We start from the raw sequence: 128,727 nt of genomic DNA, 5'->3' as shown, positions 1-128,727 counted from the left end.
GCAGATTTTCACTTCATTTGGTTCCACGTTTTCTGTCACGTACGGCGCCCCTCCCCCGCCAGCCGGGCCTGTTCCGCTCTATGGCGAACCCTGGGATCACGGGGTCCCGGAGCCGGCTCTAGGTCCCCCAGATCCTTGTTTCCATGGGTGGGAGCGCATTACACTTGGGCACTTTTTTCCCCCCTCAGCCACTTCCCGATGGGTTAGACTGGGGGGGGCACACACTGGGGAGGGGGCTGTGTACCGGTTGTGGGGGGCTCCCCTGCCCCCCCCGTGTTCTTGTGTCTTCAGCATCCCCCTGCCTGCCCAGCCCTTGACAGCCCCCTCTTTCCCCAGTGTCCCTGGCACCCCCCCCATGCTAGTATCTCATCCCCCCCACCTCCTGCCCCCCAGCCCTGCCAGCCCCCTTCTGTGTCCCCCCCTTCATCTCTGCCCGGGGTCCCGGCTGCCAGCCCGAGGGCGCGCTGAGCTACCTGGGGGGGTGTCCGTGCAGAGCTGGGTGGTGCTGTCCCGGGGGGGGGGCACTGAGGGCTCTGCCCGGGCACTGAGGGGCACCGGCCTGGCTGGGGAGTGGGGCCAGGCAGCCGCCTCACAACTGCCTGGTCAGCGAGCTCTGGGGCACGGCCCGGTGCTGGGGGAGGGGGTCCTGTGCTGGGGGGCCGGGGTGTTATGGATGCCCAGGTGGTGCCCACGCTTGGCCCCTATGGTCCTGGGGGAAACCCCCCAGAGCCACGGCCCCTTCTCGGGGGGGCCCCCCCAGAGCATTCTTTGCGTGCGACCTGCCCAGGGCTTTTACTACAAATGTCTCTGGAGCAGTGTTTCCCCAATTTTATTTGGCCAAGGAACCCTTTTCCCGCTTTTCAGAATTTCAAGGAACCCCCTAGGTTTGTCAAAAAAAACAAACCAGGTATGACAGGCTCAGATTTGGGGGCTGGTGGTGCAGGAGTGTTATGATGCTGCAGTGAGATGGGAGTTTGAACCCAATTGGGGGCTTGTTGGCCAGACTTCATTTTTAAATAAAATATTCTGTCAAACTCAAAAGGTTTAGCATTGTCTTTGTGAGGAACCTGTTTTGAGTCAAGGGTCACTGACCCACAGAAAAGTCAGTTGGGGCCACACAAGTGAGATGCAAAAAACCCAACAATCCTCCAGAAATCCCCAAGCCTCACTGATGTGGTCCCAAATGTGCTGGTGGGGGCAGGGGACAGAGTGCTAGTGGGTGCTGGGGCTGGGGGCGAGGGTGCTGCTGGGTGGAAGGATGCTGCTCAGGTGGCAGGGTGCTGGCGCAAGGTGCTGGGACAGGCAGGTAGCAGGGTGCTGGGGTCAGGGACATGGTTCTGCTGGGCACTAGGGTGACTGGCAGGGTCCTGGGGGCCAGGGACAGGAAGGGGGACTTGGGTAGGGGGGGTTGGACCTCCCTGATCTGGCACCCTCTGGACCTGCCCTGGTTCCAGATGAGGGATTTTTGGACCAGGGGAGGTCATGTCAGGGCTCTTGGTCCCCCCCCCCTTCCCCCACTAGGCTTCTTTGCACCTCTATCCCCTGCAACCCAACTGAGCTGGCCCACCCCTGCTGGTTCCCTGCACCTCCCCCAAAACCACCCCCCACAACCCAAGGGAGTGCAGCACCAGTTCCCCTGCAGCCCCTCCCAGCCCAGCTGAGCTGCCCGTCTGTTCCATATGCCCTCCCCCATCCACCTCAAGCCCAGCTGAGCCCTGCACTGGTTCCCTGCATGCCTCCCCCACAGCACGGCTGAGCCCCGTTTCCCCTGCACCTCCCCCAAGCCCCACAAAAACTGCTGAGCCAAGCGCCGATTCCCTGCCCCTCCCTCCCCTTGAGTCTAGCCCCGGTTCCCAGCACCCTCCTTCCTCCCTGCAGCCAAACTGAACTCTGAGCTCCACCCCCCCCCCCCCCCCATAGCCCAGCCCAGCTCCCCAGACCTCCCCACTCTGCAACCCAGCTGAGCCCCGTTTCCCTGCACCTCCCCCAAGCCCCACAAAACTGCTGAGCCCAAGGAGCCGATTCCCTGTCTCTCCCTCCCCTTGAGGTCTAGCCCCCGTTCCCAGCACCTCCCTCCTCCTGCAGTCAAACTGAACTCTGAGCTCCACCCCCCCCCCCATAGCCCAGCCCCCCAGGACCTCCCCCACTCTGCAACCCAGCTGAGCTCAATTTCCCTGCACCTTCCCCCTAAACCATGCAGACATGCTGAGCCAGTGCTGATTCCCTGCCCCTCCTCCCTCCCCTTGGCTGTGTCTACACTGGCACGAGATTGCGTCAAAGTGGCCGCTCTTGCACCAAAACCTGCTGCCTGTCTACACTGATCGCGTGTTCTCGCACAAGTGCACTGACGTTCTCCTGTGTGAAATCAGGGCTTCTTGCACCAGAAACTCTGACGCTCCCCGCTCAGGAATGAGCCCTTTGCACAACTGTTCTTGCGCAAGATGCCAGTGTGGCCAGGCAACAGGAATTTCTTGCCCGTGAAAGCCCGATGGTTAAAATGGCCATCGGCACGTTCTTGGGCAAGAGAGCGTCCACACGGCCATAGATGCTCTTGTGCAAAGCACAGCTCGCACGTTCTGAGTTCATGGGGCTTGTCTGGACGTGCCACTGTGACACCCCAAGTTATTAATAAATATTTGTAAAAACTTTACCTTTTCCCTCTGCTGCCAGGTCTCCTCCCCTTGTTCCATCAGCTCCCCTGGTGCCTGCTGCCCCCCCCGACTCCTCACCCTCCTCTGCTGTCCTGACTCCTGCCCTTCTCACTGCCCTCAGCCCTCCCTGTGACCTGCCCCCCCCCAGCCCTTCTCTCCTCCTGTGCCCCACTCCTCCAATAGCCCCACTCTGATCATGTGAGCTACCCCCTCCTCATCCCCTCCCCTAACACCTCCCTCTGCACACCTGCCCTGCCTCTCTCCTCTGGTGCTGGTCCCTCCCCTGCAGGTGTCTGCCCTTCTGCTTCTCCCCAGAATCCCCTGGCACCTGCACCTTCCCTTAGCCCTGCACCCTCCTGGTGCCTCCCCCTTCCCTCACTGCCCCTGCCCCCTTTGCCCTCTTTTTCCCTGATGTCCACCCTCTGCCCCCATTCACCTCATACCCCTGTGCCCTCACATGACTTGCTCCATCCCGGCCTTCCTCATGCCCACCCCTTCTTTCAAGCCTTCGCCCAGCACCATCCCCCCTCTCGCCCCCAATGTCCTTACCCTCTCCTCTCCCAGCATCACCCTGTCCCCCCTCCCACTGACACCTCCCCTCCTGCCTTTTTCCTCATTGTCTGCACTTGACCCCTGGTAGAGTCTCTCCTCCACCCTGTCCCTTTGGTGCCTTCCCCTCTCTTCCCCCTCTCCCTCCGCACAAGCCCCTTCCTCTCCCAGCCCTTCCCCTTCCCTCTGCCTCCGCACAAGCTCCTTCCCCTCCCAGCCCTTCCCCTTCCCTCTGCCTCCACACAAGCCCCTTCCCCTCCCAGCCCTTCCCCTTCCCTCTGCCTCCACACAAGCCCCTTCCCCTCCCAGCCCTTCCCCTTCCCTCTGCCTCCGCACAAGCCCCTTCCCCTCCCAGCCCTTCCCCTTCCCTCTGCCTCCGCACAAGCCCCTTCCCCTCCCAGCCCTTCCCCCTCCCTCTGCCTCCGCACAAGCCCCTTCCCCTCCCAGCCCTTCCCCCTCCCTCTGCCTCCGCACAAGCCCCTTCCCCTCCCAGCCCTTCCCCCTCCCTCTGCCTCCGCACAAGCCCCTTCCCCTCCCAGCCCTTCCCCTTCCCTCTGCCTCCGCACAAGCCCCTTCCCCTCCCAGCCCTTCCCCTTCCCTCTGCCTCCGCACAAGCCCCTTCCCCTCCCAGCCCTTCCCCTTCCCTCTGCCTCCGCACAAGCCCCTTCCCCTCCCAGCCCTTCCCCTTCCCTCTGCCTCCGCACAAGCCCCTTCCCCTCCCAGCCCTTCCCCTTCCCTCTGCCTCCCCACAAGCCCCTTCCTCTCCCAGCCCTTCCCCTTCCCTCCGCACAAGCCCCTTCCCCTCCCAGCCCTTCCCCTTCCCTCTGCCTCCGCACAAGCCCCTTCCCCTCCCAGCCCTTCCCCTTCCCTCTGCCTCCGCACAAGCCCCTTCCCCTCCCAGCCCTTCCCCTTCCCTCTGCCTCCGCACAAGCCCCTTCCCCTCCCAGCCCTTCCCCTCCCCTCTGCCTCCGCACAAGCCCCTTCCCCTCCCAGCCCTTCCCCTTCCCTCTGCCTCCGCACAAGCCCCTTCCTCTCCCAGCCCTTCCCCCTCCCTCTGCCTCCGCACAAGCCCCTTCCCCTCCCAGCCCTTCCCCCTCCCTCTGCCTCCGCACAAGCCCCTTCCCCTCCCAGCCCTTCCCCTTCCCTCTGCCTCCGCACAAGCCCCTTCCCCTCCCAGCCCTTCCCCTTCCCTCTGCCTCCGCACAAGCCCCTTCCCCTCCCAGCCCTTCCCCTTCCCTCTGCCTCCGCACAAGCCCCTTCCTCTCCCAGCCCTTCCCTCTGCCTCCGCACAAGCCCCTTCCTCTCCCAGCCCTTCCCCTTCCCTCTGCCTCCGCACAAGCCCCTTCCCCTCCCAGCCCTTCCCCTTCCCTCTGCCTCCGCACAAGCCCCTTCCCCTCCCAGCCCTTCCCCTTCCCTCTGCCTCCGCACAAGCCCCTTCCCCTCCCAGCCCTTCCCCCTCCCTCTGCCTCCGCACAAGCCCCTTCCCCTCCCAGCCCTTCCCCTTCCCTCTGCCTCCGCACAAGCCCCTTCCCCTCCCAGCCCTTCCCCTTCCCTCTGCCTCCGCACAAGCCCCTTCCCCTCCCAGCCCTTCCCCTTCCCTCTGCCTCCGCACAAGCCCCTTCCCCTCCCAGCCCTTCCCCTTCCCTCTGCCTCCGCACAAGCCCCTTCCCCTCCCAGCCCTTCCCCTTCCCTCTGCCTCCGCACAAGCCCCTTCCCCTCCCAGCCCTTCCCCTTCCCTCTGCCTCCGCACAAGCCCCTTCCCCTCCCAGCCCTTCCCCCTCCCTCTGCCTCCGCACAAGCCCCTTCCCCTCCCAGCCCTTCCCCCTCCCTCTGCCTCCGCACAAGCCCCTTCCCCTCCCAGCCCTTCCCCTTCCCTCTGCCTCCGCACAAGCCCCTTCCCCTCCCAGCCCTTCCCCTTCCCTCTGCCTCCGCACAAGCCCCTTCCCCTCCCAGCCCTTCCCCTCCCCTCTGCCTCCGCACAAGCCCCTTCCCCTCCCAGCCCTTCCCCTCCCCTCTGCCTCCGCACAAGCCCCTTCCCCTCCCAGCCCTTCCCCTTCCCTCTGCCTCCGCACAAGCCCCTTCCCCTCCCAGCCCTTCCCCTTCCCTCTGCCTCCCCACAAGCCCCTTCCCCTCCCAGCCCTTCCCCCTCCCTCTGCCTCCGCACAAGCCCCTTCCCCTCCCAGCCCTTCCCCCTCCCTCTGCCTCCGCACAAGCCCCTTCCCCTCCCAGCCCTTCCCCTCCCCTCTGCCTCCGCACAAGCCCCTTCCCCTCCCAGCCCTTCCCCTTCCCTCCACGTTGTGGGGCTGAATTCTGCGCTCTGTCCCCGGACTCCAAACCCACAACTCAGCGCCCAGCACTTTTAAAGTCCCGGGCCGTGATGTTACGTCACACCCAGGCGCCTCCCGCCCACCGGTTTGAGCACGCCGCGCAGGCAGCAGCAGCTGGCGAGGGGGAGCTCAGTGAAGGTTGCGCACGGCAGGGACGGGCCGGGGCCGGGGCCGGGGGAGAGACGCTCTGGGGCCGGGGTGGGAGGACGCGCGGGGGGCCGGGTCCCACTCCAGCTCCAATTATTGCTGGAGCGTGGGCACCACGAGCCCCTACAACTCGCCGCCCACGCCTCTGGCCAGCCGGCTCTCTCTTTCAGAGGGGCGGGGCAGCGCCGGCTCCTCGCGGAACCCCTCGTTTGCTTTGCGGGACCCCAGGGCTCCCCGGAGCACCAATCGGGAAACGCTGCTCTGGAGTCATCTGAGCCTGTCCCGTGGTCCCAGCGGCGCGAGAGCTCAGACCCCCTGTGGCAGCACGTGGGGGCCCCCATCCTGCACCCCGGAGCAGCGAGAACAGACTCCCCAGCCGGTGGAACGGGGGGGGGTTATTGTGTCTCCGGGACAGCCCAGCCCAGACGTGAGGTGGCAACAGGAGGCAGGGCCAGGGCCCCTTGGGGCAGGGTCCATCGCCCCCCAACCCTCCGCACCCACTTAGTCTGTTTCCCAATCAGAAACTGCCTCGCTCCCCAGCCGGGTGTTCGTCTCCGCCCCCCCTTTGTCTCCCCCCCCCCCCAAAGAGCCTTGTTACCTGCTCGGGCTGGGCCGGGGTGTCTGGCCATCCCCACGTGGGGGAGTCAGTGGGATCCCAGCCCAGCGCAGGGGGCCCGGCTCACCGAGCAGACAGCCCCCCCCCGGCACGCAGGGTCCTTCCACGTCTCTGCCCCCCCAAATCCCACCCCTGACACCTCCTGGAAACAGTGTCAGGCCCACGGGAGCGGTCCCTGCCCGGCGGTGCACAGCCCCGGCTCTTGTTTCAGCTGCACCAGACGGACAGGCTGCGTCTCTCCTGCTATCGCCCAAGCTACCGGGAGAGGGACACAGGCCTGGGGGCGGGGGAAGGGCAGTGGCTGTCGGGGAAGCAGGGGAGAAGAGACTAAGCGGGGGGGGGGGGGGGCTAACCTTCGGGCTGAGGCGCCCTGGCCCCGGCCCCTGTAGCCACCTCACGTCTGTGCTGGGCTGTGTCCCGAGGGACAATGAACCCCCCTCGATCCTACCGCTGGCCGAGTCTGTTCTTGCAGCTGCGGGATCGGGACCGACTCGCCCCCACAAGGAGCAGGTGGATGGTGGGTGCGGGGCGGGTGGGTAAGTGGGGGGGGAGGAGGGGGCAGGCGCTTACGACAGCCTGAGGGGGCGGGGACCAGGACCAGTTGCCATGCAGCAGGTGGGGGGGGAGCCTGGCCCCTTGGGGGCTGGGCTGGAGGGGGCGAGCTGCGGCCCGTGGGAGCCGGGCGAGGCGCCCCATAGAGCGGCCGGGTTCAAGAACCCGCCTGGGGAGGAAGCCCTGGCCAGGGGCCCGCGGCGGTGAGTCCCGCAGATCCTGCGGCTCGGGCCACGCTCTATGAGCAGAACACCCCCCCCCCTCTGGTCCGGGTCGCTGCCCCGGGGACACGTCTCGCTCGGCAGCCTCCGAGTGTCCACGAGGGGGCGGTCGCGGGCAGGGCGGGGGCGAGAAAGGGGCCGGACCAGGTGCCTGCGCTGAGCAGGGCGGGGGCGGAGCTTCCTCCCCCCCCGCTCTGCCCCCGCCCCCCCCCGCTCTGCCCTTCGCCCCGCTGGGACCAGGCGTCTGACACCGGGCGCGTCCCGCGGCAGCGACGGGCGATGGAGCGAGGCCCCCCCCGGCCGGGCGGCCCTTGGGCCCGGGTTCTCCTGGCAGGTCAGAGCGGGGGGGACCCAGGTGTCCGGGACACGAGCCGGTGTCCGGGGAAGCAGCGGGGCTGAGCTGCGGGGACCCCAGGGACCGGGGGGGGTCCGAGGCTTCCCCCCTAGGCCGGTTCTGTCCCCGCCCAGCCCCCCGCGGCAGCGTCCCCAGCCCGGGGGGGCCCCGCACCAGCCCCTGGGCCCCGCAGACCCTGCCTCGCAGGGGAAGGTTCGCAGGGAGCAGCTGTTTGTGTCTCGCTCCTCCCCAGCCCCAGCCTGTGCGGTGACCCAGGGACCGGGCCCCCCACGGGGGAACCCCCCCCCCCCCACTGGTTCCTGCTCAAAGCAGCGGGGGAGCGGGCGGGTCGAGGTGGGAGGGGAAGTCGGGGCTGCCCTGCCAGAGCCCCCTGCCCCCGCCCGCTGCAGCAAAGGCTCCTGGCGAGGGGCCCTGGCAGCTGAGACGGGGCGAGGGGCGGGGCAGGGGACACGAAGGGCTGCCCGAGGGGGGGCAGAGGAAAGCGGGGGGGCAGGTCGGGGGTGAGGGGCACCGTTAGTATCTGGGCTCCCCCCGCAGCCTCCGTCCTGGGCTCCTGCCTCCAGCCGGCGCCGGTCCAGAGCACCCGGCCCCCAGGGACCATCGTCCTCAGCCCGCCGAGCCCCGTGGTGGGAGGGGGCGTCAGCCTGGCCCCGCGGGATCCTCCGCAGAACGTGCTGAGCTGCGCCTGGTTCCGATCAGCGACCACTGATGAGACCAGACGGATCCTCACTTACTACCCGTCGGCACCGTCTGCTCCGAGCATCGGCCCGGCGCACACGGGGCGGGAGACAGGGGGGCCGGGCTGCGCCCTGCACATCGCGGGGGTGACGCTCAGTGACACCGGGACCTACTCGCTGCTGATGGAGGCTCCCGGGAACAGAGTCCTCACCGCGGTGCTTCTGCGCGTCTGGGGTAAGTGACACCCCAGGGACCCCCCCCCCTCGGGCTCCGGGCCTCTCCCCGGGCTTGTGAAGTGACCAGACGGCCGCTCAGCCCAGGCGAACGGAAGGTTTATTGGTTCGTAGCCGGGAGCCGGGCGCGGTCCGCGCTATTGGTCTGGGGGAGCAGCGCCTGGGGCCTGGCCCCCTCCTGCGCCGCCCCCTCCTCCCTGGTCCTCAGACCAGCCCAGACTCACCCGCCCCCAGGCCCTAGTCCCCAGCCCGGAGTCACCCGCCTCCCCTTTGTGCCCCGCCCGGCTGATCCTGGGGCTGAGAGGCTGCACCCAGGGAACCATGCCCCGCAGCCCCCTTCTCGTCCAGCCAGTGCCCCGTGCCGGGGAAACTGAGGCACACACACACCGAGTCTTAGTGGGGAATGTGTTCTGTCTGGTTGCGTTGTTGTGCTGCCTGTGATTCCCACTATCCTGTGCTGCCCTGCAGGAACTGTGCATGGGTGTGCCTCAGTTTCCCTGGGGAGGGGAGTAACCTGGTGACACCATTCCGGGGCACAGGACAGAAGAGGGGTGGGGCTGCTGGCAGACTGGGATTGGTTGCTGAGGATGGGAGAGGGTCTCGGTTAGCAGAGGACACGGGGGGGTTCAGGGTGCTGTCGAAACGAGCCTCACACTCAGTAAAAGGGCCGGAGAATAGTTTATTTAGAAATGCTGCAGCACAGCGAGAACCCACCAAAGTGTGTTCTCCCTTCCAATACAGCTACAATTCCTCTTCTAGTAGGAGCTACGTAACAGACTGTCGCTAGCGCATGCTTGGGGCTGGGCAAACTCTCAGCATGATTCCGTTTTCTTTTACCATAAAGTGTTTCACTTTCCCACACTTTCAAACTACGTGACCTTCTTCCCTACATACAATGGCAGCGATCTTCCAAGATGGATTCCACAATTCCCCCCTTTTGTCCTTTAAGGACAACATTACTTTCCATTTCATGGCTCCATTTCAATTGCCGTCATACCATTTACAACATCCTGCATTCCGTCTGTTTCTCTTCATACTTCAGCAGCACTTGGTACACTTGTTTTCCCGTTGCAAACGGTTCAGTTTTTCTCATACAGCAGCTAATATAGCATTCAGCTAACATAAACAATGCATAATACATTAGTAAAATTACAGCAATAGACAATTCTAAAATAAGCAAAAGCAATAAACTCATTAATGTCCCTACTATAATTCTATGATGGGGCTGTTTTATAACGTTAGTAACATAACACAATAAATCGTAATGAATACACAAGAGAGATGCTCTATAGACTGTATGGAAGCCTGTTCCTCAATTCGGTAAATACTTTGGAGTATATGAATTTGATCTTGTAATTCAGAGATTTTCTAAACCTCTGGTAGGAGTGAAAGCAGGTTTTGGAAGCAGTCAGGCACTAAGATAATCCACTGAAAGATTATTTGGAATCTAAGGATTAATTGCATCTAAAAACCAATGAGGGAGGGCAGTACATGCTGATGGTATCTGTCCATAAGCACAGAGTCCAGATCCTGAAAGAAACCCAAACCACACCCACACGTTTCTCCTTGCCAATATACAATACTGCACTTTCACCAAGGTCAGTTCTTAATGTCCTTTTGAAGTCAGAAATCTCTGGGCTTCCGCGCCGACACGCCTCCTCCTTTCCCGACAGTCGTGGTTCAGTATCGTGCAGGGGTGAGGTTCCCAGCACATCGCCTGTAATACTTTGCTCTTCCGGTGGATATGGAAGGCCTGGCAATGCTGTTAGTGAACAGGGGAGAGGTTCCCAGCACATCGCCTGTAATACTTTGCTCTTCCGGCGGATATGGAAGGCCTGGCAATGCTGTTAGTGAACAGGGGAGAGGTTCCCAGCACATCGCCTGTAATACTTTGCTCTTCCGGTGGATATGGAAGGCCTGGCAATGCTGTTAGTGAACAGGGGAGAGGTTCCCAGCACATCGCCTGTAATACTTTGCTCTTCCGGTGGATATGGAAGGCCTGGCAATGCTGTTAGTGTACAGGGGTGAGGTTCCCAGCACATCGCCTGTAATACTTTGCTCTTCCGGTGGATATGGAAGGCCTGGCAATGCTGTTAGTGAACAGGGGAGAGGTTCCCAGCACATCGCCTGTAATACTTTGCTCTTCCGGCGGATATGGAAGGCCTGGCAATGCTGCTCGTGTACAGGGGAGAGGTTCCCAGCACATCGCCTGTAATACTTTGCTCTTCCGGCGGATATGGAAGGCCTGGCAATGCTGTTAGTGTACAGGGGAGAGGTTCCCAGCACATCGCCTGTAATACTTTGCTCTTCCGGCGGATATGGAAGGCCTGGCAATGCTGTTAGTGTACAGGGGAGAGGTTCCCAGCACATCGCCTGTAATACTTTGCTCTTCTGGCGGATATGGAAGGCCTGGCAATGCTGTTAGTGAACAGGGGAGAGGTTCCCAGCACATCGCCTGTAATACTTTGCTCTTCCGGCGGATATGGAAGGCCTGGCAATGCTGTTAGTGAACAGGGGAGAGGTTCCCAGCACATCGCCTGTAATACTTTGCTCTTCCGGCGGATATGGAAGGCCTGGCAATGCTGCTCGTGTACAGGGGAGAGGTTCCCAGCACATCGCCTGTAATACTTTGCTCTTCCGGCGGATATGGAAGGCCTGGCAATGCTGTTAGTGTACAGGGGAGAGGTTCCCAGCACATCGCCTGTAATACTTTGCTCTTCCGGCGGATATGGAAGGCCTGGCAATGCTGTTAGTGTACAGGGGAGAGGTTCCCAGCACATCGCCTGTAATACTTTGCTCTTCCGGCGGATATGGAAGGCCTGGCAATGCTGTTAGTGTACAGGGGTGAGGTTCCCAGCACATCGCCTGTAATACTTTGCTCTTCCGGCGGATATGGAAGGCCTGGCAATGCTGTTAGTGTACAGGGGAGAGGTTCCCAGCACATCGCCTGTAATACTTTGCTCTTCCGGCGGATATGGAAGGCCTGGCAATGCTGTTAGTGAACAGGGGAGAGGTTCCCAGCACATCGCCTGTAATACTTTGCTCTTCCGGCGGATATGGAAGGCCTGGCAATGCTGCTAGTGAACAGGGGTGAGGTTCCCAGCACATCGCCTGTAATACTTTGCTCTTCCGGCGGATATGGAAGGCCTGGCAATGCTGTTAGTGAACAGGGGAGAGGTTCCCAGCACATCGCCTGTAATACTTTGCTCTTCCGGCGGATATGGAAGGCCTGGCAATGCTGCTAGTGTACAGGGGTGAGGTTCCCAGCACATCGCCTGTAATACTTTGCTCTTCCGGCGGATATGGAAGGCCTGGCAATGCTGTTAGTGTACAGGGGTGAGGTTCCCAGCACATCGCCTGTAATACTTTGCTCTTCCGGCGGATATGGAAGGCCTGGCAATGCTGTTAGTGAACAGGGGTGAGGTTCCCAGCACATCGCCTGTAATACTTTGCTCTTCTGGCGGATATGGAAGGCCTGGCAATGCTGTTAGTGAACAGGGGAGAGGTTCCCAGCACATCGCCTGTAATACTTTGCTCTTCCGGCGGATATGGAAGGCCTGGCAATGCTGTTAGTGAACAGGGGAGAGGTTCCCAGCACATCGCCTGTAATACTTTGCTCTTCCGGCGGATATGGAAGGCCTGGCAATGCTGTTAGTGAACAGGGGTGAGGTTCCCAGCACATCGCCTGTAATACTTTGCTCTTCCGGCGGATATGGAAGGCCTGGCAATGCTGCTAGTGAACAGGGGAGAGGTTCCCAGCACATCGCCTGTAATACTTTGCTCTTCCGGCGGATATGGAAGGCCTGGCAATGCTGTTAGTGTGCAGGGGTGAGGTTCCCAGCACATCGCCTGTAATACTTTGCTCTTCCGGCGGATATGGAAGGCCTGGCAATGCTGTTAGTGTACAGGGGAGAGGTTCCCAGCACATCGCCTGTAATACTTTGCTCTTCCGGCGGATATGGAAGGCCTGGCAATGCTGTTAGTGTACAGGGGTGAGGTTCCCAGCACATCGCCTGTAATACTTTGCTCTTCCGGCGGATATGGAAGGCCTGGCAATGCTGTTAGTGTACAGGGGAGAGGTTCCCAGCACATCGCCTGTAATACTTTGCTCTTCCGGCGGATATGGAAGGCCTGGCAATGCTGTTAGTGTGCAGGGGAGAGGTTCCCAGCACATCGCCTGTAATACTTTGCTCTTCCGGCGGATATGGAAGGCCTGGCAATGCTGTTAGTGTACAGGGGTGAGGTTCCCAGCACATCGCCTGTAATACTTTGCTCTTCCGGCGGATATGGAAGGCCTGGCAATGCTGTTAGTGTACAGGGGAGAGGTTCCCAGCACATCGCCTGTAATACTTTGCTCTTCCGGCGGATATGGAAGGCCTGGCAATGCTGTTAGTGTACAGGGGAGAGGTTCCCAGCACATCGCCTGTAATACTTTGCTCTTCCGGCGGATATGGAAGGCCTGGCAATGCTGTTAGTGTACAGGGGAGAGGTTCCCAGCACATCGCCTGTAATACTTTGCTCTTCCGGCGGATATGGAAGGCCTGGCAATGCTGTTAGTGTACAGGGGTGAGGTTCCCAGCACATCGCCTGTAATACTTTGCTCTTCCGGCAGATATGGAAGGCCTGGCAATGCTGCTAGTGTGCAGGGGTGAGGTTCCCAGCACATCGCCTGTAATACTTTGCTCTTCCGGCGGATATGGAAGGCCTGGCAATGCTGTTAGTGAACAGGGGAGAGGTTCCCAGCACATCGCCTGTAATACTTTGCTCTTCCGGCGGATATGGAAGGCCTGGCAATGCTGTTAGTGAACAGGGGAGAGGTTCCCAGCACATCGCCTGTAATACTTTGCTCTTCCGGCGGATATGGAAGGCCTGGCAATGCTGCTAGTGAGCAGGGGAGAGGTTCCCAGCACATCGCCTGTAATACTTTGCTCTTCCGGCGGATATGGAAGGCCTGGCAATGCTGTTAGTGTACAGGGGAGAGGTTCCCCGCACATCGCCTGTAATACTTTGCTCTTCCGGCGGATATGGAAGGCCTGGCAATGCTGCTAGTGAGCAGGGGAGAGGTTCCCAGCACATCGCCTGTAATACTTTGCTCTTCCGGCGGATATGGAAGGCCTGGCAATGCTGCTCGTGTACAGGGGTGAGGTTCCCAGCACATCGCCTGTAATACTTTGCTCTTCCGGCGGATATGGAAGGCCTGGCAATGCTGCTCGTGTACAGGGGAGAGGTTCCCAGCACATCGCCTGTAATACTTTGCTCTTCCGGCGGATATGGAAGGCCTGGCAATGCTGTTAGTGTACAGGGGTGAGGTTCCCAGCACATCGCCTGTAATACTTTGCTCTTCCGGCGGATATGGAAGGCCTGGCAATGCTGTTAGTGAACAGGGGTGAGGTTCCCAGCACATCGCCTGTAATACTTTGCTCTTCTGGCGGATATGGAAGGCCTGGCAATGCTGCTAGTGAACAGGGGAGAGGTTCCCAGCACATCGCCTGTAATACTTTGCTCTTCCGGCGGATATGGAAGGCCTGGCAATGCTGTTAGTGTACAGGGGAGAGGTTCCCAGCACATCGCCTGTAATACTTTGCTCTTCCGGCGGATATGGAAGGCCTGGCAATGCTGTTAGTGTACAGGGGAGAGGTTCCCAGCACATCGCCTGTAATACTTTGCTCTTCCGGCGGATATGGAAGGCCTGGCAATGCTGCTAGTTAACAGGGGAGAGGTTCCCAGCACATCGCCTGTAATACTTTGCTCTTCCGGCGGATATGGAAGGCCTGGCAATGCTGCTAGTGAACAGGGGTGAGGTTCCCAGCACATCGCCTGTAATACTTTGCTCTTCCGGCGGATATGGAAGGCCTGGCAATGCTGTTAGTGTACAGGGGAGAGGTTCCCAGCACATCGCCTGTAATACTTTGCTCTTCTGGCGGATATGGAAGGCCTGGCAATGCTGCTAGTGAACAGGGGAGAGGTTCCCAGCACATCGCCTGTAATACTTTGCTCTTCCGGCGGATATGGAAGGCCTGGCAATGCTGTTAGTGTACAGGGGAGAGGTTCCCAGCACATCGCCTGTAATACTTTGCTCTTCCGGCGGATATGGAAGGCCTGGCAATGCTGTTAGTGTGCAGGGGTGAGGTTCCCAGCACATCGCCTGTAATACTTTGCTCTTCCGGCGGATATGGAAGGCCTGGCAATGCTGCTAGTGAACAGGGGAGAGGTTCCCAGCACATCGCCTGTAATACTTTGCTCTTCCGGCGGATATGGAAGGCCTGGCAATGCTGCTAGTGTACAGGGGAGAGGTTCCCAGCACATCGCCTGTAATACTTTGCTCTTCCGGCGGATATGGAAGGCCTGGCAATGCTGTTAGTGTGCAGGGGTGAGGTTCCCAGCACATCGCCTGTAATACTTTGCTCTTCCGGCGGATATGGAAGGCCTGGCAATGCTGTTAGTGTACAGGGGAGAGGTTCCCAGCACATCGCCTGTAATACTTTGCTCTTCCGGCGGATATGGAAGGCCTGGCAATGCTGTTAGTGTACAGGGGAGAGGTTCCCAGCACATCGCCTGTAATACTTTGCTCTTCTGGCGGATATGGAAGGCCTGGCAATGCTGTTAGTGTGCAGGGGTGAGGTTCCCAGCACATCGCCTGTAATACTTTGCTCTTCCGGCGGATATGGAAGGCCTGGCAATGCTGCTAGTGAACAGGGGAGAGGTTCCCAGCACATCGCCTGTAATACTTTGCTCTTCCGGCGGATATGGAAGGCCTGGCAATGCTGCTAGTGTACAGGGGAGAGGTTCCCAGCACATCGCCTGTAATACTTTGCTCTTCCGGCGGATATGGAAGGCCTGGCAATGCTGTTAGTGTGCAGGGGTGAGGTTCCCAGCACATCGCCTGTAATACTTTGCTCTTCCGGCGGATATGGAAGGCCTGGCAATGCTGTTAGTGTGCAGGGGTGAGGTTCCCAGCACATCGCCTGTAATACTTTGCTCTTCCGGCGGATATGGAAGGCCTGGCAATGCTGTTAGTGAACAGGGGTGAGGTTCCCAGCACATCGCCTGTAATACTTTGCTCTTCCGGCGGATATGGAAGGCCTGGCAATGCTGTTAGTGTACAGGGGAGAGGTTCCCAGCACATCGCCTGTAATACTTTGCTCTTCCGGCGGATATGGAAGGCCTGGCAATGCTGCTAGTGAACAGGGGTGAGGTTCCCAGCACATCGCCTGTAATACTTTGCTCTTCCGGCGGATATGGAAGGCCTGGCAATGCTGTTAGTGTGCAGGGGTGAGGTTCCCAGCACATCGCCTGTAATACTTTGCTCTTCCGGCGGATATGGAAGGCCTGGCAATGCTGCTAGTGAACAGGGGTGAGGTTCCCAGCACATCGCCTGTAATACTTTGCTCTTCCGGCGGATATGGAAGGCCTGGCAATGCTGTTAGTGTGCAGGGGTGAGGTTCCCAGCACATCGCCTGTAATACTTTGCTCTTCCGGCGGATATGGAAGGCCTGGCAATGCTGCTCGTGTACAGGGGAGAGGTGGCCAGACCTTCCTCTCGTACTTAACTCTTGCTGTGCAGCGGAGGGAAAGCAGGGCCGGAAGGAGGGAGACTTCTCAGTAGTCAGGTGGACTCCTCTCGAGGCGGAGGGGTCTCTCTGCAGTGAGAGCCACGGGTCCAGACGGGCACTGCAGCAGTGGTGGTGGCTAGCAAAACCTGGTCAGGGCCTTCCCAACGTGGGGCTAGAGCGTCTTTCACTGCTGGACCTTTAGAACCAGGCTCCTGGTTCTAACGGGTGCGAAGGTTGCTCGGGGTCCTTGGGAAACGCTTCCTTTACCGGGAGTAAAGAGCCCGAACACGTTTCATTAACACCTGACAGTAACGAAGAGCGTGTGAAAGCTTCAGCCCGTCACTTCGATAAAGCCCCGTTGGACTGTGGTTGTCAGGGAAGGCAGGGTCCAGTTAACTGCCCGTGCTGTGTTCCCAAGCCTTCAATTTAGGATTTGAGTTGTCAGTTCTCAGCAAGATACCATGGACTGCCTCAGTTTACCCCTCCCCCCAGTTCCTCCCTCTTGCCGTTGGGGTTCTCTAACCCAGCAGGTTACATTCAATAGTTTCAGGGTTTTAATTGACTTTGGAAGCCCCAGTACAGCACCAGCACTATTAGAAATGTTCTAATCGAAACTCCCCGCGTAGCTCTGACAAACCACCACCCAATTCCTTCCCCAGGGCATTTCGTCGCTGTGAGGAGGGGGGAGTTTGGGGGCTCAAAGGGGGGTGTTACAGGGGGGCTCAGTGCCCAGCAGTTACTGGTTTCATGTGACAAAGGGGGGCACTTGGTTGTTCCAGACAGCAGCCCAGAGGTGGAGGCGTATGTGGGACCCTGATGACCCCGACCCTGCTCGGAGGACACGGCTAGTTCAGACCAGACACAGACAAGGGGCTGAAGAGGGGACCCGGAACCGGCCCAGCTGACCCCAGCGAGGGGGGAACATTGGGGGGGCGGGGAGGGAGCCGGAGAAGAGAGGCCCAGGCGACCATCTTACCTGGGAGTAGCCAATGGGCGGGGGAGGGGCTATGGGGGGCGCTGCTCGAGGACCTGGGGTGGTTGTTTTTGGGGACTGAGGGCAGGACTCACCTGGCTGCAGGGAGGCTGACGGGGGGCTGGGGCCCAGGAGACTGGCCTGGAGACCTGTTGCTGTTCAAAGCCCAATAAACCCGCCTGTTCGGTGCTGGCTGGGAGTCGCTCTGCTCTAGAGAACGGGGGGCCCTGCTCCCTCTGGGAGGGGGACCCCAGGGGAACAGAGGGACGGGACCCCCGAGGGGCTCATGGTGGAGGAGGCGGCTGGAGGCTCTGAGAGGCGCCATCCCAGAGGCGGAGGGGTGGCCCCCAGGTGAGAGGGGCCCCCAGGAGAGGGTCGCCGCACTGGAGTGGCCCCGGGAAAGGGCTGTCTCTGCCGCCGGAGGGGGGGGCTCCCCGAGAAGGGGCTGCCGCACTGGGGGGGGGGGGCTCTGCCCAGGACCCGAGGGGCCAAGCGTGGGAGGGCCCTGGGAGCCGGGACAGGCCCAGTCACGGTGCTGCTGCTTGCGAGTTACGTCTCACTGGGGGGGGGGGGGAGATTTTTGCTTTTCTGAGCTTCGCTCACCCCTCAGGGCTTTGATTTTCGCTCTGTTGATGCGGGGGGGGGGGCAATGTTATTTCTACTTCCTTGGTGCTGGCACTTTCCTTTCCCAGCGCCCCCTGATTAAATCCTTCTCTGCCAAAAGCGGTCCCTGGTCCATGATGCCCGCACCTGTGGTACGCAGGACGCCTTCCGGCGGCGCGGGGTGTGCTTAGACCGGCCCCACCTATGTTAGTCACCGGGCGTACCCTGTCCACTGCCTGTCCGCTCAGCGGCTCATAGGAAACCAGAGAAGGGGCTGCTGGGTCTGGAGCGTCAGGCCGTAGCAGCAGCTCATGAAATAAGGGGAGTCGTCACTTCCACACGTGTTCCGAGTTCGCCGACCCCCCTGCTTTCAGAACCCCCTCGTGGGAGAGCCCTGGAATCCGTAACCCTCAGACCCGGGCAGCGGCATCACAGGCCCCTCAGCACATCCGTACTCAGCATTCTCCACACACATTGCTTTTCTTTTCTCCTTTTCACATTGCCCCTGGTTTCCACCTGTAGATGCGTGTCTCTCGCCCAGTTCCCGTGGGTCTCTGTGACGTGGCGCTGCCCTAAGGACCCGGCGCTTCCCACCACACTTCAGCTGAAGTTATTCTTTGCTTCGTTAGGGTCCCACACCAGGGAAAACCAGGAAGGCACTTGCCATAAAGGGAGCCCAACGTCCTTAGAAACAATTCACAGACAATGGAAGACGCCCGGCCTCTTCCTTCCAGAGACAGACAGACCATGCAGGACGGCTGCCGTAAAGGCCGGCTGGCTTATTTTCAGAGACAATTTAACAGACACACTCAGACGACTGTCTGCCAGGCCCTCGCCTTCAGACACTGCCGGTCACTGGATTGCTCCTAGAGGGCAGGCCAGGGTGGCGCCTTGGCGTTCAGAACAGACACATCTAACCCGGGCCCGACTGCAATGTACTGACTTGCCCGTGACGAGTAGATTACACCCCAGAAGAGCCGGCGCAGAGCGATCTGCGCATGCACAGACCCACGTGGCTGAGCCCTGCATATAACACACAACAATAAACTACTCCCCATAAGATAATAAACGTAGGAGAAATCCCGTAGTCGGAACTCACCCGCCAGGCGGCGAAGACCGACCCCCAGGCCCTACACTATGAAACTAGCAAAGCTGGTGTCCTCCCTGCAGCCGTGCGCTCTGAGCGGGTTGCAGGACGGCAGTCCGTCACCGGGGCAGGGAGCTGACGTTTGGGATCTCGGTGGAACCTCCAAATGGTCGAAGGGATCCTCCCACTCAGTAAAAGGTCGGGAGGATAGTTTATTCCGACATGCTGCAGCACAGCGAGAGCCCAGCGAAGTGTGTTCTCCCTTCGAACGCAGCTCCAGCTCCTCCTCTAGCACATGCTTGGCCCTCGGCACGCTCAGCACCGTGACGTTCTCTTTGGGGATCAAATGTTTCACTTCCTCCCCTTTCACACTACGCGGCCCTCTCGCCTACACGAAACGGCAGCTATTTTGTGAGGTGGATTCCACTGCGCTGGCTCCGGGCCCCCCCACCCCCCGGCCGGGCCGGGCTGGCTGGGCCTGGCTCCTGTAACAAGTGCTGGGACCCGACAGACCTTCTCTTCTACCTGCCGCCTGAGAGTCCCCTCTGGCTGCGGGTGGGGGCAAGGCCCGGGGGCCCCCCCGCACTCTGTGACACCCTCCCCCGCGCTGCTGTGGCGGGTGGTGTTACCTGCAATGCCCCTGCCCCCCTCGCGTGGGGAATAGAGCCCGGGGGGGCTGGCTGCCAGCCCCCCACTGCCCCCAAGCCCTGCCAGAGGGTTTGGCTGGATACAGCTCCCTAGTGTGGGCGGGGCGCTGGGTCTGAGTCCCCCACGGGGCCGTGGGGCAGAGCCGGGGCCGAGGGTTCCCCTGGGGGTGGGGCCGGGTCCATCTGCTCCCCCCACTGACGCTCTCTCTGCTCCTCGCACAGAAATGCTGCCCAGGCCCATGGTGACGCCCAACCAGACCCTGGTGCCTGAGAACGGGACCTTCTCCCTCACGTGTAACAGCTCCCCCAGCGCCGACACCCGGCTCTGGCTCCGGGACGGGGAGCCCCTTGGGCCCAGCCGGCGGCTGGTGCTGTCCCCCGACAACCACACCCTGACGGTGCTGAACGTCACCCGGGGCGACGCCGGCGCCTTCCAGTGCGAGGTCAGGAACGCCGTCAGCTCCAAGCGCAGCGAGCCCAGCCCCGTGACAGTGACCTGTGAGTAGCCTCAGCCCCGGCCCTGCCCGGCCACCGAGATGCAGCTGCTTCTGGGGTGGGGCGTGTGGCTTTGGTCACCAGAGACCCCTCTCTGGTGCCACCGTCTCCTGCCCCGTCTCTCTCTGTCTAGATGGGCCAGACTCCGCCAGGATAGACCCACCAGGCCCCATCCTCCTGCCCCTGGGGTCCCCTCTGACCCTCACGTGTGTCGCCGACTCCGTCCCAGCCCCGAGCTATCGCTGGGCTCTCAACGGCACCGACACTGGCCAGACCGGCAGCAGCTTCACCTTGACCCTCACGACCAGCGCTCAGCAGGGCACGTACGAGTGCCAGGCTCACAACTCGGGCACCAGCCTCACTGCCTGGGCGTCGGTCGCCGTGCGGGTGCCAGGGCCGGGTGAGTCCCCAGGAGGGAGCTGGACTCTGCACACCCTACGGGGCAGTGCAGCTCTAGGGGGCCCTGAGCTGCAGGTACCTGGGGCTCAGCAGGGGGCGCTCTTCTCTGGCAGGCAGGGCTGCCCCAATGGGCACTAGGGGGCGCTGTGGGGCAGAGGGTGGGGGGGACGGTGGCTGTAACACCCCTCCCCATCTCTCCCCCAAATTCCCCTCCCCCGGGTGCCGATTCGGGTCTCTCTGCCGGGGCCCTCGCTGGGATCGTCATCGGGTCCCTGGCGGGGGTGGCGCTGGCCGGAGAGCTGGGGGGACAACCCAGGAATCCTGGCTCCCAGCCCTGCCCACGCTGGGCCCGTCTGTCCCCCCCTCCAGTGCTGCAGCCCCCTCCAGGGGGCCCCTCCAGCCCGGTGGCAGTGAGATGGCCCTTTCCCAGGGGCCACTCTAGTGCGGCGACCCTCTCTTGGGGGGCCCCTCTCACCTGGGGGGGTCCCCCTCCGCCTGCGGGACAGTGCCTCTCAGGGCCTCCTGATGCCCCACTCCACTGTGAGCCCTTGGGGGTCCCCTCCCAAGGGCCTAGCCCAGCCTGCTCCCCAGCCCAGAGCGACCCCCGGCCAGCCCCCCAGGAGGGCTATGGGGCTGCGACCAGCAACGGCCCCTCCGGGAGTGTCTATACCAGCCCCCCAGTTCCAATCTCCTTAAACCTCCTTGCAGGAGCAATACCGGGTAGCTGGATTTAGGGGCGTTAATCGCACTAGCGGGTCCCTGGCGCGTGCAGCCGCGGGCCGTTAGTCCGGACTAGTGACATTTCAAAATGGCGACCGGCCGGCAAGATGCAAGTCAAGCGCGGGATGTTTAAATCCTGGGCTTCATTTGCAACTTCGAACGCCGACACGAGCCTCCCTAGTTCGAACTAGGGGGCTAGTGTAGACAAACCCTCAGGCCTGTCGGCCTGGGCCCCCCCAGCCCAGCATGGCTGAGCCCCCCTGCTGCCCGGGGCTCTGCCTGCTCTGCCCCCCATCCCAATCTGAGCCCCCAATACCTCCAGCAACAGCCCCCCCAGCCAGTGTCTCTGCAGGTAACAGGGTCGCCTGGGCCCCTCTTCTCCCCTCCCCCCAATGTTCCCCCCTCGCTGGGACCAGCTGGGCAGGGTGCTGGGGTCTCCTCTCTGCACCCCCTTGTCTGGCGTCTGGTGGGAACCGGCCGGGGGCTCTGAGGAGGGCCGGGGGCACCAGGGCACCAGACACCGACTCCAGATCTGGGCTGGTCTCTGCCAGGACAATCTCCTCCCCCGCCCCATCACATCCCAGCACTGAGCCCTCCCCTTGACCCCCCCAAAACTCCCCCTTGCTCACCCCCCTCCCCCTCCAGACCGGACTGAGGGGGGTCGCTCCGCCAGGGGCCTGGGGCAGCTCAGCCCCCCGGGATCAGGCGCCGGCTGGGACACTGGCGCCCCCTTGGCACGGACCCTCCCAGGCTCCATCTCAGCCGCTCGGCCTCGGGCCCTGGGCCCGGTGCAGCCAGGTCTGGGGAGGGGTCGGCCGCCCTGGGAGAGGCCCCCCCACGGGCAGGGCTGCAGCTTTCCAAGGGCCCCGGCCCAGCGCCTGCTCTCTGGCCGCGCCGTGCTGCTCCCGGGCAGAGCTCCCTGCTCAGGTAGCGCTGGGGCGTCGCGCCCCTTGGGGTCAGTTTGCACCCGGCCGTGCGGGAGGCTCCGTGAGCCCAGGGCGGGTTTGCTCCAGTCCGGGCTGACGGCACCGGGCCCTGGCTGAGGCCTCGCTCAGGCCCCGAGAGCCCCCGGCTCCACTGGGTCCAGACCCCCCCGGCCCGTCCCGTCCTGCACAGCCCCGGCAGGGGAGCGGCCAGGCGCTACAATGGGGCGCAAACCTCCGGTAGCACCCGGCCCTCCCATGAGAGCCTGGGCCTGCCTCTTGGGCTGGGGGGCCAGTCCCGGGTGGCTCCCACCTTGGCCGGCTCCGGCTCCGGCCGACCGCTCCCCCCCTTGTGGCCCAGACACCTCCCCTCGGCCAGCCCCACCCTGCACTTCCCGGCTCCTCCGGTCAGCCCGGCCCCCGGGAGACGGCCCGGCCCCTCTGCACCCGGCCACGTGGTCCTCCCAGGCCTGGCCACAGACACGGGATCGTCGAGAGAAGCCAAAGCCCAGTCCCCCCCCAGTAACTGACCCCCCAGGCGCTGGGAGGGGGCCGGGCCCCTGAGGCCAAAGGGCAGGACCAGGAACTCAAAGAGCCCCAGTGGGGTGATGGAGCCGACTTCCCCCGGGCCTCCGGGTCCCAGCAACTGCCAGTCCCCTTTGGGCAGGTCCATGGCAGTGAGGAACCGGCCCCCCCTTGTGTGGGGTCCGTCAGCCCTGGCCATGGGTCGGCATCGGGCGCGGGGAGGGCGCCGAGTTCCCGACAGTCCACGCAGACCCGGACTGTTCCGCCCCTCTTGGGGACCAGCACCACGCGGGGGGGGCCCAGGGACAGGAGGGGGCTGGGTCACCCCAAGAGCCAGTGTGTCCCCAGCCTCCCTCTCCAGGGCCCGGGCTGCTCTCCCAGGGTGTCTCATTCCACGAGGAGTAACAGTTAATTCCAACTAAGGAGTTAGTTTGAATTAACGTTTAACTGCCGCGTGGAGCCGCGTGGAGCCGCGTGGAGCCGCATGGAGCCGCATGGAGCCGCATGGAGCCACGTGGAGCCGCATGGAGCCGCGGGCAGTTAGTTCGGACTAACGGGGATTTAAAAATGGCGGCACCCGGGAAGATGCAAATACACCAGAGATACTTAAATCCGGGGCTTCATTTGCAACTCCGGTTGCCCTCGTTTGCCTACCTAGCTCCAACTACCGACCTAGTGCAGACGTCCCCCAGTGGCCCGGAATGGGGTACGCCAGATGGGGGATGGACCCCGCACGTCTCCCACAGGCACCGGAGCGGGGCCCACGTGAAGTGGGGTCCCTGGTCCATGAGGACTCCTGGGGGAACCCCCCTGCTGAAAAGGGCCAGCGGCGCGTCTGCCACCGTGAGGGCAGAGCCAGTGAGGGCAGAGCCACGGCCTGGAGTGGCAAGTAGCCAAATCCACCCCCCAGGGCGTATTTCTTCCCCGGCCGGGTCGCCCTGCCCAGGGGCCCCCTAGATCCAGCGCCCCCTTCTGGCAGGCTCCTCTGTGATGGGCAGGGCCTCAGACCCACTTTGCAATTGTCCTGGGCTCCCCCCCGGCAGGAGTCACGGGCCCGGCAATCCCGTGAACAGCGTCAAAGACCCCGGCCAGTAAAAGTTCTGCAGCAGCTTCTGCCTGGGGGCCGGATTCCTCGGTGCCCCACAAGGGGGATCTCGCGGGCCAGGAACAGCAGCCCGCGGCGGGACCCCTGGAGCACCCCCAGCTGCCTCCTCCCCTCCCAGGATTCGGTTTGTCCCTGCCGGTCTGTTCCCAGTCCAGGAATCCCTCCCTGCGGTCCTCCCACAGGGACCAGGACCCGGCACTGCCCTGGGCAGCCAGGTGTGACAATCTCTGTAGCATTCCCACAGAACTTTGTATTAAGAGAAAGTGTGTAAAGATCTCAGTCCCAAGAGAGATCGTGTGTGTTTAGATGGATCTTTGTGTCCAGCCGTCTCATCAAGTCCCTTGTGTTCAGAGACCCCTTCTGTCCTCTTCTCCATAGAAACTTCGTATCAGACACGTTTCATTAACACCTGACAGTAACGAAGAGCGTGTGAAAGCTTCAGCCCGTCACTTCGATAAAGCCCCGTTGGACTGTGGTTGTCAGGGAAGGCAGGGTCCAGTTAACTGCCCGTGCTGTGTTCCCAAGCCTTCAATTTAGGATTTGAGTTGTCAGTTCTCAGCAAGATACCATGGACTGCCTCAGTTTACCCCCCCAGTTCCTCCCTCTTGCCGTTGGGGTTCTCTAACCCAGCAGGTTACATTCAATAGTTTCAGGGTTTTAATTGACTTTGGAAGCCCCAGTACAGCACCAGCACTATTAGAAATGTTCTAATCGAAACTCCCCGCGTAGCTCTGACAAACCACCACCCAATTCCTTCCCCAGGGCATTTCGTCGCTGTGAGGAGGGGGGAGTTTGGGGGCTCAAAGGGGGGTGTTACAGGGGGGCTCAATGCCCAGCAGTTACTGGTTTCATGTGACAAAGGGGGGCACTTGGTTGTTCCAGCAGCAGCCCAGAGGTGGAGGCGTATGTGGGACCCTGATGACCCCGACCCTGCTCGGAGGACACGGCTAGTTCAGACCAGACACAGACAAGGGGCAGCAGAGGGGACCCGGAACCGGCCCAGCTGACCCCAGCGAGGGGGGTACATTGGATGGGGAGGGGAGGGAGCCGGAGAAGAGGGGCCCGGGCGACCGTCTTACCTGGGAGTAGCCAATGGGCGGGGGAGGGGCTATGGGGTCGCTGCTCGAGGACCTGGGGTGGTTGTTTTTGGGGACTGAGGGCAGGACTCACCTGGCTGCAGGGAGGCTGACGGGGGGCTGAGGCCCAGGAGACTGGCCTGGAGACCTGTTGCTGTTCAAAGCCCAATAAACCCGCCTGTTCAGTGCTGGCTGCGAGTCGCTCTGCTCTAGAGAACGGGGGGCCCTGCTCCCTCTGGGAGGGGGACCCCAGGGGAACAGAGGGACGGGACCCCCGAGGGGCTCATGGTGGAGGAGGCAGCTGGAGGCTCTGAGAGGCGCCATCCCAGAGGCGGAGGGGTGGCCCCCAGGTGAGAGGGGCCCCCAGGAGAGGGTCGCCGCACTGGAGTGGCCCCAGGAAAGGGCTGTCTCTGCCGCCGGGGGGGGGCTCCCCGAGAAGGGGCTGCCGCACTGGGGGGGGCTCTGCCCAGGAGCCGAGGGGCCAAGCGTGGGCGGGCCCTGGGAGCCGGGACAGGCCCAGTCACGGTGCTGCTGCTTGCGAGTTACGTCTCACTGGGGGGGGGGGGGGGATTTTTGCTTTTCTGAGCTTCGCTCACCCCTCAGGGCTTTGATTTTTGCTCTGTTGATGCGGGGGGGGGGGGGCAATGTTATTTCTACTTCCTTGGTGCTGGCACTTTCCTTTCCCAGCGCCCCCTGACTAAATCCTTCTCTGCCAAAAGTGGACAGGTCCCTGGTCCATGATGCCCGCACCTGTGGTACGCAGGACGCCTTCCGGCGGGGCGGGGTGTGCTTAGACCGGCCCACCTATGTTAGTCACCGGGCGTACCCTGTCCACTGCCTGTCCGCTCAGCGGCTCATAGGAAACCAGAGAAGGGGCTGCTGGGTCTGGAGCGTCAGGCCGTAGCAGCAGCTCATGAAATAAGGGGAGTCGTCACTTCCACACGTGTTCCGAGTTCGCCGACCCCCCTGCTTTCAGAACCCCCTCGTGGGAGAGCCCTGGAATCCGTAACCCTCAGACCCGGGCAGCGGCATCACAGGCCCCTCAGCACATCCGTACTCAGCATTCTCCACACACAGGGTCTGTCTACACTACCCTCCTAGTTCGAACTAGCGGGGTAACGTAGGCATACACACATTGCTTTTCTTTTCTCCTTTTCACATTGCCCCTAGTTTCCACCTGTAGATGCGTCTCTCTCGCCCAGTTCCCGTGGGTCTCTGTGACGTGGCGCTGCCCTAAGGACCCGGCGCTTCCCACCAGACTTCAGCTGAAGTTATTCTTTGCTTCGTTAGGGTCCCACGCCAGGGAAAACCAGGAAGGCACTTGCCATAAAGGGAGCCCAACGTCCTTAGAAACAATTCACAGACAATGGAAGACGCCCGGCCTCTTCCTTCCAGAGACAGACAGACCATGCAGGACGGCTGCCGTAAAGGCCGGCTGGCTTCTTTTCAGAGACAATTTAACAGACACACTCAGACGACTGTCTGCCAGGCCCTCGCCTTCAGACACTGCCGGTCACTGGATTCAGCGCTGGACTAAGCGGGGGAGCTGGGCTGCTGCCCCGGACGCCAACTGATGGAGGGCACCTGATGGCAGCTGTAAGAGACGCAGAACGGGACTAGCCCAGCCTGCTCCCCAGCCCAGAGCGACTCCCAGCCAGCCCCCAGCAGGGGGGTTACGGAGCTTTGAACCCAGCAACGGATCCCTCAGGGTGTGTCTGCACCAGCCCCCGTGTAGTGTGGCTACCAGGGCACCCTAGTGACTCATCTCCAGCTTCTCACCCACTGGCACCCCCAGGTCCTTTTCTGCAGAACTGCTGCCTAGCCAGTCGGCCCCCAGCCTGTAACAAGGCCTGGGATTCCTCCGCCCCACGGGCCGGACTAGGGAACCAGCTGATCACCCGTCCTCTCCATCCCAATCAGGGGGGCGGGGCTAGAGAACCAGCTGATCGCCCCGCCCTCTCCATCCCAATCAGGGGGGCGGGGCTAGAGAACCAGCTGATCGCCCCGCCCTCTCCAGCCCAATCGGGTCCTTCTTCCTTGCTCATTCCTCCTTGTGATTCCTCCCGGTGTCCGGCTTCCCCACCCCCCTGGGGGTTTGGTCACCGTCCCCCGACGACCCTAGTTCAAACCTCCTCACTAGTGCGCAAGCCGCCCGCGGAGATGCTCCTTCCTCGCTTGGCTAGGTGGGTCCCGTCTCTTCCTAGCAATCCCTGTGCCCGGAACGGAGTCCCGGGTCGAAGAAACCGAAGCCCCCTCTGCGACTCCCCTGCGCAACCTCGCACTTACTGCCTCAGTCGACCACCCCTGCCCGGCCCTTCCCCTCAGCCGGGCGGGGGGACGAGAACCCCAGGCGCTCCGAACTCCTTGACCCTTCTCCCCAGCGCTACATGACCTGGTGGGACCCGCTCAGCATCACTGGTCCCTCCAGATCGGTTCCCACTAGCACCTCCGTGGGCAGCTGATCCTGCACCCCACCTCCTTGGGCCCATTTCAGGGGGATCCTCGCGACACCCCGGTGTGGGTCTGTCGCCTGTCCCTGACCTGCTGGCCTCACCCGCATCCCACCCTGCGCAGCCTTGGGGCTGCGGGTCGGCCAGCTGCCCCTTGAGGTCTGGGGGGGCAAATGTCCCACGGCTGCTCCAGCCCCACTGGGTTGTACCCGTCCCTGGAAGTGCTGGCCCCGGTCCCCTCCCCCAGCACGCTGGCCCCCTCCGGGTAGGCGGAGCCCTTCCCCACTGACCTGGACAGGCCCCCTTGGCCCGTCTATCCTCCAGCTCCCACTCCGGTCCTCTCGCTCCCTGCCTGTCCAGCAGCCTCTGCTCCTCCCGCTCCAGCTCCCGCTCCAGCCTCCGCAGCTCCCCGGGAGATTCCGGATCGGGGCTCCCCTGCGCTGGCTGGGGGTCGGCTCTGAGTGGGGTAGGGGCCTGTCACCCCTGGGGTGGCGCTGGCAGGACCGGGCTGGCGGGTGGGGCACAAGCGAGACGCGGGGCTGTCTGGCCTGGGACGGCCCAGCCCTCCTGGCTCAGACCAAGGGCCCATCTACCCGGCCTCCCGTCAGCGCCCTGAGGACGTGGCAGGAAAAGCCGCAGTCGCTGGTGTGGCAAGAACTGGCCTGCGGTTCTACCCTGTCGGGGGGGGGGGGGGGCGCGTGCACCCAAAGTCTGGGGGTGTGAGACTTACCACACAGTCAGAACCCTCCCCCATGGACCCACTCCTCCCTACCCAGCCCCCACTTCCCCTTCCCCTCCCTTAGCCCATAGGCTGGCCCCTCCCCTCCCCCATCCACCCTCCCCCACCCAGCCCCCCACTTCTGCTTCCCCTCCCTTATCACACAGGCAGCCTCCTTCCCCATTCACCCTCCCCTCCCCATCCAGCCCCCCACTTCCCCTTCCCCTCCCCCCATAAATCTCCCTGCGTCTCCCCCCCCCCCCCACGCAGGCCTGTGGGCACCAGCTCATGCCTGGGGCTGGGGGAGGGGGAGGGGGAGGGGCCCCCGCGGCAGCATGGAGGAGCCAAACCTGCCCCCCCCAATCTCCAGGTTCGTGGCTCCCCTGGCGCCGCCTGCCCCTCCCCCTCACAGCCGGGCGGGGCAGGTCCCCGCGATGAGGAAGCCGCCCAAGGCCGTTCGCGGGGCAGAGTCCCCCGGTGACGCCTGTTCCACGCTGGCCCTGCCAGGGACCCAGGGGACCGGGCGCTGGGCAGCTCCCCCCAGCCGCGTCCGTCCCCGGCCTGCTCCCGCACTGGGGGGGCCCAGGGGTCCGGGCGCTGGGCAGCCCCCCCCAGCCGCGTCCGTCCCCGGCCTGCTCCCGCACTGGGGGGGCCCAGGGGTCCGGGCGCTGGGCAGCCCCCCCCAGCCGCGTCCGTCCCCGGCCTGCTCCCGCACTGGGGGGGCCCAGGGGTCCGGGCGCTGGGCAGCCCCCCCCAGCCGCGTCCGTCCCCGGCCTGCTCCCGCACTGGGGGGGCCCAGGGGTCCGGGCGCTGGGCAGCCCCCCCCAGCCGCGTCCGTCCCCGGCCTGCTCCCGCACTGGGGGGGCCCAGGGGACCGGGCGCTGGGCAGCCCCCCCCAGCCGCGTCCGTCCCCGGCCTGCTCCCGCACTGGGGGGACCCAGGGGACCGGGCGCTGGGCAGCCCCCCCCAGCCGCGTCCGTCCCCGGCCTGCTCCCGCACTGGGGGGGCCCAGGGGTCCGGGCGCTGGGCAGCCCCCCCCATCCGTGTCCGTCCCCGGCCTGCTCCCGCACTGGGGGGGCCCAGGGGTCCGGGCGCTGCACCCACCCAGACACGCTCCCCAGCAGCCTGCGCCCCGGGGGTGGGCGGGAGTCCCCGGGGGTCGTGGGGGACCCAGGCGTCCGGGCCCCTGCAAGAGCTGGGGGGCGGGGTCAGCCCCTCCCTGTGGGATTCACACCGGGAAGCCCCCCCCACACCGGCAGTGGCCAGGCCTGTCTGTCTGGGTCCGTCTGTCCGGCCCCTCAGGGCGAGGCGTGTGAGCCCCCTGCCCCGTGCCGGGAGGGGAGTGTTTGGGGGGCAGGAAGGGGGATTCCTGCCCTGCCTGACTGAGGCAACTTCCCCGGGCCTGGCCCCCTGGTCCTCCCCCCCCCCCCCAGCCAGCCTGGCCAGGGACTCAGCCCTCACGGGGGGGGCGAGGCTACACCCTGGGGCGGTTGGGGGGGGGAGGAGGGGGGAGGTTTCTCTCCGTTTCCTTTGTCACTTTCCTGCATCGGCGCTAAACAAACCTGCGGCACAAACGGGTTTTTCTTCCTGTCCGGACGCCGGGGGGGAACCAGGCCGGGGGGGGGGCGGATTCGGGGGGGGGAGCCAGGGCTCCATGTAGCGGGGCTGGGGGGGGGGGGGAACCAGGCTGAATGGGGCGGGGAGCCAGGGCTCCGGGCGGGGGGACCAGGCCTGGGGGGGGGGGGAGTTTCTAGTAAATCTGAGTTTCTAGTGAAGCTCCTTGAGGGACCCAGAGAAGGACTCGTCCGTGTTCCCACCGGCTCCACCCCCAGCTCTAACCACCAGCCCCCACTGCCCCCTCTCCCCGCGCTGGGGGAGGACCCACGAGTCCCGGCCCTGCCCCCGGCCCCAGCCCAGGACGGGTCTGTGCGGCTGCTCCCCCGGCCCCCGCGCTCTTGGCAGGGGAAATGTGGCGGCACCTCGGGGAGGCGGCGCCCCCAGGCCTGCCAGGCAGCTGCCCTCGCGGGGGGCGGGGCAGTGAGCGGGTCTGGCTGGGCTTCCCAGGGGCTTTCCCGGGCTGTCACCAGGCCCTCGGGCAGGGCCCCTGCTGGGCCAGGCCCTGGGGTCCCCCCCCCCAGAGCTCCCAAGCTGGCCCGGCTGAGCCCAGGCCCTGGCACAGACGCCCCCAGGCAGCAGCTCCGGGCAGCCTCTGCCAACCAGCCGGCACCTCCGAGGGGCCGGGAAGCTGGGCCAGGCCAGCCTGGCGCCCCCAGCACATGCCCTGTGAGCCGGGCACTCGTGCAACACGCAGGGGAGACTCAGGAGCCACCCACCGATGCGCAGGGCCCACAGCAGGGTGTGTGTTTCCCCGGGTGGTGCACGTTCCCACGGGCCTCGGTGCACGTTACAATTATTCCTCACGTGGGTGGGAAAAATCTGCTCGGGGCAGAGACAATCAGAGAGCTCGTTGCCCCCCAGCACCCTGGCTGGGCCAATGAACCTCCACTGCAGCAGGGCCCAGGCTCAGCAAGAGGGGAAACTGAGTCGCAGCCAGTGGGCAGGAAAATATGGCAAGTGTCAGATTCTTTGTGTCCCGCCCGGCCGGAGGTCGAGGCCCCACCTAGCCTGGGTCACCCCCCCTCCCCCGGGCCTGCCGACCCCTCCTGGTGGGCGTGTTTCCGCCTAGCCCCTCGCCCGCCCTGACTGGGCCCCGTTGTGCAGGGCTGTTATCCAGCCGTTCCCCTTCTCTGGGCACCCGCCTGCCCAGCCCATGGCCCCTGGCCCAGTGGGGCCCAGCCGCCCCAGCCCAGCCAGCGACGAACTGCAGAGTGTGGGACTTTATTCCCCTTGTCCTCCAGTCACCCCGCCCGTGCCTCAGTTTCCCTGGGCGCTGCCCCAACAGCCAGGTGATGCTGAGAGTTGCTGACACTTCCGTAACCTGAGCGGGGGAGGGGGGTGAACAGGCCACACCTGTTCCCAGCACCCAGGGCACAGGGCGCCGGCTGCAGGGCTGGGAGGGGCAGCTGAGTGTGAGTCTGGCTGCCCTGGGGTAGGCGTGTGAGCGGCTCCGCCTGGCAGCCCCAGGCCCCTGGGCGCGGTGGTGACTCACTCTCGGGGGGGGGGGGGCTCCCCCTGCCCTGCCCCTCGGCATCACTACAGGGAACATGTCTCCAGCTGAGCAGCCCTCCCCCGCCCCCGTGTGCACCTGCAGTGCCGGTGTGACGTGCACCAGCACCAGGGCAATCACACCCCTCGGTCTCTGCTCTCGGCCAGTGGGGCTGAGCTGGCTGGAGGCTGCAGGCCACACGTGGCCGGGTGCCAGGGAGGCGCCGACAGGCTTCCCCAGCGCCTGTCCCGGGGGAGGAGCCGCCTGCTGGGCCCGGGGACCGGACGACGCTTCCCGGCTCGTTGGGGCCGAGAGGAGGCAGAGAACGGCGCGGGGGGGGGGGAACGCCTTGGAGGGAGCCACCGGCAGCTCCCAGCGCGCTGCGCCCAGAGCCCGGGGGTGCGGCTGCCTCTCGGGAGCGTTTCCGTGGGAGCACAGAGCACCCCCTGGGAATCTGTATTGAGGGAAACTCGTCACTGGTGCCAGGCGCCCTCGGCCGCAGGGGCCTGGAATTCGGGGCGGGTTCGGATCCCTGCCCCCGCCCACGAAGGGGTGTAGGAATCGGTGTCACATACCCCCTGGTGCCAGCTTTGCCCATTACCCTGGTGTGTGCTCATTTACTGGGGTCACTCTGACGGGGCTGGGGGAGGTGACCAATTCTGTCCGGGTGCTGCTTGTGCTCTTGGATGCAGCTGAATCCTTCCTGCTGCCAATTTCTCCCCCTCCCCGCCCCCACCTCCCTGCCCCACTGGAACTCTCCTGCATAGAACCACAGGGCTGGCAGAGACCTCAGGAGGCATCAAGTCCAGCCCCCTGCCCAAGGCAGGACCAATCCCAACTCAATCAACCCAGCCAGGGCTTTGTCCAGCAGAGACTTAAACACCTCTAGGGATGGAGACTCCACCCCCTCCCTAGGGAGCCCAGCCCAGTGCTTCACCGCCCACCTAGGGAAATTGTTTTTCCTAATATCCAGGTGTGACGCCACGTTGGGGTTTCCCCTTATCCTGCACCCCCGTAGTGGCACGAACAGACCCCCCAGCCAGTAGAGCAGGGGAGTTTATCGCTTCTCCCGGACACAGCACAGCACAGATGGGATCTGGTTCCAGGGCAGGCCTAGGATGCCTCAGCCCCCTTGAGATGGGGGAGCCTGGGCCCCTAAATCCCAGCCCATTGCTTAGGCTGCTTCCTCCATGATACCAGCCAGAAACTAAAACTCTCCTCCAGCCCTGCCCCCAGCCAGGTGCTGGTCTCGCCCCCCTCCCTTTGTCTCTCCCTGGGAGGCTGAGCCTGGGGATACGTCTACACTGGCAGGGTTTTTCCGGAAATGCTTTCTGGTTGAAATAGCAAGAAACTGTTTTCTCTTTGTGATCTTGTCTAATATCTGTTTTGTGGGCATTGATCCTTTGGCGAAGTGTCTGAGACGTTTGTCCAATGTACAAAGCAGACGGACACTTTCGGCACATGATAGCATAGATTATATTTCTGGATGCGCAGGAATATGTGTTCTGGATCTTATAATTCATATAATTCATTCCTTTTTTTTAATTGTATCCTTTGGTATATATGGTTGTGATACTTTTCTTCCACTATTTGATCTGAGGAAGTGGGTCTGGCCCACGAAAGCTCATCATCTAATAAACCATCTTGTTAGTCTTTAAAGCCCTACATAGTCCTGTGTTTTGTTTCAGCTGCACCAGACTAACACGGCTGCATTTCTATCACTGTACCCTTCCATGACAGCGCTCCAGTCATGCGAGTCATCCCACCAGGTGTGACGTAGTGGGGGTACTTGCTGGGCTGTGGTGACCCCTGCTGTCTGGAGCAAGACCCAGCAGGGAAAATCTCGCTAGGCAGAGATAAGGCCAAACTTGTCGAACCAGTGGCCAGACACCCCCCATGGAGAGGAACAAAGGAAGGTGAATGCTGCCCTGGACTGGGGGGCAGGGCTGCAAGGGAATTTAGTTGTTACTGTGGGAGAGCATGGAGGAGACAGCCTAGGGAGAGGAGCTGGGGTTTAGGGGCCCAGTCTCCCCCCAACTCAAGGGGGCCTGAGGCATCCTAGCCCAGTTCTGTGACCAGACTACATCTGTGCTATGCTGTATCCTGGAGAGGCAATAAACTTCCTCTATTCCACTGGCTGGTGCAGTCTGTTTGTGCCATTTCGGGGTGCAGGAGACGGGGAACCCCCAACACGCCGTCACACCAGGTCTCTGTTATCCCAATTAAATCATATTTCTTGGACTGGGCCAGGGCCTCCAGTTCTTCCTGTTTGTTGCCCAGGCTTCTCGCATTAGTGTACAAACACCTCAGATAACCAGTTGATTGCCCTATCTTCTCCATCCCAATCAGGGGTCCTCCTTCGTTGCTCGTTCCTCTCTGCATTTCTTCCCGGTATCCGACTTTCCTTCTCCCCTCCGGGTTTTGGTCACCATCCCCCAACGAACCTAGTTTAAAGCCTCCTCACTAGGTTTGCAAGCCTTCCCGCGGAGATGCTCCTTCCTCTCTTGGCTAGGTGATCACTGTGACGTAGTGGGGGGGAACTTGCTGGTTTCTATGGGTCTGTGGTAACCCCACTGGCTGCCGTCAGTACCGGGCCCAGAAGGACAGGGGTTGAGTCACTATGCAAAGAGGGTCTCTCAACCTGTCTGAGCAGCTACCCCCCAGGGAGAGAAACAAAGGAAGGGGGAATACCGCCCCTGGCTGGGGGGCAGGGCTGGAAGAGAGTTGGTTAGTTTCTGTCTGGGAGCATGGAGGAAGCAGCCTCAGCAACAGACTGGGGGGTTTAGAAGCCGAGACACCCCCCCCCCCCCAGATCAAGGGGGGGCTGAGGCATCTTAGGCCTGCCCTGTAACCTGATGACATCTGTGCTGTGCTGTATCCTGGAGAAGCAATAAACTCCCTCTATTCTACTGGCTGGGGGAGTCTGTTCATGCCTTTTGGGGGCGCAGGAGGCGGGGGAACCCCAACGCGCCGTCACACTGGTGTCAGAAGTGGGATGCACTGCACCCCGTGGATGGAGCTCCCAGCGGCGAGCGACAAGGCGCCGTAGAAGCAAGAGCCCTGGAGCCAGGCGTGCTGGAGACGGAGCGAAGCGGTTCCTGGGAATCGTTGGGCGCTGCAGCACTAGACTGGTGAGTCTGCACCGAGGGGCCCAGCGGGCAGATGGCCTACGCCTGACTCTTGAAGGCAGAGCTGGTGGGGCTGTGCAGAGAGAGGGGCTTGCCTGTGTGGAAAGCAACCAAGGCCCAGCTGATTGCCCAGCTGGAAGAGAATGACCAGCCACAGGGCCAGGATCTTGTCCCCAGGGGAAGCAGCCAGACCCCCCCTGAGAGTGTGTCAGGCTCAGAGAGGGGGAGGAGCGCTGGAACCCAACGGAGAGATGAGACAGCATCTCCCGGGAGGCTTGCAAGTAATAGCTCATCTAGGGCAGGGGCCAGCCCAGCGGAGCTACGGCGGCTGGAGATCCAGGTGCGGATCAAGGAATTGGAAGTAGAGGACCGAGAGAAGCAGCGACAGCATGAGCTGGCCATGGCAGAGCGGAGAACCGGCGGGGCACCGGCTGCACCAAGTGTGGATGGGCCCCAGGGTCCCAGGACTGCCAGACGCTTGGAGAGGCTCACTGTGGCCCAATTGAAGGACATGAGCGACATAGACGGGTTCCTCAGCTCCTTTGAGAGGGCCTGTGGGCTGCAATGGGTCTCCCCAGCTGACTGGCTGCAGGAGCTCATCCCCGCACTGAGCCAGGAGGCGGCCGGAGTGCTCAGTCAGCTGGAGGACCTACAGCCAGGGGATTACAACCGAGTCAAGGAGGCCCTCCTGCACAAGTTCGGGCTGACCTCCAAGATATACAGGAAGAAGTTCCGGGGGGTGCAGAAGGAGCCACGGGAGACCTATGTGGACCTGGCCTCCCGCCTGGCGCAATACTGCCGCAAGTGGGTGTCTGGAGTCGGAGCCCAGACCGCAGAGAAGCTGCTCAAGCTGGTCATGATGGAGCAGCTCTATGAAGCGTGCCCACCCAAACTGAGGCTGTGGCTCAAGGACCGGAGACCAGAGAACCCCCAGGAGGCCGGGAGGCTGGCGGATGAGTTCACGGAGAGCCGGTCCAGGTGTGAACGGGAGTCCCGGAGAGAGAGGGAACCGCGCAGAGACCGGTTCTCGGCGGAGCAACGGAGAGAGACACCTCCGAGGCGAGCCCCAGGGACCAGGACCAGTCATCGATACCCCAGAAAACCAGCCAGGGCCCGGGCAGAGCCGACCCGAATGGGCCCACAGAACCTAACTTGCCATTGCTGTGGGCAACGAGGCCACAAGAGGGCTCAATGCACCAGGCACAAGAACAGGCCCCATGACCTGGGACTTTCCAGGGTTAACTGGCTGGGGCGGGAGGAAGGGCAGGCTGCCCCAGAGGCAGGGGCTGGCCGGCAAACCTCCGCTCGGGGAGGGGGGAAGGATGCTCAGTGCACCTCCCCTGGGAGACCTGACCCTCGGGAGGCGGATTTCTCCGTGCACCGGGTGGGGGCAGGGAGGCCCTTGTGGACAGACTGCCTCATACCCCTGGAGGTGGATGGTAGGAAGGTGACGGGTTTCTGGGACATGGGGGCAGAGGTGACACTGGCCCGGCCCGACATAGTGGCCCCAGACCGGGTAGTACCCCCCACACAGCTGACACTGAGGGGCATAGACGGCACCCCGTTTAAGGTACCCATAGCCAGGGTGCATCTGAAATGGGAGGCCAAGGAGGGCCCCAAGGAAGTGGGGGTGCACCCGCACTTGCCCACCGACGTGCTAATGGGGAGTGACCTGGGGGGTGGCCAGACGGACCCCACAGGACGCTGGTCACCACCCGTAGCCAGAGCAAGCGAGGGGCTTGCGGCCCGGAACTCGAGGAGGTTCCCCAACAGGGGGCCCAGGGCCCCGTCCCAGCAGACCTAGGGTCTGTCTACACTACAAAGTTAGTTCGAACTAACTTTAAAAGGTGCTACACTAGCGCTCCGCTAGTTCGAATTTGAATCGAACTAGCGGAGCGCTTAGTTCGAACTAGGAAAACCTCATTTTACGAGGACTAACGCCTAGTTCGAACTAGCTAGTTCGAATTAAGGGCTGTGTAGCCCTTTAGTTCGAACTAGTGGGAGGCTAGCCCTCCCCAGGTTTCCCTGGTGGCCACTCTGGCCAACACCAGGGAAACTCTATGCCCCCCTCCCGGCCCCGGACCCCTTAAAGGGGCACGGGCTGGCTATGGTGCCCGTGCCAGGTGCAAGCCTGCCAGCACCCAGCTAGCAGACCCTGCACCTGGCACGGCACAGAGCCACCCACCCGATGCCCCCCAGCCCACACCCTCGTGCCGGGACCAGGCTGGCGGCTCCCGGGAGCTTGCCCTGGACCGCAAGAGGCGGGCACCTTCCTGGGCTAGTGCGGACATCGTGGACCTCGTCCACGATCTCCGCACTAGGCACAGGAAAGTGGCCGTCTAGGGCAGGAGAGCTGCCAGCCTGGCCACCCAGGAGCAGGTGTGCATGAAAATCAAGGGGGTCCACTGAGACCCCCGACCCTGAGCCCTGAGCTTACAATGGCCGTCCTGGGTCAGACCAAAGGTCCATCTAGCCCAGTAGCCTGTCTGCCAACAGCGGCCAACCCTAGGGACCCTGGAGGGGATGGACCGAAGACAGTGACCAAGCCATTTGTCTCGTGCCATCCATCTCCAGCCTTCCACAAACTTTGGGCAGGGACACCACTCCTACCCCCTGGCTAATAGGACTCCATGGACCCAACCTCCATCACTTTATCTCACTTCCCTTTAAACTCTGTTCTAGTTGTAGCCTTCACAGCCTCCTGCAGCAAGGAGTTCCACAGGTTAACTATTTGCCTTGTCAAGAAGAACAACTTTCTCTTACTAGTTTCAAGCCTGCTACCCATTCCTTTCCTTTGGTGTCCTCTAGTCCTTCTTTATGGGAACTCAGGAAGAACTTTTCTGAATGCACCCTCTCCACCCAACCCCTGCTTTTAGAGACCTCTATCCTGTCCCCCCTCCGTCTCCTCTTTTCTAAGCTGAACAGTCCCAGTCTCTGTAGCCTTTCTTCATCTGGGACCTGTTCCCAACCCCTGATCATGTTAGTTGCCCTCCCCTCTCCCAGCCTTTCTCTTCCCCTCTCCCACCTCCTTTTCCCAGTCTCCCCCAGTTTTTTTTCAATAAAGACAGAGTCAATGTTGGAAGAAACATTATCTTTATTTTGTACATCAATAAGAAGGGGGGCTAAGGAAGGGTAAGTGGAAGGAGGTGAGGGAGGAATGGGGTACGAGCCCCCGATGGGGAGGACTGGGCTGGCTCTGCGGGCTTCTGGGGGTGGAAGCTCTCCTGCAGCCCCCCAATTACTCCCTCTCCCCAGATGGCAGCCTGTGGCAAGTGCAGCCGGGCTGATGGCCGAGTGGTGTGATGTGCCCAGTGTGGGCACTCAGGGCACTCCAAGCCAGAACTTCTTTGCAAGCGGGGCACCCCTGAGAACTGTCTGTCCGGGGTGGGGGTCGGGACCCTTTAAGCGCAGCCCTCGGCTAGCCTGAGACAGCATCTCCATGCTCTAAGTCCTCCTTTTATGCCCTGCCGGCACTGCTTCCGGCCATCCTTAAGCCCTGTTCAGAGTCCACTCAATGTGGACTTGCTAGTTCGAACTAGCAAAACGCTAATTCGAACTAGTTTTTAGTTCTAGATGCGTTAGTTCGAAGTAGCTTAGTTCAAATTAACTAATTCGAACTAAGTTAGTTCGAACTAGCGCTGTAGTGTAGACGTACCCCTAGAGTTGGACCTAGGCAGTGGGGGGAACCACGGCCCTGTCCCAGCCTCAGCCGCTGAATTCCAGGCGGAGGTGCGAGCGGATCCCTCCCTGCAGGCCCTGAGGGACCGGGCTGACCTGGGTGCCGCTCAACCCCTAGGAGGAGATTGCCAGGAGAAGTTCCGGTGGGAGAGGGGATTTCTGTACCGGGAATGGCTTTCCCCCGGGACGGTAGGCAAGTGGGGGCTCCAGCGGCAGCTGGTGGTTCCCCAAAGGTATCGCCACAAGCTGCTACACCTGGCCCATGACATCCCGTTCTCGGGACACCAGGGGATCCGGCGCACGCGACTGAGGCTGCTCCAAAACTTCTACTGGCCGGGGATGTTTGCAGCTGTCCAGCGGTACTGCCGGTCCTGCGACTCCTGCCAACGAGTGGGGAAGGCCCAAGACAGGAAGAAAGCTGCGTTGAGACCCCTGCCCATCATAGAGGAGCCTTTCCAGAAGGTGGCGATGGATATTGTGGGGCCCTTCAGCAGAGCGACCCGGACAGGGAAGAAATACATCCTGGTGGTGGTGGACTTCGCCACCCGCTACCCCGAGGCCGTGGCCCTGCCCTCCATCGAGGCAGACACGGTGGCAGACGCACTGCTGACCATTTTCAGCAGGGTGGGGTTTCCCCAGGAGGTTCTCACGGACCAGGGATCCAACTTCATGTCGGCCCTGCTCCGGTGCTTGTGGGAGAAGAGTGGGGTGCAACACACCTGGGCCTCGGCGTATCACCCCCAGACCAACGGGTTGGTGGAGAGGTTCAATGGGACTCTGAAGCAGATGCTACGGACCTTTATGCACAAACACCCGCAGGACTGGGACAAGTACCTATCCCACGTGCTGTTTGTGTACAGGGAAGTGCCCCAGGAGTCCACGGGGTTCTCGCCGTTCGAGCTGTTATATGGGAGGCGAGTGAGGGGCCCCCTGGACTTACTGAAAGACGAGTGGGAGGGGAAGGTGTCCCCGGAGGGTGAGCCGGTCGTGGAATACGTCCTGACGTTCCGGGAAAGACTTGCCGAGCTCATGGGCCTGGCCAGAGAGAACCTGAGCAGGGCCCAGAGGAAGCAGAAGGTCTGGTACGACCGCAATGCACGGGACCGCGCCTACGCTACCGGGGACCAGGTGATGGTCCTGATCCCGTGCGGAAGAACAAGCTGCAAGCCGCCTGGGACGGCCCCTTCAAGGTGGTTAAGCAGCTGAACGAGGTGAACTACGTGGTGGAGCTGACGGGCCGGACGCGCGGCCGGCGGGTGTATCATGTTAACATGATGAAGCCGTACTGGGACAGGGAGAACTTGGTGCTGGCCGTGTGTAAGCCCTGGGAGGAGCAGGGGGAGGATCCCCTGGTGGGCCTGTTCCCTGGGACCGGAGAGGACTCTTCGCTGGAGTCAATTCCCCTCTCAGACCAGCTCACCCTGTAGATAAATCTATGTATTATATATTGCTGCATTGTGCCTCTCCATAGAACCTTGTCACTTTGTATTAGAACCCTACATAGAAAACTTGTAGCAGAATAAGATTCCCCCCCCCCACTCTCTCCCCCCACTCTGTAATCAATTGCCCAGTTGAATGAACGAGGTGTGAATGAGTAACACTTGGGAGCCAAGCACCTCCAGAGAGCTACACCAGTTGAAAAGGGGGTAGAAGCCAGACCCAAGGTGTCAAGGGGGCTCAAGAAAGAAGAGCAGACATACTGAGGGCCTTGGGGATTAGAAGCAGGCACCTTCTTTGGAAAACACCCTCTCTGCAGCACAAAGGGACCAAAGGACACAGACCCAGAGTTTGAATCTGGGATATATTTGCATATGAGAGGGATGCTGCTAGAAAAGTGAGTTGTCTTGGAGAGGGACCCCGGGTTTCGTCTTGTCACCATCGGAGCATCGATCCGGATCAGCAGAAGCCCGGCTCCACCCCTCCCCCATCTAACTCACCTGGCCAGTGCAGTGAGGGGGAGCAACTCGTTGGTAACAACAAGACGGAGTGTGTGTGTGAGTGCATGAGTGACTTATATATATATCATATGCATATGATAAGTGTTAATTATTCTCTGTGTGATCAATAAATGTGGCGTGTTGCCTTATCCCCCTGAAAAAGCGCATCAGGGTGTCAGGCGCCAGGGTGCCCCAGGCAGACAGAGCCCGGGACCCAGGAGCGGGGCCGAGCCGCGGGCTGGGCACAGGGTGACAGGAGGGGAGGAGGCGGGGACCAGGAGCAGGCTCAGTCACAGGGGCCGGGCGAGGCGCCCCACAGAGCGGCCGGGGCATCAGGACCCGCACGGCGAATGCCGGGGATGAACCCCTGGCAGGGCCCCGCGGCGGTGAGTCCCGCAGATCCTGCGGCCCGGGCCACTCCGCTGAGCAGAACACCCCCTCCCTCCCCGCCAGGGGGGCTGAGCCGCGGCCGGAGCCGCCCCTGGTCCGGGTCCGGGTCGCTGCCCGGCCAGGGCGGTTGCAGGAAAGGGGCCGGACCCGGTGCCTGCGCTGAGCTGGGCAGGGGCGGGGCTTCCTCCCCCCGCCCCGCTCTGCCCTTCGCCCCGCTGGGACCAGGCGTCTGACACCGGGCGCGTCCCGCGGCAGCGACGGGCGATGGAGCGAGGCCCCCCCCGGCCGGGCGGCCCTTGGGCCCGGGTTCTCCTGGCAGGTCAGAGCGGGGGGGACCCAGGTGTCCGGGGCACGAGCCGGTGTCCGGTGAAGCAGCGGGGCTGAGCTACGGGGACCCCAGGGCGCGGGGGGGGGTGGGGGTGGGGGTGGGGGGGAGGTCCGAGGATTCCCTCCCGAGGTGGGTTCTGCCCCCCCCCCCCACTGGTTCCTGCTCCAGGCCGCGGGGGAGCGGGCGGGTCGAGCTGGGAGGGGAAGTCGGGGCTGCCCTGCCAGAGCCCCCTGCCCCCGCCCGCTGCAGCAAAGGCTCCTGGCGAGGGGCCCTGGCAGCTAAGACGGGGCGGTCGGGGGAGGGGAGGGGAGGGGAGGGGCGGGGCAGGGGACACGAAGGGCTGCCCGAGGGGGGGCAGAGGAAAGCGGGGGGGCAGGTCGGGGGTGAGGGGCACCGTTAGTATCTGGGCTCCCCCCGCAGCCTCCGTCCTGGGCTCCTGCCTGCAGCCGGCGCCGGCCCAGAGCACCCGGCCCCCAGGGACCATCGTCCTCAGCCCGCCGAGCCCCGCTGTGGGAGGGGGCGTCAGCCTGGCCCTGCAGGATCCTCCGCAGAACGTGCTGAGCTGCGCCTGGTTCCGATCAGAAACCTCTGATGAGCCCGGACGGATCCTCACTTACTACCCGTCGGCACCGTCTGCTCCGAGCATCGGCCCGGCGCACACGGGGCGGGAGACAGGGGGGCCGGGCTGCGCCCTGCACATCGCGGGGGTGACGCTCAGTGACACCGGGAACTACTCGCTGTGGATGGACGCTCCGCCCAACAAAGTCACCGCCGCGGTGTTTGTGCGCGTCTGGGGTAAGTGACACCCCGGGCCCCCCCCCCCCCCCCCCCGGAGACCCCCCCCCCGCTACGGGCTGCTACCTTCGAGATTGTTACTTGAGAAGACTTATGGGGCAATGCGCATGCGCGGAAGCACTGAGCATGCCCAGTGTCTCTGTTGAAGCCACTGCCCTTCGCTCTGCCCACTCTATAACTTTTCTGCTTCCTTACTTTTCCAAGGGGTTAAAAACGGAGAAAAGGGGCTAAACCGAGGAGGGGGGTGAAAGCTGACTGGGGGGCGGGGAAGCGGCTTAGATTCGGGGCCAGGGTAAACTCAGGGCTGGGGCTAAGGGGAGATCCATCCCCGGTACAGGCAGGGCAGAGGGGTACGGACAGTCACCCCCTGGGAGCGAGGCACCATCGCAGAGTGTCCCGGCCAGGGGGGCTTCTTCATTTGCTTAAACCTGCTCTTTTATCCTTTACTCGGGGGAGGCACTGAGCATGCTCAGTAGGGCTGCAGAGCCTCTGCCCTTCTCCCTTCCCTTCCTATAGTGGTCCCCAACCTTTTGGGGCTGCCAGGCACCCAGGGGCAGGGCCGCTCACACACTGCGCGCCCAGGAGCAGAGCCACGCATGCTCCGCACGCCTGGGCAGGGCCGCCCCAATCACTCTGGGGGTGCACATAAATGCCCCGGCGGGCGCCATGGCACCCACGGGCACTACGCTGGAGACACTGCCTTGCTAGGGAGAAGTCTTGCTTAGTACATTTTAAAAGGGGCTAAGACAGGACAGGAATCTCCTCACAGTTCGCACATTTGTGTTGTCTGCTGCCTGCGAATCACTGAGTTGCCCTCCCGTCCCTCTATCCCACTCTCATTGTAGTTTTGCTCCTTGCAAATGCTATTGCTGTCACTTGCAATTTTAACAAGTGGGGTTCCGCAGGGGTCTGTTATGGAACCGGCTCTGTTCAATATTTTCATCAACCATTTAGATATTGGCATAGAAAGTTCGCTTATTAAGTTTGCAGATGATATCAAGCTGGGCGGGGTTGCGACTGCTCTGGAGGATGGGTCAGAATTCAAAATGACCTGGACAAATTGGAGAAATGGTCTGAGGTAAACAGGATGAAGTTTAATAAAGACAAATGCAAAGTGCTCCACTTAGGAAGGAACAATCAGTTTCACACATACAGAATGGGAAGTGACTGTCTGGGAAGGAGTACGGCAGAAAGGGATCTAGGGCTTAGAGTGGACCACAAGTTGAATGAGAGTCAGCAGTGTGATGCCGTTGCAAAGAAAGCAAACATGATTCTGGGCTGCATGAACAGGTGTGTTGTGAGCAAGACATGAGAAGTCATTCGTCCGCTCTACTCTGCGCTGGTTAGGCCTCAGTTGGAGTGTTGTGTCCAGTTGTGGGCACCGCATTTCAAGAAAGATGTGGAGAAATTGGAGAGGGTCCAGAGAAGAGCAGTGAGAATGATGAAAGGTCTAGAGAACATGAGCTGTGAGGGAAGGCTGAAAGAATTGGGTTTGTTTAGTTTAGAAAAGAGAAGATTGAGGGGGACATGAGAGCAGTTTTCAGGTATCTAAAAGGGTGTCACAAGGAGGAGGGAGAAAACTTGTTCATCTTGGCCTCTGAGGATAGAACAAGAAGCAATGGGCTTAAACTGCAGCAAGGGAGGTTGAGGTTGGACATTAGGAAAAAGTTCCTGCCTGTCAGGGGGGTCAAACCCTGGGATAAGTTGCCCAGGGAGGCTGTGGAATCCCCGTCTCTGGGGATATTTAGGAGCAGGTTGGATAAATGTCTCTCAGGGCTGGTCTAGTCAGTGCTGGGTCCTGCCATGGGGGCCGGGGACTGGACTTGATGGCTCTCGAGGTCCCTTCCAGGCCTAGTGCTCTATGATTCTATGAATTATTCTGTGCAGCGCCTGTCACTCTCCGATTTGGTTTTGTTTTACCAGCTACTGCTCAGAAACACTTATGACCTACGAGGAGAGGCTGAGGGGTTTGGGTCTGTTCAGTCTGCAGAAGAGCAGAGTGAGGGGGGATTTGAGAGCAGCCGCAGCTCTCTGCAGGAGGGTTCCAAAGAGGCTGGAGAGAGGCTGGTCTCAGTGGGAGCAGGTGGCAGAACAAGGAGCAATGGGCTCTAGTTGCAGGGGGGGAGGTCTGGGTTGGTGGACGGGGATCCCTCGTGTCCGGTCCCCCGGTTACCCTGACACACCCACTCGTGTATCGTTGGAGTCGGTAAATTTATTACATTTCCCGCTTTACACTCCGTTCGGCGATAATGGTTGCTCCTTCCCCACCGGCTCGGGCTACGATAGCCCGGTAAGGGGACGAATTAGGGAAGGGGGTTCGGGCCCACCCTCGCTCCGAACCCTGACCCAGGGCCCTAAGGGACGGACTCACGCCCGTCCTAGCGGAGGGGGTCGAAACCCCTAGACTCCCCTGCTCTCAGGGTCCATGCCCCCGCCCTGGCCCGCTTCTTCCCTAGCGCTGCCGTAGCCAGGGGACCCAGGGTTACACCTCACCCAAGGTCTCTGGCTCCGCTTGCTGGCTCCTTCCTCTCCCTTCCGCCAGCCCGGGGTTCCCATGTGAATCGCCTGCCGGGCCTGGAGTGATGACGTCCCTCCTGACGTCCCTCCCCGGCCCCCTGGGTCGGCGTCCTGCCAGACGCCATTCCCTCGCGTCACTTCTGGGTCTCAGAGGGGTGTCGTCACTAGTGACGTCCCTTTAACCGGCCCCCGGTCCCCGGGCGATGCCTCCCCGTGCTGCCGCTTGTTGTGGGCGCTGCCACTCCCCGGGCTCTGCGCGGCGATCTGCCCCCGCGCTGCCAAGCCCCGCCTTCCGGTCTCGGCGGGGGCCACCCCGCCACAGTTGGACATTAGGAAAAACGATTTCCCTAGGCGGGCGGGGAAGCGCTGGGCTGGGTTCCCTGGGGAGGGGGGAGTCTCCATCCCTAGAGGTGTTGAAGTCTCGGCTTGACACAGCCCTGGCCGGGTTGATTTAGGTGGGATTGGTCCTGCCTAGGGCAGGGGGCTGGACTTGACATTCTCAGGTCTCTGCCAGCCCTGTGGCTCTGTGGTTCTACCACAGCAATTCTTTGTGTGACTCTCTGAGAGCACTTGCTACCTTGTGTGTGTCGTTCCAGCCCTGCCTTCCTGAGGGCGTAATATCCAGCCCCGCAGACTCAGGAAAACCTCCCCCCGCCCCTCTCCAGCTGTCTCTGCTTCAACCAAAGCGACCAGCAGAGAAGGGGAACGACGCCCCCAGGAGCCCCCCCCGCGCTCCCCTCCCCGCGTGCGCATCCCTCCATCCGTGTGCAGGGCAAGTCCGAGCCCAGAACCGCACTGAACTCTGGGACACAGAAACCCGGGTCGCACGGCCTGCTGGGAAATCCCTGCTCCCGATGCCAGTGACCCCTCGCCGGCCCACACCCAGGCCGATTCCGGGGAGCGTCCCCGCTGGGAGCCAGGCGCTGGGGCTGCCCAGTTGAATGCTGAGGTCCCTGTAAGGCGGGGATGGGGCCCCCCGGCCCTCAGGCTGGGATGCTCCGGGCTCCCTCCCGCCCCCTGCAACAGGGCAGCTCGGCGCTGGCGCTCTGGCCATGCGGGGGAGGGGCTCTGAGGCGTGTTGCCCCCTGTACCCCGCGTGGCTGGAGCCCCAGTGCGGCTTGTGCCACGCAGAGCAGCCCTCCCCCATCAATCTGCCTCTTGAACTCCCCTGTCTGCAGCCCCCGTCCCCCTCGCTCCCCTGGTCGCTCTGCCTCTGGCTTCTCAAGGCTGCTCCCTCGGTCAGGCCTCCCCTCGCTAGCCACGTGTGGGTAGAGCACAGCCTGGGTATTGCATGGACAGAGGGTCTGAGGATGTCAAGGACCAGTCGACTAGTGGATCCCCCCCCCACTGCCTCCATCAGACAGAGGCTGCAAAGGGGGGAGAAGGGGTACCTCCGGGGGCAGCCACCACCCAGCGGAGCCGGGGATCGGGTACTTCCAGGGGCAGCCACCACACAGCGGAGCCGGGGATCAGCTGAGCAGCGGCTGCCCCTTTGAAACGCCGCCTCTGAGTTTCAAAGGGGCAGCAGCTGATGCCGGCTCTCCGCAGAGAGAGGCAGGTACGTCACACGGCCGTGTACAACTCACCAGCACAAGTCAGCAAATCACAACAATCTTCTGTTGCCTTGGTAATGGGAGGGGTTCAACTCCCAGACACCTGGTGGGGGGGTTTCTAGCCCAGAGAGGAGGGGCCGGGCGTGCCGGGGCCTTGGGGGAAGTGCTGGCTGCTTAGCCTCGTGGGCAGAAACGGGGAGGTGCTGATTGGCTCACGCTGGCCGCAGGCTTAATCTTTGTATTCATGCCCCGCGGTGTGACAGAAGCTATTTGCATATATTTGCATGGATATTTGCATGTACACGCAACCACACTTAAGCTGCAGCCCTCGGCATGAGCTGTGAGTAGCCCCGGCCCCCGGGTCCCACGCGGAGCAGCCCTGCAATAGAACAGACCGAAGTGCAGGGGCCCGTTCAGGGAGGGTGGAACAACGGAAAACGTGGAAGTGGCTGAAATGCTCAATGAAATCTTGGGTTTGGTTTCAACAGCCCGCTCGTGCGACCGGACAGTTACACTAGTGAGTGGGCGTGAAAATGAGGGGGGGGTAAGGGCAGAACTAGGCAAAGCACACGAGTTGCGGGGGTGAATGAGACGCCCCCCAGCGACCGTGGGCTGGCGAGATGCGCCCGGACGGCGCGGGGAGATGGCCCAGGTCTCTGAGCCGGCAGCCGTTCTCGTTGGGAAGCCTCGGGGGGGGCGGAGGTTCCCGGGCACTGGAAAAGGGCCATTGCCCGGCCGGGCTAGACAACGGGAGATCAGGCCGTTCCTTTGGGTCCCCGGAGAGCCCACAGACACAGAAATGAGCCGTCGCGAGCACCCCCGGAGAGCCCACAGACACAGAAATGAGCCGTCGCGAGCACCCCCGGAGAGCCCACAGACACAGAAATGAGCCGTCGCGAGCACCCCCCGGAGAGCCCACAGACACAGAAATGAGCCGTCGCGAGCACCCCCCGGAGAGCCCACAGACACAGAAATGAGCCGTCGCGAGCATCCCCCGGAGAGCCCACAGACACAGAAATGAGCCGTCGCGAGCACCCCCGGAGAGCCCACAGACACAGAAATGAGCCGTCGCGAGCACCCCCCGGAGAGCCCACAGACACAGAAATGAGCCGTCGCGAGCACCCCTGGAGAGCCCACAGACACAGAAATGAGCCGTCGCGAGCACCCCCCGGAGAGCCCACAGACAGAAATGAGCCGTCGCGAGCATCCCCCGGAGAGCCCACAGACACAGAAATGAGCCGTCGCGAGCACCCCCGGAGAGCTGCCACGGTTCATGCCTTGTGCACGGGGAGGGGCTGGCAGGGGCTGTCTTGGCTCAGTGAAGCTCGTGACACTAACGTTACCCAGTGAGGTGGTGCCGAGCTGCCGGGCCGTAGTGCCCAGGGTCGGGGGTCAGGGCATGTTAAACAGGCTCCCCGACATGGTCAATGGAGCGGGGATTTCACCATCCCCGGCTTCATTCCAATAGAAATGGGCGCCGGGCTGTGCCGCGGGCCAGGACGCGGGTCATGAGGCGTAAGGGAGCGGTCAAAAGGCTTCCCCTTGGACCGATCCGCATCGTCACTCGCGCGCTGGCGTCTAGACACAGCCCCGGCGCTGGCCGTGGGGCGGGAAGGGCGCAGCGCGAGTGTCCCGCAGGGCTCAGCTCTGGGGACATTTTCATCAATAGCTTCATCCCTGCTTCAGCCATTGGCTTTGAGACCGAGGGGGGGGGGGGGGGCACGCGGTAACACCCCCAATGTGTGGGCACAAGCAGAGTGACCCAGCCAGGGGACCAATGAGAGCGGGGGCCGCCTCGCTGTGCTTCCCCCCAGCCTGCCAGTGGGGGGGATGAGGCAGGGCAGGGCAGCAGAGGGGTGGCACAGGAGTGGGGGTGACCCCAGCCTGCCAGTGGGGGGGATGAGGCAGGGCAGGGCAGCAGAGGGGTGGAACAGGAGTGGGGGTGACCCCAGCCTGCTAGTGGGGGGGACGAGGCAGGGCAGGGCAGCAGAGGGGTGGAACAGGAGTGGGGGTGACCCCAGCCTGCCAGTGTGGGGGATGAGGCAGGGCAGGGCAGCAGAGGGGTGGAACAGGAGTGGGGGTGACCTCAGCCTGCCAGTGGGGGGGGACGAGGCAGGGCAGGGCAGGGCAGCAGAGGGGTGGAACAGGAGTGGGGGTGACCCCAGCCTGCCAGTGGGGGGGACGAGGCAGGGCAGGGCAGCAGAGGGGTGGCACAGGAGTGGGGGTGACCCCAGCCTGCCAGTGGGGGGGATGAGGCAGGGCAGGGCAGGGCAGCAGAGGGGTGGAACAGGAGTGGGGGTGACCCCAGCCTGCCAATGGGGGGGATGACGCAGGGCAGGGCAGCAGAGGGGTGGAACAGGAGTGGGGGTGACCTCAGCCTGCCAGTGGGGGGGGACGAGGCAGGGCAGGGCAGCAGAGGGGTGGAACAGGAGTGGGGGTGACCCCAGCCTGCCAGTGGGGGGGATGAGGCAGGGCAGGGCAGCAGAGGGGTGCTACAGGAGTGGGGGTGACCCCAGCCTGCCAGTGGGGGGGGGGGACGAGGCAGGGCAGGGCAGCAGAGGGGTGGCACAGGAGTGGGGGTGACCCCAGCCTGCCAGTGGGGGGGACGAGGCAGGGCAGGGCAGCAGAGGGGTGGCACAGGAGTGGGGGTGACCCCAGCCTGCCAGTGGGGGGGACGAGGCAGGGCAGGGCAGCAGAGGGGTGGAACAGGAGTGGGGGTGACCCCAGCCTCCCAGTGGGGGGGACAAGGCAGGGCAGGGCAGCAGAGGGGTGAAACAGGAGTGGGGGTGACCCCAGCCTGCCAGTGGGGGGGACGAGGCAGGGCAGGGCAGCAGAGGGGTGGCACCGGAGTGGGGGTGACCCCAGTCTGCCAGTGGGGGGGATGACGCAGGGCAGGGCAGCAGAGGGGTGGCACAGGAGTGGGGGTGACCCCAGCCTGCCAGTGGGGGGGACGAGGCAGGGCAGGGCAGCAGAGGGGTGGAACAGGAGTGGGGGTGACCCCAGCCTGCCAGTGGGGGGGGCAAGGCAGGGCAGCAGAGGGGTGGAACAGGAGTGGGGGTGACCCCAGCCTGCCAGTGGGGGGGGACGAGGCAGGGCAGGGCAGCAGAGGGGTGGCACAGGAGTGGGGGTGACCCCAGCCTGCCAGTGGGGGGGACGAGGCAGGGCAGGGCAGCAGAGGGGTGGCACCGGAGTGGGGGTGACCCCAGTCTGCCAGTGGGGGGGATGACGCAGGGCAGGGCAGGGCAGCAGAGGGGTGGAACAGGAGTGGGGGTGACCCCAGCCTGCCAGTGGGGGGGATGAGGCAGGGCAGGGCAGCAGAGGGGTGGTACAGGAGTGGGGGTGACCCCAGCCTGCCAGTGGGGGGGACGAGGCAGGGCAGGGCAGCAGAGGGGTGGCACAGGAGTGGGGGTGACCCCAGCCTGCCAGTGGGGGGGACGAGGCAGGGCAGGGCAGCAGAGGGGTGGCACAGGAGTGGGGGTGACCCCAGCCTGCCAGTGGGGGGGACGAGGCAGGGCAGGGCAGCAGAGGGGTGGAACAGGAGTGGGGGTGACCCCAGCCTGCCAGTGGGGGGGACAAGGCAGGGCAGGGCAGCAGAGGGGTGGCACAGGAGTGGGGGTGACCCCAGTCTGCCAGTGGGGGGGACGAGGCAGGGCAGGGCAGGAGAGGGGTGGAACAGGAGTGGGGGTGACCCCAGCCTGCCAGTGGGGGGGGGGGGACGAGGCAGGGCAGGGCAGCAGAGGGGTGGAACAGGAGTGGGGGTGACCCCAGCCTGCCAGTGGGGGGGGGGGTACGAGGCAGGGTAGGGCAGCAAAGGGGTGGAACAGGAGTGGGGGTGACCTCAGCCTGCCAGTGGGGGGGGGACGAGGCAGGGCAGGGCAGCAGAGGGGTGGCACAGGAGTGGGGGTGACCCCAGCCTGCCAGTGGGGGGGACGAGGCAGGGCAGGGCAGCAGAGGGGTGGCACAGGAGTGGGGGTGACCCCAGCCTGCCAGTGGGGGGGGATGAGGCAGGGCAGGGCAGCAGAGGGGTGGCACAGGAGTGGGGGTGACCCCAGCCTGCCAGTGGGGGGAACAAGGCAGGGCAGGGCAGCACAGGGGTGGAACAGGAGTGGGGGTGACCCCAGCCTGCCAGTGGGGGGGACGAGGCAGGGCAGGGCAGCAGAGGGGTGGCACCGGAGTGGGGGTGACCCCAGTCTGCCAGTGGGGGGGATGACGCAGGGCAGGGCAGGGCAGCAGAGGGGTGGCACAGGAGTGGGGGTGACCCCAGCCTGCCAGTGGGGGGGACGAGGCAGGGCAGGGCAGCAGAGGGGTGGCACAGGAGTGGGGGTGACCCCAGCCTGCCAGTGGGGGGGACGGGGCAGGGCAGGGCAGGGCAGGAGAGGGGTGGCACAGGAGTGGGGGTGACCCCAGCCTGCCAGTGGGGGGGGATGAGGCAGGGCAGGGCAGCAGAGGGGTGGCACAGGAGTGGGGGTGACCCCAGCCTGCCAGTGGGGGGAACAAGGCAGGGCAGGGCAGCACAGGGGTGGAACAGGAGTGGGGGTGACCCCAGCCTGCCAGTGGGGGGGATGACGCAGGGCAGGGCAGGGCAGCAGAGGGGTGGAACAGGAGTGGGGGTGACCCCAGCCTGCCAGTGGGGGGGATGACGCAGGGCAGGGCAGGGCAGCAGAGGGGTGGAACAGGAGTGGGGGTGACCCCAGTCTGCCAGTGGGGGGGATGACGCAGGGCAGGGCAGGGCAGGGCAGCAGAGGGGTGGCACAGGAGTGGGGGTGACCCCAGCCTGCCAGTGGGGGGGACGAGGCAGGGCAGGGCAGCAGAGGGGTGGCACAGGAGTGGGGGTGACCCCAGCCTGCCAGTGGGGGGGACGAGGCAAGGCAGGGCAGCAGAGGGGTGGAACAGGAGTGGGGGTGACCCCAGCCTGCCAGTGGGGGGGACGAGGCAGGGCAGGGCAGCAGAGGGGTGGCACAGGAGTGGGGGTGACCCCAGCCTGCCAGTGGGGGGGATGAGGCAGGGCAGGGCAGCAGAGGGGTGGCACCGGAGTGGGGGTGACCCCAGTCTGCCAGTGGGGGGGACGAGGCAGGGCAGGGCAGCAGAGGGGTGGCACAGGAGTGGGGGTGACCCCAGCCTGCCAGTGGGGGGGACGAGGCAGGGCAGGGCAGCAGAGGGGTGGCACAGGAGTGGGGGTGACCCCAGCCTGCCAGTGGGGGGGGATGAGGCAGGGCAGGGCAGCAGAGGGGTGGCACAGGAGTGGGGGTGACCCCAGCCTGCCAGTGGGGGGAACAAGGCAGGGCAGGGCAGCACAGGGGTGGAACAGGAGTGGGGGTGACCCCAGCCTGCCAGTGGGGGGGACGAGGCAGGGCAGGGCAGCAGAGGGGTGGCACCGGAGTGGGGGTGACCCCAGCCTGCCAGTGGGGGGGATGACGCAGGGCAGGGCAGGGCAGCAGAGGGGTGGAACAGGAGTGGGGGTGACCCCAGCCTGCCAGTGGGGGGGATGACGCAGGGCAGGGCAGGGCAGCAGAGGGGTGGAACAGGAGTGGGGGTGACCCCAGTCTGCCAGTGGGGGGGATGACGCAGGGCAGGGCAGGGCAGGGCAGCAGAGGGGTGGAACAGGAGTGGGGGTGACCCCAGCCTGCCAGTGGGGGGGATGAGGCAGGGCAGGGCAGCAGAGAGGTGGCACAGGAGTGGGGGTGACCCCAGCCTGCCAGTGGGGGGGACGAGGCAGGGCAGGGCAGCAGAGGGGTGGAACAGGAGTGGGGGTGACCCCAGCCTGCCAGTGGGGGGGATGAGGCAGGGCAGGGCAGGAGAGGGGTGGCACAGGAGTGGGGGTGACCCCAGCCTGCCAGTGGGGGGGACGAGGCAGGGCAGGGCAGGAGGGGGGTGGCACAGGAGTAGGGGTGACCCCAGCCTGCCAGTGGGGGGGACGAGGCAGGGCAGAGCAGCAGAGGGGTGGCACAGGAGTGGGGGTGACCCCAGCCTGCCAGTGGGGGGGACGAGGCAGGGCAGGGCAGCAGAGGGGTGGCACCGGAGTGGGGGTGACCCCAGCCCTTGCCCGGCTCGCCAGGCCCCCTCGCCCCTCCCCTCTGCGTGGAGAGTGCACGTGGAGCGCCAGGGCGTGAGAACACGGGGGGGGTGCGAGTGTAAAAAGGAGGCAACGGTGCCAACGGCATCGCTCAGTGTGGCAGGCAGGACGCAGGACGTGACTGGGCTGCCCCCGGGCTGAGCCCCCTCGGCGGGACCCTGGGGGGAGGCCCGACCCCGACCCGACCCCTGGGCCGAGGGGAGGCTGCTGGCTCTGAGCTCAGTGTTTCCAGTGGCCGTTCCGTCCCCTGCCGCATGATGCCCCCGCTAGGACCGTGCCAGGGCCAGCAGCGCGTCTGAGAGGGGCAGTTCCCCCCCCGCCCCCCAGAAACTGCCGCCCGTCGCACATCGCCGCAGAGCCGTTCTGTGCGCAGCGCTGCCGGGAGCGGCTCCCGTAGGACTGGGCGCTGCCGGGAGCCGTGTCCTCTGGGGCGTTTCCTCGCCCGCCGACCCGAGGGAAAACGCGACAGGCAGCACGTTGCTATAAGGCAGCGGCTTCTACATTGAACATGCCCCCAGCACAGAGCCGGCCCGGTGTGTGGCCTCTGTCCCAGGCCTGGGGAGTCACCGCCCCCCCCCCCCCCAGACGGTCGCTCAGCCCAATGAACGGAAGGTTTATTGGTTCGGAGCCGGGAGCCGGGCACAGTCCGTGCTATTGCTCTGGGGGAGCAGGGCCTGGGGTCTGGAGCCTGGCCCCCTCCTGCTCCGCCCCCTCCCTGGTCCTCAGACCAGCCCAGACTCACCCGCTCCCAGGCCCTGGTCCCCAGCCCGGAGTCACCAGCCTCCCCTTTGTGCCCCGCCTGGCCCAGGAAGTTACCTGCTGTCCCCTCGCCTGAGGCTGAGAGGCTGCACCCAGGGAGTCGTGCTCAGTTGCCCCCTCCTCGTCCAGACAGTGCACTGTGCCTGGGGAAACTGAGGCACACACGCACAGAGTCACTACAGAGCAGCACTGGCGGGATCCATCTGCTCCCCCCACTGACGCTCTCTCTGCTCCTCGCACAGAAATGCTGCCCAGGCCCACGGTGACGCCCAACCAGACCCTGGTGCCTGAGAACGGGACCTTCTCCCTCACGTGTAACAGCTCCCCCAGCGCCGACACCCGGCTCTGGCTCCGGGACGGGGAGCCCCTTGGGCCCAGCCGGCGGCTGGTGCTGTCCCCCGACAACCACACCCTGACGGTGCTGAACGTCACCCGGGGCGACGCCGGCGCCTACCAGTGCGAGGTCGGGAACGCCGTCAGCACCAACCGCAGCGAGCCCAGCCCTGTGACAGTGACCTGTGAGTAGCCGCATCCCCTGCCCTGCTGGCCCTATCCGGCCACCAAGATGCAGCTGCTTCTGGGGTGGGGCGTGTGGCTTTGGTAACCAGAGACCCCTCTCTGGTGCCACCGTCTCCTGCCCCGTCTCTCTCTGTGTAGACGGGCCAGACTCCGCCAGGATAGACCCACCAGGCCCCATCCTCCTGCCCCTGGGGTCCCCTCTGACCCTCACGTGTGTCGCCGACTCCGTCCCAGCCCCGAGCTATCGCTGGGCTCTCAACGGCACCGACACTGGCCAGACCGGCAGCAGCTTCACCTTGACCCTCACGACCAGCGCTCAGCAGGGCACGTACGAGTGCCAGGCTCACAACTCGGGCACCAACCTCACTGCCTGGGCGTCGGTCGCCGTGCGGGTGCCAGGGCCGGGTGAGTCCCTGGGAGGGAGCTGGACTCTGCAGATGCTATGGGGCAGCGCAGCGCTAGGGGGCCCTGGGCTGTAGGTACCTGGGGCTCAGCAGGGGGCGCTCTTCTCTGGCAGGCAGAGCTCCTCCAATGGGCGCTAGGGGGCGCTGTGGGGGAGAGGGTGGGGGGGACTGTGGCTGTAACACCCCTCCCCCGTCTCTCCCCCAGATTCCCCTCCCCCGGGTGCCGATTCGGGTCTCTCTGCCGGGGCCATCGCTGGGATCGTCATCGGGTCCCTGGCGGGGGTGGCGCTGGCCGGAGTCGCGGCCTCTTTCCTCTGTGAGTTACAGCCCCCACCCCTGGAGAGCCGGGACGCCTGGGTTCTCACCCCAGCTCTGGGAGGGGAGTGAGGGCTAGTGGTTAGAGCTGGGCAGGGCTGGGAGCCAGGATTCCTGGGTATCAGAGGGGTGGCCGTGTTACTCTGAATCTGCAAAAGGGGTGAGGAGTCCCGTGGTTTCGTGGGTCTGCTGCTCCAACACTTCGATTCGTCTACAGGCAGTCCCCGGTTACGTACAAGATAGGGACTGTAGGTTTGTTCTTAAGTTGAATTTGTATGTAAGTTGGCCAGTTCTGACTTACATACAGAATCAACTTAAGAACCCCAGGCATCCCCAAGGCAGCTGCTGCTGAAACTGATCAGCAGCTGATTCCAGGAAGCCTGGGGCAGAGCAACTCTGCCTCGGGCTTCCTGTAGTCAGCCCCTGGTCAGTTTCAGCAGCGGCTGACTTGGGGACGCCTGGGGCAGAGCAGCTGGGGTGCTGCCGGGTTGGTCCAGTAGTGCCCAGAGCGGCGCTGCAGGACCAATCGGCAGCGCCCCAGCTGCTCTGCCCCAGAGTCCAAAACAAAAGCCTGGTCTGCTGGGGGGGAGGAGAGCACACTAGCTGCGCCCCCCCCCCCAGCAGACCAGGGACACGGGGAGCAGAGCTGCAGCGGCAGCGGGGTGCCGCGCCTCTGAGGCTTTGCTCTGGCAAAGCCTCAGAAGCGCGGGAACCCGCCCGGTGCCCCGGTCTGCTGGAGACGGTCTCCAGCAGACCAGGGGCACTGGAGCAGCTTACAAACGGGGCTCTCTCGCCCCGACCTCCGGGGCGAGAAAGCCCCATTCGTAAGTGCGGATCCGACGGAAGTTGGGGACTGCCTGTATAAGGTGACACAGGATCCTTGCCGCTTCTGCAGGATTCCTGGGTTGTCTCTCGAGCTCTGGGAGGGGGGTGGGGGCTAGTGGTTAGAGCTGGGCGGGGCTGGGAGCCAGGATTCCTGGGTTGTCTCCCCAGCTCTGGGAGGGGGGTGGGGGCTAGTGGTTAGAGCTGGGCGGGGCTGGGAGCCAGGATTCCTGGGTTGTCTCCCCAGCTCTGGGAGGGGGGTGGGGGCTAGTGGTTAGAGCTGAGCGGGGCTGGGCGCCAGGATCCTGGTTCCAGCGTCTCTGATGCTCCTCCCAGACTCTCGCTGCTGGAACGAGCCCCCCCAGGCGAAAGCGGCGCCCGTCCTGGTGTACGAGAACCTGCCCCCGACAGCCTGTGCCGGGGGGGCGGTGAGTGACAAGGGCTCAGCCCCTCCCCCTCCTCTGTGGCACCCTCAGTCCCGACCCGCAGCCCCTGCCTGGGGGGGTCTCACAAACCCGGGGTCCCTCTGACTCTGCCGAGATCCCCTTGGGGCCGGGGGGGACATTTCTGGAGTCTGGTTTTAACACCCCTCTTCCCTCCCTCCGCTCTAGGCCCCACCCAGGAGCCCCCCTGACCCTGGCCCCACGTACGAGGTGAGCCCTCGCCCCGGCCCTGCGTCCTCACCCCAGGGGTTCGGGCCCAGTGGGGGGAGGGGGAGCTGCCCCCTCCAAACCCGCTGGCTGAGGAGGGGGCTGGTTATCTCACCCCAGAGCTGGGGGGGCAGCGGGAGCCCGAGGGACCAGCCGGGATGGGCTGGGGGCCAGCACTGGGTGGGGGGGCTGCAGAGCCCCGTGGGGAGAGGTGGGGGGCTGGGCCGTGCAGGGGGGTCCCCGGTTCTCTGCGGGGGCATCTCTGGCTGACCTGTCCCTGTCGCCCCCAGACGCTGCAGCCGCGACAGCCGGATGTGTACGAGGAGCTGAAGTGACCCCCCCAACCCTCTTCCCCGGCCCCCCGGTGCATGCTGGGAAAGGCGCGTCCCTGAGCCTGGGACCCACTGCCCCGGGGCGTGAAAGGGAGAAAGAGTCACAGCCCAGCCTGGGGCCCGTCTGTCCGTCCATGCTGCTCCCCGGGGGCCCTCACCGCGGCGTCTGGGCGTCTCTGGGGCCTCGACCCAGGCCGGGCGGGGGGCTGGGCTAATCCCCCCTGCTCCGGGGGGAGGGTTCCAGGTGTCCGGGATTCAACCCGACAGTCCGGTTTGGGGCCTCTGTCCAGTAAAACATCCAGAAAATCCCAGAGATGCTCAGTGGCCGGGATTTCCTGGGTTTCCGGCGGGCGCCGAGGGAAGCCGGGTGGGGGCTGGGCACCGAGGGGCTCACGGGCCCCTGGCTCTGCCACTCACAGACCCCTGCCCGGAGGGGAGCCGCTGCCAGGGGATTGTCTCCAGCTGGGAGCAGGGGCCATTGGGGGGCACATGGGACCTGAGGCTGGGGGCTGGACCCACATCTTGGGGGTGGGGGCCAGCCAGGAGAGGGGGAGGGGGTGACAGGCGGGGGCTGGACCCACGGGGGCGGCCGGGGCGGGTTCAGGAGTCGGGCTCCGGGCAGCGTCTCCCCAGTTTGGTCTCCAGGTTCCCCATCGCCCTGTTCACTCCAGCGCCTCCTGCTCCGGCGCTGGGCAATAAACAGCCGGCTGTCTCGTCACGCCCGGGCGTGCTGGGGCTGGGCAGGGGGGTCAGGGGTGAGCCATGGGGATGAGGGGTGGGGTCAGGGCTGAGTGGTGTGGCTGGGGGGGTCAGGGGTGAGCCGTGGGGATGGGGTGGTGGGGTCAGGGCTGAGTGGTGCGGCAGGGGGAGGTTGGGGGTGAGCCATGGGGATGGGGGGTGGGGTCAGGGCTGAGTGGTGCGGCTGGGGGGGGTCAGGGGTGAGCCATGGGGATGGGGTGCTGGGGTCAGGGCTGAGTGGTGCGGCTGGGGGGGTTTGGGGGTGAGCCATGGGGATGGGGTGGTGGGGTCAGGGCTGAGTGGTGCGGCTGGGGGGGTCAGGGGTGAGCCGTGGGGGTGGGGTGGTGGGGTCAGGGCTGAGTGGTGCGGCTGGGGGGGGGTCAGGGGTGAGCCATGGGGATGGGGTGGTGGGGTGGTGGGGTCAGGGCTGAGTGGTGCGGCTGGGGGGGTCAGGGGTGAGCCATGGGGATGGGGTGGTGGGGGTCAGGGCTGAGTGGTGTGGCTGGGGGGGTCAGGGGTGAGCCGTGGGGATGGGGGGTGGGGTCAGGGCTGAGTGGTGTGGCTGGGGGGGGTCAGGGGTGAGCCGTGGGGATGGGGTGGTGGGGTCAGGGCTGAGTGGTGTGGCTGGGGGGGGTCAGGGGTGAGCCATGGGGATGGGGTGGTGGGGTCAGGGCTGAGTGGTGTGGCTGGGGGGAGTCAGGGGTGAGCCATGGGGATGGGGTGGTGGGGTCAGGGCTGAGTGGTGTGGCTGGGGGGGGTCAGGGGTGAGCCATGGGGATGGGGTGGTGGGGTCAGGGCTGAGTGGTGCGGCTGGGGGGGGTCAGGGGTGAGCCGTGGGGATGGGGTGGTGGGGTCAGGGCTGAGTGGTGCGGCTGGGGGGGGTCAGGGGTGAGCCATGGGGATGGGGGGTGGGGTCAGGGCTGAGTGGTGCGGCTGGGGGGGGTCAGGGGTGAGCCGTGGGGATGGGGGGTGGGGTCAGGGCTGAGTGGTGCGGCTGGGGGGGGTCAGGGATGAGCCATGGGGATGGGGTGGTGGGGTCAGGGCTGAGTGGTGCGGCTGGGGGGGGTCAGGGGTGAGCCATGGGGATGGGGGGTGGGGTCAGGGCTGAGTGGTGCGGCTGGGGGGGGTCAGGGGTGAGCCGTGGGGATGCGGTGGAGGGGTCAGGGCTGAGTGGTGCGGCTGGGGGGGGTCAGGGGTGAGCCATGGGGATGGGGGGGTGGGGTCAGGGCTGAGTGGTGCGGCTGGGGGGGGTCAGGGGTGAGCCGTGGGGATGGGGGGTGGGGTCAGGGCTGAGTGGTGCGGCTGGGGGGGGTCAGGGGTGAGCCATGGGGATGGGGTGGTGGGGTCAGGGCTGAGTGGTGCGGCTGGGGGGGGTTGGGGCTGAGCCCTAGCCCTGAGTCCCTGCAGCCAGCCAGAAACCCTCCCCGTCCCCCTCCAACACCCTTGGGAGAGAGAATCCCTGAGAGCTCCGGGGCCCCCCTGGATGCGAGACAGGAACCAGAGAACAGCGGCAATTGGGCAGCAGGCGGGGGGCTGGGGCTGCCTGGGGCTGGTACCAGCATGGACGCGCCTGCACCCCCCCCCCCGGAAGAGGAACCCCCCCCCCCAGCAGACACAGGATGTCCGGCCCGGGATTCACTCACCTCCACCTCACGGTGCAAACTGAGTGTCGGGCCCTGCGGGAACGGGGAGCACAAACACCTTCCAACCTAACTGGCATTTTAGTGACAAGAGACGAGCCCACGCGAGCACAGGGGTACGAAGTGGGGCCCGCGCCCCCTCCAATGGGAGAGCCCCCCACAGGCCTGCTGGGCAGCTGGGCTCGGACCCTTTCTCCCACTGGCTGCTGCCCATTGGGAGCGAGAGGAGCCTGGCTTCGCCAGAGGAAGGGCGCAGGGCTCAGAACGTGCCTGCCGGTGTCTATTCTGCATTGAATGGGAGCTCAGAGCCCGACGGGATTCATGGGACCTGCAAGTGACTTTGTGTCATTTCTGTCCGTGCTGTTTGCTCGCCTGTCGCTCAGCTAAGCTGCGGTCCCTGCTGCGCCCCTTGGCCGGAGCAGCCACCGCTCCCCCCCCACCCCCACCCCCAGCCCCAGCCCCAGCCACGTGGAGCTGCGCGAGGCTGCCAGGTCAGGTGGGGACGGCACCGCGTGCGCTGGGCACCCGGGGGGGCACCCATGTGCCGGGGGGGGGGCTGCGCATGCGTCACACTCTGGGGGGCGGTGCCGCGCTCCCGGAGCCGGGACGTGCAAAGGGCTCGGGCTGGCCCCGCCCCCGCCGCCCCTCCCCCCGCTATTTCAGGGTTTGACCGGACGGAGCCGGCGGGAGCCACGAACCGGATCCAGCTGCGCCCCCTGCCTGAGCCCCTCCCCCGCCCTGCCCCCATCCCACGCGCTCTCAGCTGTCACCCCCCCCTGGTGCCCCCCCGCTCCCCACCCCACAGCCCCTACCCCCCTTCCGGTGCCCCTCGCTCCCACCCCACTTGCCCCTCCCCCCTTCCGGTGCCCCTCGCTCCCACCCCACTGCCCCTCCCCCCTTCCGGTGCCCCTCGCTCCCACCCCGCTGCCCCTCCCCCCTGCCGCTGCCCCTCGCTCCCACCCCGCTGCCCCTCCCCCCTTCCGGTGCCCCTCGCTCCCACCCCACAGCCCCTACCCCCACCCCTTCCGGTGCCCCTCGCTCCCACCCCCACTGCCCCTGCCCCCTTCCGGTGCCCCTCGCTCCCACCCCACTGCCCCTCCCCCCTTCCGGTGCCCCTCGCTCCCACCCCACTGCCCCTACCCCCCCCTGCCGGTGCCCCTCGCTCCCACCCCACTGCCCCTACCCCCCCTGCCGGTGCCCCTCGCTCCCACCCCACTGCCCCTCCCCCCCTTCCGGTGCCCCTCGCTCCCACCCCACTGTCCCTACCCCCCCTGCCGGTGCCCCTCGCTCCCACCCCACAGCCCCTACCCCCCCCTTCCGGTGCCCCTCGCTCCCACCCCACTGCCCCTACCCCCCCCTTCCGGTGCCCCTCGCTCCCACCCCACAGCCCCTACCCCCCCTTCCGGTGCCCCTCGCTCCCACCCCACAGCCCCTACCCCCTTCCGGTGCCCCTCGCTCCCACCCCACAGCCCCTCCCGCCCCTGCCGGTGCCCCTCGCTCCCACCCCACAGCCCCTCCTGCCCCTGCCGGTGCCCCTCGCTCCCACCCCACAGCCCCTCCTGCCCCTGCCGGTGCCCCTCGCTCCCACCCCACAGCCCCTCCTGCCCCTGCCGGTGCCCCTCGCTCCCACCCCACTGCCCCTACCCCCCCCTGCCGTGCCCCTCGCTCCCACCCCACAGCCCCTACCCCCCCTTCCGGTGCCCCTCGCTCCCACCCCACAGCCCCTACCCCCTTCCGGTGCCCCTCGCTCCCATCCCACAGCCCCTCCCCCCTTCCGGTGCCCCTCGCTCCCACCCCACTGCCCCTACCCCCCCCTGCCGGTGCCCCCTCGCTCCCACCCCACTGCCCCTCCCCCCCTTCCGGTGCCCCTCGCTCCCACCCCACTGCCCTTCCCCCCCCTTCCGGTGCCCCTCGCTCCCACCCCACAACCCCTACCCCCCCTTCCGGTGCCCCTCGCTCCCACCCCACTGCCCCTCCCCCCCTGCCGGTGCCCCTCGCTCCCACCCCACAGCCCCTCCCCCCCCCCTTCCGGTGCCCCTCGCTCCCACCCCACAACCCCTCCCCCCCCTTCCGGTGCCCCTCGCTCCCACCCCACAGCCCCTACCCCCTTCCGGTGCCCCTCGCTCCCACCCCACTGCTCCTACCCCCCTTCCGGTGCCCCCCCCCGCTCCCCACCCCACAGCCCCTACCCCCTTCCGGTGCCCCTCGCTCCCCACCCCACAGCCCCTCCCCCCTTCCGGTGCCCCTCGCTCCCACCCCACAGCCCCTACCCCCCCTTCCGGTGCCCCTCGCTCCCACCCCACAGCCACTACCCCCCCTGCCGGTGCCCCTCGCTCCCACCCCACTACCCCTCCCCCCTTTCGGTGCCCCTCGCTCCCACCCCACAGCCCCTACCCCCCCTGCCGGTGCCCCTCACTCCCACCCCACTGCCCCTACCCCCCTTCCGGTGCCCCTCGCTCCCACCCCACAGACCCTCCCCCCTTCCGGTGACCCTCGCTCCCACCCCACAGACCCTCCCCTCTGCCGGTGCCCCTCGCTCCCAGCCTGACTGAGGGAGAGGGGAGCTTTGGGGGCTCCATGCGGGGGGGGCGCTCAGTGCCCGGATGTTACTGGGGTGACCCCCCCTTTCCTCCCCCGGTTCTCGGGAGCAGGTCCCACTCACGGGAGCCTGGGCGCCTGCTGGTTTTCACGTGGAAGGAGATCCTGGTCCCCAGCGGGGATGTTCTGTGGTCGGGATCCCCCCCCCCCGGCTGCAGTCCCTGGCTCCTAACCCATATACACGGGCGGCGCCTCCGCCTGGCCGGCCCTGGACACAGGCACGGAGCCTCGGGAGACGCCAGGAATAAAATCGGCCCAGCAGTGACCCGGCTCTCGCCCCAGGGCAGCGACTCCGCATGATACACACTGCACGGCTCGCTGGTCGCACGCGAGGGACACGCCTGTACTCAGCGCCGTGCACACACAGGGCGGAACCACCCACAGGGACTAGCAGCCTTACAGTACACAGAAACACAGGAACCCATCGAGCCGGCGTTTGCACTGAACCATCTACCCCCCAGGGACCCTGCCCCCGCCTCAGAGTCCAGGTCACTGGCAGGGCTGCAGCCGCAGAGGAGGGTCCGTGTGTGTGAGTCCAAGTGGAGCAGCCGGCTGCAAACTCCCTCCCCACTGGAGCCGCCTCCGGCAAATGCCAGCAGCTCCTTGCGGGGGGGGGGGGGGGGGGGTTGTCGTTGCAGGGCCCAGCCCAGAACTGGACCCGGCGACTGGAGCCCTGGTGCCCCCGGCCTGCTCAGCGCACACGGCCGGCTCCAGCCAGACGCAGACAAGGGGGGACCCAGCACCGGCCCAGCGAGGGGGGGACATTGGACGGGGATTGGAGGGGAGAAGACGGGTCCAAGTGACCCTGTTACCTGCAGAGACACTGGCGGGGGGGAGGGGGGGGCTGTTGCTGGGGGCACTGGGGCCTGGGCTGGCAGACGTGTCGGAGGCAGAGGGGCAGCTCCCCCAGGAGGGAATAGGCCCCCCAAGAGGGTCGCTGCACTGGAGGGGGATCCCCGAGAACGGGTTACCCCACTGGATGGGGCAGGTCCTGCCTGGGGATGCACATGACACCTGCCCCCCTGCCCCGGGCTCCCTCGCTCCCCTGGCCGGCTTCCAAGGCAGCGTGGCTGAGTGGGGGGGGGCTGTCACCCCTGGGGTGCGCTGGCCGGGCTGGGCTGGTGGGTGGGGACCAAGGGCCCATCTACCCGGCCTCCCGTCAGCGCCCCTGAGGACGTGGCAGGAAAAGCTGCAGTCGCTGGTGTGGCAAGAACTGGCCTGCGGTTCTACCCGTCGATCTGGCCTCAGGCTGCAGTTGCCCTGGCACCTCCAGGAACGGAGGGCGGGGGAGGTGGGGGGGCTGGCTTCTCCCACCACTAATTATACCTTCCCTGCCCGCCCCACCCCCATTCCCCTGCAGGCCCCACAGCACCTCCCAGCCTCATGCAGCCCCCTTTCCCGTCAGCCCCCCAGCCTGAGACAAACCCCCATTTCTCCTCCTCTGCTGTTTTCACAAGACCCCCCCCCCTTCCTCTCCTCCATCCACCCTCCCCCGTCCAGCCCCCCACTTCCCCTTCCCCTCCCTTACCACACAGGCAGGCCCCTCCCCCAGCCATCCACTCCTCCCTATCCAGCCCCCCACTTCCCCTTCCCCTCCCTTACCACACAGGCAGGCCCCTCCCCCATCCATCCACTCCTCCCTATCCAGCCCCCCCACTTCCCCTTCCCCTCTCTTACCACTTAGGCCGGCCCCTCCCCTCCCACATCCAGCCCCCCACTTCTCTGCCCCCCCATAAATCTCCCTGCTCTCCCCCACCCTCCCATGCTGGTCTGTGGGCACCAGCTCATGCCTGGGGCTGGGGAAGGGGAGGGGCCCCGCGGCAGCATGGAGGAGCCAAACCTGCCCCCCCCCCCCCAGGTCTCCGGATTCGTGGCTCCCCTGGCGCCCCCTGCCCCCCCTCACAGCCGGGCGGGGCACGTCCCCGTGATGAGGAAGCCGCCCAAGGCCGAGTCCCCCGGTGACGCCTGTCCCACGCTGGCCCTGCCGGGGACCCAGGGGACCGGGCGCTGGGCAGCCCCCCCCCAGCCGCGTCCGTCCCCGGCCTGGTCCCGCACTGGGGGGGCCCAGGAGTCCGGGCGCTGCACCCACCCAGACACGCTCCCCAGCAGCCTGCGCCCCAGGGGTGGGCAGGAGTCCCCGGGGGTCGTGGGGGACTCAGGCGTCCGGGCCCCTGCAAGAGCCGGGGGGGGGGTCAGCCCCTCCCTGTGGGATTCACACCGGGAAGCCCCCCCCCTGCAGCGGCCAGGCCTGTCTGTCTGGGTCCGTTCCGGGATGGGAGTGTTTGGGGGGCAAGAAGGGGGATTCCTGGCCCGCCCGACTGAGGCAACTTCCCCAGGCCTGGCCCCCTGGTGCCCCCCCCCCAGGCCCCAGAGACAGGCCGGGGTCTCCCTGGGGAGGGGCAGGGCCTGGCCAGTGACTCGGACCTCACAGGGAATGGGGGGGGCTGCACCCTGGGGCGGTTGAGGGGGGGGGGGCTGCACCCTGGGGCGGTTGGGGGAAGGGGGGAGGGGAGGGGCTGCACCCTGGGGCGGTTGGGGGGGAGGGGGGAGGTTTCTCTCCGTTTCCTTTGTCACTTTCCTGCATCGGCGCTAAACAAACCTGCGGCACAAACGGGTTTTTCTTCCTCTCCGGACGCCTGCGGGGCGATGGGTTCTGGGGGGCGGGGAGCCAGGGCTCCATGTAGCGGAGTTGAGGGGGGGGACCAGACCGGGGGGCGGAGCCAGGGCTCCGGGCGGGGGGGACCAGGCCTGGGGGAGGGGGGAGCCAGGGCTCCGGGCGGGGGGAACCAGGCCGGAGGGGGAGGGGGCAGCCAGGGCTCCGGACGTGGGGGACCAGGCCTGGGGGAAGGAGGGAGCCAGGGCTCCGGGCGGGGGGAACCAGGCCGGAGGGGGAGGGGGGATTTCCAGGGATCTGGTTCATCTGAGTTTCTAGTGAAGCTCCATGAGGGACCCGGAGAAGAACACGTCCGTGTTCCCACCGGCCAGCGACACCCCCACTGGCTCCACCCCCAGCTCTAACCACCAGCCCCCACTGCCCCCCCCGCGCTGGGGGAGGACCCAGGAGTCCCTGTGCTGCCCAGTCTGTGTCGCGCTGGGAGCCCCCTGGCTGAGGGGGGCAGACCCGGGGCTCCCCCCCTGGTGACAGGGGTGAGGGTTAGCCCCAGCCTGCCCCAGTGAGGACGGGGGTGAGCGGCTCCGCCTGACAGCCCAGACCCCTGGGCGCGGTGGTGACTCACTCTCGGGGGGGGGGTTCCCCCTGCCCTGCCCCTCGGCATCACTACAGGGAACATGTCTCCAGCTGAGCAGCCCTTCCCCCGCCCCATGTGCACCTGGCTGCACCCTGGAGTATCGGTGTGTCCCGGCGCTGGCCCGACCCGGTGTCCCCCCCCCCGGTATCGGTGTGTCCCGGCGCTGGCCCGTCCCAGTGTACCCCGCCCCCGGTATCGGTGTGTCCCGGCGCTGGCCCATCCCGGTGTCCCCCCCCCCCCGGTATCGGTGTGTCCCGGCGCTGGCCCATCCCGGTGTCCCCCCCCCCCCCGGTATCGGTGTGTCCCGGCGCTGGCCCGTCCCGGTGTACCCCGCCCCCGGTATCGGTGTGTCCCGGCGCTGGCCCGTCCCGGTGTACCCCGCCCCCGGTATCGGTGTGTCCCGGCGCTGGCCCGTCCCGGTGTACCCCGCCCCCGGTATCGGTGTGTCCCGGCGCTGGCCCGTCCCGGTGTCCCCCCCCCGGTATTGGTGTGTCCCGGCGCTGGCCCGTCCCAGTGTACCCCGCCCCCGGTATCGGTGTGTCCTGGCGCTGGCCTGTCCCGGTGTCCCACCTCCGGTATCGGTGTGTCCTGGTGCTGGCCTATCCCTGTTTCCCCCCTCCGGTATCGGTGTTTCCCAGCACTGGCCCTTCCCGGTGTCCCATCCCCAGTATCGGTGTGTCCCGGCGCTGGCCCGTCCTGGTGTCCTCGCCCCCCCCCGTACCGGTGTGTCCCGGCGCTGGCCCGTCCCGGTGTCCCACCCCCGGTATCGGTGTGTCCCGGCGCTGGCCTGTCCCGGTGTTCCACCCCCGGTATCGGTGTGTCCCGGCGCTGGCCTGTCCCGGTGTCCCATCCCCGGTATCGGTGTGTCCCGGCGCTGACCCGTCCCGGTGTCCCACCCCCGGTATCGGTGTGTCCCGGCGCTGGCCTGTCCCGGTGTCCCACCCCCGGTATCGGTGTGTCCCGGCGCTGGCCTGTCCCGGTGTCCCACCCCCGGTATCGGTGTGTCCCGGCGCTGGCCCGTCCCAGTGTCCCATCCCCGGTATCGGTGTGTCCCGGCGCTGACCCGTCCCGGTGTCCCACCCCCGGTATCGGTGTGTCCCGGCGCTGGCCTGTCCCGGTGTCCCATCCCCGGTATCGGTGTGTCCCGGCGCTGGCCCGTCCCAGTGTCCCCGCCCCGGTATCAGTGTGTCCCGGCGCTGACCCGTCCCGGTGTCCCACCCCCGGTATCGGTGTGTCCCGGCGCTGGCCTGTCCCGGTGTCCCATCCCCGGTATCGGTGTGTCCCGGCGCTGGCCCGTCCCAGTGTCCCATCCCCGGTATCGGTGTGTCCCGGCGCTGGCCCGTCCCGGTGTCCCACCCCCGGTATCGGTGTGTCCCGGCGCTGGCCCGTCCCGGTGTCCCCCCCCCGGTATCGGTGTGTCCCGGCGCTGGCCCGTCCCGGTGTCCCACCCCCGGTATCGGTGTGTCCCGGCGCTGACCCGTCCCAGTGTCCCATCCCCGGTATCGGTGTTTCCTGGGGCTGGCCCGTCCCGGTGTCCCCCCCCCGGTATCGGTGTGTCCCGGCGCTGGCCTGTCCCGGTGTCCCATCCCCAGTATCGGTGTGTTCTGGTGCTTGCCTGTCCCTATGTCCCCCCCCCCCCCCCGCAGTATCCGTGTGTCCCGGCGCTGGCCCATCCCAGTGTCCTCCCCCGGTATTGGTGTGTCCTGGCGCTGGCCCGACCCGGTGCCCCCCCCCCCCCCGGGTATCGGTGTGTCCTGGGGCTGGCCCGTCCCAGTGTCCCCCCCCCCCCCGGTATCGGTGTGTCCCGGCGCTGGCCCGACCCGGTGTCTCCCCCCCCCCCCCCGGGTATCGGTGTGTCCTGGTGCTGCCCCGTCCCAGTGTCGTCCCCCCCCCCCGCCATCGGTGTGTCCCGGCGCTGGCCTGTCTGGGTCCCGACCACACTCACTTCGGGAGTCGTGGGGACGATTTTGCCATTTCATTTGGTACAAACAACATCGACTGTGAGATAAATGCCCCCTGTGAACACCCCCTGCCACCGCCCCCAGCCATCCGCCCTGCAGCCCCCGGCCCAGCGCCTGTCTGATGGGGGGGTCAGGGTCCCGGTGTCAGCTGATTGTTCACACACCCTGCACAGCCCCCTCCCACCCAGACCCCGTGCTAACAGTGTGAACCCAGGAGCCCCCGCGCTGGAACCCACCAGAGCCCCCCCCCCCCCGCCTGGGCGAGACCCAGGGTCAGTTGTGAGGCACTTGTGAGAGGGGACAGCGAGCAGGAGAGTGAACGTGGATTCACCGAGGGCGAGTCCTGCCTGGCCAACCCGCCCGGCGTCTCTGCCGAGGTTCCTGGCTCTGGGGGGGGTCGGGGGGGGGGGACTAGCCTGGGCTTCAGCAAAGCTTTGACCCGTCTCCCCCGGTGTTCGTGCCGGCGGGTGAGGGCGTCGCATTGGGAACCGGCACTGGGCCGTGGGTACGGAGCCGGCTGGACTGCCGGGCCCCGCGGGCCGTGGTCGAGGGCTGGTGGCAGGCTGGCCGCCGGGTTCTAGCGAGGGCCCCAAGGGTCGGTTCTAGGGCCGGTTTTGCCAGAGAAACCTGCCACCCCGCCCTGCCTGCTCCCGGCTAGGGGAGGAAAAGCCCTTTGCTCGGAGCAGGGCGGGTCTCTCCCCTTGCAGGGGCGGCCTGTGGAAGTGAATCGGGGGGGCGGGCCGGGCGGACGGGGGGGGGGGGGGGAGAGCCGCCAAGAGGGGGGATCGGGAAGGGAGCGCCCTGGGGAGACTGGACTGGAGACGCCCTGGGAGTCAGGCAGCGAGGGCCCGTCCTGGGACCCTCTTGGAAGCAGCAGGGAAAAGGCCCCACAAGTCTCCCTGCGCACGGCGCTGTGGACTGGCCGGGCAGGAGAGGGAGGAATCGGAGGCTCTTGCAGGGGGACCCGGGTTTCCCTCTTGTCCACGGGGAGCAGCGATCCGGCTCCACCCTCCCCCGCCTGCCTCACCCCCCAGTGCAGTGAGGGGAGCAACTAGTGGGAACACGATGGGGTGTGGGAGTGTGGGTGTGTGTGTGCAGGGGGTGTGAGTGTGTGGGGGTGTGGGGGGGAGTGTGTAGGGGGCGTGAGTGGGTGTGGGGGTGTGAGTGTGTAGGGGTGTGCAGGGGGTGTGAGTGTGGGGGGGAGTGTGCAGGGGGTGTGAGTGTGTGTGGGAGTGTGGGGGGTTTGCAGGGGGCGTGAGTGGGTGTGGGGGTGTGAGTGTGTAGGGGTGTGCAGGGGGTGTGAGTGTGTGGGGGTGTGGGGGGGAGTGTGCAGGGGGTGTGAGTGCGTGTGGGGGTGTGGGAGGTTTGCAGGGGGCGTGAGTGGGTGTGGGGGTGTGAGTGTGTGGGGATGTGCAGGGGGTGTGAGTGTGTGGGGGTGTGGGGGGGAGTGTGCAGGGGGTGTGAGTGCGTGTGGGGGTGTGGGGGGTTTTCAGGGGGCGTGAGTGGGTGTGGGGGTGTGAGTGTGTGGGGATGTGCAGGGGGTGTGAGTGTGTGGGGGGGGGAGTGTGCAGGGGGTGTGAGTGCGTGTGGGGGGGGGGGTTTCTCTGTGTGACAGTGTGCTGGATCATACCCCAATGGGAAAGTTTGCACGGATCTATCTCTGCTCAGTAAACGCGCCTGTTGCCTTTCCCCCTGAGGAAGATCCCGGTTCCGTTCAGCCACCAGGGTGTCAGGCGCCAGGGTGCCCCAGGCAGACAGAGCCCGGGACCCAGGAGCGGGCCGAGCCGCGGGCTGGGCACAGGGTGACAGGAGGGGGGGAGGCGGGAACCAGGAGCAGGCTCAGTCCGGGGGCCGCGATGCAGCAGCTGGGAGGAAGCCGGGCCCTTTGGGGTTTGGGCTGGAGGGGGCGAGCGCGACCCGTGGGGGGTCGGGGCCGGATGAGGCGCCCCACAGAACGGCCGGGGAGCCAGGACCTGCACGGCCAATGCCTGGCAGGGCCCCGCGGCGGTGAGTCCCGCAGATCCTGCGGCCCCGGGCCACGTGAGCCGAGCAGAACGCGCCCGCTCTCCCCGCCAGGGGCCCGGAGCCGCCCCTGGTCCGGGTCGCTGCCCACTGGGGCCACTTTTCGCTCGGCAGCCTCCGAGTTTCCACGAGGTGTCCCCCCCCAGGGTCCCCCCCCAGGTCGCGGGCAGGGCGGGGGGGGGGTTGCGTAGGGGGGGCCTGCCCCCCAGGGGCGCCCCTCCCTCCCGTGACCCGCCCATCGGCCAGGACCCGGTGCCTGCGCTGAGCCGGGCGGGGGCGGAGCTTCCTGCCCCCCCTTCTCCCTCTGCCCCCCCCCCCCCGCTCTGCCCTTCGCCCCGCTGGGACCCGGCGTCTGACACCCGGCGCGTCCCGCGGCAGCGACGGGCGATGGGGCGAGGCCCCCCCCGGCCGGGCGGCCCTTGGGCCCGGGTTCTCCTGGCAGGTCAGAGCGGGGGGGGGGACCCAGGTGTCCGGGGAAGCAGCAGGGCTGAGATGCGGGGACCCCAGGGCGCAGGAGGGGGCCGAGGCTTCCTTCCCCAGGCCGGTTCTGTCCCCAGCCCGGGGGGCCCCGCACCAGCCCCTGGGCCCCGCAGATCCTGCTTCGCAAGGGGAGGTTCGCAGGGAGCAGCTGTTTGTGTCTCGCTGCCCCAGGGCATGGGGGGGCACAACCCCCCCGCTTCTCCCCAGCCCCAGCCTGTGCGGAGACCCAGGGACCGGGCACCCCACGGGGGAGACCCCCCCCCCACTGGTTCCTGCTCCAGGCCGCGGGGGAGCGGGCGGGTCGAGGCGGGAGGGGAAGTCGGGGCTGCCCTGCCAGAGCCCCCTGCCCCCGCCCGCTGCAGCAAAGGCTCCTGGCGAGGGGCCCTGGCAGCTGAGACTGGGCGGTCGGGGGAGGGGCGGGGCGGGGCAGGGGACACGAAGGGCTGCCCGAGGGGGGCAGAGGAAAGCGGGGGGGCAGGTCGGGAGTGAGGGGCACCGTTAGTATCTGGGCTCCCCCCGCAGCCTCCGTCCTGGGCTCCTGCCTCCAGCCGGCGCCGGCCCAGAGCACCCGGCCCCCAGGGACCATCGTCCTCAGCCCGCCGAGCCCCGTGGTGGGAGGGGGCGTCAGCCTGGCCCCGCGGGATCCTCCGCAGAACGTGCTGAGCTGCAACTGGTTCCGATCAGAAACCGAAGTTCCGAGCAGACGGATCCTCACTTACTACCCGTCGGCACCGTCTAATACGAGCATCGGCCTGGCGCACACGGGGCGGGAGACAGGGGGGCCGGGCTGCGCCCTGCACATCGCGGGGGTGACGCTCAGTGACACCGGGACCTACTCGCTGGTGATGGAGGCTCCAGGGAACAGAGTCCTCGCCGCGGTGCTTCTGCGCGTCTGGGGTAAGTGACACCCCGGGGACCCCCCCCTCGGGCTCCGGGCCTCTCCCCGGGGCTGAGCCCGCAGGGTCCAGGGGCTGGGGATGCAGAAAGCTGCTACCTCTGACATGCTGTTACTTAGAAACGCTTATGGGGCAATGCGCATGCGCGGTATCACTGCACATGCTCGGTCGCTGTATTGAAGCCACTGCCCTTGGTTCTGCCCGCTCTATAACTTTTTTTGCTTTCTTATTTTTCCAAGGGGTTAAAAACGGAGAAAAGGGGCTAAACCGAGGAGGGGGGTGAAACCTGACTGGGGGGGGGGAAGCGGCTTAGATTCGGGGCCGGGGTAAACTCAGGGCTGGGGGTGAGGGCAGGTCCATCCCCGGTACAGGCAGGGCAGAGGGGTACGGACAGTCACCCCCTGGGAGCGAGGCACCATCGCAGAGTGTCCCGGCCAGGGGGGCTTCTTCATTTGCTTAAACCTGCTCTTTTATCCTTTACTCGGGGGAGGCACTGAGCATGCTCAGTAGGGCTGCAGAGCCTCTGCCCTTCTCCCTTCCCTTACTAAGGAGAAGTCTTGCTTAGTACACTTGGAAAGGGGCTAAGGCAGGGCAGGAATCTCCTCACAGTTCGCACATTTGTGTTGTCTGCTGCCTGCGAATCACTGAGTTGCCCTCCCGTCCCTCTATCCCACTCTCATTGTAGTTTTGCTCCTTGCAAATGCTATTGCTGTGACTCGTAATTATTCTGCGCAGCGCCTGGCACTGTCCCCTTTGGTTTTGTTTCACCCGTTACTGCTCAGAAACACTTATGGCCTACGAGAGAGACTCAGGGATTTCGGTCTGTTTAGTCTGAAGAAGAGAAGAGTGAGGGGGGATTTGAGAGCAGCCTGCAGCTCCCTGCAGGGAGGTTCCAGAGAAGCTGGAGAGAGGCTGTTCTCAGTGGGGGCAGGTGGCAGAACAAGGCGCAATGGTCTCAAGTTGCAGGGGGCAGGTCTAGGTTGGACATTAGGAAAAACTATTTCCCTAGGTGGGTGGGGAAGCGCTGGGCTGGGTTCCCTGGGGAGGGGGGAGTCTCCATCCCTAGAGGTGTTTAAGTCTCGGCTTGACAAAGCCCTGGCTGAGTTGATTTAGTTGGGATTGGTCCTGCCTAGAGCAGGGGGCTGGACTTGATGCCTCCTGAGGTCTCTGCCAGCTCTGTGGCTCTGTGGTTCTACCATAGCAATTCTTTCTGGGTATGTCTACACTACAATGTTAGTTCGAACTAACTTTCCTAGGTGCTACACTAGCGCTCTGTTAGTTCGAATTTAATTGGAACTAGCGGAGCGCTTAGTTCGAACTAGGTAAACCTCATTCCACGAGAATTAAGTCTAGTTCGAATTTACTAGTTCGAATTAAGGGCTGTGTAGACCCTTAATTCGAACTAGTGGGAGGCTAGCACTCTCCAGGCTCCCCCTGGTGGCCACTCTGGACACAACCAGGAAAACTCTTCTCTCCCCCAGCCCCGGGCCCTTAAAGGGGTAGACTCTGGCCAGACGCCACTGGAGTCAGACAGCCCTGCCAGCAGTCCCTGCCCCTGAGCCAGTGGCCCCACCATGACCCAGGCAGCCAGTGGCAGCGAGCCGTCCCCTGCCCAGTCCCCGAGCAGCCAGGGGCCGTAGACGGCGCGTGGCCCCCTGGACTAGTGCGGAGGTCATGGACCTCATTGAGGTTTGGGGGCAGGCCCCTAATCTCCAAGATCTCCACACTAGGAGGAGGAACGCGGCCGTCTACGGGCGCATAGCAGCCGCTATGGCCAGCAGGGGACACAGGCGCACCCAGGAGCAGGTGCGAATCAAGCTGAAGCAGCTGCGGCAGGGGTACGCCAGGGCCACCAGGGGCGGCGCTGCTGCAGGGGCTGCCACCTGCCCCTACTTCCCCGCCCTCCACCAACTCGTGGGGGGAGGGGTGGTCCGTGCCAGCCCGGGGGACAGCGAGCCGGGACCAGAGGGCCCTGACCTGGGCGCACCGGAGGGGCCACCGCCAGCTGTTCCAGCAGGGTCGTCCAGGGAGACCGTACCGGGTAAGTAGTTTGAATTATGTAGTTCGGGGGGGGGGGGGGGGAGGCCAGAGACCACGCGCGTGGGCCATGCCTCCCACGGATCACGCAGACACCTGTGCACGTGCGAGCACATGCCATGCCACCCTTGGGCAGGTGGCTCCAGCTGCGTGACACCCAGGGGCCATTGCCCAATAGGCACATGCTTGTGCAAAGAGACGTGACATGCTCCCGACCCCGGGGCGGGACCCAGCAGGATGCTTTCCCTTCACATGTCCCCTCTACACGGAGGCAGGGGACATCTCTCCCCCCCCCCCCCCGCCGCCCCGGCCACACTATACATGGCACAGGGACATGGGTGCGGTCTTGGGGCAGCTCCCAGTCCCGGGGAGAGCCAGACATCCTGACCATGGCCTCTGTACAAGCACAGCGGCTGTGACGGTGCAGGACATGGTCACCCTCACGTTGCGGAGTTGGGGAGAGGGCGGGGCATCATCCCCTGCGTCCCCAGGGAGAACTGACCACTTCTCTTCTTTCTCTACAGCTGCACCAGCTGCTCGTGCAGGGCGCACCACCCCCCCCCACCCAGGACATGCTCCCGCACCCGCGGCCTGCTCCGGACTGCCAGCACGGAGCAGGAGTACTGGGACCAGCACCTTGGGGCCCTGCGAGCCGTGCACCGCACACTACAGGCGTGGATGCGGGAAGACCTGCAGGTCCACCACGAGCAGCTGGCTGAGCTCCGAGGGCTGAGCACCAACCTACAGCTCCTGCTGCAGAGCATGGTGCCCCGTGCTGGTCCTGCGCCTGCTGCCCCCCCAACTGCTGTCCCTCCTCCCACTCCTGCCCCCCTCCCACCTCTCCCTCCTCAACCCCCACAACCTCTTCCTCAATGTCCACACCCCCCACCTCAACCTCCGCACCCTCCACCCCATCCCTCCGGGGACGCTGAGGCCCCCTCCCTCGCCGTGCTGGGAGGTGGTTGGCCCGGCGAGACCCCCACCCCTGATCCTTCAGCTTCCCCACCCCCTCCTTTCCCTTGCTTCCCCCTTTCAGCTCCCTCCTCCCAGTTTCCTCCCTCCCCTCTCCCAGCCTCTCTCTTCCCCTCTCCCACCTCCTTTTCCCAGTTTCCCCGAGTTTTGTTAAATAAAGAGAGTTTCTAGTTTTGACCACACGTGTCCTTTATTTTGTACATCAGGAAGAGGGGCTAGGGAAGGGTAAGTGGAAGGAGGTGAGGGAGGAATGGGGTACGAGCCCCCGATGGGGAGGACTGGGCTGGCTCTGCGGGCTTCTGGGGGTGGAAGCTCTCCTGCAGCCCCCCCAATTGCCCCCTCTCCCCAGCTGGCAGCCTGCGGCACGTGCAGCCGGGCTGATGGCCGAGTGGTGTGATGTGCCCAGTGTGGGCACTCCGGGCAATCCAAGCCAGGACTGGTTTGCAAGCGGGGCACCCCTTAGAACTGTCTGTCCGGGGTGGGGGTCGGGACCCTTTAAGCGCAGCCCTCGGCTAGCCTGAGACAGCAGCTCCACGCTCTAAGTCCTTCTCTGATGCCCTGCCGGCACTGCTTCCGGCCATCCTTAAGCCTGGTTCAGGGTCCACTCAGTGTGGACTTGCTAGTTGGAATTAGCAAAACGCTAATTCGAACTAGTTTTTTAGTCTGGATCCGTTAGTTCGAATTAGTACAGGGAAAGTCCGACCCCAGAACCGCACTGAACTCTGGGACACAGAATCCCGGGTCGCACGGCCTGCTGGGAAATCCCTGCTCCCGATGCCAGTGACCCCTCGCCGGCCCACACCCAGGCCGATTCCGGGGAGCGTCCCCGCTGGGAGCCAGGCGCTGGGGCTGCCCAGTTGAATGCTGAAGTCCCTGTAAGGCGGGGATGGGGCCCTCCGGCCTGCAAGCTGGGATGCTCCGGGCTCCCTCCCGCCCCCTGCAACAGGGCAGCTCGGCGCTGGCGCTTTAGCCGTGCAGGGGAGGGGCTCTGAGGCGTGTCGCCCCCTGTACCCCGCGTGGCTGGAGCCCCAGTGCGGCTTGCCCTGCTGCGGCCGGGGGACCCCGAGCTCCGGGCTCTGGACCCTGCGCTGCGTGCTCTGCGGTGTAGGGCTGGTACTGCAGCGCCCGCAGCGCACCCAGCGTCGGGGGGGCCGCGGTCAGGAGCTCCCAGCGTGCGCCGGCTTCCCACCCCCGCCCCTGCTGCAGGGCAGCCAGGCGCGCTCCGTGCTGGGTCCTGCCGCGGGGCCGGGGACTGGACTCGGTGCCTGGCCAGGTCCCTGCCAGCTCTGGTGTCTGATTCTGTGACGTCTGGGGAGCTGCAGTCCCCCATCAGCACCCAATCCTGCACGCTGGGTGTTTTTGGGGGTTGTTTGGAACCAGCCCCGTCCCCCTCTTCTGCCGGGGGCGGTGGGCTGGAGTGGGCCCCTCGCGTGACAGCGCCGCCCTGGTTCTCAGCCCTTAGCCCAACCCAGGGACTCTCAACACGCCCGTCTCCTACGTCCACTCCGCCTCCGCCCCAGTGCGCACCTTCATCTAGAGGGCAACACCTCCAGCCTGTTTCCCTGCCTGTCCCTCCTGAGCAAGCTGTACCCTTCTGCGCCCATATTCCAGTCGTGTGTTCTCCCGCCGAGTCTCTGATGCCGCCGATGTCACCGTTGTCTTTATTTACTAGCACTTCCCGGTCTTCCTGCCTTTCCCCGCACTCCTTGCATTTGTATACAGGCATCTAAGGGACTGATCTGATCTGGCATCCCACTTGTGCCTTGTCCCTGCTCTCTCTCTGCTCTTACAGCCCTCGCTTCCTCCCGTTTCTGGCCCAACGCCCAGGTCTCCATGTTCTTCACTTTGCTCACCTGTCCCCCTCGAACCTCCTTTGAAGCCTCCTCACTAGGTTAGCCAGTCTGCATCCAAACAGGGTCTTTGCCTCCCTCAAGGCGTGAACCCCATCCCTGCCCAGCAGCCCCTGGAACAGCGTCCCCTGGTCGAGGAAGCCAAAGCCCTCCTGGCGACACCATCTCCACAGCCAGGCATCCACCTCCAGGATGCACCTGCCTCTGCCTGGGCCCGACCTTGACAGGAAGGACCGAAGAGACCCCCCCCCCCCCACGCCCCAGACTGCTTCCCCCGCACGCCCAGAGCCCTGGAGTCTGCTCAGGGTCCCTCCTCGCAGTATCGCTGGTGCCCACAGGGGGAGCGGTCAGAGGGCCGGATGACCCTCGCCAATGCCTCCGTAACATCTCGCATACGGGCCCCCGGCAGCAGCACCTCCCGGGATGACGTCCGGGGACAGACGGGCGCCTCCGTCCCCCCCAGAAGAGAGTCTCCGACCCCCACTCCCCTACGTTTCCTATTCGCCGTGGTGGCAGCGGCCCGCCCAGCCTTGGGGGTGCGAGGCGTCTCCTCCTCCGCTGTAGGGGTGAGTCCTTCTCTCCCGTGTCCAGAACAGCCTGGCGGTTCCCCAGAGCCACGGTGGGAGTGGGGTGGAGCGCTGCCTGCTGCCAGAAGTGACCCGCTGCCAACGTCCCCCCCGAGCCGTCTCCTCCTCCGCCTGCGGTCTCTGCAGTCCTGTGTCCCGGGACAGCTACCTCGGCTGTCTCCACGTGGACACCGGCCAGGAATTGTCCCGGTCTGTGGCCTCTGTCCCGGGGCGCGGGGAGTCAACAGCCCGCCCCTCCCCCACCCCAGACGGAGGCTCAGCCCAGGTGAGCAGTGACCAAGGCCAGGTGCCCCAGAGGGAGGGAATCAAACAGGTACTGATCAAGGGATCTCTGTCCTGCCATCCATCCCCACCCTCTGACAAACAGGCCAGGGACACCATTCCTACCCCTGCTAACAGCCATTTACGGACTTTACCTCCATGAATTTATCTAGTTCTCTTTGAAACCCTGTTCTAGTCCCAGCCTTCACAGCATCCTCTGGCAAGGAGTTCCACAGGTTGACTGTGCGCTGTGTGAAGAACTTTCTTTTATTTGTTTTAAACCTGCTGCCCATTAGTTTCATTTGGTGGCCCCTAGTTCTCATAATATGGGAACTAAGAAATAACTTTTCCTTATTCACTGTCTCTGCACCACTCATGATTTGATAGACTTCGATCATCTCCCCCCTCAGTCTCCTCTTTTCCAAGCTGAAATGTCCCAGTCTCTTTAATCTCTCCTCATATGGGACCCGTTCCAAGCCCCTCATCATTTTAGTTGCCCGTCTCAGAACCTTTTCTAATGCCAGTTTATCTTTTTTGAGATGAGGAGACCACATCTGTAGGCAGTATTCCGGATGTGGGCGTCCCGTGGATTTATAGAAGGGCACTAAGATATTCTCCGTCTTACTCTCTCCCCCTTGGTTAATGATTCCTAACATCCCGTTTGCTTTCTGACTGCAACCGCTCAGTGTGTGGACGTCTTCAGAGAACTATCCACGATGACTCCAAACTCTCTTGTAGCTGAATTAGCCCCCATCATATTGCACGTATAGCCCGGGGGGACCAGGCGCAGTCCTCTCAGGGAGCAGGGCCGGGGCCTGGCCCCCTCCTGCTCCGCCCCCTCTCTCATCTTCAGACCAGCCACCCCAAGGCCCTAGACCCCAGCCTGGAGTCACCCCGCCTCCCCTTTGTTCCCTGTCCCAGCCAGGGTGTTACCTGCTGTCCCCTGGCCCTCCACGTGGGAGGCTGCACACAGGGAGCCGTGTCCGGCGGCCCCCTCCTTGTCTAGACAGTGCGCTGAGCCTGGGGAAACTGAGGCAACAGCCACAGAGTCACTGCAGAGCAGCACAGGAGAGCAGAATCACAGACACCCCAAGGCAAACAGTGAATGCAGCCCCAGCATCCTGCCCTCCTCCACCCCCATGAGATGTCCCCCCCCCGCAATGTGGGGTGCTGGGCCCCGGATGCCTCCTGCCTGAGCTGGGAGCCAGGGCCATAGAGGAGACCCCGGGGATTGTGTTCAGTCTGGTTGTGTTGTTGTGCTGTGTGTGATTCCCACTGTCCTGTTCTGCAGTAACTGTTCATGAGTGTGCCTCGGTTTCCCTGGTCACTGCACTGCTGCCCAGTGGGGATGGGAGTGGGGGAGTGGGGGGGATGGGAGTGGGGAAGTGGGGGGGATGGGAGTGGGGGGGATGGGAGTGGGGAAGTGGGGGGGATGGGAGTGGGGGGGATGGGAGTGGGGGGTGCTCCCACTAACTGAGGGGGGCTGCCCCAGCTCAGCATGTCTGCAGCAATTCCTTAGACTACCCAGTGACCTGAGCGGGGGGGACGGTGACATCTCCCCCAGGGGTGGGACAGAGGGGGAGGCTGGGACTGGTTGCTGAGGGTGGGAGGAGGTCTCGGCTGGCGGGGGACGTAGGGAGGGCAGGGGGCTGTCTCTGTGTAGACGGGCCAGACTCCGCCAGGATAGACCCACCAGGCCCCATCCCCCTGCCCCTGGGGTCCCCTCTGACCCTCACGTGTGTCGCCGACTCCGTCCCAGCCCCGAGCTATCGCTGGGCTCTCAACGGCACCGACACTGGCCAGACCGGCAGCAGCTTCACCTTGACCCTCATGACCAGCGCTCAGCAGGGCACGTACGAGTGCCAGGCTCACAACTGGGGCACCAGCCTCACTGCCTGGGCGTCGGTCGCCGTGCGGGTGCTGGGGGCAGGTGAGTCCCTGGGAGGGAGCTGGGCTCTGCACACCCAACGGGGCAGCGCAGCGCTAGGGGGCCCTGGGCTGCAGGTATCTGGGGCGCAGCAGGGGGCGCTCTTCTCTGGCAGGCAGGGCTGCCCCAATGGGCACTAGGGGGCGCTGTGGGGCGGAGGGAGGGGGGGGACTGTGGCTGTAACACCCCTCCCCCATCTCTCCCCCAGATTCCACTCCCCTGGATGCCGATTCGGGTCTCTCTGCCGGGACCGTCGCTGGGATCGTCATCGGGTCCCTGGCGGGGGTGGCACTGGCTGGAGTCGCGGCCTATTTCCTCTGTGAGTTACAGCCCCCACCCCCGGAGAGCCGGGACGCCTGGTTCTCACCCCAGCTCTGGGAGGGGGTGGGGGCTAGTGGTTAGAGCTGGGCGGGGCTGGACACCAGGATTCCTGGGTTGTCTCCCCAGCTCTGGGAGGGGGGTGGGGGCTAGTGGTTAGAGCTGGGCGGGGCTGGGAGCCAGGATTCCTGGGTTGTCTCCCCAGCTCTGGGAGGGGGGTGGGGGCTAGTGGTTAGAGCTGGGCGGGGCTGGACACCAGGATTCCTGGATTGTCTCCCCAGCTCTGGGAGGGGGGTGGGGGCTCGTGGTTAGAGCTGGGCGGGGCTGGGAGCCAGGATTCCTGGGTTGTCTCCCCAGCTCTGGGAGGGGGGTGGGGGCTAGTGGTTAGAGCTGGGCGGGGCTGGACACCAGGATTCCTGGGTTGTCTCCCCAGCTCTGGGAGGGGGGTGGGGGCTAGTGGTTAGAGTTGGGCGGGGCTGGGAGCCAGGATTCCTGGGTTGTCTCCCCAGCTCTGGGAGGGGGGTGGGGGCTAGTGGTTAGAGCTGGGCGGGGCTGGGAGCCAGGATCCCGGTTCCAGCGTCTCTGATGCTCCTCCCAGACTCTCGCTGCCGGATCGAGCCCCCCCAGGCGAAAGCAGCGCCCGTCCTGGTGTACGAGAACCTGCCCCCGACAGCCTGTGCCGGGGGGGCGGTGAGTGACAAGGGCTCAGCCCCTCCCCCTCCTCTGCGGCGCCCTCAGTCCCAACCCGCACCCCCTGCCTGGGGGTCTCACAAACCCGGGGTCCCTCTGAGTCGGCCGAGATCCCCTTGGGGCCGGGGGGGACATTTCTGGAGTCTGGTTTTAACACCCCTCTTCCCTCCCTCCGCTCTAGGCCCCACCCAGGAACCCCCCTGATCCTGGCCCCACGTACGAGGTGAGCCCTCGCCCCGGCCCTGCATCCTTGCCCCAGGGGTTCGGGCCCAGTGGGGGGAGGGGGAGCTGCCCCCCAAACCTGCTGGCTGAGGAGGGGGCTGGTTATCTCACCCCAGAGCTGGGGGGGCAGCAGGAGCCTGAGGGACCAGCCGGGATGGGCTGGGGGCCAGCACTGGGTGGGGGGGCTGCAGAGCCCCGTGGGGAGAGGTGGGGGGCTGGGCTGTGCAGGGGGGTCCCCGGTTCTCTGCGGGGGCATCTCTGGCTGACCCGTCCCTGTCGCCCCCAGACGCTGCAGCCGCGACAGCCGGACGTGTACGAGGAGCTGAAGTGACCCCCCCAACCCCCTTCCCCGGTCCCCCGGTGCATGCTGGGAAAGGCGCGTCCCTGAGCCTGGGACCCACTGCCCCGGGGCGTGAAAGGGAGAAAGAGTCACAGCCCAGCCTGGGGCCCGTCTGTCCGTCCATGCTGCTCCCCGGGGGCCCTCACCGCGGCGTCTGGGCGTCTCTGGGGCCTCGACCCAGGCCGGGCGGGGGGCTGGGCTAATCCCCCCTGCTCCGAGGGGAGGGTTCCAGGTGTCCAGGATTCAACCCGACAGTCCGGTTTGGGGGCCTCTGTCCAGTAAAACATCCAGAAAATCCCAGAGATGCGCAGTGGCCGGAATTTCCTGGGTTTCCGGCGGGCGCTGAGGGAAGCCGGGCGGGGGCTGGGCACCGAGGGGCTCACAGGCCCCTGGCTCTGCCACTCACAGACCCCAAGGGGAGCTGCTGCCAGGGGGTTGTCTCCAGACGGGAGCAGGGGCTGTTGGGGGGGACAGGGACTGAGGCTGGGGGCTGGACCCACAGCTTGGAGGTGGGGGCGAGCCAGGAGAGGGGGAGGGGGTGACAGGCGGGCGCTGGACCCACAGGGGCGGCCGGGGCGGGTTCAGGAGTCGGGCTCCGGGCAGCGTCTCCCCAGTTTGGTCTCCAGGTTCCCCATCGCCCTGTTCACTCCAGTGCCTCTTGCTCTGGCGCCAGGCAATAAACAGCCGGCTGTCTCGTCACGCCCGGGCATGCTGGGGCTGGGCAGGGGGGTCAGGGTGAGCTGTGGGGATGCGGTGGAGGGGTCAGGGCTGAGTGGTGCGGCTGGGGGGGGTCAGGGGTGAGCCGTGGGGATGCGGTGGAGGGGTCAGGGCTGAGTGGTGCGGCTGGGGGGGGTCAGGGGTGAGCCGTGGGGATGGGGGGTGGGGTCAGGGCTGAGTGGTGCGGCTGGGGGGGGGGTTGGGGGTGAGCCGTGGGGATGGGAGGTGGGGTCAGGGCTGAGTGGTGCGGCTGGGGGGGGGGTTGGGGGTGAGCCCTAGCCCTGAGTCCCTGTAGCCAGCCAGAAACCCTCCCCTCCCCCTCCAACACCCTTGGGAGAGAGAATCCCTGAGAGCTCCGGGGCCCCCCTGGATGCGAGACAGGAACCAGAGAACAGCGGGGGGCCTGGGGCTGCCTGGGGCTGGTACCAGCATGGACGCGCCTGCACCCCCCCCCCCCCCGGAAGAGGAACCCCCCCCCCCCAGCAGACACAGGGTGTCCGGCCCCGGGATTCACTCACCTCCACCTCACGGTGCAAACTGAGCGTCGGGCCCTGCGGGAACGGGCGGCACAAACACCTTCCAACCTAACTGGCATTTTAGTGACAAGAGACTCATAGACTTTAAGGTCAGAAGGGACCATTCTGATCATCTAGTCTGACCCCCTGCACAGTGCAGGCCACAGAATCTCGCCCACCCCTCTTAGAATAATCCTCTCACCTAGATCTCAGATATTGAAGCCTTCAAATACTTTGAAGGCCCCAACATGCAGAGAGTCCTTCAGCTGTGATCTGTGCCCCATGCTACAGAGGAAGGCGAAAAACCTCCAGGGCCTCTGCCAATCTACCCTGGAGGAAAATTCCTTCCTGACCCCAAATATGGCGACCAGCTAAACCCTGAGCATGTGGGCAAGACTCACCAGCCAGACACCCAGAAAGTTCCCTATAGCAACTCCTATCATCCCTCCATTGACCTATTCCCACTGATAATGAATGGTCAATTAGTTACCAAGATCATGTTATTTCATCCAACCATCCCCTTATCATAGAATCATAGAACTGGAAGAGACCTCAGAAGGTCGTCAAGTCCAGCCCCCTGCTCTAGGCAGGACCAATCGGAGGGCTGGACTTGACGACCTTCTGAGGTCTCTTCCAGTTCTATGATTCTATGATAAGGGGATGGTTGGATGAAATCACGTGTCCACGTGAGCACAGGGGTACAAAGTGGGGCCTGCGCCCCCTCCAATGGGAGAGCCCCCCACAGGCCTGCTGGGCAGCTGGGCTGCTGCCCATTGGGAGCGAGAGGAGCCTGGCTTCGCCAGAGGAAGGGCGCAGGGCTCAGAACGTGCCTGCCGGTGTCTATTCTGCATTGAATGGGAGCTCAGAGCCCGCCGGGATTCATGGGACCTGCAAGTGACTTTGTGTCACTTCTGTCCGTGCTGTTCGCAGTGGCGGTGCGATCGGTAACAGCAGGAACAGGAACAGCTCAGCTCGCCTGTCACAATAAATAGTAAGGCTGCGGCTAGACTGGCAAGTTGTCTACACTGGCCACTTGAATTTCCACAAGAGCACTGACTTCCTACTGTCTGAAATCAGGGCTTCTTGCGGAGATACTCTGCTGCTCCCGTTCGGGCAAAAGTCCTTTTGCACAAAAGGGCCAGTGTAGACAGCTCAGATTTGTTTTGCGCAAAAAAGCCCCGATGGCGAAAATGGCTTTTGTGGAAAAGTGTCCTGCCAATCTAGACGCCCTTTTCCACTAATGCTTTTAATGGAAAACGTTTCTGTTAAAAGCATTTGTGGAAAATCGTGCCAGTGAAGATGTAGCCGAATTGTTTCAGCTTTGACCTGACTCCTTCAGCTGCTGTAACAGAACCAGACACAATCGAAAGAACACAGCCGGCCGGGGGTAGACACAGTGAGAGCTGGGCGTTGAGGCTCTGCTGCCTCCCTGGCTGCCCGCTGCCAAGGGACCCGCCCTAGCAGTTGAAGACTCGGGTGTTTAATGGGGCTCACAGACCCCCTCACTGCCCCCACCACCGGCTGACAGTCGCCCTGCACCCAGACCCCCCAGAGCCTGCCCCCTGGACCCAAAACCCCTCCCCCAGGCTCAGCTCAGAGCCCCTCCCTCACTGCAAATCCCTCAGCCCAGGGGTTCTCAAACCGTGTGATACCGCAACCCCCTCAAATGCTAAACAAATTTGTGTGACCCCCCCCCGCCCTCACCAATGTTGTTAAGCAAAAAAAAGGGGGGCTGGAGCTAAAATTGTTAAGCAAAAGTTGCAGCAATTTGTCCTGGTTGGGACTCCACCCAGCCCTCCCCCTGAGCCAGGCCCCCCCAGTACCCCTCATCTCAGTGCACCCCCCCTTCCCCTAAGCCAGGCCCCCCAGCACCCCCCATCCCAGTGCACCCCCCCTTCCCCTGAGCCAGGCCCCCCAGCACCCCCCATCCCAGTACACCCCCCCTTCCCCTGAGCCAGGCCCCCCAGCACCCCCCATCCCAGTGCACCCCCCTTCCCCTGAGCCAGGCCCCCCAGCACCCCCATCCCAGTGCACCCCCCCTTCCCCTGAGCCAGGCCCCCCAGCACCCCCCATCCCAGTGCACCCCCCTTCCCCTGAGCCAGGCCCCCCCAGCACCCCCCATCCCAGTGCACACCGAGGCGGGTCCCCCTAGTACGCCTCAGCTCATAGTGTCGGGGAGGCATCACTTGGCAGCTGCGGGTCTCTGCTGCTCCCCTTGGCCAGAGCAGCCACCGCCCCCCCACCCCCTTCCCTAGACTCTGCGGCGCCCTCCCCCAGAAACGTGGAGCTGCCCGAGGTGCGGGCGAGCTGGGGACCACCCGGGACGCCCTATTGCAGGGAGCGCCCTGCGGGGCTGCCGGGTGGGGGGGCGGGGATGGCACCGCGCGTGTGCTGGGCACCCAGGGGGGCCACCCATGTGCCGGGGGTGGGGCTGCGCATGTGTCACACTCCTGGGGGCGGCGCCACGCTCCCGGGGCCAGGACAGGCAAAGGGCTCGGGCTGGCCCCGCCCCCGCCACCCCTCCCCCCGCTATTTCAGGGTTTGACCGGACGGAGCCGGCGGGAGACACAAACCGGATCCAGCTGCGCCCCCTGCCTGAGCCCCTCCCCCGCCCTCATAGAAGTGAGGGGGGAGGGGATGGAGGGAGAGAGGCGGGGCCTCAGGGAAGGGGGCGGGGCAAAGGTGTGTGCCAGGGGTGGGGCTGTGTGACAGCGCGTTGGGGTTCCCCTGCCTCCTGCACCCCCGGAATGGCACGAACAGACTCCACCAGCCAGTAGAACAGAGAGAACAGTAGAACAGCCCAGCACAGATGTCATCAGGTCACAGGGCAGGCCTAGGATGCCTCAGCCCCCTTGAGATGGGGGGGTCTCGGCTTCTAAACCCCCCAGCCTGTTGCTGAGGCTGCTTCCTCCATGCTCCCAGACAGAAACTAACTAACTCTCCTTCAGCCCTGCCCCCCAGCCAGGGCAGCATCCCCCTTCCTTTGTCTCTCTCCCTGGGGGGTAGCTGGTCGGACAGGTTGAGAGACCCCTTTGCATAGTGACTCATCCCCTGCCCTGCTGGGCCATGATACCGACAGCAGCCAGTGGGGGTTACCCCAGAGCCAGCAGCATAGAAACCAGCCAGGTACCCCCACTACGTCACAGTTCTCCCCCCTCCGAGAGCGAACTGAGCAGGGTCACTCCACTCGTGACCTAGGGAAGTTCGGGTCCTCTGCGTGGGAACCCGCCCTGGGGACATGGGTGCTCCCCTTGACTCGGGCCGGCCATGGCGAGGCCCTACATTAATTGGCTTCCCTCTGTCCACTCGCCGCCCCACTCCGGGGGGACTGGCACAGGCCTGTCCTCGGGGGTCACACCCACCCTTCCGCTGGCCTTGATCTCAGGCCAGGGTCTCTCGGGCCGGGGCCATGAGCCCAGCGAGCCTTCTCTGGACAGCCAGGGCGGCTTCCACCCCCGATGCTCCATCCAGGGGGGTCTTCCCCTCCCATAACTCTCTCAGCAAGCCCAGAGGGTCTATCTGGGGTAGAGACCCCCAAGCCGCTTTCCTCCTGTCTTGGGCCTTCCCGCCCCTCTGGCAGGAGTCACAGGACCGGCAGTACCGCTGCACGGCTGTAAAGATTCCCGGCCAATAGAAGTGCTGGAGCAGCCTCAGCCGGGTGCTCCGGATCCCCGGTGGCCCCCAACGGGGACGTCGTGGGCCAAATACAGCAGCTTGAGGTGATGCTTTTGGGGAACGACCGGCTGCCGCTGGACCCCCCATGCCCTCACCTTCTTGGGGGGAAGCCATTCCCGGAACAGGAGTCCACGCCCCCGCAGGAATCTCTCCTGGCCACCTCTCCCCCGGGGCCGAGCTGCACGGAGGCCAGCCTGGTCCCTCAGCCTCTGCAAGGAGGGGTCTGCCTGCACCTCAGCCTGGAATTCAACCCCTGAGGCAGGGATCGGGACCTGTTCCCCACCTCTGCCTAGGTCCGGAGTCCCAGCCTGGCTGGACCCCGTGTCCGCTGGGATGGGACCCTGAGGACGCTGCCAGGAGTCCTTCCCCAGATCTAGGTTGCCAGCCCCACACTGGCTCTGGCACCGGGAGGTACCTAGAGCCCGCTGGGATTCATGGGGCCACTCCTCTAGGTCATTACCCATCAGCACCTCGGTGGGCAAGTGCGGGTGCACCCCCACTTCCTTGAGACCTTCCTTGGCCCCCGTTTCAGATGCACCCGGGCTACAGGCACCTTAAATGGGGACCCGTCTATGCCCTTCAGGGTCAGCTGCGTGTGGGGTAGTATCCGCTCTGGGGCCACTATGTCGGATCGGGCCAGAGTCACCTCCGCCCCCGTGTCCCAGAAGCCCGTCACCTTCCTACCATCCACCTCTAGGGGTATGAGGCACTCGCTCCGCAGGGGCCATCCTGCCCCCACCCAGTACACGGAGAAATCTGCCTCCCGAGGGTCAGACCTCCCAGGGGAGGTGCACTGAGCATCCTTCCCCTCTCTCTGAGCTGAGGTTTGCCTGCCAGCCCCTTCCTCTGGGGCAGCCTGCCCTTCCTCCCGCCCCAGCCAGTTAACCCTGGAAAGTCCCCGGTCCTGGGACCTGGTGCACTGAGCCCTCTTGTGGCCTTTTTGCCCACAGCGATGGCAAGTTAGGCTTTGGGCTGTGTCTGTCCAGGCCCTGGCTGGTTCTCTGGGGCGCAGACGACCTGTTCCTTGGTCTCGCCCTGTAGTTGACTCCCTCCGTCGCTCAGCCGAGATCCGGTCTCTGCGCGATTCCCTTTCTGCCCAGGACTCCCGTTCACACCCAGACCGGCTCTCTGTGAACTCATCCGCCAGTCTCCCGGCCTCCTGGGGGGTCTCTGGTCTTCGGTCCTTGAGCCACAGCCTCAGTTTGGGTGGGCACGCTTCATAGAACTGCTCCATCATGACCAGCTTGAGCAGCTCCTCTGCAGTCTGGGCTCCGACTCCGGACACCCACTTGCGGCAGTATTGCGCCAGGCGGGAGGCCAGGTCCACATAGGTCTCCTGTGGCTCCTTCTGCACCCCCCGGAACTTCTTCCTGTACATCTCGGGGGTCAGCCCGGACTTGTGCAGCAGGGGCTCCTTGACTCGGTTGTAATCCCCTGGCTGTAGGTCCTCCAGCTGACTGAGCACTCCGGCCGCCTCCTGGCTCAGTGCGAGGACGAGCTCCTGCAGCCAGTCAGCTGGGGGGACCCGTTGCAGTCCACAGGCCCTCTCAAAGGCACTGAGGAACCCATCTATGTCGCCCATGTCCTTCAATTGGGCCACCACGAGCCTCTCCAAGCGTCTGGCAGTCCCGGGACACTGGGGCCCATCCACTCTTGGCGCATCTGGGGCCCTGCCGGTTCTCCGCTCTGCCATGGCCAGCTCATGCTGTCGCTGCCTCTCTCGATCCTGGTGGTCCCTTTCTCGATCTTGGCGCTCCCTCTCTCGGTCCTGGCGGTCCTTCTCTCGGTCCTCTACTTCCAATTCCTTGATCCGCAGCTGGATCTCCAGCTGCCGCAGCTCCACTGGGCTGGCCCCTGCCCTAGATGGGCTACAGCTTGCAGGCCTCCTGGGGAAAGCTGTCTCATCTCTCCGGTGGGTTCCAGTGCTCTGCCCACCCTCAGCACCTGACACGCTCCCAGGGGGGGTCTGGCTGTTTCCCCTGGGGACAGATTCCTGGCCCTGTGGCTGGTCATTCTCTTCCAGCTGGGTAATCAGCTGGGGCTTGGTTGCTTTCCACACAGGCAAGCCCCTCTCTCTGCACAGCCCCACCAGCTCTGCCTTCAAGAGTCAGGCGTAGGACATCTGCCCGCTGGTCCCCTTGGTGCAGACTCACCAGTCTAGTGCTGCAGCACCCCACGATTCCCAGGAACCGCTTCACTCTGTCTCCAGCACGCCTGGTTCCAGGGCTCTTGCTTCTACTGCGCCTTGTCACTCGCCACTGGAAGCTCCATCCACGGGGTGCAGTGCATCCCACTTCTGACACCAGTGTGATGACGCGTTGGGGTTCCCCCGCCTCCTGCACCCCTGTAATGGCACAAACAGACTCTACAGCCGGTAGAACAGAGGGAGTTTATTGCTTCTCCAGCATACAGCACAGCACAGATGTCATCTGGTTGCAGGGCAGGCCTAGGATGCCTCAGCCCCCCTTGATCTGGAGGGGTCTGGGCTTCTAAACCCCCAGCCTGTTGCTGAAGCTGCTTCCTCCATGATCCAGACAGGAACTAAGGGTCTGTCTACACTACCCTCCTAGTTCGAACTAGCCGGGTAATGTAGGCATACCGCACTTGTAATGAAGCCCGGGATTTGAATTTCCCGGGCTTCATTTGCATAAGCCGGGCGCCGCCATTTTTAAATCCTGGCTCGTTCGAACCCCGTGCCGGCACGGACTAGGTAGTTCGGACCAGGCTTTCTAGTCTGAGCTACGGTTACTCCTCGTGGAGTAACATACCCTAACTCACCCTCCTCCAGCCCTACCCCCCAGCCAGGGCAGCATCCACCTTCCTTTGTTCCTCTCCATGGGGGGTAGCTGGTCAGACAGGTTGAGACACCCTTTGCATAGTGACTCACCCCTGCCCTGCTGGGCCGTGGTACCGACAGCAGCCAGTGGGGTTACCCCAGAGCCAGCGTAGGAAGCAGCCAGGTACCCCCCCTACGTCACAAGCTGCGCATGCCTCACACTCCTGGGGGTGGCACCGCACTCCCGGGGCCCGGGACGTGTGAAGGGCTCGGGCTGGCCCCTCCCCCACCAGCTCCTCTCCGCTATTTCAGGGTTTGACCGGACGGAGCCGGCGGGAGACACAAACCGGATCCAGCTGCGCCCCCTGCCTGAGCCCTTCCCCCGCCTCCAGCCTCATAGACGTGAGTGGGGGAGGGGATGGAGGGAGAGGGGCGGGGCCTCGGGGAAGGGGGCGGGGCCAAGGTGTTTGGGTTTCAGGTTGATCCTGGATTACACTTAATTCAAGACGTGATCTGGGGAAGTTGCTCCCCCCCCCCCACGGCAGCCACTTCCCCTTTGTGGGGAGACTCCACGAGTTCTCACGCTCCTTCACAGCCCCCCCCCCCCCATTGCTGGGCCAGCCCAGTGAAGTTTCCTGACTGGTCTCCACTCGCTGGAACTGGCCCGAGTGGGGGGGAATTATTGGGGGGGGCCCAGGGCCGGGTGGGAGAGACAGGAGGGGCCGTCAGGGAGGGGAGGGGCCTGCCCCCAAGGCTACTATCTCAGAGTGGGGGAGTCCCCGGCCCTGCCCCCCCAGCCGGAGGAATCTGAGGGGGCAGGTGGCACCGAAGGTCTGTGGGTCCCAGGGACACGGCGCTGGTGGGATCGACGTCAGCGCCGGGCCCAGGGCCGGTGGCCTCGTTCCTCTCGGGGGGGGGCGGTCCTGGTCTGTCCCCCCTTCCCCGCTCCCCCTCCCCACTCTGCCTAGCCCCGCCGGCCCTTCCCCCGCCCCAGGCGCTCTCTGCTGTCACCTGGGCCTGGTGCCCTCCCGGATCCCCACCCCACAGCCCCTACCCCCCTTCCGGTGCCCCTCACTCCCACCCCACAGACCTTTTCCCCAGCCCATCTGTGTGGAAGAGGGGGATTTGAGGGTTCGGGGGCTCCATGGGAGGGGCGCTCAGTGCTGGATGTTACTGGGGAGACCCCCCCTTTCCTCCCCGGTTCTCGGGAGCAGGTCCCACTCACGGGGGGGCTGGGCGCCTGCTGGTTTTCACGTGGAAGGAGATCCTGGGTCCCCAGCGGGGATGTTCTGTAGTCGGGATCCCTCCCCCCCGGCTGCAGTCCCTGGCTCCTAACCCATATACACGTGCGGCGCCTCCGCCTGGCCGGCCCTGGACACAGGCACGGAGCCTCGGGAGACGCCAGGAATAAAATCGTCCCAGCAGTGACCCGGCTCTCGCCCCAGGACAGCGACTCCGCATGATACACACTGCACGGCTCGCTGGTCGCACACAAGGGACACGCCTGTACTCAGCAGCCTACAGACACAGGGTTTGTCTACACTACAAAGTTAATTCGAACTCACAGACGTTAGTTCAAATTAACTTTGATAGGCGCTACACAGGCAAACCGCTAGTTCGAACTTAATTGGAACTAGCGGAGTGCTTAATTCGAACTAGGTAAACATCATTCTACGAGGACTAACGCCTAGTTCCAATTAACTAGTTCGAATTAAGGGCTGTGTAGCCACTTAATTTGAACTAGTGGGAGGCTAGCCCTCCCCAGGTTTCCCTGGTGGCCACTCTGGCCAACACCAGGGAAACTCGTCTGCCCCCCTCCCGGCCCCGGAGCCCTTAAAGGGCCACGGTCTGGCTACGGTGTTTGTGCCAGGTGCAAGCCTGCCAGCACCCAGTCAGCAGACCCTGCACCTGGCACAAGATGAGCCAGTCCCCCGATGCCACCCAGCCCTCCCCCTCTTCCCAGGACCAGGCTGGCGGCTCCCAGGAGCCTGCCCAGGGCCGCAAGAGGCGGGCGCTCGCTTGGTCAAGTACGGAGATTGTGGACCTCATCCAGGTTTGGGGGGAAGCCTCCAACATCCACGATCTCCGCACTAGCCACAAGAACATGGCAGTCTACAGCCGCATGGCTGACAGCCTGGCTGCCAGAGGCCACCAGCGGAGTCGGGAGCAGGTCCGCTGTAAAATTAAGGACCTGCGGCAGTCCTACTCCTGGCATGTCAGCCAGGGGCCAACCCGGAGGAATGCCCCCACTTTGAGGCCCTGGACCGCATCCTGGAGGCTCACGCCGTCCCTGCCCCCGGGTGGTGATCGACACCGGGGCAGAGGGACCTGTCCCTGACACCGAGGAGGAGGAGCCGGAGGACGCCGAGAGCCAGGAGCCTGCCGGGAGCCTGCCCGGGACCCCCGAGGAACCCCACAGACCACATCGCCTGTGTCGTCCGAGGCCAGGGAAGGCTCCACAGGTGAGTACCATCATGCTCCCCTTATGTGTACAGTGGGATGGGGGGAGAGGGAGCCCAGGGACCGTGCGCCTGGGCCTTGCCCACCATGGAGCAGCAGCTGGGTGTCATGCAGGGGCCCTGGCCTTGCAGAGGGGAGCTGGGTTTCACCCACCTTGGCCCCAGGGAGAATTGACCGCTGCTCTTGTTTCACCACAGCCGCAGCACCTGGGACAGCAGGGTGCACCACCCCGCCTGCAACAGCCACCCGCACCTGGGCCAGCAGGCCTGCCAGAAACCAGGAGGACTATCAGCGGCAGCAACTGCGGGTCCTGGAGCATCAGCTCCGCACCCAGGACCACTGGGTCCAGGAAGACCTTTGGCTGCACCAGCGGAGCTTGGAGGCACTGGAGGAGCAGGGCCGTGCCCTCAGGGGCTACCTCCAGACTCTGGAGGACCAGTTCCTGCCTCCTCCTGCTCCGGCTCCTGCGGCCGCCCCAGCTCTCGCTCCTCCTCCTGCCCCTGCTCCCCCTCCCGCTTCCTCCGCACCACCCGTCCCTCCTGCCCCACCCTCACTCCCATTCCCCCCCCAACGCCCCCGCACCCGCAGTGCTGCGAGACGGGAGAGACAGCTGGACCCCCAACCCTGAGCTTTCCCTTCCCTTCCTCCCTTTACTTCCCTTTTAGCTCCCTCCTCCCAGGTTTCCCCCTACTCTCTCCCACCCTCATTCCACCCTCGCCCCACCCCAGTTATGTAAAATAAAAAGAGGTTTTTGTTGGCAAAACAGGTTTCTTTATTTGACATTAGGAAGGGAGGTTAGGGAGGAGAAGGAGGGGAGGGTGGAAGAAGGCCCCAGTGGGGCATGCAGGAAGAGTTCAGTCCTCCTCCTCCTGCACATGGAAGCTCTCCCGCAGGGCTTCCCGGATCCAGATGGCCCCCTGCTGGGCTTCCAGGACGGCGGCGGTGTGGGGCTGAGCATAGTGGCCAGCCATGTGCTCAGCCTCAGCCATCCTGGCTGGCAGGAAAGCCTCCCCCTTCCTTTCGCACAAATTGTGCAGCACACAACATGCTGCCACCACGGGAGGGATATTGTGTTCTGCGAGGTCGAGGCGGGTGAGGAGGCATCGAAATCGGGCTTTCAGTCGACCGAAGGTCCCCTCAATCACAATGCGGGCCCTGGTGAGCCTGGCATTGAAGACCTGGTGGGAGGGGTTGAGGAGCCCCATGTAGGGCTTCATGAACCAGGGCTGTAGGGGGTAGGCTGCATCCCCCACCAGGCAGACAGGCATGTCCACGTCCCCGACCCTGATGTAGTGGGCAGGGAAGAAGGTCCCAGCCTGCAGCCTCTGGCACACGGAGGAGTTCTGGTACACCCTGGCATCGTGTGCCTTGCCGGACCAGCCCACATTAACGTCCGTGAACTGGCCCCGGAGGTCACACATGGCCTGCAGGATCACGGAGAAGTACCCCTTGCGGTTCACGTACTGGGAGGCCTGGTGTTCCGGGGCACAGATGGGGATGTGCGTACCCTCGATGGTCCCCCGCAGTTGGGGAAGCCGAGGGCGCCGAACTCCCAGATGACGCCGTCCGGGTCGGCGAGGCGGACCACCCTGCGGAGCAGCACCCAGTTGATGGCCTTGACCACCTGCGGAGAGACACAGCAAAGCACGAATCAGTGGGGCGCCCGGGTGGCTGGGAGTGTTCGTGCCCTGGCAGTGCCCCGTGCCCCACTCCCGGAAGAAACCCCCCCAGGCAGCGTGTAGTACGACCGGGAGAGACCGGCCCTTCCGGTGCAGGGCACTTTCGCCTCCTCCCGCCATCCCCCCGTTTTCCCTGGGGCGGCCCATCCCCTCCTTGCAGCCCCCCTCGCCCCCGGCCCAGTGGCCGGCGAGTGCTATACCTGCATGAGCACTGCTCCGACAGTGGATCTCCCCACGCCGAACTGTTTCCCGATGGATCGGTAGCTGTCCAGTGTGGAGAGCTTCCAGAGGGCGATGGCCACACGCTTCTGGAGGGGGATGGCGGGCCTCATGCGAGTGTCCCTTCTGCGCAGAGCAGGGGCGAGCCACTCACAGAGCTCCAGGAAGGTGTCCCTCCTCATCCTGAAGTTCTGGGTCCACTGTCTGTCTCCCCAGCGCTCCAGGACGATGCGGTCCCACCAGTCGCTGCTGGTGTCCAGACGCCAGATGTGGCGGGGCACGCCGGCGTCCGGGTGCCTCTGCGGCTCCTCTATGGCCCCCAGGGAGGCCAGGCGGAGAGGCAGGGGGCTGACGTGCACCAGGGGGTGCCAGGCAGCCTTCAGCCAGTGCTGGCAGGCTTGCAGTAGCAAGTCCACAAAATGCACCAGAAAGTGCAGGGCGAGCTCTGGCTCCATGTTGCCACGTGCGGCGGCGTCCCCGAAAGGAACCACCGACACAGACGGGCGCAGAGAAAAACGCTTTGCTGTCCCTCGGCGAGGTTGGCAAGCAAGCAGGAAAAGCTGAGAACCGGCTGTCCAGGGGGGTCCCTTTAAGCACGAGCCTCAGAGATAGCCTCAGACAGCAGCCACACAAAGCAACTACTGACCTGATGCCCTGCCAGAACCGGTTTCAGCTGCCCTTAAATGCGCCCCAGTATCCAATCGGTGTGGACGCGCTAGTTCGAATTAGCAAAACGCTAATTCGAACTAGTTTTTAAGTCTCGATGCGCTAGTTGAATTAGCTTAGTTCGAATTAATTAATTTGAACTAAGTTAGTTTGAATTAGCGCCGTAGTGTAGACGTACCCACAGGGATTAACCAGGGACAGTGATTAACACCCTTAACAAAGTACACAGAAACACAGGAACCCATCGAGCCGGCGTTTGCACGGCACCATCTACCCCCAGGGGCCCTGCCCCGGCCTCAGAGTCCAGGACACTGGCAGGGCTGCAGCCGCAGAGGAGGGTCCGTGTGTGTGAGTCCAAGCGGAGCAGCCGGCTGCAAACTCCCTCCCCACTGGAGCCGCCTCCGGCAAATGCCAGCAGCTCCTTGCAGGGGGGGGGGTTGTCGTTGCAGGGCCCAGCCCAGAACTGGACCCGGCGACTGGAGCCCTGGTGCCCCCGGCCTGCTCAGCGCACACGGCCGGCTCCAGCCAGACGCAGACAAGGGGGGACCCAGCACCGGCCCAGCGAGGGGGGGACATTGGACGGGGATTGGCGGGGAGAAGACGGGTCCAAGTGACCCTGTTACCTGCAGAGACACTGGCGGGGGGGGGGGCCTGTTGCTGGGGGCACTGGGGCTGGGCTGGCAGACGTGGGTCAGATGGGACGGGGGCAGAACAGACAGAGACTGATGGGCAGTGCTGGGGGGGGGCAGGCCGACAGACTTAAGGGATCTGTTGCTGGGTTCAAAGCTCCATAACCCTCCTGTGGGCGCTGGCCGGGAGTCGCTTTGGGCTGGGGAGCAGGCTGGGCTAGTCCCTTGGGAGTGGGGACCCGGGGTCCAGAGGGAGGGGCCCCCCCGAGGGGTCTCACGGGGGAGGCAGGCAGCTGGAGGCCCTGAGAGGCGCCGTGTCGGAGGCAGAGGGGCGGCCCCCCCAGGTGGGAATAGGCCCCCCAGAGGGTCACTGCACTGGAGGGGGATCCCCAAGAATGGGTTACCCCACTGGATGGGGCAGGTCCAGCCTGGGGATGCACCTGACACCTGCCCCCCTGTTCCCAGCCCTGGGCTCCCTCAGGGTACGTCTACACTACAGCGCTAGTTCGAACTAACTTAGTTCGAATTAGTTAATTCGAACTAAGCTAGTTCGAACTAACGCATCTAGAACTAAAAACTAGTTCGAACTAGCGTTTTGCTAGTTCGAACTAGTAAGTCCACATTGAGTGGACTCTGAACAGGGCTTAAGGATGGCCGGAAGCAGTGCCGGCAGGGCATAAAAGGAGGACTTAGAGCATGGAGATACTGTCTCAGGCTAGCCGAGGGCTGCGCTTAAAGGGTCCCGACCCCCACCCCGGACACACAGTTCTAAGGGGTGCCCCGCTTGCAAAGAAGTTCTGGCTTGGAGTGCCCTGAGTGCCCACACTGGGCACATCACACCACTCGGCCATCAGACCGGCTGCACTTGCCACAGGCTGCCATCTGGGGAGAGGGAGTAATTGGGGGGCTGCAGGAGAGCTTCCACCCCCAGAAGCCCGCAGAGCCAGCCCAGTCCTCCCCATCGGGGGCTCGTACCCCATTCCTCCCTCACCTCCTTCCACTTGCCCTTCCCTAGCCCCCCTTCTTCTTGATGTACAAAATAAAGATAACGTTTCTTCCAACATTGACTCTGTCTTTATTGAAAAAAACTGGGGGAGACTGGGAAAAGGAGGTGGGAGAGGGGAAGAGAAAGGCTGGGAGAGGGGAGGGCAACTAACATGATCAGGGGTTGGGAACAGGTCCCAGATGAAGAGAGGCTACAGAGACTGGGACTGTTCAGCTTAGAAAAGAGGAGACGGAGGGGGGACAGGATAGAGGTCTGTAAAAGCAGGGGTTGGGTGGAGAGGGTGCATTCAGAAAAGTTCTTCATGAGTTCCCATAAAGAAGGACTAGAGGACACCAAAGGAAAGGAATGGGTAGCAGGCTTGAAACTAGTAAGAGAAAGTTGTTCTTGACAAAGCAAATAGTTAACCTGTGGAACTCCTTGCTGCAGGAGGCTGTGAAGGCTACAACTAGAACAGAGTTTAAAGGGAAGTGAGATCAAGTCATGGACGTTGGGTCCATGGAGTCCTATTAGCCAGAGGGTAGGAGTGGTGTCCCTGCCCAAAGTTTGTGGAAGGCTGGAGAGGGATGGCACGAGACAAATGGCTTGGTCATTGTCTTCGGTCCATCCCCTCCAGGGTCCCTAGGGTTGGCCGCTGTGGGCAGACAGGCTACTGGGCTAGATGGACCTTTGGTCTGACCCAGGACGGCCATTGTAAGCTCAGGGCTCAGTGTCGGGGGTCTCAGTGGACCCCCTTGATTTTCATGCACACCTGGTCCTGGGTGGCCAGGCTGGTAGCTCTCCTGCCCTAGACGGCCACTTTCCTGTGCCTAGTGCGGAGATCGTGGACGAGGTCCACGATGTCCGCACTAGCCCAGGAAGGTGCCCGCCTCTTGCGGTCCAGGGCAAGCTCCCGGGAGCCGCCAGCCTGGTCCCGGCAAGAGGGGGTGGGCTGGGGGGCATCGGGTGGGTGGCTCTGTGCCGTGCCAGGTGCAGGGTCTGCTAGCTGGGTGCTGGCAGGCTTGCACCTGGCACGGGCACCGTAGCCAGCCCGTGCCCCTTTAAGGGGTCCGGGGCCGGGAGGGGGGCATAGAGTTTCCCTGGTGTTGGCCAGAGTGGCCACCAGGGAAACCTGGGGAGGGCTAGCCTCCCACTAGTTCGAACTAAAGGGCTACACAGCCCTTAGTTCGAACTAGCTAGTTCGAACTAGGCGTTAGTCCTCGTAAAATGAGGTTTACCTAGTTCGAACTAAGCGCTCCGCTAGTTCGATTCAAATTCGAACTAGCGGAGCGCTAGTGTAGCGCATAGGAAAGTTAGTTCGAACTAACGTCCGTTAGTTCGAACTAACTTTCTAGTGTAGACATACCCTCACTCTCCTTGGCGGTTTCCAAGGCAGCGTGGCTGAGTGGGACGGGGGCCTGTCACCCCTGGGGTGCGCTGGCCGGGCCGGGCTGGCGGGTGGGGAGCAAGTGAGACGTGGACCAAGGGCCCATCTAGCCGGCCTCCCGTCAGCGCCCCGAGGACGTGGCAGGAAAAGCTGCAGTCGCTGGTGTGGCAAGAACTGGCCTGCGGTTCTACCCTGTCGGTTGGGTGTGTGTGTGTGTGTGTGTGTGTGTGTGTGTGTGTGTTCTACCCTGTTGGCTGGGGTTGTGACAGCGCGTTGGGGATCCCCTGTCTCCTGCACCCCGAAATGGCACAAACAGACTGCACCAGCCAGTGGAATTGAGGGTGGTTTATTGCCTCTCCAGGATACAGCACAGCACAGATGTAATCTGGTCACAGGAACTGGGGCTAAGAGGCCTCAGTGCCCCCTTTGAGATGGGGGGATCCCAGCCCCCTCCCCAGTTTCTTCTTCCCTGCTTTCCAGCCAGGAACTAACTCTCCTCTTCCAGCCCTGCCCCCCAGCCAGGGCAGCATCTACCTTCCTTTGTTCCTCTCCATGGGGGTTAGTGGTCAGACAGGTTGAGACACCCTTTGCATAGTGACTCATCCTGTTTTGCTGGGCTGTGGTACCCACCGCAGCCACTGGGGGTTACCCCAGAGCCAGCAGCATAGAAACCAGCCAGGTACCCCCACTACGTCACAGTTCTCCCCCCTCCGAGAGCGAACTGAGCAGGGTCACTCCGCTCGTGACCTAGGGAAGTTCGGGTCCTCTGCGTGGGAACCCGCCCTGGGGACATGGGTGCTCCCCTTGACTCGGGCCGGCCGCGGTGAGGCCCCACATGAATTAGCTTCCCTCTGTCCACTCGCCGCCCCGCTCCAGGGCGACTGGCACAGGCCTGTCCCCTGTGGTCGCACCCACCCTTCCGCTGGCCTTGATCTCTGGCCAGGGTCTCTCGGGCCGGGGACATAATCCCAGAGAGCCTTCTCTGGACAGCCAGGACGGATTCCACCCCCGATGCTCCATCTAGGGGGGTCTTCCCCTCCCATAGTGCTCTCAGCAAACCCAGAGGCTCCTCTCTCTGAGGTAGAGACCCCCAAGCCGCTTTCCTCCTGTCTTGGGCCTTCCCACCCTCTGGCAGGAGTCACAGGACCGGCAGTACCGCTGCACGCCTGCAAAAATCCCCAGCCAGTAGAAGTGTTGGAGCAGCCTCAGCCGGGTGCTCCAGATCCCCTGGTGGCCCGCAACGGGGAAGTCATGGGCCAAATACAGCAGCTCAAAGCGATACTTTCGGGGGACGACCAGCTGCCGCTGGACCCCCCATGCCCTCGCCTTCCTGGGGGGAAGCCATTCACGGAACAGGAGTCCACGCTCCCGCAGGAATCTCTCCTGGCCACCTCTCCCCCGGGGCTGAGCTGCACGGAGGCCAGCCTGGTCCCTCAGCCTCTGCAAGGAGAGGTCTGCCTGCACCTCAGCCTGGAATTCAGCTGCTGAGGCAGGGATCGGGACCTGTTCCCCACCTTTGCCTAGGTCCGGAGTCCCAGCCTGGCTGGACCCCGTGTCCACTGGGATGGGACCCTGAGGACTCTGCCGGGAGTCCTTTCCTGGACCCAGGCTGCCAGCCCCCCGCTGGCTCTGGCTCCGGGCGGTGACTAGAGCCCGCTGGGAATCATGGGGCCACTCCTCTAGGTCATGCCCCATCAGCACCTCGGTGGGCAAGTGCGGGTGAACCCCCACTTCCTTGAGGCCTTCCTTCGCCCCCCATTTCAGATGCACCCGGGCTACAGGCACCTTAAACGGGGACTCATCTATGCCCTTCAGGGTCAGCTGCGTGTGGGGTAGTATCCGCTCTGGGACCACTATATCGGATCGGGCCAGCATCACCTCCGCCCCCGTGTCCCAGAAACCTGTCACCTTCCTACCATCCACCTCGAGGGGTATGAGGCACTCGCTCCGCAGGGGCCGTCCTGCCCCCACCCGGTACATGGAGAAGTCCGCATCCCGAGGGTCAGACCTCCCAGGGGAGGTGCACTGAGCATCCTTCCCCTCTCTCTGAGCTGAGGTTTGCCTGCCAGCCCCTGCCTCTGGGGCAGCCTGCCCTTCCTCCCGCCCAGCCAGTTAACCCTGGAAAGTCCCCGGTCCTGGGACCTGGTGCACTGAGCCCTCTTGTGGCCTTTTTGCCCACAGCGATGGCAAGTTAGGCTTTGGGCTGTCTCTGTCCAGGCCCTGGCTGGTTCTCTGGGGCACAGGCGACCTATTCCTTGGGCTCGCCTCGTAGTTGACTCCCTCCGTTGCTCAGCCGAGATCCGGTCTCTGCGCGGTTCCCTTTCTCTCCGGGACTCCCGTTCACACCCGGACCGGCTCTCTGTGAACTCGTCCGCCAGCCTCCCGGCCTCCTGGGGGTTCTCCGGTCTCCGGTCCTTGAGCCACAGCCTCAGTTTGGGTGGGCACACTTCATGGAACTGCTCCATCAGGACCAGCTTGAGCAGCTCCTCTGCGGTCTGGGCTCCGACTCCAGACACCCACTTGCGGCCGTATTGAGCCAGGCGGGAGGCCAGATCCACATAGGTCTCCCGTGGCTCCTTCTGCAACCCCCGGAACCTCTTCCTGTACATCTCAGGGGTCAGCCCGAACTTGTGCAGCAGGGCCTCCTTGACTCGGTTGTAATCCCCTGGCTGTAGGTCCTCCAGCTGACTGAGCACTCCGGCCGCCTCCTGGCTCAGTGCGGGGATGAGCTCCTGTAGCCAGTCAGCTGGGGGGACCCGTTGCAGTCCACAGGCCCTCTCAAAGGAGCTGAGGAACCCGTCTATGTCGCCCATGTCCTTCAATTGGGCCACCACGAGCCTCTCCAAGCGTCTGGCAGTCCCGGGACCCTGGGGCCCATCCGCACTTGGCGCATCTGGGGCCCCGCCGGTTCTCCGCTCTGCCATGGCCAGCTCATGCTGTCGCTGCCTCTCTCGGTCCTGGCGCTCCTTCTCTCGGTCCTGGCGGTCCCTCTCTCAGTCCTGGCGGTCCTTCTCTCGGTCTTGGCGCTCCCTCTCTCGGTCCTGGCGGTCCTTCTCTCGGTCCTGGCGGTCCCTCTCTTGGTCCTGGCGGTCCCTCTCTCGATCTTGGCGGTCCTTCTCTCAGTCCTGGCGGTCCCTCTCTTGGTCCTGGCGGTCCCTCTCTCGATCTTGGCGCTCCTTCTCTCGGTCCTGGCGGTCCCTCTCTCAGTCCTCTGCTTCCAATTCCTTTATCCGCAGCTGGATCTCCAGCCGCCGCAGCTCCGCTGGGCTGGCCCCTGCCCTAGATGGGCTACGGCTTGCAGGCCTCCTGGGGAAAGCTGTCTCATCTCTCCGGTGGGTTCCAGCGCTCCTCCCCCTCTCTGAGCCTGACACACTCTCAGGGGGGGTCTGGCTGCTTCCCCTGGGGACAAGATCCTGGCCCTGTGGCTGGTCATTCTCTTCCAGCTGGGCAATCAGCTGGGCCTTGGTTGCTTTCCGCACAGGCAAGCCCCTCTCTCTGCACAGCCCCACCAGCTCTGCCTTCAAGAGTCGGGCGTAGGCCATCTGCCCGCTGGGCCCCTCTGTGCAGACTCACCAGTCTAGTGCTGCAGCGCCCCACGATTCCCAGGAACCGCTTCGCTCTGTCTCCAGCACGCCTGGCTCCAGGGCTCTTGCTTCTACTGCGCCTTGTCGCTTGCCGCTGGAAGCTCCATTCACGGGATGCAGTGCATCCCACTCCTGACACCAGTGTGACGGCACGTTGGGGGTCCCCCATCTCCTGCACCTCGAAATGGCACAAACAGTCTCCACCAGCCAGTAGAACAGAGGGAGTTTATTGCTCCTCCAGCACAGCCCAGCACAGATGTCATCTGGTTACAGGAACTGGGGCTAAGAGGCCTCAGTGCCCCCTTTGAGATGGGGGGATCCCAGCCCCCTCCCCAGCTCCTTCTTCCCTGCTTTCCAGCCAGGAACTAACTCACTCTCCTCCAGCCCTGCCCCCCAGCCAGGGCAGCATCCACCTTCCTTTGTTCCTCTCCATGGGGGGTGGCTGGGCAGACAGGTTGAGACACCCTTTGCATAATGACTCATCCTGTTTTGCTGGGTCGTGGTAGCAATGGCAGCCAGTGGGGGTTACCCCAGAGCCAGCAGCGTAGAAACCAGCCAGGTACCCCCACTACGTCACAGGGGTGTGGGGGGGGGTGTCTGTGTGTGTGAACCGGAAGTCTGGGGGTGCGAGCTGCCCCCAGCCAGGGACCCTGGTGTTGCGAGCTTCCCCCTGCAGTGTCAGTGCTGGGGCACCCCATGCATGTGAAGGGGCCCATGGTGTGCATGGGGGGAATCAGGGGGCATCGTCCCACCCAGGACGGGCCCTTCCAGGGGGGTTGGGTGGATGTGCCATAAATTGGTGATTTTTGGGGGGAATCAATGGCCCCCCCATAACCTGCCTTTCTGGCCTCAGGCTGAGGTTGCCCTGGCACCTCCAGGAAGGGAGGGTGGGGGGGGAATCTTCTGGGGTTACCGGGGGGGCAGGAGCTGGATTCTCCCACCACTAATTATACCTTCCCTGCCCGCCCCACCCCCATTGCCCTGCAGGCCCCACAGCACCTCCCAGCCTCATGCAGCCCCCTTTCCCGTCAGCCCCCCCAGCCTGAGACACCCCCACATTTCCCCTCCCCCGCTGTTATCACAAGACCCCCCCTTCCTCTCCTCCATCCACTCCTCCCTATCCAGCCCCCCACTTCCCCTTCCCCTCTCTTACCACTTAGGCCAGCCCCTCCCCTCCCATATCCAGCCCCCCACTTCTCCGCACCCCATAAATCTCCCTGCTCTCCCCCACCCTCCCATGCTGGTCTGTGGGCACCAGCTCATGCCTGGGGCTGGGGGAGGGGAGGGGCCCCGCGGCAGCATGGAGGAGCCACACTTGCCCCCCCCCCAATCTCCGGGTTCGTGGCTCCCCTGGCGCCACCTGCCCCTCCCCCTCACAGCCGGGCGGGGCAGGTCCCCGCGATGAGGAAGCCGCCCAAGGCCGTTCGCGGGGCAGAGTCCCCCGGTGACGCCTGTTCCACGCTGGCCCTGCCAGGGACCCAGGGGACCGGGCGCTGGGCAGCTCCCCCCAGCCGCGTCCGTCCCCGGCCTGCTCCCGCACTGGGGGGGCCCAGGGGTCCGGGCGCTGGGCAGCCCCCCCCAGCCACGTCCGTCCCCGGCCTGCTCCCGCACTGGGGGGGCCCAGGGGACCGGGCGCTGGGCAGCCCCCCCCAGCCACGTCCGTCCCCGGCCTGCTCCCGCACTGGGGGGGCCCAGAAGTCCGGGTGCTGCACCCACCCAGACACGCTCCCCAGCAGCCTGTGCCCTGGGGGTGGGCAGGAGTCCCTGGGAGTCGTGGGGGACTCAGGCGTCTGGGCCCCTGCATGATCCCGGGGGGGGGTCGGCCCCTCCCTGTGGGATTCACACCGAGAAGGGCCCCCCCCCCGCAGTGGACAGGCCTGTCTGTCGGGGTCCGTCTGTCCGGCTCCCTCGGGGTGAGGTGTGTGAAGCCCCCGCCCCGTGCCGGGAGGGGAGTGTTTGGGGGGCAAGAAGGGGGATTCCTGCCCTGCCTGACTGAGGCAACTTCCCCAGGCCTGGTGTCCCCTGGTGCCCCCCCCCAGCCAGGCCCCAGAGACAGGCCGGGGTCTCCCTGGGGAAGGGACAGGGCCTGGCCAGTGACTCGGACCTCATGGGGAATCAATTGGGGGGGCTGCACCCTGGGGCAGGCGTGGGGATTGAGGGGGGAGGCTGCACCCTGGGGCGGTTGGAGGGGAGGGGGGAGCTTTTCTCTCCGTTTCCTTTGTCACTTTCCTGCATCGGCGCTAAACAAACCTGCGGCACAAACGGGTTTTTCTTCCTGTCCGGACGCCTGCGGGGTGATGGGTTTTGGGGGCAGGGAGCCAGGGCTCCAGGCGGGGGGGACCAGAACTGGGGGTGGGAGCCAGGAGTCCCTGTGCTGCCCAGTCTGTGTCGTGCTGGGAGCCCCCTGGCTGGGGGGGGGGCAGACCCAGGGGCTCCCCCCCTGGTGACAGGGGTGAGGGTTAGCCCCAGCCTGCCCCAGTGAGGACGGGGGTGAGCGGCTCCCCCTGACAGCCCAGGCCCCTGGGCGCGGTGGTGACTCACTCTCGGGGGGGGCTCCCCCTGCCCTGCCACTCGGCATCACTACAGGGAACATGTCTCCAGCTGAGCAGCCCTTCCCCCGCCCCATATGCCCCTTGGCTGCACCCTGGAGTATCAGTGTGTCCTGGATCTGGCCCGTCCCGGTGTCCCCCCCCCCCCCCCGGTATCAGTGTGTCCCAGTGCTGGCCTGTCCTGGTGTCCCCTCCCCAGTATCGGTGTGTCCCAGTGCTGGCCCGTCCCGGTGTCCCCCCCCCCGGTATCAGTGTGTCCCGGCGCTGGCCTGTCCCTGTGTCCCCCCCCGGTATCAGTGTGTCCCGGCGCTGGCCTGTCCCAGTGTCCCACCCCCCGGTATCAGTGTGTCCCGGCGCTGGCCTGTCCCTGTGTCCCCCCCCGGTATCAGTGTGTCCCGGCGCTGGCCTATCCCAGTGTCCCCCCCCCGGTATCGGTGTGTCCCGGCACTGGCCTGTCCCTGTGTCCCCCCCCGGTATCGGTGTGTCCCGGCACTGGCCTGTCCCTGTGTCCCCCCCCGGTATCGGTGTGTCCCGGCGCTGGCCCGTCCCAGTGTCCCACCCCCCGGTATCGGTGTGTCCCGGTGTGTCCCGGGTTGAGGGATGGGCTAGCCTGGGCTTCAGCAAAGCTTTGACCCATCTCCCCCGGTGTTCGTGCCAGCGGGTGAGGGCGTCGCATTGGGAACCGGCACTGGGCCGTGGGTACGGAGCCGGCTGGACTGCCGGGCCCCGCGGGCCGTGGTCGAGGGCTGATGGCAGGCTGGCCGCCGGGTTCTAGCGAGGGCCCCAAGGGTCGGTTCTAGGGCCGGTTTTGTTCAACGTCTTTGTGAATGACCCGGCGGGGGGATGGGCTGCACCCTCGGCCAGTTTGCGGTGACACTGAGCTGGGGGGAGGGGGATACGCTGGGGGGCAGGGAGGGCCCAGAGTGACCTGCACAGACGGGAGGGCTGGGCCACAAGGAATCTGAGGAGGTTCAACAAGGACAAGAGCAGAGTCCGGCCCGTGGGGCGGAGGAATCCCAAGGGTTGGTGCAGGCTGGGGGCCGGCTGGCTAGGCAGCAGTTCTGCAGAAGAGGCCCTGGGGGTGACAGTGGCTGTTACGAGTCACCAGGGCGCCCTTGTAGCCAGGAAGGCGAATGGCGGGGGGGGGGGGGATCGGGAAGGGAGCGCCCTGGGGAGACTGGACTGGAGACGCCCTGGGAGTCAGGCAGCGAGGGCCCGTCCTGGGACCCTCTTGGAAGCAGCAGGGAAAAGGCCCCACAAGTCTCCCTGCGCACGGCGCTGTGGACTGGCCGGGCAGGAGAGGGAGGAATCGGAGGCTCTTGCAGGGGGACCCGGGTTTCCCTCTTGTCCACGGGGAGCAGCGATCCGGCTCCACCCTCCCCCGCCTGCCTCACCCCCCAGTGCAGTGAGGGGAGCAACTAGTGGGAACAGGACAGGGTGTGAGTGCACGAGACTGTGGGTGTGTGAGTGAGTGTGCGGGGGGAGGGGTTGTGTGTCTGTGTTAGTGCCGGAGTTTGTTCAGTGTGTGTGTGAGTGCGGGTGTGAGTGCACGAGACTGTGGGGGTGTGAGTGAGTGTGCGGGGGGAGGGGTTGTGTGTCTGTGTTAGTGCCGGAGTTTGTTCAGTGTGTGTGTAAGTGCGGGTGTGAGTGCACGAGACTGTGGGGGTGTGAGTGTGCGGGGGGAGGGGTTGTGTGTCTGTGTTAGTGCCGGAGTTTGTTCAGTGTGTGTGTAAGTGCGGGTGTGAGTGCACGAGACTGTGGGGGTGTGAGTGAGTGTGCGGGGGGAGGGGTTGTGTGTCTGTGTTAGTGCCGGAGTTTGTTCAGTGTGTGTGTAAGTGCGGGTGTGAGTGCACGAGACTGTGGGGGTGTGAGTGAGTGTGCGGGGGGAGGGGTTGTGTGTCTGTGTTAGTGCCGGAGTTTGTTCAGTGTGTGTGCGAGTGCCGGATCATACCCCATGTGACGGACCGGACCGTGTCTGGGCACAGCTTAGGGCGTCCGCTCAGGGCGAATTGCTCAAATCCGGGGCTCTTTACAGTCCCCCTGACTGGTGACCTCTCCACACAGGCCACAAACCAGTCCCACAGAGCGCTTCAGCTGCCTGCCTGAAGCCTCCCGAGCAAAACCCCTCCGACACCCCAGCAATATCCGTGCCCCAGATGGCTCCGGGCCTATACACAGGTGGGGGGTCCTAGCACCCAATCCCACCTACCCCGAACAAGTTCTGTCCGGTTCCAAGAAACCAGCCACAGATCCCTGGTCAATTTACCCTCTGGACCTTACCCACAAATCACGCTGGGCCAATCCTTTAGAATCTATATCTAAAGGTTTATTATTACAAGAAAGACAAGCCTGAGAGTAAGGTTATTAAAGTACAGTACGTTACATGCACCGAATCTCCCAGTTCTCGATGCAGGCTCTAGCAGAGATGTTGCAGCTGCTGGTTTAAAAGTTCTTATTGCACATCCTACGATCAGGATGGGTTCACAGGTCTTCCGGGCTCTTCGATCCCTGCAGTGCTGCCTCTGGGATGAAGTGCTGAGCTGAGAACCAAATGGCATCGACCACATGGCCTCTTTATACCCTTCCTGGCCTCTTCTAGTATCCAGCAGGTCACCTGGTCAGAGGCCAATCTCTGTGTTCCCTGCTGGCTGCTCATTCTTTGGGTGTGTCTTTGGCCCATCAAGTGCTATTGTCCCACAGGGCCTGGCTACTCAGCCTGTCCATAGCAATGCTTAACCACATTCAGAGAAATATTCAGCTTCTACACAGATTACAGATCTACACACACAGACATTATATACTCACATAAACAGTGTACACAGGATCAGAAAACAACAAGCTCCCATTCAATACCCCACATGGCTCCCTTTTTACCAATTTCTGGGGCCAACACCCCCACCTACGGGTGCAGCAGCGATCTGGCTGCTTCCCTCCAACTCAGTAATGTGACACCCCAATGGGAAAGTTTGCACGGATCTAAGCTCAGTAAACGCGCCTGTTGCCTTTTCCCCTGAGGAAGATCCCGGTTCCGTTCAGCCACCAGGGTGTCAGGCGCCAGGGTGCCCCAGGCAGACAGAGCCCAGGAACCAGGAGCGGGCCGAGCCGCGGGCTGGGCGAAAGGGGGGGGGAAGGGAACGAAGACCAGGAGCAGCTCAGTCGAGGGGCCGCGATGCAGCAAGTGGGGGGAATCCGGGCCCCGTGGGAGCCGGGGCCAGGCGAGGCGCCCCACAGAGCGGCCGGGGTTCAAGGACCCGCACGGCCAATGCTGGTGCTGAACCCCTGGTAGGGGCCCCGCAGCGGTGAGTCCCGCAGATCCTGCGGCCCGGGCCACGTGCACCGAGAACACCCCGCTCTCCCCGCCAGGGGCCCGGAGCCGCCCCTGCTCCGGGTCCGGGTCGCTGCCCCCTGGGGCCACTTCTCGCTCGGCAGCCTCCGAGTTTCCACGAGGGGGCGGTCGCGGGCAGGGCGGGAGAGGGTTTGCGGAGGGGGGGCCCTGCCCCCCAGGGGCGCCCCCCCCCCCTCGTGTGACCTGCCCATCGGCCAGGGCCGGACCCCTGGGCAGGGCGGGTGCGAGAAAGGGGCCGGACCAGGTGCCTGCGCTGACCCGGGCGGGGGCGGAGCTTCATACCCCCCCCCCCCCGCCCCGCTCTGCCCTTTGCCCCGCTGGGACCAGGCGTCTGATAGCCGGCGCGTCCCGCGGCAGCGACCGGCGATGGGGCGAGGCCCCCCCCCGGCCGGGCGGCCCTTGGGCCCGGGTTCTCCTGGCAGGTCAGAGCGGGGGGGACCCAGGTGTCCGGGACACGAGCCAGTGTCCGGCGAAGCAGCGGGGCTGAGCTGCGGGGACCCCAGGGCGCGGGGGGGGGGTCCGAGGATTCCCTCCCCAGGCCGGTTCTGTCCCCAGCCCCTGGGCCCCGCAGATCCTGCTTCGCAAGGGGAGGTTCGCAGGGAGCAGCTGTTTGTGTCTCGCTGCCCCAGGGCATGGGGGGGCACAACCCCCCCGCTTCTCCCCAGCCCCAGCCTGTGCGGAGACCCAGGGACCGGGGCCCCCACGCGGGAGATCCCCCCCCCCCCACTGGTTCCTGCTCCAGGCCGCGGGGGAGCGGGCGGGTCGAGGTGGGAGGGGAAGTCGGGGCTGCCCTGCCAGAGCCCATTAACCCCCCTTCCCGTCACGCTGCAGCAAAGGCTCCTGGCGAGGGGCCCTGGCAGCTGAGACGGGGCGGTCGGGGGAGGGGCGGGGCAGGGGACACGAAGGGCTGCCCGAGGGGGGGCAGAGGAAAGCGGGGGGGCAGGTCGGGAGTGAGGGGCACCGTTAGTATCTGGGCTCCCCCCGCAGCCTCCGTCCTGGGCTCCTGCCTCCAGCCGGCGCCGGTCCAGAGCACCCGGCCCCCAGGGACCATCGTCCTCAGCCCGCCGAGCCCCGCGGTGGGAGGGGGCGTCAGCCTGGCCCCGCGGGATCCTCCGCAGAACGTGCTGAGCTGCGCCTGGTTCCGATCAGCGACCACTGATGAGACCAGACGGATCCTCACTTACTACCCGTCGGCACCGTCTGATCCGATCACCGGCCCGGCGCACACGGGGCGGGAGACAGGGGGGCCGGGCTGCGCCCTGCACATCGCGGGGGTGACGCTCAGTGACACCGGGACCTACTCGCTGCTGATGGAGGCTCCCGGGAACAGAGTCCTCACCGCGGTGCTTCTGCGCGTCTGGGGTAAGTGACACCCCGGGGACCCCCCCCTCGGGCTCCTACCTCTGAGACTCTTACTTGAGCAGACTTATGGGGCAATGCGCATGCGCGGAAGCACTGAGCATGCCCAGTGTCTCTGCTGAAGCCACTGCCCTTCGCTCTGCCCACTCTATAACTTTTCTGCTTCCTTATTTTTCCAAGGGGTTAAAAACGGAGAAAAGGGGCTAAACCGAGGAGGGGGGTGAAACCTGACTGGGGGGGCGGGGAAGGGGCTTAGATTCGGGGCCGGGGTAAACTCAGGGCTGGGGGTGAGGGGAGGTCCATCCCCAGTACAGGCAGGGCAGAGGGGTACGGACAGTCACCCCCTGGGAGCGAGGCACCATCGCAGAGTGTCCCGGCCAGGGGGGCTTCTTCATTTGCTTAAACCTGCTCTTTTATCCTTTACTCGGGGGAGGCACTGAGCATGCTCAGTAGGGCCACAGAGCCTCTGCCCTTCTCCCTTCCCTTACTAAGGAGAAGTCTTGCTTAGTACACTTGGAAAGGGGTTAAGGCAGGACAGGAATCTCCTCACAGTTCACACATTTGTGTTGTCTGCTGCCTGCGAATCACTGAGTTGCCCTCCCGTCCCTCTATCCCACTCTCATTGTAGTTTTGCTCCTTGCAAATGCTATTGCTGTTACTTGCAATTTTAACAAGTGGGGTTCCGCAGGGGTCTGCTTTGGGACCGGCTCTGTTCAATATCTGCATCAACCATTTAGATATTGGCATAGAAAGTACGTTTATTAAGTTTGCAGATGATACCAAGCTGGGAGGGGTTGCGACTGCTCTGGAGGATGGGTCAGAATTCAAAATGACCTGGACAAATTGGAGAAATGGTCTGAGATAAACAGGATGAAGTTTAATAAAGACAAATGCAAAGTGCTCCACTTAGGAAGGAACAATCAGTTTCACACATACAGAATGGGAAGCGACTGTCTAGGAAGGAGTACGGCAGAAAGGGATCTAGGGCTTAGAGTGGACCACAAGTTGAATGAGAGTCAGCAGTGTGATGCCGTTGCAAAGAAAGCAAACATGATTCTGGGCTGCATGAACAGGTGTGTTGTGAGCAAGACACGGGGAGTCATTCGTCCGCTCTGCTCTGTGCTGGTTACGCCTCACTTGGAGTGTTGTGTCCTGTTCTGGGCACCGCATTTCAAGAAAGATGTGGAGAAATTGGAGAGGGTCCAGAGAAGAGCAATGAGAATGATGAAAGGTCTAGAGAACATGAGCTGTGAGGGAAGGCTGACAGAACTGGGCTTGTTTAGCTTAGAAGATTGAGGGGGGACATGAGAGCAGTTTCCAGGTATCTAAAAGGGTGTCATAAGGGGGAGGGAGAAAACTTGTTCATCTTGGCCTCTGGAGATAGAACAAGAAGCAATGGGCTTAAACTGCAGCAAGGGAGGTTTAGGTTGGACATTAGGAAAAAGTTCCTGCCTGTCAGGGTGGTTAAATGCTGCAATAAATTGCCCAGGGAGGCTGTGAAATCCCCGTCTCTGGGGATATTTAGGAGCAGGTTGGATAAATGTCTCTCAGGGCTGGTCTAGACAGTGCTGGGTCCTGCCATGGGGGCCGGGGACTGGACTTGATGGCTCTCGAGGTCCCTTCCAGGCCTAGTGCTCTATGATTCTATGAATTATTCTGCGCAGCGCCTGTCACTCTCCAATTTGGTTTTGTTTTACCAGCTACTGCTCAGAAACACTTATGACCTACGAGGAGAGGCTGAGGGGTTTGGGTCTGTTCAGTCTGCAGAAGAGCAGAGTGAGGGGGGATTTGAGAGCAGCCGCAGCTCCCTGCAGGAGGGTTCCAAAGAGGCTGGAGAGAGGCTGGTCTCAGTGCGAGCAGGTGGCAGAACAAGGAGCAATGGGCTCTAGTTGCAGTGGGGGAGGTCTGGGTTGGTGGACGGGGATCCCTCGTGTCCGGTCCCCCGGTTACCCTGACACACCCACTCGTGTATCGTTGGAGTCGGTAAATTTATTACATTTCCCGCTTTACACTCCGTTCGGTGATAATGGTTGCTCCTTCCCCACCAGCTCGGGCTACGATAGCCCGGTAAGGGGACGAACTAGGGAAGGGGTTCGGGCCCACCCTCACTCCGAACCCCGACCCAGGGCCCTAAGGGACGGACTCACGCCCGTCCTAGCGGAGGGGGTCGAAACCCCTAGACTCCCCTGCTCTCGGGGTCCATGCCCCCGCCCTGGCCCGCTTCTTCCCTAGCGCTGCCGTAGCCAGGGGACCCAGGGTTACACCTCACCCAAGGTCTCTGGCTCCGCTTGCTGGCTCCTTCCTCTCCCTTCCGCCAGCCCGGGGTTCCCATGTGAATCGCCCGCCGAGCCTGGAGTGATGACGTCCCTCCTGACGTCCCTCCCCGGCCCCCTGGGTCGGCGTCCTGCCAGACGCCATTCCCTCGCGTCACTTCTGGGTCTCAGAGGGGTGTCGTCACTAGTGACGTCCCTTTAACCGGCCCCTGGGCTCTTCGCGGCGTTCTGCCCCCGCGCTGCCAAGCCCCGCCTTCCGGTCTCGGCGGAGACGCGGCGGTTACACGAGGGGGCGGGGCCACCCCGCCACAGTTGGACATTAGGAAAAACGATTTCCCTAGGCGGGCGGGGAAGCGCTGGGCTGGGTTCCCTGGGGAGGGGGGAGTCTCCATCCCTAGAGGTGTTGAAGTCCCGGCTTGACACAGCCCTGGCCGGGTGGATTTATTTGGGATTGGTCCTGCCTAGGGCAGGGGGCTGGACTTGACGTTCTCAGGTCTCTGCCAGCCCTGTGGCTCTGTGGTTCTACCACAGCAATTCTTTGTGTGACTCTCTGAGAGCACTTGCTACCTTGTGTGTGTCGTTCCAGCCCTGCCTTCCTGAGGGCGTAATATCCAGCCCCGCAGACTCAGGAAAACCTCCCCCCCGCCCCTCTCCCACTGTCTCTGCTTCAACCAAAGCGACCAGCAGAGAAGGGGAACGACGCCCCCAAGAGCCCCCCCCGCGCTCCCCTCCCCGCGTGCGCATCCCTCCATCCGTGTGCAGGGCAAGTCCGACCCCAGAACCGCACTGAACTCTGGGACACAGAAACCCGGGTCGCACGGCCTGCTGGGAAATCCCTGCTCCCGATGCCAGTGACCCCTCGCCGGCCCACACCCAGGCCGATTCCGGGGAGCGTCCCCGCTGGGAGCCAGGCACTGGGGCTGCCCAGTTGAATGCTGAGGTCCCTGTAAGGCGGGGATGGGGCCCCCCGGCCCTCAGGCTGGGATGCTCCGGGCTCCCTCCCGCCCCCTGCAACAAGGCAGCTCGGCGCTGGCGCTCTGGCCATGCGGGGGAGGGGCTCTGAGGCGTGTTGCCCCCTGTACCCCGCGTGGCTGGAGCCCCAGTGCGGCTTGTGCCACGCAGAGCAGCCCTCCCCCATCAATCTGCCTCTTGAACTCCCCTGTCTGCAGCCCCCGTCCCCCTCGCTCCCCTGGTCGCTCTGCCTCTGGCTTCTCAAGGCTGCTCCCTCGGTCAGGCCTCCCCTCGCTAGCCACATGTGAGTAGAGCACAGCCTGGGTATTGCATGGACAGGGGGTCTGAGGATGTCAAGGACCAGTCGACTAGTGGATCCCCCCCCTTGCTGCCTCTATCAGGCAGAGGCTGCAAAGGGGGGAGAAGGGTACTTCCAGGGGCAGCCACCACCCAGCGGAGCCGGGGATCAGCTGTGCGGCTGCCCCTTTGAAACGCCGCCTCTGAGTTTCAAAGGGGCAGCAGCTGATGCCGGCTCTCCGCAGAGAGAGGCGGGTACGTCACACGGCCGTGTACAACTCACCAGCACAAGTCAGCAAATCACAACAACCTTCTGTTGCCTTGGTAACGGGAGGGGTTCAACTCCCAGACACCTGGTGGGGGGGTTTCTAGCCCAGAGAGGAGGGGCGGGGCGTGCCAGGGCCTTGGGGGAAGTGCCGGCTGCTTAGGCTCGTGGGCAGAGCCAGGGAGGTGCTGACTGGCTCACGCTGGCCACAGGCTTAATCTTTGTATTCATGCCCCTCAGTGTGACAGAAGCTATTTGCATATATTTGCATGGATATTTGCATGTACACGCAACCACACTTAAGCTGCAGCCCTTGGCATGAGCTGTGAGTAGCCCCGGCCCCCGGGTCCCACGCGGAGCAGCCCTGCTATAGAACAGACCGAAGTGCAGGGGCCCGTTCAGGGAGGGTGGAACAACGGAAAACGTGGAAGTGGCTGAAATGCTCAATGAAATCTTGGGTTTGGTTTCAACAGCCCGCTCGTGCGACCGGACAGTTACACTAGTGAGTGGGCGTGAAAATGCGGGGGAGGGGCTAAGGGCAGACCTAGGCAAAGCACACAAGTTGCGGGGGTGAATGAGACGCCCCCCAGCGACCGTGGGCTGGCGAGATGCGCCCGGACGGCGCGGGGAGATGGCCCAGGTCTCTGAGCCGGCAGCCGTTCTCGTTGGGGAGCCTCGGGGGGGGCGGAGGTTCCCGGGCACTGGAAAAGGGCCATTGCCCGGCCGGGCTAGACAACGGGAGATCAGGCCGTTCCTTTGGGTCCCCGGAGAGCCCACAGACACAGAAATGAGCCGTCACGAGCACCCCCGGAGAGCCCACAGACACAGAAATGAGCCGTCGCGAGCATCCCCCGGAGAGCCCACAGACACAGAAATGAGCCGTCGCGAGCATCCCCCGGAGAGCCCACAGACACAGAAATGAGCCGTCGCGAGCACCCCCGGAGAGCCCACAGACACAGAAATGAGCCGTCGCGAGCACCCCCGGAGAGCCCACAGACACAGAAATGAGCCGTCGCGAGCACCCCCGGAGAGCCCACAGACACAGAAATGAGCCGTCGCGAGCACCCCCCGGAGAGCCCACAGACACAGAAATGAGCTGTCGCGAGCACCCCCCGGAGAGCCCACAGACACAGAAATGAGCCGTCGCGAGCACCCCCGGAGAGCCCACAGACACAGAAATGAGCCGTCGCGAGCACCCCCCGGAGAGCCCACAGACACAGAAATGAGCCGTCGCGAGCACCCCCCGGAGAGCCCACAGACACAGAAATGAGCCGTCGCGAGCATCCCCCGGAGAGCCCACAGACACAGAAATGAGCCGTCGCGAGCATCCCCGGAGAGCCCACAGACACAGAAATGAGCCGTCGCGAGCACCCCCGGAGAGCCCACAGACACAGAAATGAGCCGTCGCGAGCACCCCCGGAGAGCCCACAGACACAGAAATGAGCCGTCGCGAGCACCCCCGGAGAGCCCACAGACACAGAAATGAGCCGTCGCGAGCACCCCCGGAGAGGCCACAGACACAGAAATGAGCCGTCGCGAGCACCCCCGGAGAGCCCACAGACACAGAAATGAGCCGTCGCGAGCACCCCCCGGAGAGCCCACAGACACAGAAATGAGCCGTCGCGAGCACCCCCCGGAGAGCCCACAGACACAGAAATGAGCCGTCGCGAGCACCCCCGGAGAGCCCACAGACAGAAATGAGCCGTCGCGAGCACCCCCGGAGAGCCCACAGACACAGAAATGAGCCGTCGCGAGCACCCCCGGAGAGCCCACAGACACAGAAATGAGCCATCGCGAGCACCCCCGGAGAGCCCACAGACACAGAAATGAGCCGTCGCGAGCACCCCCGGAGAGCCCACAGACACAGAAATGAGCCGTCGTGAGCATCCCCCGGAGAGCCCACAGACACAGAAATGAGCCGTCGCGAGCACCCCCGGAGAGCCCACAGACACAGAAATGAGCCGTCGCGAGCACCCCCGGAGAGCCCACAGACACAGAAATGAGCCGTCGCGAGCACCCCCCGGAGAGCCCACAGACACAGAAATGAGCCGTCGCGAGCACCCCCGGAGAGCCCACAGACAGAAATGAGCCGTCGCGAGCACCCCCGGAGAGCCCACAGACAGAAATGAGCCGTCGCGAGCACCCCCGGAGAGCCCACAGACACAGAAATGAGCCGTCGCGAGCACCCCCCGGAGAGCCCACAGACACAGAAATGAGCCGTCGCGAGCACCCCCGGAGAGCCCACAGGCACAGAAATGAGCCGTCGCGAGCACCCCCGGAGAGCCCACAGACAGAAATGAGCCGTCGCGAGCATCCCCCGGAGAGCCCACAGACACAGAAATGAGCCGTCGCGAGCACCCCCCGGAGAGCTGCCACGGTTCATGCCTTGTGCACGGGGAGGGGCTGGCAGGGGCTGTCTTGGCTCAGTGAAGCTCGTGACACTAACGTTACCCAGTGAGGTGGTGCCGAGCTGCCGGGCCGTAGTGCCCAGGGTCGGGGGTCAGGGCATGTTAAACAGGCTCCCCGACATGGTCAATGGAGCGGGGATTTCACCATCCCCGGCTTCATTCCAATAGAAATGGGCACCGGGCTGTGCCGCGGGCCAGGACGCGGGTCATGAGGCGTAAGGGAGCGGTCAAAAGGCTTCCCCTTGGACCGATCCGCGTCGTCACTCGCGCGCTGGCGTCTAGACACAGCCCCGGCGCTGGCCGTGGGGCTGGAAGGGCTCAGCTCTAGGGACATTTTCATCAATAGCTTCATCCCTGCTTCAGCCATTGGCTTTGAGACCGGGGGGGGGGGGCACGCGGTAACACCCCCAATGTGTGGGCACAAGCAGAGTGACCCAGCCAGGGGACCAATGAGAGCGGGGGCGCTTCGCTGCACTTCCCCCCAGCCTGCCAGTGGGGGGGATGAGGCAGGGCAGGGCAGCAGAGGGGTGGAACAGGAGTGGGGGTGACCCCAGCCTGCCAGTGGGGGGGACGAGACAGGGCAGGGCAGCAGAGGGGTGGCACAGGAGTGGGGGTGACCCCAGCCTGCCAGTGGGGGGGACGAGGCAGGGCAGGGCAGCAGAGGGGTGGAACAGGAGTGGGGGTGACCCCAGCCTGCCAGTGGGGGGGACGAGGCAGGGCAGGGCAGCAGAGGGGTGGAACAGGAGTGGGGGTGACCCCAGCCTGCCAGTGGGGGGGGACGAGGCAGGGCAGGGCAGGAGGGAAGTGGCACAGGAGTGGGGGTGACCTCAGCCTGCCAGTGGGGGGGGGACAAGGCAGGGCAGGGCAGGAGAGGGGTGGAACAGGAGTGGGGGTGACCCCAGCCTGCCAGTGGGGGGGGGGGGACGAGGCAGGGCAGGGCAGCAGAGGGGTGGAACAGGAGTGGGGGTGACCCCAGCCTGCCAGTGGGGGGGGGGGGACGAGGCAGGGCAGGGCAGCAGAGGGGTGGCACAGGAGTGGGGGTGACCCCAGCCTGCCAGTGGGGGGGACGAGGCAGGGCAGGGCAGCAGAGGGGTGGCACAGGAGTGGGGGTGACCCCAGCCTGCCAGTGGGGGGGACGAGGCAGGGCAGGGCAGCAGAGGGGTGGCACAGGAGTGGGGGTGACCCCAGCCTGCCAGTGGGGGGGGATGAGGCAGGGCAGGGCAGCAGAGGGGTGGCACAGGAGTGGGGGTGACCCCAGCCTGCCAGTGGGGGGGGATGAGGCAGGGCAGGGCAGGAGAGGGGTGGCACAGGAGTGGGGGTGACCCCAGCCTGCCAGTGGGGGGGACGAGGCAGGGCAGGGCAGCAGAGGGGTGGCACAGGAGTGGGGGTGACCCCAGCCTGCCAGTGGGGGGGACGAGGCAGGGCAGGGCAGCAGAGGGGTGGCACAGGAGTGGGGGTGACCCCAGCCTGCCAGTGGGGGGGGATGAGGCAGGGCAGGGCAGCAGAGGGGTGGCACAGGAGTGGGGGTGACCCCAGCCTGCCAGTGGGGGGGGATGAGGCAGGGCAGGGCAGGAGAGGGGTGGCACAGGAGTGGGGGTGACCCCAGCCTGCCAGTGGGGGGGACGAGGCAGGGCAGGGCAGCAGAGGGGTGGCACAGGAGTGGGGGTGACCCCAGCCTGCCAGTGGGGGGGACGAGGCAGGGCAGGGCAGGGCAGCAGAGGGGTGGCACAGGAGTGGGGGTGACCCCAGCCTGCCAGTGGGGGGGGACGAGACAGGGCAGGGCAGCAGAGGGGTGGCACAGGAGTGGGGGTGACCCCAGCCTGCCAGTGGGGGGGACGAGGCAGGGCAGGGCAGCAGAGGGGTGGCACAGGAGTGGGGGTGACCCCAGCCTGCCAGTGGGGGGGGACGAGGCAGGGCAGGGCAGCAGAGGGGTGGCACAGGAGTGGGGGTGACCCCAGCCTGCCAGTGGGGGGGGATGAGACAGGGCAGGGCAGCAGAGGGGTGGCACAGGAGTGGGGGTGACCCCAGCCTGCCAGTGGGGGGGACGAGGCAGGGCAGGGCAGCAGAGGGGTGGCACAGGAGTGGGGGTGACCCCAGCCTGCCAGTGGGGGGGACAAGGCAGGGCAGGGCAGGAGAGGGGTGGCACAGGAGTGGGGGTGACCCCAGCCTGCCAGTGGGGGGGACGAGGCAGGGCAGGGCAGCAGAGGGGTGGAACAGGAGTGGGGGTGACCCCAGCCTGCCAGTGGGGGGGACGAGGCAGGGCAGGGCAGGGCAGCAGAGGGGTGGCACAGGAGTGGGGGTGACCCCAGCCTGCCAGTGGGGGGGGACGAGACAGGGCAGGGCAGCAGAGGGGTGGCACAGGAGTGGGGGTGACCCCAGCCTGCCAGTGGGGGGGACGAGGCAGGGCAGGGCAGCAGAGGGGTGGCACCGGAGTGGGGGTCACCCCAGCCCTTGCCCGGCTCGCCAGGCCCCCTCGCCCCTCCCCTCTGCGTGGAGAGTGCACGTGGAGCGCCAGGGCGTGAGAACACACGGGGGGGGGGGGGGTGCAAGTGTAAAAAGGAGGCAACGGTGCAAACGGCATCGCTCAGTGTGGCAGGCAGGACGCAGGACGTGACTGGGCTGCCCCCGGGCTGAGCCCCCTCGGCGGGACCCTGGGGGGAGGCCCGACCCCGACCCGACCCCTGGGCTGAGGGGAGGCTGCTGGCTCTGAGCTCAGTGTTTCCAGTGGCCGTTCCGTCCCCTGCCACGTGATGCCCCCGCTAGGACCGTGCCAGGGCCAGCAGCGCGTCTGAGAGGGGCAGTTCCCCCCCCGCCCCCCAGAAACTGCCGCCCGTCGCACATCGCCGCAGAGCCGTTCTGTGCGCAGCGCTGCCGGGAGCGGCTCCCGTAGGACTGGGCGCTGCCGGGAGCCGTGTCCTCTGGGGCGTTTCCTCGCCCGCCGACCCGAGGGAAAACGCGACAGGCAGCACGTTGCTATAAGGCAGCGGCTTCTACATTGAACCTGCCCCCAGCACAGAGCCGGCCCGGTGTGTGGCCTCTGTCCCAGGCCTGGGGAGTCACCGCCCCCCCCCCCCCCCAGACGGTCGCTCAGCCCAATGAACGGAAGGTTTATTGGTTCGGAGCCGGGAGCCGGGCACAGTCCGCGCTATTGCTCTGGGGGAGCAGGGCCTGGGGTCTGGGGCCTGGCCCCCTCCTGCTCCGCCCCCTCCCTGGTCCTCAGACCAGCCCAAACTCACCAGCTCCCAGGCCCTGGTCCCCAGCCCGGAGTCACCCGCCTCCCCTTTGTGCCCCGCCCGGCCCAGGGTGTTACCTGCTGTCCCCTCGCCTCAGGCTGAGAGGCTGCACCCAGGGAGTCGTGCTCAGCTGACCCCTCCTTGTCCAGACAGTGCACCGTGTCTGGGGAAACTGAGGCACACACCCACAGAAACACTACAGAGCTGCACTGGCCGGATCCATCTGCTCCCCCCACTGAGGCTCTCTCTGCTCCTCGCACAGAAATGCTGCCCAGGCCCACGGTGATGCCCAACCAGACCTTGGTGCCTGAGAACAGGACCTTCTCCCTCACGTGTAACAGCTCCCCCAGCGCCGACACCCGGCTCTGGCTCCGGGACGGGGAGCCCCTTGGGCCCAGCCGGCGGCTGGTTTTGTCCCCCGACAACCGCACCCTGACAGTGCTGAACGTCACCCGGGGCGACGCCGGCGCCTACCAGTGCGAGGTCGGGAACGCCGTCAGCTCCAACCGCAGCGAGCCCAGCCCCGTGACAGTGACCTGTGAGTAGCCGCAGCCCCGGCCCTGCCCGGCCACCGAGATGCAGCTGCTTCTGGGGTGGGGCGTGTGGCTTTGGTAACCAGAGACCCCTCTCTGGTGCCACCGTCTCCTGCCCCGTCTCTCTCTGTGTAGATGGGCCAGACTCCGCCAGGATAGACCCACCAGGCCCCATCCTCCTGCCCCTGGGGTCCCCTCTGACCCTCACGTGTGTCGCCGACTCCGTCCCAGCCCCGAGCTATCGCTGGGCTCTCAACGGCACCGACACTGGCCAGACCGGCAGCAGCTTCACCTTGACCCTCACGACCAGCGCTCAGCAGGGCACGTACGAGTGCCAGGCTCACAACTCGGGCACCAACCTCACTGCCTGGGCGTCGGTCGCCGTGCGGGTGCCGGGGCCGGGTGAGTCCCTGGGAGGGAGCTGGGCTCTGCACACCCTACGGGGCAGCGCAGCGCTAGGGGGCCCTGGGCTGCAGGTACCTGGGGCTCAGCAGGGGGTGCTCTTCTCTGGCAGGCAGGGCTCCTCCAATGGGCACTAGGGGGTGCTGTGGGGCGGAGAGTGGGGGGGACGGTGGCTGTAATACCCCTCCCCCGTCTCTCCCCAGATTCCCCTCCCCCGGATGCCGATTTGGGTCTCTCTGCCGGGGCCATCGCTGGGATCATCATCGGGTCCCTGGCCGGGGTGGCGCTGGCCGGAGTCGTGGCCTATTTCCTCTGTGAGTTACAGCCCCCACCCCTGGAGAGCCGGGACGCCTGGTTCTCACCCCAGCTCTGGGAGGGGGGTGGGGGCTAGTGGTTAGAGCTGGGCGGGGCTGGGAGCCAGGATTCCTGGGTTGTCTCCCCAGCTCTGGCAGGGGGGTGGGGGCTAGTGGTTAGAGCTGGGCGGGGCTGGGAGCCAGGATTCCTGGGTTATCTCCCCAGCTCTGGGAGGGGGATAGGGGCTAGTGGTTAGAGCTGGGCACCAGGATCCTGGTCCCAGCGTCTCTGATGCTCTTCCCAGACTCTCGCTGCCGGATCGAGCCCCCGCAGGCGAAAGCGGCGCCCGTCCTGGTGTACGAGAACCTGCCCCCGACAGCCTGTGCCGGGGGGGCGGTGAGTGACAAGGGCTCAGCCCCGCCCCCTCCTCTGCTGCGCCCTCAGTCCCGACCCGCAGCCCCTGCCTGGGGGTCTCACAAACCCGGGGTCCCTCTGACTCTGCCGAGATCCCCTTGGGGCCGGGGGGGACATTTCTGGAGTCTGGTTTTAACACCCCTCTTCCCTCCCTCCGCTCTAGGCCCCACCCAGGAGCCCCCGTGATCCTGGCCCCACGTACGAGGTGAGCCCTCGCCCCGGCCCTGCGTCCTTGCCCCAGGGGTTTGGGTCCAGTGGGGGGAGGGGGAGCTGCCCCCCAAACCCGCTGGCTGAGGAGGGGGCTGGTTATCTCACCCCAGAGCTGGGGGGGCAGCAGGAGCCCGAGGGACCAGCCGGGATGGGCTGGGGGCCAGCACTGGGTGGGGGGGCTGCAGAGCCCAGCGGGGAGAGGTGGGGGGCTGGGCCGTGCAGGGGGGTCCCTGGTTCTCTGCGGGGGCATCTCTGGCTGACCCGTCCCTGTCGCCCCCAGACTCTGCAGCCGCGACAGCCGGACGTGTACGAGGAGCTGAAGTGACCCCCCCAACCCTCTCTGCTGGCACTCTGATGCATGCTGGGAAAAGCGACTCTGGGGCCTATTCCCTAGGCCAGGCGGCGGGGGCTGGGCTAATCCCCCCTGCTCCGGGGGGAGGGTTCCAGGTGTCCGGGATTCAACCCGACAGTCCGGTTTGGGGGCCTCTGTCCAGTAAAACATCCAGAAAAGCCAGAGATGCGCAGTGGCCGGGATTTCCTGGGTTTCCAGCGGGCGCCGAGGGAAGCCGGGCGGGGGCTGGGCACCGAGGGGCTCACGGGCCCCTGGCTCTGCCGCTCACAGACCCCAAGGGGAGCTACTGCCAGGGGGTTGTCTCCAGCTGGGAGCGGGGGCCGTTGCAGGGGACGGGGCCTGAGGCTGGGGGCTGGACCCACAGCTTGGGGGTGGGGGCCAGCCAGCAGTGGGGGAGGGGGTGACAGGCGGGGGCTGGACCCACGGGGGCGGCCGGGGTGGGTTCAGGAGTCGGGCTCCGGGCAGCGTCTCCCCAGTTTAGTCTCCAGGTTCCCCATCGCCCTGTTCACTCCAGCGCCTCCTGCTCCGGCGCCGCGCAATAAACAGCCGGCTGTCTCGTCATGCCCGGGCGTGCTGGGGCTGGGTGGAGGGGTCGAGACTGAGTCTTAGCCCTGCATCTCCCTGTACCCAGACCCCCCAGAGCCTGTCCCTGGCACCCCAATCCTCTGCCCCAGGCTCAGCTCAGAGCCCCTCCCACACTGGAAATCTCTGAGCCCAGGGGTTCTCAAACCTTGTGATGCCGCAACCCCCTGAAATGCTAAACAAATTTGTGGGACCCCCCCCAGTGTTGTTAAACAAAATAAAAGGGGGGGTGGAGCTAAAGTTAAGCAAAAGTTGCACCAATTTGTCCAGTTTGGGACTCCACCCAGCCCTCCCGCTGAGCCAGGCCCGCCAGCACCCCCATCCCAGTGCACCCCCCCTTCCCCTAAGCCAGGCCCCCCAGCACCCCCATCCCAGTGCACCCCATCTCCCACTGAGCCAGGCTCCCCCAGCACTCCCATCCCAGTGCACCCCCTCTCCCTCTGAGCCAGGCCCCCTAGCACCCCCATCTCAGTGCAGCCCCCCCTTCCCCATGAGCCAGGTCACCCAGCACCCCCATCCCTGCGCACCCTCCTCCCCCTGAGCCAGGCCCCCCCAGCACTCCCATCCCTGCGCACCCCCTCTCCCCCTGAGCCAGGCCCCCCCAGCATCCCCCATCCCCGTGCACCCTCTCTCCCACTAAGCCAGGCCCCCCCAGCACTCCCATCCCTGCGCACCCCCCTCCCCCTGAGCCAGGCCCCCCCCAGCACTCCCGTCCCTGTGCACCCCCTCTCCCACTGAGCCAGACCCCCCAGCACCCTCCATCCCAGTGCACCCCCCTCCCCCTGAGCCAGGTCACCCAGTGTGATGGCACGTCGGGATTTTCCCATCTCCTGCACCCCCGAAATGGCATGAACAGACTCCACCAGCCAGTAGAATGGAGGTTGTTTACTGCCCCTCCAGGATACAGCACAGCACAGATGTAATCTGGTTATAGGAACTGGGGGCTAAGAGGCCTCAATGGCCCCCTTGAGATAGGGGAATCCCAGCCCCCTCCCCAGCTCCTTCTTCCCTGCCTTCCAGCCAGGAACTAACTCTACCTCTCCAAGCCCTGCCCCCTGCCAGGGCAGCATCCACCTCCCTTTGTTTCTCCCCATGGGGGGTGGCTGGTTCAACAGGTTTGGAGTCACCTTTGCATAGTGAGGTTTTCCCTGCTGGGTCTTGCTCCAGACAGCAGGGGTCACCACAGCCCAGCAAGTACCCCCACTACGTCACAGTTCTCCCCCCTCCGAGAGCGAACTGAGCAGGGTCACTCCACTCGTGACCTGGGGAAGTTCGGGCCCCTCGCTACGGGACAGCGCGTCGGCGATGATGTTGGCGCTCCCCTTGACGTGGATCACTTCCATGTCGTAGTCCTGCAGGAGCAGGCTCCACCGCAGCAGCTTGGCGTTCGTCCCTTTCATCTGGTGTAGCCAGGTCAGGGGCAGTGGTCGGTGAACACCGTGAAACGCCGGCCAAACAGGTACAGTTGCAGCTTTTGCAGGGCCCACACCATGGCCAGGCATTCCCTCTCTACGGTCGCGTAGCTCCGCTCCCGGGGCAGCAGCTTCCTGCTCAGGTACACGATGGGGTGACGTTCCCCTTTCTCGTCCGCCTGCATCAGCACCGCCCCCAGCCCGGTGTCCGAGGCGTCCGTAAACACGATAAAGGGCTTGTCGAAGTCTGGGTTTACCAACACTGGGGCCTTGGCCAGGGCTTCCTTCAGTGCACAGAGAGCCCCCTGGCACTGCTCCGTCCAGACCACCCTGTCGGGCCTCCCCTTCCTGCACAGCTCTGTGATCGGGGCAGCGATGGAGCTGAAGTTGGGCACAAACCTCCGGTAGTACCCCGCCATCCCAATGAAAGCCTGGACCTGCTTCTTGGTCTGGGGCACAGGCCAGTCCCGGATGGCCTCCACTTTGGCCGGCTCTGGCTTCAAGCAGCCGCTCCCCACCTTATGGCCCAGGTAGGACACTTCGGCCATTCCAACCTTGCACTTCCCAGCCTTTACAGTCAGCCCAGCCTCCCTCAGCCGATCCAGTACCTGGCTGACCTGGGCCACGTGGTCCTCCCAGGACTGGCTGAAGACGCAGATATCATTTATGTACGCTAGGGCACAGTTCTCCATTCCCCGCAGCAGCTGGTCCACCAGGTGCTGGAAAGTGGCCGGCGCCCCTTTGAGGCCAAAGGCCAGGACCAGGAACTCATAGAGCCCCAGTGGCGTGATGAAAGCTGATTTCAGTCTGGCCTCCGGGTCTAGCAGCACCTGCCAGTAGCCCTTGGTGAGGTCCAGGGTGGTGAGATAGCGAGCTCCCCCCAGCTTGTCCAGGAGCTCGTCAGGCCTTGGCATCGGGTAGGCGTCAGACACCGTGATGGCGTTGAGCTTCCGGTAGTCCACGCAGAACCGGATCGACCCGTCCTTCTTGGGGAACAGCACCACGGGCGAGGCCCAGGGGCTGGAGGACGGCTGGATCACGCCCAGGGCCAACATGTCCTGGACCTCTCTCTCTCCAGGTCCTGGGCTGTTTTCCCCGTGACCCTGAATGGGGAGCAGCGCACCGGGGGGGTGAGTGCCCGTCTGCACCCGGTGGACAGCCAGGTTGGTGAGACCCAGCTTGTTGGAGAACAGCTGCTGGTGGGAGCGCAGCACCTCCCGGATCTCGGCCTGCTGGGCCGGGGTGAGCTGGTCCGAGAGGGAAATTGACTCCAGCGAAGAGTCCTCTCCGGTCCCAGGGAACAGGCCCACCAGGGGATCCTCCCCCTGCTCCTCCCAGGGCTTACACACGGCCAGCACCAAGTTCTCCCTGTCCCAGTACGGCTTCATCATGTTAACATGATACACCCGCTGGCCGCGCGTCCGGCCCGTCAGCTCCACCACGTAGTTCACCTCGTTCAGCTGCTTAGCCACCTTGAAGGGGCCGTCCCAGGCGGCTTGCAGCTTGTTCTTCCGCACGGGGATCAGGACCATCACCTGGTCCCCGGTAGCGTAGGCGCGGGCCCGTGCATTGCGGTCGTACCAGACCTTCTGCTTCCTCTGGGCCCTGCTCAGGTTCTCTCTGGCCAGGCCCATGAGCTCGGCAAGTCTTTCCCGGAATGTCAGGACGTATTCCACGACCGGCTCACCCTCCGGGGAGACCTTCCCCTCCCACTCGTCTTTCAGTAAGTCCAGGGGGCCCCTCACTCGCCTCCCATATAACAGCTCGAACGGCGAGAACCCCATGGACTCCTGGGGCACTTCCCTGTACGCAAACAGCAGGTGGGGTAGGTACTTGTCCCAGTCCTGCGGGTGTTTGTGCATAAAGGTCCGTAGCATCTGCTTCAGAGTCCCATTGAACCTCTCCACCAACCCGTTGGTCTGGGGGTGATACGCCGAGGCCCAGGGGTGCTGCACCCCACTCTTCTCCCACAAGCACCGGAGCAGGGCCGACATGAAGTTGGATCCCTGGTCCGTGAGAACCTCCTGGGGAAACCCCACCCTGCTGAAAATGGTCAGCAGTGCGTCTGCCACCGTGTCTGCCTCGATGGAGGGCAGGGCCACGGCCTCGGGGTAGCGGGTGGCGAAGTCCACCACCACCAGGATGTATTTCTTCCCCGTCCGGGTCGCTCTGTTGAAGGGCCCCACAATATCCATCGCCACCTTCTGGAAAGGCTCCTCTATGATGGGCAGGGGTCTCAACGCAGCTTTCTTCCTGTCTTGGGCCTTCCCCACTCGTTGGCAGGAGTCGCAGGACCGGCAGTACCGCTGGACAGCTGCAAACATCCCCGGCCAATAGAAGTTTTGGAGCAGCCTCAGCCGCGTGCGCCGGATCCCCTGGTGTCCCGAGAACGGGATGTCATGGGCCAGGTGTAGCAGCTTGTGGCGATACCTTTGGGGAACCACCAGCTGCCACTGGAGCCCCCACTCTCCTAGCCATTCCCGGTACAGAAATCCCCTCTCCCACCGGAACTTCTCCTGGCAATCTCCTCCTAGGGGTTGAGCTGCACCCAGGTCAGCCCAGTCCCTCAGGGCCTGCAGGGAGGGATCCGCTCGCACCTCCGCCTGGAATTCAGCGGCTGGGGCTGGGCCAGGGCCGTGGTTCCCCCCACTGCCTAGGTCCAACTCTAGGTCTGCTGGGACGGGGCCCTGGGCCCCCTGTTGGGGAACCTCCTCAAGTTCCGGGCCGCCAGCCCCTCGCTTGCTCTGGCTACGGGTGGTGACCAGCGTCCTGTGGGGTCCGTCTGGCCACCCCTCTAGGTCACCCCCCCATCAGCATCTCCGTGGGCAAGTGCGGGTGCACCCCCACTTCCTTGGGGCCCTCGGCCTCCCACTTCAGATGCACCCTGGCTACGGGTACCTTAAAGGGGGTGCCGCCTATGCCCCTCAGTGTCAGCTGAGTGTCGGGTAGCATACGGTCTGGGGCCACTATGTCGGGCCGGGCCAGTGTCACCTCCGCCCCCGTTTTCCAGAAACCCGTCACCTTCCTACCATCCACCTCCAGGGGTACGAGGCAGTCCCTCCGTAGGGGCCGCCCCGCCCCCACCCGGTACACGGAGAAATCCGCCTCCCGAGGGTCAGACCTCCCAGGGGAGGGGCACTGAACATCCTTCCCCTCTACCCGAGCGGAGGTTTGCCGGCCAGCCCCTGCCTCTGGGGCAGCCTGCCCTTCCTCCCGCCCCAGCCAGTTAACCCTGGAATGTCCCAGGTCATGGGACCTGTTCTTGCGCCTGGTGCATTGAGCCCTCTTGTAGCCTCGTTGCCCACAGCGATGGCAAGTTAGGTTCTGTGGGCCCATTCGGGTCGGCTCTGCCCGGGCCCTGGCTGGTTTTCTGGGGTATCGATGACTGGTCCTGGTCCCTGGGGCTCGCCTCGGAGGTGTCTCTCTCCGTTGCTCAGCCGAGATCCGGTCTCTGCGCGGTTCCCTTTCTCTCCGGGACTCCCGTTCACACCCGGACCGGCTCTCCATGAACTCATCTGCCAGTTTTCCGGCCTCCTGGGGGTTCTCTGGTCTCCGGTCCATGAGCCACAGTCTCAGTTTGGGTGGGCACGCTTCATAGAACTGCTCCATCAGGACCAGCTTGAGCAGCTCCTCTGCGGTCTGGGCTCCAACTCCAGACACCCACTTGCGGCAGTATTGCGACAGGTGGGAGGCCAGGTCCACATAGGTCTCCCGTGGCCCTTTCTGTACCCCCCGGAACTTCTTCCTGTACATCTCGGGGGTCAGCCCGAACTTGTGCAGCAGGGCCTCCTTGACTTGGTTGTAATCCCCTGGCTGTAGGTCCTCCAGCTGACTGAGCAATCCGGCTGCCTCCTGGTTCAGTGCAGGGATGAGCTCCTGCAGCCAGTCAGCTGGGGGGACCTGTTGCAGCCCACAGGCCCTCTCAAAGGAGCTGAGGAACCCGTCTATGTCGCCCACATCCTTCAATTGGGCCACCACGAGCCTCTCCAAGCACCTGGCAGCCCCGGGACCCTGGGGCCCATCCGCACTCGGCGCAGCCAATGCCCCACCGGTTCTCCGCTCTGCCATGGCCAGCTCATGCTTTCGCTGTCTCTCTCGGTCCTGGCGATCCCTTTCTCGGTCCTGGCGTTCCTTCTCTCGGTCCTGGCGGTCCCTCTCTCAGTCCTCTGCTTCCAATTCCTTCATCTGCAGCTGGATCTCCAGCCGCCGCAGCTCCGCTGGGCTGGCCCCTGCCCTAGATGGGCTACAGCTTGCAGGCCTCCTGGGGGAAGCGGTCTCATCTCTCCGGTGGGTTCCAGCGCTCCTCCCCCTCTCTGAACCTGACACACTCTCAGGGGGGGGTCTGGCTGCTTCCCCTGGGGACAAGATCCTGGCCCTGTGGCTGGTCATTCTCCTCCAGCTGGGCAATCAGCTGGGCCTTGGTTGCTTTCCGCACAGGCAAGCCCCTCTCTCTGCACAGCCCCACCAGCTCTGCCTTCAAGAGTCGGGCGTAGGCCATCTGCCCGCTGGGCCCCTCGGTGCAGACTCACCAGTCTAGTGCTGCAGCGCCCCACGATTCCCCGGAACCGCTTCGCTCTGTCTCCAGCACGCCTGGCTCCAGGGCTCTTGCTTCTACTGCGCCTTGTCGCTTGCCGCTGGAAGCTTCATCCACGGGGTGCAGTGCATCCCACTTCTGACACCAGTGTGACGGCGCGTCGGGATTTTCCCATCTCCTGCACCCCGAAATGGATACAGCACAGATGGAATCTGGTTACAGGAACTGGGGGCTAAGAGGCCTCAGTGCCCCCTTTCAGATAGGGGAGTCCCAGCCCCCTCCCCAGCTCTCCTTCTCCCCTGCTTTCCACTCAGGAACTAACTCCCCCTCTCCAAGCCCTGCCCCCAGCCAGGGCAGCATCCACCTCCCTTTGTTTCTCCCCATGGGGGGTGTCTGGTTCAACAGGTTTGGAGTCACCTTTGCATAATGAGGTTTTCCCTCCTGGGTCTTGCTCCAGACAGCAGGGGTCACCACAGCCCAGCAAGTACCCCCACTACGTCACACCCAGCACCCCCATCCTAGTGCACCTCTGCTCCTCCTAAGCCAGGCCCCCCCAGCACTCCCATCCCAGTGCACCCCCCTCCCCCTGAGCCAGGCACCCCCAGCACTCCCATCCCTGTGAACACCCTCTCCCACTGAGCCAGGCCCCCCAGCTCCCCCATCCCAGTGTACCCCCTCCCGTGAGCCAAACCCCCCAGCGCCCCCCCATACTAGTTCAACCCCCTCCCTGAGCCAGGGCCCCCAGCACTCCCACCCCAGTGCACCCCCCTCCCGCTGAGCCAGGCCCCCCAGCACCCCCCATCCCAGTGCACCCCCCCTTCCCCTGAGCCAGGACCCCCAGCACCCCCCATCCCAGTGCACCCCCTCCCTCTGAACCACGCTCCCCATCACCCCCATCTCAGTGTACCCCCCCTCCCCGAGCCAGGCCCCACAGCAGCCCCCAGTCCAGTGCACCCCCCTTCCCCTGTGCCAGGCTCCCCAGCACCTCCCATCCCAGTGCACCCCCCTTCCCCTGAGCCAGGCCCCCCAGCACCCCCATCTCAGTGCAACCCCCTCCCACTGAGCCAGGCTGCCCCCAGCACCCCCATCCCAGTGCACCCCCCTTCTCCTGAGCCAGGCCCCCCAGCACCCCCCATCCCAGTGCACCCCCCTTCTCCTGAGCCAGGCCCCACAGCACCCCCCATCCCAGTGCACCCCCCTTCTCCTGAGCCAGGCCCCCCAGCACCACCATCCCAGTGCACCCCCTCCCCCTGAGCCAGGCCCCCCAGCACCCCCCATCCCAGTGCACCCCCCTCTCCCTGAGCCAGGCCCCACAGCACCCCCATCCCAGTGCACCTCCCTCCCCCTGAGCCAGGCCCCCCAACATCCCCCATCCCTGTGCAGCCCCCTCCCCCTGAGCCAGGTCCCCCAGCACCCCCATCCCAGTGCACCCCCTTCCCCTGTGCCAGGCCCCTCCAGTACCCCCATCCCAGTGCACTCCCCCCACCCCGAGGCAGACATCCTCAGCGTCCAAGAGCCTGCTCCAATCTAACCCCCCCCCCCCTCCCGCTATTTCAGGGTTTGACCAGACGGAGCCGGCGGGAGACACAAACCGGATCCAGCTGCGCCCCCTGCCTGAGCCCCTCCCCCGCCCTCATAGAAGCGAAGGGAGGGGAGGGGCGGGGCCTCGGGGAAGGAGGCGGGGCCAGGGTGTTTGGGTTCCACGTGGATCCTGGATTGCACTTAAAGACGTGACCTGGGGCTGCAGGAGGCTGGGGACCCTCCCTCCCCACGGCAGCTACTTCCCCTTTGCGGGGAGACACCACGAGTTCTCACGCTCCTTCACAGCCCCCCCCCCCCCCCCATTGCTGGGCCAGTTTCCTGCCTGGTCTCCACTTGCTGGAACCGGCCCCGGATCGGGGGGGGCCCAGGGCGGGTGGCAGAGGCAGGAGGGGGCCGGCAGGGAGGGGAGGGGCCTGCCCCCAAGGCTACTGTCTCGGAGTGGGGGGAGTCCTCGGCCCTGCCCCCCCAGCCGGCGGGATCGACGTCAGTGCAGGGCCCAGGGCCGGCGGCCTCGTTCCTCTCGGGGGGGAACCCTACCCCTTCCCCACTCCCCCTCCCCACTCCTAGCCCCGCCCAGACTGACCCTTCCCGCAGGCCCTGGCCCTGGCCTGGTGCAGCTCCGCCGCCCCTTCCCCCGCCCCAGGCCCTCTGTGCTGTCAGCTGGGCCTCAGGACCTGGGAGCCCAAAGCTCCCTCCCCAGTGAGTCACACCCAGCCTCCCCCCCCGCCCATTGCAGGTAGTGCTGCAGTGCCCGGGGAAACTGAGGCACACACCCACAATGCAGCAAGCAGAGTGAAGACAGGACTACAGCAGAGCACAACACCCCACTGCGTCACCCCCCACAAGCGTCGAGAGCCCCCGCGCTCCCTGGGGCCAGGACCCCCAGGCCGGGAAGGGATCGGGGGCTGAACGTGGCTGGGCAGCCGCCAGGGGGAGCCACAGCCCCAGGAGGGACGGTTTTACTCAGGACTGAGCCCCATGGGGGAGTCCTCCCCCCCCCCGCTCCCCACCCCACAGCCCCTAGCCCCACCCCTGCCGGTGCCCCCCCCGCTCCCCACCCCACAGCCCCATGCCCCACCCCTGCCGGTGCCCCCCCCCGCTCCCCACCCCACAGCCCCTAGCCCCACCCCTGCCGGTGCCCCCTCCCCACACCTCACCACACAGCCCCTAGCCCCACCCCTGCCGGTGCCCCCCCGCTCCCCACCCCACAGCCCCTAGCCCCACCCCTGCCGGTGCCCCCCCGCTCCCCACCCCACAGCCCCTAGCCCCACCCCTGCCGGTGCCCCCCCCCGCTCCCCACCCCACAGCCCCTAGCCTCACCCCTGCCGGTGCCCCCTCCCCACACCTCACCCCACAGCCCCTAGCCCCACCCCTGCCAGTGCCCCCTCCCCACACCTCACCCCACAGCCCCTAGCCCCACCCCTGCCGGTGCCCCTCACTCCCAGCCTGACTGAGGAAGAGGGGAGTTTTGGGGGCTTGGGGGCTCCATGCGGGGGGGGGCACTCAGTGCCCGGATGTTACTGGGGTGACCCCCCCCCTTTCCTCCCCGGTTCTCGGGAGCAGGTCCCACTCACGGGGGCCTGGGCGCCTGCTGGTTTTCACGTGGAAGGAGATCCTGGTCCCCAGCGGGGATGTTTGTAGTCGGGATCCCCACCCCCCGGCTGCAGTCCCTGGCTCCTAACCCATATACACGGGCGGCGCCTCCGCCTGGCCGGCCCTGGACACAGGCACGGAGCCTCGGGAGACGCCAGGAATAAAATCGGCCCAGCAGTGACCCGGCTCTCGCCCCAGGGCAGCGACTCCGCACGATACACACTGCACGGCTCGCTGGTCGCACGCGAGGGACACGCCTGTACTCAGCGCCGTGCACACACAGGGCGGAACCACCCACAGGGACTAGCAGCCACGCAGAGTACACAGAGCTCACGGGAACCCGTCGAGCCGCATTGCACCACGTGTCCCCCCCAGAGGGGCCCTGCTCCGGACCCACAGACCAGGACCCTGGCAGGGCCAGGCAGAGAGGAGGGTCTCTGCAGGGGGTGTTAGTGCAAGCTGAGCAGCTGTGACATAGTGGGGGGGGGGCTGGACACTCGGGGGGGGGCTGGACACTCGGGGGGGGGGGCTGGACACTCGGGGAGGGGCTGCACACTCGGGGGGGCTGGACACTCGGGGGAGCTGTACAGTCGGGGGGGCTGGATACTCAGGGGGGATGGACACGGGGGGGGCTGTCTACTTTTGTGGCCCTGGGCCCTGTCTGTTGGGCCTTCCCTGGTCGCTGTGGGGCTGTGGGTGACCCCTGCTGGCCCGTGTCTAAGCACTGCCCGGCGGGAGCGGGGGAGGAGGGGGGGCGGCTTACAGGCGCAGTCGGCAAAGGCTTCCCTTGTCACCGCGCTGCGTCTAGACTGCCCCGTGGGCCGGATCAGCTGATTGTCGGCGCAGCGCGGGGCCGTGTTTATTTGAATGCAGGGGGGATTATTTAAATCCCGGCTTCATTGACTGTGCAGTAAACTACTGACCAAGGCTCCGTCGATGGAGCCGTGGGGTCCAGACACACCCCTGAGAAGGGGTCCAGACACAGGCCATGGGGTCCAGACACACCCCTGAGAAGGGGTTCAGACACAGGCCGTGGGGTCCAGACTCACCCCTGAGAAGGGGTTTAGACCCAGGCCGCGAGGTCCAGACACACCCCTGAGAAGGGGTTCAGACACAGGCCGCGGGGTCCAGACACACCCCTGAGAAGGGGTTCAGACACAGGCCGTGGGGTCCAGACACACCCCTGAGAAGGGGTCCAGACACAGGCTGCGAGGTCCAGACACACCCCTGAGAAGGGGTTCAGACACAGGCTGCGAGGTCCAGACACACCCCTGAGAAGGGGTTCAGACACAGGCCGCGGGGTCCAGACACACCCCTGAGAAGGGGTTCAGACACAGGCCGTGGGGTCCAGACACACCCCTGAGAAGGGGTTCAGACACAGGCCGTGGGGTCCAGACACACCCCTGAGAAGGGGTCCAGACACAGGCCGTGGGGTCCAGACACACCCCTGAGAAGGGGTTCAGACACAGGCCGCGGGGTCCAGACACACCCCTGAGAAGGGGTTCAGACACAGGCCGTGGGGTCCAGACACACCCCTGAGAAGGGGTTCAGACACAGGCCGCGGGGTCCAGACACACCCCTGAGAAGGGGTCCAGACACAGGCCGCGGGGTCCAGACACACCCCTGAGAAGGGGTTCAGACACAGGCCGCGGGGTCCAGACACACCCCTGAGAAGGGGTTCAGACACAGGCCGTGGGGTCCAGACACACCCCTGAGAAGGGGTTCAGACACAGGCCGCGAGGTCCAGACACACCCCTGAGAAGGGGTTCAGACACAGGCCGCAGGGTCCAGACACACCCCTGAGAAGGGGTTCAGACACAGGCCGCGGGGTCCAGACACACCCCTGACAAGGGGTTCAGACACAGGCCGCGGGGTCCAGACACACCCCTGAGAAGGGGTCCAGACACAGGCCGTGGGGTCCAGACACACCCCTGAGAAGGGGTTCAGACCCAGGCCGCGGGGTCCAGACACACCCCTGAGAAGGGGTCCAGACACAGGCCGCGAGGTCCAGACACACCCCTGAGAAGGGGTTCAGACCCAGGCCGTGGGGTCCAGACACACCCCTGAGAAGGGGTTCAGACACAGGCCGCGGGGTCCAGACACACCCCTGAGAAGGGGTCGCGGGGTCCAGACACACCCCTGAGAAGGGGTCCAGACACAGGCCGCGGGGTCCAGACACACCCCTGAGAAGGGGTTCAGACCCAGGCCGTGGGGTCCAGGACACCACCCCTGAGAAGGGGTCCAGACACAGGCCGCGGGGTCCAGACACACCCCTGAGAAGGGGTTCAGACCCAGGCCGCGGGGTCCAGACACACCCCTGAGAAGGGGTCCAGACCACACCCCTGAGAAGGGGTTCAGACCCAGGCCGTGGGGTCCAGACACACCCCTGAGAAGGGGTTCAGACCCAGGCCGTGGGGGTCCAGACACACCCCTGAGAAGGGGTTTAGACCCAGGCCGCGGGGTCCAGACACACCCCTGAGAAGGGGTTCAGACACAGGCCGCGGGGGGCTGCCTGGGGGGGAGGGGTGTCGGGGGTTGGAGAAGGGCCAGTCTTGGGCTGGGCAAACGTGCAGAGAAGGGATTAATCGGGCACTGGGGGATCGGGGGCCTCTGTCCCCTGCCCCAGGGGTCTGAGGCTGCCGGCCCCTCACTCCGGTGGCCAATGGAACCCGGGCCGGGCTGTCATGAGCAGCAATAACCCCCCGTTCTACTGGCTGGTGCAGTCACATCTTGCTGCTGTTACCTGCAGAGACACTGGCGGGGGGGGGGGGGGGGGGGCTGTTGCTGGGGGCACTGGGGGCTGGGCTGGCAGACGGGGGTCAGATGGGGATGGGGGGGGCAGAGCCTGAGATGCTGGGCTGGGGGGGGGCCAGGCCGACAGACCTGAGGGATCCGTTGCTGGGTTCAAAGCCCCATAACCCTCCTGTGGGGCTGGCCGGGGGGTCGCTCGGGGGCTGGGGAACAGGCTGGGCTAGTCCCTTGGGAGTGGGGACCCCGGGGTCCAGAGGGAGGGCCCCCCCCCCCGAGGGGGCTCACAGGCAGAAGCAGGCGGCTGGAGGCCCTGAGAGGTGCAGTGTTGGAGGCAGAGGGGCGGCCCCCCCAGGTGAGAATGGGCCCCCCAAGAGGGTCGCTGCACTGGAAGGGGATCCCCGAGAAACGGGTTACCCCACGGGATGACGCGGTTCTCCCTGGG

General features: G+C 64.9%; 3 protein-coding genes across 11 annotated transcripts; all 3 read left to right on the top strand.

Annotated features, from left to right (window-relative positions):
- The first annotated feature begins 7,249 nt into the window (after positions 1 to 7,249).
- Positions 7,250 to 77,994, top strand: LOC102459912 (cell adhesion molecule CEACAM6-like). 6 transcript variants are annotated; one of them, XM_075918501.1, is made up of 11 exons: positions 7,251 to 7,397; positions 7,956 to 8,330; positions 19,415 to 19,690; positions 19,821 to 20,065; positions 42,751 to 42,760; positions 52,110 to 52,385; positions 52,525 to 52,791; positions 52,996 to 53,106; positions 54,264 to 54,355; positions 54,539 to 54,580; positions 54,868 to 55,222. In XM_075918501.1, exons 1-11 carry the CDS (start codon positions 7,343 to 7,345, stop codon positions 54,910 to 54,912), a joined length of 1,794 nt encoding a protein of 597 aa, XP_075774616.1. In that variant the 5' UTR covers positions 7,251 to 7,342; the 3' UTR covers positions 54,913 to 55,222. The 6 variants fall into 6 exon arrangements, with proteins under 6 accessions (XP_075774614.1, XP_075774613.1, XP_075774612.1 ...); XM_075918499.1 differs by lacking the exons at positions 19,415 to 19,690; positions 19,821 to 20,065; positions 42,751 to 42,760; ... (1 more) ...; positions 54,539 to 54,580; positions 54,868 to 55,222 and adding exons at positions 40,591 to 40,965; positions 77,043 to 77,134; positions 77,316 to 77,357; positions 77,643 to 77,994 and having other exon boundaries at positions 7,250 to 7,397; XM_075918498.1 differs by lacking the exons at positions 19,415 to 19,690; positions 19,821 to 20,065; positions 42,751 to 42,760; positions 54,539 to 54,580; positions 54,868 to 55,222 and adding exons at positions 40,591 to 40,965; positions 77,316 to 77,357; positions 77,643 to 77,994 and having other exon boundaries at positions 7,250 to 7,397.
- LOC142826084 (uncharacterized) lies at positions 32,343 to 35,641 on the top strand. The gene is made up of 2 exons (XM_075918494.1): positions 32,343 to 32,478; positions 32,916 to 35,641. Exon 2 carries the CDS (start codon positions 34,238 to 34,240, stop codon positions 35,639 to 35,641), a length of 1,404 nt encoding a protein of 467 aa, XP_075774609.1. The 5' UTR covers positions 32,343 to 32,478; positions 32,916 to 34,237.
- LOC142826086 (cell adhesion molecule CEACAM6-like) lies at positions 67,410 to 116,035 on the top strand. 4 transcript variants are annotated; one of them, XM_075918502.1, is made up of 9 exons: positions 67,410 to 67,558; positions 68,119 to 68,493; positions 103,868 to 104,242; positions 113,929 to 114,204; positions 114,335 to 114,601; positions 114,805 to 114,915; positions 115,200 to 115,291; positions 115,473 to 115,514; positions 115,800 to 116,035. In XM_075918502.1, exons 1-9 carry the CDS (start codon positions 67,504 to 67,506, stop codon positions 115,842 to 115,844), a joined length of 1,638 nt encoding a protein of 545 aa, XP_075774617.1. In that variant the 5' UTR covers positions 67,410 to 67,503; the 3' UTR covers positions 115,845 to 116,035. The 4 variants fall into 4 exon arrangements, with proteins under 4 accessions (XP_075774617.1, XP_075774620.1, XP_075774619.1 ...); XM_075918505.1 differs by lacking the exon at positions 103,868 to 104,242; XM_075918504.1 differs by lacking the exon at positions 114,335 to 114,601.
- The last annotated feature ends 12,692 nt before the right edge of the window (positions 116,036 to 128,727 follow it).

The sequence above is a fragment of the Pelodiscus sinensis genome, unplaced genomic scaffold (genome assembly GCF_049634645.1).
Source record: "Pelodiscus sinensis isolate JC-2024 unplaced genomic scaffold, ASM4963464v1 ctg140, whole genome shotgun sequence".
NCBI classification, from domain to species: domain Eukaryota; kingdom Metazoa; phylum Chordata; order Testudines; family Trionychidae; genus Pelodiscus; species Pelodiscus sinensis.
The sequence above is the reverse complement of the archived record's forward strand: the minus strand, read 5'-3'. Positions and strand labels throughout refer to the sequence as shown.

What these genes read in the sequence shown, in the direction of transcription:
- LOC142826086 (XM_075918502.1), top strand. Translation starts at nt 67,504, where the DNA reads ATGGGGCGAGGCCCCCCCCGGCCGGGCGGCCCTTGGGCCCGGGTTCTC. An exon ending in GGTGCTTCTGCGCGTCTGGG is followed by an intron (nt 104,243 to 113,928) that starts GTAAGTGACACC and finishes CTCCTCGCACAG; the next exon opens with AAATGCTGCCCAGGCCCACG. An exon ending in CGTGCGGGTGCCGGGGCCGG is followed by an intron (nt 114,602 to 114,804) that starts GTGAGTCCCTGG and finishes GTCTCTCCCCAG; the next exon opens with ATTCCCCTCCCCCGGATGCC.
- LOC102459912 (XM_075918501.1), top strand. Translation starts at nt 7,343, where the DNA reads ATGGAGCGAGGCCCCCCCCGGCCGGGCGGCCCTTGGGCCCGGGTTCTC. An exon ending in GGCCCGGGTTCTCCTGGCAG is followed by an intron (nt 7,398 to 7,955) that starts GTCAGAGCGGGG and finishes CTCCCCCCGCAG; the next exon opens with CCTCCGTCCTGGGCTCCTGC. An exon ending in CAGCCTGTGCCGGGGGGGCG is followed by an intron (nt 54,356 to 54,538) that starts GTGAGTGACAAG and finishes CCTCCGCTCTAG; the next exon opens with GCCCCACCCAGGAGCCCCCC.
- LOC142826084 (XM_075918494.1), top strand. Translation starts at nt 34,238, where the DNA reads ATGGCAGAGCGGAGAACCGGCGGGGCACCGGCTGCACCAAGTGTGGAT.